Source organism: Salmo salar, chromosome ssa27 (genome assembly GCF_905237065.1).
Source record: "Salmo salar chromosome ssa27, Ssal_v3.1, whole genome shotgun sequence".
Classification (NCBI taxonomy): Eukaryota; Metazoa; Chordata; class Actinopteri; order Salmoniformes; family Salmonidae; genus Salmo; species Salmo salar.
In genome coordinates, this window is record NC_059468.1 from 40419243 (window position 1) to 40563421 (window position 144179).

Sequence of the window (144179 nt, forward strand, 5' to 3'; positions counted from 1 at the left end):
CATCATGTTACCAACCTCATCATGTTACCAACCTCCAACATCAACATGTTACCAACCTCATCATGTTACCAACCTACATCATGTTACCAACCTCCAACATCAACATGTTACCAACCTCATCATGTTACCAACCTACATCATGTTACCAACCTCCAACATCAACATGTTACCAACCTCCAACATCAACATGTTACCAACCTACAACATGTTACCAACCTCATCATGTTACCAACAAACATCATGTTACCAACCTCCAACCTACAACATGTTACCAACCTCATCATCTTACCAACCTCCAACATCAACATGTTACCAACCTACAACATGTTACCAACCTCAACATGTTACCAACATCAACATGTTACCAACATCAACATGTTACCAACATCAACATGTTACCAACATCAACATGTTACCAACATCAACATGTTACCAACCTCATCATGTTACCAACCTCAACATGTTACCAACCTACAACATCAACATGTTACCAACCTCATCATGTTACCAACCTCATCATGTTACCAACCTCAACATGTTACCAACCTCATCATGTTACCAACCTCAACATGTTACCAACCTACAACATGTTACCAACCTACAACATGTTACCAACCTCAACATGTTACCAACCTCCATCATGTTACCAACCTACATCATGTTACCAACCTCATCATGTTACCAACCTCATCATGTTACCAACCTCATCATGTTACCAACCTCCAACATGTTACCAACCTCCAACATGTTACCAACCTACAACATGTTACCAACCTCAACATGTTACCAACCTCCATCATGTTACCAACCTACATCATGTTACCAACCTCATCATGTTACCAACCTCATCATGTTACCAACCTCATCATGTTACCAACCTCCAACCTCAACATGTTACCAACCTCAACATGTTACCAACCTACAACATCAACATGTTACCAACCTACAACATGTTACCAACCTCAACATGTTACCAACCTCATCATGTTACCAACCTCATCATGTTACCAACCTACATCATGTTACCAACCTCATCATGTTACCAACCTACATCATGTTACCAACCTCATCATGTTACCAACCTCAACATGTTACCAACCTCATCATGTTACCAACCTCAACATGTTACCAACCTACAACATGTTACCAACCTACAACATGTTACCAACCTACATCATGTTACCAACCTACATCATGTCCAACAACAACAATGTGACGTTTATGTGTGTATAGTGCCCCTACTCCACCACTACCACATATCTACAGTACTAAATCCATATGTATGTGTGTGTATAGTGCCCCTACTCCACCACTACCACATATCTACAGTACTAAATCCATATGTATGTGTGTGTATAGTGCCCCTACTCCACCACTACCACATATCTACAGTACTAAATCCATATGTATGTGTGTGTATAGTGCCCCTACTCCACCACTACCACATATCTACAGTACTAAATCCATATGTATGTGTGTGTATAGTGCCCCTACTCCACCACTACCACATATCTACAGTACTAAATCCATATGTATGTGTGTGTATAGTGCCCCTACTCCACCACTACCACATATCTACAGTACTAAATCCATATGTATGTGTGTGTATAGTGCCCCTACTCCACCACTACCACATATCTACAGTACTAAATCCATATGTATGTGTGTGTATAGTGCCCCTACTCCACCACTACCACATATCTACAGTACTAAATCCATATGTATGTGTGTGTATAGTGCCCCTACTCCACCACTACCACATATCTACAGTACTAAATCCATATGTATGTGTGTGTATAGTGCCCCTACTCCACCACTACCACATATCTACAGTACTAAATCCATATGTATGTGTGTGTATAGTGCCCCTACTCCACCACTACCACATATCTACAGTACTAAATCCATATGTATGTGTGTGTATAGTGCCCCTACTCCACCACTACCACATATCTACAGTACTAAATCCATATGTATGTGTGTGTATAGTGCCCCTACTCCACCACTACCACATATCTACAGTACTAAATCCATATGTATGTGTGTGTATAGTGCCCCTACTCCACCACTACCACATATCTACAGTACTAAATCCATATGTATGTGTGTGTATAGTGCCCCTACTCCACCACTACCACATATCTACAGTACTAAATCCATATGTATGTGTGTGTATAGTGCCCCTACTCCACCACTACCACATATCTACAGTACTAAATCCATATGTATGTGTGTGTATAGTGCCCCTACTCCACCACTACCACATATCTACAGTACTAAATCCATATGTATGTGTGTGTATAGTGCCCCTACTCCACCACTACCACATATCTACAGTACTAAATCCATATGTATGTGTGTGTATAGTGCCCCTACTCCACCACTACCACATATCTACAGTACTAAATCCATATGTATGTGTGTGTATAGTGCCCCTACTCCACCACTACCACATATCTACAGTACTAAATCCATATGTATGTGTGTGTATAGTGCCCCTACTCCACCACTACCACATATCTACAGTACTAAATCCATATGTATGTGTGTGTATAGTGCCCCTACTCCACCACTACCACATATCTACAGTACTAAATCCATATGTATGTGTGTGTATAGTGCCCCTACTCCACCACTACCACATATCTACAGTACTAAATCCATATGTATGTGTGTGTATAGTGCCCCTACTCCACCACTACCACATATCTACAGTACTAAATCCATATGTATGTGTGTGTATAGTGCCCCTACTCCACCACTACCACATATCTACAGTACTAAATCCATATGTATGTGTGTGTATAGTGCCCCTACTCCACCACTACCACATATCTACAGTACTAAATCCATATGTATGTGTGTGTATAGTGCCCCTACTCCACCACTACCACATATCTACAGTACTAAATCCATATGTATGTGTGTGTATAGTGCCCCTACTCCACCACTACCACATATCTACAGTACTAAATCCATATGTATGTGTGTGTATAGTGCCCCTACTCCACCACTACCACATATCTACAGTACTAAATCCATATGTATGTGTGTGTATAGTGCCCCTACTCCACCACTACCACATATCTACAGTACTAAATCCATATGTATGTGTGTGTATAGTGCCCCTACTCCACCACTACCACATATCTACAGTACTAAATCCATATGTATGTGTGTGTATAGTGCCCCTACTCCACCACTACCACATATCTACAGTACTAAATCCATATGTATGTGTGTGTATAGTGCCCCTACTCCACCACTACCACATATCTACAGTACTAAATCCATATGTATGTGTGTGTATAGTGCCCCTACTCCACCACTACCACATATCTACAGTACTAAATCCATATGTATGTGTGTGTATAGTGCCCCTACTCCACCACTACCACATATCTACAGTACTAAATCCATATGTATGTGTGTGTATAGTGCCCCTACTCCACCACTACCACATATCTACAGTACTAAATCCATATGTATGTGTGTGTATAGTGCCCCTACTCCACCACTACCACATATCTACAGTACTAAATCCATATGTATGTGTGTGTATAGTGCCCCTACTCCACCACTACCACATATCTACAGTACTAAATCCATATGTATGTGTGTGTATAGTGCCCCTACTCCACCACTACCACATATCTACAGTACTAAATCCATATGTATGTGTGTGTATAGTGCCCCTACTCCACCACTACCACATATCTACAGTACTAAATCCATATGTATGTGTGTGTATAGTGCCCCTACTCCACCACTACCACATATCTACAGTACTAAATCCATATGTATGTGTGTGTATAGTGCCCCTACTCCACCACTACCACATATCTACAGTACTAAATCCATATGTATGTGTGTGTATAGTGCCCCTACTCCACCACTACCACATATCTACAGTACTAAATCCATATGTATGTGTGTGTATAGTGCCCCTACTCCACCACTACCACATATCTACAGTACTAAATCCATATGTATGTGTGTGTATAGTGCCCCTACTCCACCACTACCACATATCTACAGTACTAAATCCATATGTATGTGTGTGTATAGTGCCCCTACTCCACCACTACCACATATCTACAGTACTAAATCCATATGTATGTGTGTGTATAGTGCCCCTACTCCACCACTACCACATATCTACAGTACTAAATCCATATGTATGTGTGTGTATAGTGCCCCTACTCCACCACTACCACATATCTACAGTACTAAATCCATATGTATGTGTGTGTATAGTGCCCCTACTCCACCACTACCACATATCTACAGTACTAAATCCATATGTATGTGTGTGTATAGTGCCCCTACTCCACCACTACCACATATCTACAGTACTAAATCCATATGTATGTGTGTGTATAGTGCCCCTACTCCACCACTACCACATATCTACAGTACTAAATCCATATGTATGTGTGTGTATAGTGCCCCTACTCCACCACTACCACATATCTACAGTACTAAATCCATATGTATGTGTGTGTATAGTGCCCCTACTCCACCACTACCACATATCTACAGTACTAAATCCATATGTATGTGTGTGTATAGTGCCCCTACTCCACCACTACCACATATCTACAGTACTAAATCCATATGTATGTGTGTGTATAGTGCCCCTACTCCACCACTACCACATATCTACAGTACTAAATCCATATGTATGTGTGTGTATAGTGCCCCTACTCCACCACTACCACATATCTACAGTACTAAATCCATATGTATGTGTGTGTATAGTGCCCCTACTCCACCACTACCACATATCTACAGTACTAAATCCATATGTATGTGTGTGTATAGTGCCCCTACTCCACCACTACCACATATCTACAGTACTAAATCCATATGTATGTGTGTGTATAGTGCCCCTACTCCACCACTACCACATATCTACAGTACTAAATCCATATGTATGTGTGTGTATAGTGCCCCTACTCCACCACTACCACATATCTACAGTACTAAATCCATATGTATGTGTGTGTATAGTGCCCCTACTCCACCACTACCACATATCTACAGTACTAAATCCATATGTATGTGTGTGTATAGTGCCCCTACTCCACCACTACCACATATCTACAGTACTAAATCCATATGTATGTGTGTGTATAGTGCCCCTACTCCACCACTACCACATATCTACAGTACTAAATCCATATGTATGTGTGTGTATAGTGCCCCTACTCCACCACTACCACATATCTACAGTACTAAATCCATATGTATGTGTGTGTATAGTGCCCCTACTCCACCACTACCACATATCTACAGTACTAAATCCATATGTATGTGTGTGTATAGTGCCCCTACTCCACCACTACCACATATCTACAGTACTAAATCCATATGTATGTGTGTGTATAGTGCCCCTACTCCACCACTACCACATATCTACAGTACTAAATCCATATGTATGTGTGTGTATAGTGCCCCTACTCCACCACTACCACATATCTACAGTACTAAATCCATATGTATGTGTGTGTATAGTGCCCCTACTCCACCACTACCACATATCTACAGTACTAAATCCATATGTATGTGTGTGTATAGTGCCCCTACTCCACCACTACCACATATCTACAGTACTAAATCCATATGTATGTGTGTGTATAGTGCCCCTACTCCACCACTACCACATATCTACAGTACTAAATCCATATGTATGTGTGTGTATAGTGCCCCTACTCCACCACTACCACATATCTACAGTACTAAATCCATATGTATGTGTGTGTATAGTGCCCCTACTCCACCACTACCACATATCTACAGTACTAAATCCATATGTATGTGTGTGTATAGTGCCCCTACTCCACCACTACCACATATCTACAGTACTAAATCCATATGTATGTGTGTGTATAGTGCCCCTACTCCACCACTACCACATATCTACAGTACTAAATCCATATGTATGTGTGTGTATAGTGCCCCTACTCCACCACTACCACATATCTACAGTACTAAATCCATATGTATGTGTGTGTATAGTGCGTATGTTATCGTGTATGTGTGTGTCCATATGCATATGTCTATGTTTGTGTTGCTTCACAGTCCCTGCTGTTCCATAAGGTGTATTTTTACCTGCTTTTAAAATCTGATTTTACTTCTTGCATCAGTTACCTGATGTGGAATAAAGTTCCATGTAGTCATGGTTCTATGTAGTACTGTGCGCCTCCCATAGTCTGTTCTGGACTTAGATGAGACCTCTTGTGGCATGTCTTGTGGGGTATGCATGGGGGTGTCCGACATGTCATTCAACATGTCAATACTTCTCATAAATACAAGTAGTGTTAGTACACCTCAAACAATGTCTGTTTCATGTAGGCTTTTCCTGCCATTTTGATAACCGTGTAAATCTCTCTCTGACAAGGTGACTTTAAATCAAATTTCAAATCAAATCACATTTATTTTTATATAGCCCTTCGTACATCAGCTGATATCTCAAAGTGCTGTACAGAAACCCAGCCTAAAACCCCAAACAGCAAGCAAAGCATGTGAAAGAAGCACGGTGGCTAGGAAAAACTCCCTAGGAAAAACTCCCTAGAAAGGCCAAAAACCTAGGAAGAAACCTAGAGAGGAACCAGGCTATGAGGGGTGGCCAGTCCTCTTCTGGCTGTGCAGGGTGGATATTATAACAGAACATAAATCAATACATTCTGCTCTATTTACTCTCAGCTCAATTAGCTGAGACATCATGCAAGACTACGAAGCCCTGCCGGCTCCAGCACGTCATCTCTAGCTGATGACTCCACTTTCATTTCCTGTTCCAAGACCAAAAGCATAAATAACAAAACACATATTAGTTAAAAAAATGTTGGCCTACCACTTCAGCCGCGAAGTGGTAGGCCACACAAGATCACAGAACGGGACCGCCGGGTGCTGGAGCGCGTTTGTACTCAGTTGCAACTCTCACTAAAGAATTCCAAACTGCATCTGGAAGCAACTTGAGCACAAAAACTGTTCATGAAATGGGTTTCCATGGCCGACCAGCCGCACACAAGCCTAAGATCACCATGTGCAATGCCAAGCGTCGGCTGGAGTGGTGTAAAGCTCGCCGCCATTGGACTCTGGAGCAGTGGAAAAGTATTCGCTGGCAGTCCGACGGACGATTCTGGGTTTGGTGGATGCCAGGAGAACGCTACCTGCCCCAATGGATAGTGTCAACTGTAAAGTTTGGTGGGGGATGAATAATGGTCTGGGGCTTTTTTTTCATGATTCGGGCTAGGCCCCTTAGTTCCAGTGAAGGGAAATCTTAACGCTACAACTCTCTCCTATATCCTCTCCTATGCCACAAATCCCAACATCTTAAACCCTATAGGTTGTAAATAAACCCTTTTTATAACTTGTATCATTATTATAGGGCTGTGAAACCCATAGCCAATTGGCTTGAGACTGACCTTTTCTCACCAATAATTTACGGAGAGCTCATTTTCCGTTTTATAACAGGTAGTGTCCATTTATTTACTGTTGATTCTGTTGATTAATTATTACTTTCTTCAGTGGAAATACCGAAAGTGTACAAAAGCCTAATATACCGAAAAGTTAAATCAAGCGGAGATTTACAACTATTTAACCATGTTAATCATTACTGAAACATGCAAACGACAAACATTTAACCAGTTAAAGATATTTTTAATATAATATTTCATTAATTCATGCAAAAAGTCAAGAGTTGGCTATAACACGAGTAGAAACAGAGGGAGTGTTTGTATGTGTGTAAGTGTTTCTGCGCGTGTGTATTATGGTGTGTATTATGGTGTGTATTATGGTGTGTATTATGGTGTGTATTATGATGTGTATCATGGTGTGTATTATGGTGTGTATCATGGTGTGTATTATGGTGTGTATTATGGTGTGTATTATGGTGTGTATCATGGTGTGTATTATGGTGTGTATTATGGTGTGTATTATGGTGTGTATTATGGTGTGTATCATGGTGTGTATCATGGTGTGTATTATGGTGTGTATCATAATATCTTGTCATAAAAATGGATCCCCATTCCCCAATCAAATACATTCATCGATAAAAATTACTTTTTTTAAATAACAGAAGATTGTATTTTTTTTCTCCAATCTAGCAACCCTCATGAAATTCAAAATAGCCTTGTATGAAATGTCTTATGAAAGAAAAGGTGTAATGTAGGCTCGAATTAAGCCACATCAACAAAAAAACACACGAAATACGTCAAAATAGTTTTTGTAAATATTTGCACAAATTGAGTGTGAGATTGTGTTGCTACAGCATACAATGGACATTGTAGACATTCTGTGCTTCCAACCCTGCCAACTTTGTGGCAACAGTTTGGGGAAGGCCCTTTCCTGTTTCAGCATGACAATGCCTCCGTGCACAAAGTGAGGTCCATACAGAAATGGGTTTGTCAAGATCGGTGTGGAAGAGCTTGACTGGCCTGCACAGAGACCTGACCTCAACCCCATCAAACACCTTTGGGATGAATTGGAACGCCGACGGCGAGCCAGGCCTAATCGCTCAACATCAGTGCCCGGCCTCACAAATGCTTGTATGGCTGAATGGAAGCAAGTCCCCAACAACAATGTTCCAACATCTAGTGGAAATCCTTCCCAGAAGAATGGAGGCTGTTATAGCAGCAAAAGTGGGGACCAACTCCATATTAATGCTCATGATTTTGGAATGAGATGTTGATGAGCAGGTGTCCACATACTTTTGGTCATGTAGTGAATATAGCTGGGTTTCCGTTAACCGGTAATAGTCGGCTAACGAAAAGACGATAAATATAATTGACACCTGCCAAATTGTCTGGGAGAAGAAGAAAAAAATCCCATTGTGAAATATATCTTTTTAGCCTATTCATTGATGGAAATACACACAGACCGGTCATGCTTATTTGTCTATGGGTTTATTTGCATAATTTAGTGGAATAAAATTGTTTCGTGTACAGTATATTGTTATGCATATTATAAAAAAACACACACAGCGTACAGATAGATACCTTTGAGCGGAAAATCTGTCAGACATGGCTTTTGTAAGCCCAATCATTCGCAAAACAATTCTAAATGCAATCCTTTGTTAAAAATTGTTATTTAGCCATGATTAAAAATAAACACTCTTATTTCTCAGCTGGTAATTGAAGTGCACTTCCCATTCTAATGCTTAGGTAACAGTAGGCAGGCTTCAACGTGTCATACACCACTTTGCAATGAGCTGGAGGCAGTATACATTCAACAACATATAGCTACTTAATTGTTTGAAACCTGAATGTTTTACTACATATTTATGAGACATGTTTCACCTTGCTTCAAAATAGCCTGGGAAAATCCCACCATATCGATGGAAGCAATTATTTTTGTCAAACCAGTAGCATATTTCTCTCATGTGCCCTTGCTTTTCTACTTTCTTTCATTGTCAGGTAGCCAAATGCACATTTGTGCAAAGCCTACTTCCTTGTAAATCTCCTGCGCTAATAATGTTAAGATATAATATCTTATCAACATTTTAAGTTAAACGTTATAACCTGCTGCATCAGATTCATTTTTGTATGTTGCCTAGGCCTACTGGTTGTATGAATTTGGGATCTATCGTCCCACCATTGTCCCCATAGTCTGTTTGGGCTATTTATTTCACGACAAGCTGACCAATAGAATAAGTCAACTTTTTCTACTATGGGATGGTTGACATAGTCCATAAGGCTAGAAGAAGCTTTCCCAAAATAAATGTAATTAATATTGCCAAAATTATATAGCCTAATTAGACTCCTGTTCAAACAGAAATAAATACAATCATTCAAACCTAAAGCATGATTGGACTCACCGTCGGAAAGAAAGGCAGCGTGCGCAATTTTGGCAACTAGACGATTGTTGAGTTGCAAATGTCAGTGAAAAGGAGAGGCCAAGCATATATCAATATTTGAAAACTCAATAGCGGGAAAACATAGTTTGGAAAGAAAATGGCTATTGTTATGAAGAGAAGACATTGAAAAACCTCTTCATCTGTCTTTTAGTAATATAAATGCTCAACTTAAACTGAGGGAACAACAGTATTTATAGCCTATCTCAGGGGTGCAACTTTCACTGGGGACGTCCGATGTCGCCCCACATTCTGAAATTGCATTCCCCCCCCATTTTTATCATTGCAACGTGATACAAACAACTGCAACGGTGTGCCATTTGGGGTGTTCAGCCGGATGGATTTAGGACCACATGCGGGCTGATAGGCTGTGTGAAGGCAAAGCTTCTGGAAGTTTCCTTATGGAAGGCTGGCTGGACCAGCACGGGAGAGTTGAGCATAGTTCAGTGTGTATGTGTTGCGCTTTTTCACTGAGTTGTAAAAGCAAGCAGAGCATAAACTGGCTACTCTTTAGTTAACTGATGTAGCTTGCAAGGTAACTTCTGTTTAACTTAACAGAAAAAAACTAAACAACTGTTTATTCGCAGTGTTGAGCTAGTAGTGTAACTGACATGTAATGTTAGCTTATTGTCGTGACTTTACTTTCATTAATCTGATGATTGTTATTTATTTAATCCACTAACTATGTTTAATTGTTACCCAATTAAATGAATCATGTAACAATTAACTCATTAGGATTTGGGGCACCACGGAAGAGGTTGTTTAAAGAGTTACCATCTCCTGCATTATACTCTATAAGGTAATATATCTATTACATCGATAAACAGTCATCTGAATAATCAGTACCTCGTATCATATCATCATTCAGACCAGTTGTAACCTTCTTGGAACTGCAAAAAACACCAGCCTAGCTCATTATTCAGTACTACACAAATTGGCTTAATTATTTATTTACTAGCTAACTAAATAATAACACAGAATAAACATACACCCTTTAAATGAGGAAAAAAAGGTCCCTAGTGGACTGATAAAATATGACGGCTTACTACACAGAGAGTGGGAGAAAGAGAGAAAAAGGGCACATTCTATAACTATTCTCCCATTACCCATATTCGTTGCACACGAACCTCCGCCATGTTGGGATAAGAGATCATGAATGTATTTACGTGTGAAAAGCCTTCGTTTGTCCTTTATCTCGATCGGAACCAACCCTTCTCGGGAAAAGTGTTGGCTTTCCAGCTGTATGGCTCCGATTGTCCGAAATTTCCCATCTTCTACTGTTGTTTACTCTGGAAGATAATTAGCCATGTCAACGGTTGCCATTGGTGATAAGCATAGTAGGATAGTCTCACTTAGATTTGGTTTCTCGATATCTGACTTAAGATGGCTAATCAGTTGTACCAGTGATTGTCGGAGGTGAGCTCCTCGCCCTTTCCTCCTTGTGTTGGTTATTCAGGATTCGAACCACGATGGACATGAGCTGCAGCTCTTCATCTCTCTGGTCTAAAGGAAGGTGAGTTTATTTCTTCACCTCATGTTGAGGTTCAACAATGAGGTTCAACATTTCAACATGAAGCTACCCGCCTCTCGTTTCCTGGTCTACAGGTTGAGTCCTCTTCCAAGCCTTTATGCACTCTTAGTCAAAAAGGGCATCCCGTCATGCTGACAAGCTCTCTGACCTCACTCGGGGCGTGGCTACTTAATGTACAAAGGATAGATGTTATCTCCTCTGACTCCTCAAATCACATTCCTATCTTAAAATACAGTTGAAGTCGGAAGTTTTCATACACCTAGGCCAAATACATTTAAACTCCATTTTTCACAATTCCTGACATTTAATCCTTGTAAAACTTCCCTGTTTTAGGTCAGTTAGGATCACTACTTTATTTTAACAATGTTTAATGTCAGAATAATAGTAGAGAAAATGATTTATTTAATATTTTATTTATTTCGTCACATTCCCAAGTGAGTCAGAAGTTTACATACACTCAATTAGTATTTGGTAGCATTACCTTTAAATTGCTAAAATTTGGGTCAAACGTTTCAGGTAGCCTTCCCACAATAAGTTGGGTGAATTTTGGCCCATTCCTCCTGACAGAGCTGGTGTAACTGAGTCATGTTTGTAGGCCTCCTTGCTCGCACATGCTTTTTCAATTCTGCCCACAATTTTCTATAGGATTGAGGTCAGGGCTTTGTGATGGCCACTCCAATACCTTGACTTTGTTGTCCTTAAGCCATTTTGCCACAACTTTGGAAGTATGCTTCGGGTCATTGTCCATTTGGAAGACCCATTTGCGACCAAGTTTTAACTTCCTTGAGATGTTGCTTCAATATATACACAATTTTCATTCCTCATGATGCCATCTATATTGTGAAGTGCACCAGTCCCTCCTGCAGCAAAGCATCCCCACAACATGATGCTGCCACCCCCATGCTTCACGGTTGGGATGGTGTTCTTCAGCTTGCAAGCCTCCCCCTTTTTCCTCCAAACATAACGATGGTCATTATGGCCAAACAGTTCTATTTTTGTTTCATCAGACCAGAGGACATTTCTCCAAAAAAGTACCATCTTTGTTCCCATGTGCTGTTGCAAACCGTAGTCTGTTTTTTTTAATGAGGGTTTTGGAGCAGTGGCTTCTTTCTTGCTGAGCGGTTATGTCGATATAGGACTCATTTTTACAAGGCTTCTTCCTTGCTGAGCGGCCTTTCAGGTTATGTCGATGTAGGACTCGTTTTACTGTGGATATAGATACTTTGTACCTGTTTCCTCCAGCATCTTCACAAGGTCCTTTGCTGTTGTTCTGGGATTGATTTGCACTTTTCGCACCAAAGTACGTTCATCTCTAGGAAACAGAACACATCTCCTTCCTGAGCGGTATGACGGCTGCGTGGTCCCATGGTGTTTATACTTGCGTAATATTGTTTGTACAGATGAACGTGGTACCTTCAGGCGTTTGGAAATTGCTCCCAAGGATGAACCAGACTTGCGGAGGTCTACAATTTTTTTCTGAGGTCTTGGCTGATATCTTTTGATTTTCCCATGATGTCAAGCAAAGAGGCAGTGAGTTTGAATGTAGGTCTTGAAATACATCCACAGGTACACCTCCAATTGACTCAAATGATGTCAATTAGCCTATCAGAAACTCTAAAGCCATGACATAATTTTCTGGAATTTTCCAAGCTGTTTAAAGGCACAGTCAATTTAGTGAATGTAAACTTCTGACCCACTGGAATAATCTGTCTGTAAACAATTTTTTGAAAAATTACTTGTGTCATGCACAAAGTAGATGTCCTAACCGACTTGCCAAAACTATAGTTTGTTAACAAGAAATGTGTGGAGTGGTTGAAAAACGAGTTTTAATGACTCCAACCTAAGTGTATGTAAACTTCCGAATTCAACTGTATTTATCGTTTATCATATCCTTTGCCTGACACATTGGATGAAAACTTGACAAATAAAGGGTGTTTCCTTTCCAAGTTAGTATTTGGTCCATTCAGTTATTAATAACATCACAAAATGAAAAACAATATGACATTAGTTTCCTACATCAGCCCCTGAACTTGAAGCAGCAAGAATGCTGACAGTGACAGTTGCTATGTCTTGCATAGGCCTATAGGGATATACCATACCTTTTAGGAAGACGAAATGCAAGCAGAGACAAATAAATGGGTAATCAATATTTATTGAAAATGAAAAAGGCACAACAACGCTCGCTCACCTATGTGATTACATGTTTTGATTGCATATCGACTCACGTTTGTCGAGCGCACTCCACTTCCTTCCATTATCAATATGTATTTACAGACACTGTAGTAAACTAGTATAATCATATTTAAAAGTTAATTTCCTATTCAAGTTAACTGCTATGTGATTCTCCACCCATGTAGACAGTCTTCTCTATTTCAAATGAGACCACACATACTAGGCACACTTGAACTCTCACGCCCAACTAGGAGAGGTAGGGCTACTGACGTTGAAGCAGCGAATTCTGTGTGTGAGAATAATGTGAAAAATATGTATTTTTTTTAATACAATTAGGTAGGCTAATGCATACAAAGCAGAAAGAGGACAGTTTCCAAATAATCTGCAGGACAACAAAAAAAAATGTTTTATCCTTAAGTTGTCAGTCTGACCGCAGAATGAAAAATGCCAACTGTGCCATTAATGATCTCCGTTGGGTCCCGCAGGCATCCCGTGGGAACGCAGCCCTCTAGTGCAGTTAGTACACAACACTATGCTCATCATGTCTTATCAGGATCAGATGGTGACAGGAGTCCCAGCAGGGTCAGACAGCCAGGGAAGACCAGTCTACGGAGCTCAGGGGAATTTTGCAGTAGGACCTATATTAACAATATCAGTGAATGATACAAAGTTCTGTCTTGAATTGATGGGTAAACAGACATTATCTACAGGGCAACAGCTTAAGTTAAAAAGGTCAAGTCTGGGATCTGGGAATAATGATCATTTCAATTATTGTACCATTTTGATTTTTTTCTTGGATAATATAATGTATAAATGTACGCCAAGGTAACTATTTGTCATGCTTCATTTTAGGAGGATCAGATGGTGACAGGGGTCTCAGCAGGGTCAAGCAGCCAGGGAAGACCAGTCTGTGACGGTCCTGAGGTCAAGCAGCCAGGGAAGACCAGTCTGTGACGGTCCTGAGGTCAAGCAGCCAGGGAAGACCAGTCTGTGACAGAGCTGAGGTCAGGCAGCCAGGGTAGACCAGTCTGTGACAGAGCTGAGGTCAGGCAGCCAGGGTAGACCAGTCTGTGACAGAGCGGAGGTCAAGCAGCCAGGGAAGACCAGTCTGTGACGGTCCTGAGGTCAAGCAGCCAGGGAAGACCAGTCTGTGACGGTCCTGAGGTCAGGCAGCCAGGGAAGACCAGTCTGTGACAGAGCTGAGGTCAGGTAGCCAGGGAAGACCAGTCTGTGACAGAGCTGAGGTCAAGTAGCCAGGGAAGACCAGTCTGTGACAGAGCTGAGGTCAGGTGGCCAGGGAAGACCAGTCTGTGACAGAGCTGAGGTCAGGCAGCCAGGGAAGACCAGTCTGTGACAGAGCTGAGGTCAAGTAGCCAGGGAAGATCAGTCTGTGACAGAGGGGAGGTGAATTTTTGCACATACACTTTATTCTCTGTGTGCAGCAAACACTGGACAAACCAGATGCTATTTTAAAAGGCAGTCTGACAAACCCCCAAAGTTGATTTCCAAACTGTATCAAAGGTTGATAGAAGCTTTTTCCCCAATGACACAAAACAAAAACGTAAGGAAGACCTGGTAGAAGCTCTTGCTTAAAGATGAATGGATACAGATACTGTATGTTTGAATGCCCAATCATCTTCATATCATCTCAGACATAAATTACTGCAGTTTAATGCCATCCATACTATATGCCAGTGAAACTGAATTAAATTGCACTCAGAAATGTCATTCCTCTGCTGGAGGTGTAAAACACAAAAAGGGGACATATTTATACATATGTTACGGTCTTGTGAAGAAAGGCTGGCTGAATTCTGCCAAAGAGTATGTTCTTTTATCTCAGCAAATCCACAGATTCTTCACCCTTGTCCCCGTTTTTTGTTTGCTTGGAAATGTTGATACTGGATACTGTTATCTGAAGAAACTGTGTAACCAAGCATTTATAGCGGGTTAAGAAATGCATTGCCATTAATTGGAAGGTTGGTTATCCTCCCACAATGTCAAGTTATGTATCACTAGATCTGATTTATTACAAGATGATTTATTACACGGGAACCAAACCGGCTGTGCGTGTGCGCCATCGTGCATAAATTTATTTTGTCCCCCCTACACAAAACGCTATCACGACACGCAGGTTAAAATATCAAAACACACTCTGAAACCAATTACATTAATTTGGGGACAGGTCGAAAAGCATTAAACCTTTATGGCAATTGAGCAAGCTAGCTTGCACTTGCTAGCTAATTTGTCCTATTTAGCTAGCTTGCTGTTGCTAGCTAATTTGTCCTGGGATATAAACATTGAGTTGTTATTTTAACTGAAATGCACAAGGTCCTCTACTCCGGCAATTAATCCACACATAAAACGGTCAACCGACTCGTTTCTAGGCATCTCGCCTCCTTCCAGGCTTTTTCTTCTCTGGACTTTATATTGCGATTAGCAACTTTAATAAATTAGGTGCATTACCGCCACCGACCTCATTCGTCTTTCAGTCACCCACGTGGGTATAACCAATGAGGAGATGGCACGTGGGTACCTGCTTCTAAAAACCAATGAGGAGATGGGAGAGGCAGGACTTGCAGCGCAATCTGCGTCACAAATAGAACTGACTTCTATTTTAGCCCTTGGAAACGCAGGCGCTTGGTGGCGCGTGCGAGCAGTGTGGGTACAATAATTGAATAAAAAAAGATTTCAAACGTTTATTTTACAACGCTCACGCACGCGACGCGAGCGGTGTAGTCAGCCTGTTAGGGTTAACTTCTTTGCGGAATGTATCATAATCATGAATGAATAAGAATATTTATTTTACATGAATGCACCAATCACATCAAACACCTGAACTCCAACAATGACATTGTTTTAAAACAATCTAAATAGTAAACACTGCATAGACATGACTTTCATACATTAACATCTGACTTGAAGTAAAGATGAAAAGATTTATTCACCAATGCCACAAACCTGGGACGCTGAAGATCACCACGGTAACTATGATTACTGACCTGGGACATAGATCACCATAGTAACTATTATTACCATTAGAAAGCCCACAGATTCTTCTACTTTTCCATTATAGGAATTAGACCAGCACAAATAACAACATGTAAAACAGCATATTGGGATTTTTGTGGGTGACTTACAAATGGATGTGTAAGGTAGGTTTAATACAAAATACTAGGTAAACTCCAGCAGAATGAGACACAATTAACAGACTGAAAACAAGGAAGCCATGTCTAAACACAGCTATAATCAACAGCGGTCCATGTAAACTCAGCAAAAAAAAGAAACGTCCTCACTGTCAACTGCGTCTATTTTCAGCAAAACTTAACATGTGTAAATATTTGTATGAACATAACAAGATTCAACTACTGAGACATAAACTGAACAAGTTCCACAGACATGTGACTTACAAAAATGGAATAATGTGTCCCTGAAAAAAGGGGTGGGTACAAAATGAAAAGTAACAGTCAGTATCTGGTGTGGCCACCAGCTGCATTAAGTACTGCAGTGCATCTCCTCCTCATGGACTGCACCAGATTTGCCAGTTCTTGCTGTGAGATGTTACCCCACTTTTCCACCAAGGCACCTGCAAGTTCCCAGACATTTCTGGGGGGAATGGCCCTAGCCCTCACCCTCCGATCCAACAGGTCCCAGACGTGCTCAATGGGATTGAGATCCGGGCTCTTCGCTGGCCATGGCAGAACACTGACATTCCTGTCTTGCAAGAAATCACACACAGAACGAGCAGTATGGCTGGTGGCATTGTCATGCTGGAGGGTCATGTCAGGATGAGCCTGCAGGAAGGGTACCACATGAGTGAGGAGGACGTCTTCCCTGTAACGCACAGCGTTGAGATTGCCTGCAATGACAACAAGCTCAGTACGATGATGCTGTGACACACCGCCCCAGACCATTTCGGACCCTCCACCTCCAAATCGATCCCGCTCCAGATTACAGGCCTCGTTGTAACGCTCATTCCTTCGACGATAAACGTGAACCCGACCATCACCACTGGGGAGACAAAACTGCGACTCATCAGTGAAGAGCACTTTTGGCCAGTCCTGTCTGGTCCAGCGACGGTGGGTTTGTGGCCATAGGCGACGTTGTTGCCTGTGATGTCTGGTGAGGACCTGACTTACAACAGGCCTATAAGCCCTCAGTCCAGCCTCTCTTAGCCTATTGCGGACAGTCTGAGCACTGATGGAGGGATTGTGCGTTCCTGGTGTAACTCGGGCAGTTGTTGCCATCCTGTACCTGTCCCGCAGGTGTGATGTTCAGATGTACCGATCCTGTGCAGGTGTTGTTACACGTGGTCTGCCACTGCGAGGACGATCAGCTGTCCGTCCTGTCTCCCTGTAGCGCTGTCTTATGCCTCTCACAGTACGGACATTGCAATTTATTGCCCTGGTCACATCTGCAGTCCTCATGCCTCCTTGCAGCACGCCTAAGGCATGTTCACGCAGATGAGCAGGGACCCTGGGCATCTTTCTTTTGCTGTTTTTCAGAGTCAGTAGAAATGCCCATTTAGTGTCCTAAGTTTTCATAACTGTGATCTTAATTGCCTACCGTCTGTAAGCTGTTAGTGTCTTAACGACCGTTCCATAGGTGCATGTTCATTAATTGTTTATGGTTCATTGAACAAGCATGGGAAACCGTGTTTAAACCCTTTACAATGAAGATATGTGAAGTTACTTGGATTTTTACAAATTATCTTTGAAGGACAGGGTCCTGAAAAAGGTACATTTATTTTTTGCTGAGTTTAGTCATGTCTAAACACAGCTACAGCAACACCCTTCTAGTCAAGTTAACAGGTCCACGTAGCTGCTGTCAGTAGCACATTTACCACTGCATTGAGTCCGAACCTCAAATGCAGGAGGACCGCGTTACACAGGTGGAAAAATAGGTGGCAAAAACAGTACACCACAACACTTTTAAACGTATTACTGAGTCTAGATGTTCTCACATCAGGAGAAGAACAGTTACTGAGTCTAGATGTTATCCAGGCAGGAGAAGAACAGTTACTGAGTCTAGATGTTATCCAGTCAGGAGAAGAACAGTTACTGAGTCTAGATGTTATCCAGGCAGGAGAAGAACAGTTACTGAGTCTAGATGTTATCCAGTCAGGAGAAGAACCGTTACTGAGTCTAGATGTTATCCAGTCAGGAGAAGAACAGTTACTGAGTCTAGATGTTATTACATCAGGAGAAGAACAGTTACTGAGTCTAGATGTTATCCAGGCAGGAGAAGAACAGTTACTGAGTCTAGATGTTATCCAGTCAGGAGAAGAACAGTTACTGAGTCTAGATGTTATCACATCAGGAGAAGAACAGTTACTGAGTCTAGATGTTATCCAGTCAGGAGAAGAACAGTTACTGAGTCTAGATGTTATCCAGGCAGGAGAAGAACAGTTACTGAGTCTAGATGTTATTACATCAGGAGAAGAACAGTTACTGAGTCTAGATGTTATCACATCAGGAGAAGAACAGTTACTGAGTCTAGATGTTATCCAGTCAGGAGAAGAACAGTTACTGAGTCTAGATGTTATCCAGTCAGGAGAAGAACAGTTACTGAGTCTAGATGTTATTACATCAGGAGAAGAACAGTTACTGAGTCTAGATGTTATTACATCAGGAGAAGAACAGTTACTGAGTCTAGATGTTATCCAGTCAGGAGAAGAACAGTTACTGAGTCTAGATGTTATCCAGGCAGGAGAAGAACAGTTACTGAGTCTAGATGTTATTACATCAGGAGAAGAACAGTTACTGAGTCTAGATGTTATTACATCAGGAGAAGAACAGTTACTGAGTCTAGATGTTATTACATCAGAAGAAGAACAGTTACTGAGTCTAGATGTTATCACATCAGGAGAAGAACAGTTACTGAGTCTAGATGTTATCACATCAGGAGAAGAACAGTTACTGAGTCTAGATGTTATCCAGTCAGGAGAAGAACAGTTACTGAGTCTAGATGTTATCCAGTCAGGAGAAGAACAGTTACTGAGTCTAGATGTTATCACATCAGGAGAAGAACAGTTACTGAGTCTAGATGTTATTACATCAGGAGAAGAACAGTTACTGAGTCTAGATGTTATCACATCAGGAGAAGAACAGTTACTGAGTCTAGATGTTATCCAGTCAGGAGAAGAACAGTTACTGAGTCTAGATGTTATTACATCAGGAGAAGAACAGTTACTGAGTCTAGATGTTATTACATCAGGAGAAGAACAGTTACTGAGTCTAGATGTTATTACATCAGGAGAAGAACAGTTACTGAGTCTAGATGTTATCCAGTCAGGAGAAGAACAGTTACTGAGTCTAGATGTTATCCAGTCAGGAGAAGAACAGTTACTGAGTCTAGATGTTATCACATCAGGAGAAGAACAGTTACTGAGTCTAGATGTTATTACATCAGGAGAAGAACAGTTACTGAGTCTAGATGTTATCACAGTCAGGAGAAGAACAGTTACTGAGTCTAGATGTTCTCACATCAGGAGAAGAACAGTTACTGAGTCTAGATGTTATCCAGTCAGGAGAAGAACAGTTACTGAGTCTAGATGTTATCCAGTCAGGAGAAGAACAGTTACTGAGTCTAGATGTTATCACATCAGGAGAACAAGTGAAGGAATCAGCATAGGGGAAATGGCTGAAGGTTGGGTGTGTTTATAGAGATAAGACGGAGAGTTCCAAAGAGTCCGAAGTTGAGGGATCATGGGGCATAAAAGGCATAGTGTGGAATAAGGGTTAGCTAGAGGGATGGTTGGCCATGGAATAGACATAACATGGGAATGCTGGTGTTCTTCTGCACACCTTTTAGGTCATTGTAATAAATATCAAGCCCATGTCCAGTCAAACTTGGGGTCTCAGCGCATGTCCCTACCTTCTTGCCCTTTGTGCTGTTGTCTGTGCCCAATAATGTTTGTACCGTGTTTTGTGTTGCTACCATGTTGCTACAGCACCATGCTATGTTGTCATGTGTTGCTGCCTTGCTATCTTGTCGTCTTAACTGTCCCGTGTGGCTCAGTTGGTAGAGCATGGTGTTTGCAACGCAAGGGTTGTGGGTTCAATTCCCACGGGGGGACCAGTACGGGGGAAAAAATGTATGAAATGTATGCATTCACTACTGTAAGTCGCTCTGGATAAGAGCGTCTGCTAAATGACTAAAATGTAAAAAACGTCTTAGGTCTCTCTTTATGTAGTGTTGTCTCTCTCGTCGTGATGTGTGTTTTGTCCTATATTTTTATTTTATTTTCTATTTTTAATCCCAGGCCCCTGTCCCCGCAGGAGGCCTTTTGCCTTCTGGTAGGCTGTCATTGTAAATAAGAATGTGTTCTTAACTGACTTGCCTAGTTAAATAAAGGTTAAATAAAAATAAAAAAATAAACATTCTCTCTCACTTGCAGCATTCAAATCGTGGTCTTTGTGAGTCTATGAATCACAACATCAAGACAACGAGCGATGACAGCGTTTTCACAGATTGAGCCATACAAAAATATAACTTAAGCATTGAGGACAGCATTTTGTGTGTGAATGATGGAAGGATCTTACCCAAGCTGTACATTGGAGTGTGTGTAGTGGGCTTGGGCAGTATACCGTATATACACCGTATACCGGGGTATTTGGAAAAAAAAACAGGATTTGTTTGTTTTCTTTTCCTCAAAACCATTGAAGTTCATTCTTCTGAAGTGTTTCCAATACATTTTGATATTTGTTGCTAGTTAAGTAAATACTTGCAGTCAACTTGTGCAATACGGTCGGAGATAAAGCAAGATTGTGTTCTTCAATTCACCCGTCACATTATGAAGCTAAGCGTAGTTCCCCAGAACAGCTGAGCCAGTCACGTGTTTGTGAGCTGAATTGCCTGTCTTTGCAATTTGTTTATTTTTGTTTGCACTCGTTAGCATATTTAGCTAGCAGCCTCCATTGAGATTCGCTATTACTTGTGCTAATTTTGTTAGCATTATGGTAGACGCCCACCAATGGGATTTTTTGTAAAACCATCATAAGGTACATCGCCGGGGCCAAGCTTCCTGCCATCCAGGACCTCTATACCAGGCGGTGTCAGAGGAAGGCCCAAAAAATTGTCAAAGACTCCAGCCACCCTAGTCATAGACTGTTCTCTCTGCTGCCGCACGGCACGCGGTACCGGAGTGCCAAGTCTAGGTCCAAAAGGCTCCTTAACAGCTTCTACCTCCAAGCCATAAGACTGCTGAACAATTAATCAAATGGCCACCGGACTATTATATTGACCCCCCCCTTTGTTTGTACACTGCTGCTACTGGCTGTTTATTATCTATGCGGTCACTTACCTACATGTACAAATTACCTTGACTAACCTGTATCGTTAGCCTCGTTATTGTCATTTTACTGTTACTTTTTATTACATTTTTTACTGTAGTTTATTTAGTAAATATTTTCGTAACTATTTCTTGAACTGCATTGTTGGTTAAGGGCTTGTATTCAGCATTTCACTGTAAGGTCTACACCTGTTGTATTCGGCACATGTGACAAATCATATTTGATTTGATGCTGTGGTTTTTTAAGGCCCCCTTGTTGTACTAAGTCGGTAATACCGAATATCACAGTATGAGAGAAGGACGGTATGAAGACCTGGATACACGCCCAACACTCCCTTAGGTCTGCACATCCACCAGTACTGGGCCCACTGGAGACGTGGGATGCTCGCTCTCAAAGAGCTGCTGCAATGTCTTCGGGTCTGCGACTATAAAAAAAGGTCAAGTACAAAAACAGAGGAAGTTAATCTGTGGTTTAGATTTAATTAAAAAGTTGACACAAATGATAAACTACTACACATATGAAAGACTGTACCACACAGGCCATGTACAATAGCCTACACATGGAGTGGAGTGTAAAAAGGCATATACAGCACCAAACAATACTACTCCCCCGACAGACAGGGCAGGTGTGGCCCAGTGCTGCAGTCTTCTGGTCAGCAGCTGCTCTGTTAACTGCCCGCCGCTGCCTTGGCATCAGTCAACAACTTCAACTTCAATTTGAGAGTGGAGCATGTGTTATGTATCAATACCATTGTACCCATAGTGGAGAAATTTGACTTGACGAGAGTGGACAGATCCAGACCTGAATGACAGGAGTGTGTGTGTGTAGGTTTTTGTTCCAGCCCAGCTCACACCTGATAACAAATCATAACCTATCACCGTCATTTGTTAATTTGATTATTTAAGTCAGGTGTTAAAGCTGGGCTGGGACAAAAAAAACAACCTTGTTCTTCAGGACTTCCTACTTTGACTGGACCAGACCAAAGCAGGAGAATAGAGTTGAATCACCCTCAACCAAAGACGCACACAATCATCAAGAACACCTAGCTTCACCATCTCAGTTAGCTAGCTAGTTAACTAGCTAGTTAACTAGTAAGCAAGTCTGTTGGTTTATAACATTTCTCAAGCTGCAGTTAGGGTCAACATCAGACCAGCTGTCTCCAAGCCAGCAGACTGTTCCAACAGCTGACTACTGCACCCAACTAAACACTTACCATGTTTTCAGATTCTCTACACACTCAAATCACTTATCTACTGGACCAATGCAATAGTTATGTCAACCTACTGCACTGCTAGTGTGTGATTATATATATATATATATATATACACACAGTGAGGGAAAAAAGTATTTGATCCCCTGCTGATTTTGTACGTTTGCCCACTGACGAAGAAATGATCAGTCGATAATTTTAATGGTAGGTTTATTTGAACAGTGAGACAGAATAACAACAAACAAATCCAGAAAAACACATGACAAAAATGTTATAAATTGATTTGCATTTTAATGAGGGAAATAAGTATTTGACCCCTCTGCAAAACATCAATCAATCAAATCAAATTTATTTATAAAGCCCTTCTTACATCAGCTGATATCTCAAAGTGCTGTACAGAAACCCAGCCTAAAACCACAAACAGCAAGCAATGCAGGTGTAGAAGCACGGTGGCTAGGAAAAACTCCCTAGAAAGGCCAAAACCTAGGAAGAAACCTAGAGAGGAACCAGGCTATGAGGGGTGGCCAGTCCTCTTCTGGCTGTGCCGGGTGGAGATTATAACAGGACATAGCCTAGATGTTCAAATGTTCATAAATGACCAGCATCAAAACATGACTTAGTACTTGGTGGCAAAACCCTTGTTGGCAATCACAGAGGTCAGACGTTTCCTTCCCAGAAGAGTGGAAGCTGTTATAGCAGCAAAAAGGTGGGACCAACTCCATATTAATGCCCATGATTTTGTAATGAGATGTTGGACGAGCACGTGTCCACATACTTTTGGCCATGTGGTGTACATAACAACAAATAGGATGTGGTAGACCAACACACATCACTTAGAACAGGGCTGAACTTGAGATGTAGCATGTCAATTATTGATGCATTGATGACACACTGAATTTGATGACATGACAAATAATTTACATTGATACTAGTGTAATAAAAATAAATGTTATGCAAATGGTAAATTATAAAATTCACCTTTGTATATGCATATTGGTATACTCTTGACCTTTGTGCTGTTGTCTGTGCCCAATAATGTTTGTACCATGTTTTTGTGCTGCTACCATGTTGTGTTGCTACCATGTTGTTGTCATGTTGTTTTCTACCATGTTGTTGTTATGTTGTGTTGCTGCCTTGCTGTGTTGTCGTCTTAGGTCTCTCTTTATGTTGCGTTGTCTTTCTTGTTGTGATGTGTGTTTTGTCCTATATTTTTATTGCATTCATTTTATTTATTTTTAATCCCAGGTCCCCGTCCCCGCAGGAGGCCTTTTGCCTTTTGGTAGGTCGTCATTGTAAATAAGAATTTGTTCTTAACGGACTTGCCTAGTTAAATAAAGGTTAAATAAAAGGTTAAATAAAGGTTAAATAAAGTAAATGAAATACTCAGCTGTGTGAATAGGTATCATATTGAAAAGCCTTCTATATTATCATGTTGCAGAACACATTACTAGGTTAGGATAGAGGTGAAGGTGTGTTTGTACTGCCCTTTATTATAAACGGAGATGTCTGGCACTGAAACAGTTAACCACTGCAGAAGGGGAGGTGCTCAGCTCCTCCCACTGTTGGTCATTTGCATATCTGACTGGGAAGCTTCCATTCCCTTCTCTTTGTTACCGCGGCACCCAGCCATGGCCCCTCCCCCACTGGACTCGGCACTGGCGGGAAAAAAAGAGCGAGGCGGAGTGCTCAATAGCTCATTACAGTAACTCACACACACACACACACACACACACACACACACACACACACACACACACACACACACACACACACACCTTATGGGGAGGACAGTTCCGTACGCTCTCTTTTTGGCAGACAGACAGATTAGACAGATGAGCAACAACACAGCAAGCAAGCAGTAGGAAACAAAGAAAGGAAAGGAGGGACCAAAGGGAGGGGGAGTAGGGACCAAGGGGGGGGGGGATAAAGGGAGGGGGGTAGCGACAAGTACAGATTTGTTAATAACTCAAAAGAACACAGTTAAAACACTAGACCACACACGGAATGCTGTCCGAGGTAAGAGAGTTCCCCCTGTCTCCACTACTGTTTTACCGTAGTCTGTTTCCATCATCGGTTTAGCAGTGAGAGGAGCTTGTGTGGAGGAAGACAGGGTGTGCACGGAGGACGGAAGAGACAAAGGAGGAAGAGATACAGACACACAGGTGGTCTGGTAGGTATAAATACATAGACAGACCAAGTGAAGATTGAACGAAAGACACCGTTCTGTTCTTTCATTGTGCCTCTCTCTCTCTCTCTCTCTCTCTCTCTCTGCGTGTGTGCGCGCCCATCCTTGGAAACGGTTCAGTGGAAAAAAACAGGAAGTCAAATAGCAGGAGAAGAGAGAGGAGGAGGGGCAGAAAATGTCTTTATTCTATTGGATGTTTAGTTTTTATTGTTATTATCTACTTTGTTTATGAATCTACTTCACTTGCTTGGCAATGCTAACATATCCCATGTCAATAAAGCCCTTAAAGTGGAAATTGAATTGAGAGAGAGAGAGAGAGAGAGAGAGAGAGGCAGAGAGGGAGAAATACCACAGTGTTCCATCACAGCAGCAAGATTTGTGACCTGTTGCCACAAGAAAAGGGCAACCAGTGAAGAACACCATTGTAAATACAACCCATATTTATTTGTGTTTATTTTCCCTTTTGTACTTTAACCATTTGCACATCGTTACGATACTGTATATATACATAATATGACATTTGTAATGTCTTTATTATTTTGGAACTTCTGTGAGTGTAATGTTTACTGTTCATTTTTATTGTTTATTTCACTTTTGTATATTATCTACTTCACTTGCTTTGGCAATGTTAACATATGTTTCCCATGCCAATAAAGCCCCTTGAAAATGAATTGAGAGAGTGGTTTGATAAACTTCCATATCTACTGGGTCAAATACCACAGTGTGCCATCACCCACCCCCATGCCAATAAAGCCCTTAACATGGAAATTGAATTGAGAGAGAGAGGGGGCAGAGAGAGAAAGGGGGCAGAGAGAGAAAGGGGGCAGAGAGAGAAAGAGTACTAGACTACAACCTACATGCCAGAACTGGACAAGAACCTGACACCCTCGGCACACAGGGGGACAAACACCTACCTGGAGGTGACAGCATTCCCTCCCCCATATGCCCCCCTAGGCACAACTACGACAACATAACCGACAAAAACGGGTCACAACTCCTGCAGCTCTGTCGGACGCTGGGTATGTACATAGTCAATGGTAGGCTTCGATGGGGACTCCTATGGTAGGTACACGTATAGCTCATCTCTTGGCAGTAGTACTGTAGACTACTTTATCACTGACTTCAACCCAGAGTCTCTCAGAGCGTTCACAGTCAGTCCACTGACACCCCTATCAGACCACAGCAAAATCACAGTCTACCTGAACAGAGCAGTATTCAGTCATGAGGCATCAAAGCCAAAGGAACTGAGTAATATTAAGAAATGTTATAGATGGAAGGAAAGTAGTGTGGAATCCTACCAAAAAACAATTAGGCAACAACAAATTCAATCCCTTCTAGAACAACTTCCTGGACTAAACGTTCCACTGTAATAGTGAAGGTGTAAACTTGGCAGTAGAAAATCTAAACAGTTTATTTGACCTCTCAGCTTCCCTATCAAATCTAAAAATGTCATAATGAAAACCGAAGAAAATGAACAACAATGACAAATAGTTTGATGAAGAATCAAAAACCTAGAGACCCAGAAAACCTGAGTCTACGCCTTCACTACGGTGAATCACTAAAACAATACAGAAATACACTATGGAAATAGAAGGAACAGCACGTCAGAAATCAGCTCAATGTAATTAAAGAATATAACCACTTCTGGGAAAATTGGAAAACACTAAACAAACACAAAGAGTTATCTATCCAAAATGGAGATGTATGGATAAACCACTTCTCCAATCTTTTTGTCTCTATAACAAAGAACAAAGAGCAAAAACATGTACATGATAAAATACAAATCTTAGAATCAACTATTAAAGACTACCTGAACCCACTGGATTATTCAATTACCTTGAACGAACTACAGGACAAAATAAAAACCCTCCAACCCAAAAAGGCCTGTGGTGTTGATGGTATCCTCAATGAAATGATCAAATATACACACAACAAATTCTGATTGGCTATACTTAAACTCTCTAACATCATCCTCAGCTCTGGCATCTTCCCCAATATTTGGAACCAAGGACCGATCACCCTAATCCACAAAAGTGGAGACAAATTTGACCCCATTAACTACTGTGGGATATGCGTCAACAGCAACCTTGGAAAAATCCTCTGCATTATCATTAACAGCAGACTCATACATTTCCTCAGTGAAAACAACGTACTGAGCAAATGTCAAATTGGCGTTTTACCAAATTACCGTACGACAGACCACGATTCACCCTGCACACCCTAATTGACAAACAAACAAACAAACCAAAACAAAGGCAAAGTCTTCTCATTCTTTGTTGATTTCAAAAAAGCCTTCAACTCAATTTGGCATGAGGGTCTGCTATACAAATTGATGGAAAGTGGTGTTGGGGGTAAACCATACGAAATTATAAAATCCATGTTCACAAACAACAAGTGTGCAGTTAAAATAGGCAAAGAGAAACAGATTTCTTCCCACAGGGCCGTGGGGTAAGACAGGGATGCAGCTTAAGCCCCACCCTCTTCAACATACATATATATACACACACACACACACACACACACACACACACACACACACACACACACACACACACACACACACACACACATACGTATATATACATACATACATACATACATACATACATACATACATATCAATGAATTGGCGAGGGCACTAGAACAGTCTGCAGCACCCGGCCTCACCCTACTAGAATCTATCAAATGTCTACTGTTTGATGATGATCTGGTGCTTCTGTCACCAACCAAGGAGGACCTACAGCAGCACCTAGATCTTCTGTACAGAATCTGCCCTGAAAGTCAATCTCAGTAAGACCAAAATAATGGTGTTCCAAAAACAGTCCAGACCTGGCTCTCAAGAGAAGACAGGCTGTGTGCGCACTGCCCACAAAATGAGGTGGAAACTGAGCTGCACTTCCTAACCTCCTGCCAAATGTATGACCATATTAGAGACATATATTTCCCTCAGATTACACAGACCCACAAAGAATTAGAAAACAAATCAATTTTGATAATCTCCCATATCTACTGGGTGAAATACCACAGTGTTCCATCACAGCAGCAAGATGTGTGACCTGTTGCCACAAGAAAAGGTCAACCAGTGAAGAACAAACACCATTGTAAATACAACCCATATTTATGTTTATTTATTTTCCCTTTTGTACTTTAACTATTTGCACATCGTTACATCACAGTATATAGACATAATGTGACATCTGAAATGTCTTTATTCTTTTGGAACTTCTGTGAGTGTAATGTTTACTGTTCATTTTTATTGTTTATTTCACTTTTGTATATTATCTACTTCACTTGCTTTGGCAATGTTAACATAATGACAATAAAGCCCCTTGAAAATGAATTGAATTGAGAGGGGGGCAGAGAGAGAGGGGGGGCAGAGAGAGAGGGGGGCAGTGAGAGAGGGGGAAGGGGGCAGTGAGAGAGGGGGAAGGGGGCAGTGAGAGAGGGGGAAGGGGGCAGTGAGAGAGGGGGGCAGAGAGAGAGGGGGGCAGTGAGAGAGAGGGGGGCAGAGAGAGAGGGGGGCAGAGAGAGAGGGGGAAGGGCGGGCTGCATCTTAAACAACATCTCCCTAAAGGCTTTTCACATATCAGCTCTCTTTCTATCTCGTCCCTCCCCCTCTCTCTCCCTCCCTCACTTTCCTTCAAGTCTGTGACTGCAGGACCCAGACACCGAGAGAGTTAGAGAGAGTGAGACACAGAACACTAGCTAACAGCTATGTGAACTCCTTCAGCCCTGATCCCCTTGTACCAGTCGCATAGCATCAATAAACCAGCATGTTTAAAATAGCTATAACACCCATAAAGGCAAACAACCTATTTTGCCAAACACACAAAGCAAAGAACAAAGGTTTCTCCTCAAACAGACACTGATGTGAACTCAACCTGTGTGTGTTTTCCTGGCTACCTGAGAAAAGTCTAGTGCTTACTATGTTATTTCCAAAACAATGAACAGGTGTAGATTACACACACACACACACACACACACACACACACACACACACACACACACACACACACACACACACACACACACACACACAGGTGTGATGAATACTGAGAAGTGTCTGGCTAGTGCTGTGTTAATGTAATCAGGAACATGTAAAATAAGAGACGTGTTCAATGATTAATCACACAAACACCATGCTTTCAGTATAAGTATAAAATTGACCTTGTGGTGTGAATGAGTGTGTCGCCTAAGCAGCAACAGCCTGGCCTGGACTCCTCCAGCTGATTCAACCTACACTAATACTGGCCTGGACTCCATCAGCTGATTCAACCTACACTAATACTGGCCTGGACTCCTTCAGCTGATTCAACCTACACTAATACTGGCCTGGACTCCATCAGCTGATTCAACCTACACTAATACTGGCCTGGACTCCTCCAACTGATTCAACCTACACTAATACTGGCCTGGACTCCATCAGCTGATTCAACCTACACTAATACTGGCCTGGACTCCTCCAACTGATTCAACCTACACTAATACTGGCCTGGACTCCTTCAGCTGATTCAACCTACTCTAATACTGGCCTGGACTCCTTCAGCTGATTCAACCTACACTAATACTGGCCTGGACTCCTCCAGCTGATTCAACCTACACTAATACTGGCCTGGACTCCATCAGCTGATTCAACCTACACTAATACTGGCCTGGACTCCTCCAACTGATTCAACCTACTCTAATACTGGCCTAGACTGCATCAGCTGATTCAACCTACTCTAATACTGGCCTGGACTCCTTCAGCTGATTCAACCTACACTAATACTGGCCTGGACTCCTCCAGCTGATTCAACCTACACTAATACTGGCCTGGACTCCTCCAGCTGATTCTGATACAACCTACTCTAATACTGGCCTGGTCTCCATCAGCTGATTCAACCTACTCTAATACTGGCCTGGACTCCTCCAGCTGATTCAACCTACGCTAATACTGGCCTGGACTCCTCCATCTGATTCAACCTACTCTAATACTGGCCTGGACTCCTCCAGCTGATTCAACCTACTCTAATACTGGCCTGGACTCCTCCATCTGATTCAACCTACTCTAATACTGGCCTGGACTCCTTCAGCTGATTCAACCTACTCTAATACTGGCCTGGACTCCTCCAGCTGATTCAACCTACTCTAATACTGGCCTGGACTCCTTCAGCTGATTCAACCTACTCTAATACTGGCCTGGACTCCTCCAGCTGATTCAACCTACTCTAATACTGGCCTGGACTCCTTCAGCTGATTCAACCTACTCTAATACTGGCCTGGACTCCTTCAGCTGATTCAACCTACTCTAATACTGGCCTGGACTCCTTCAGCTGATTCAACCTACACTAATACTGGCCTGGACTCCTTCAGCTGATTCAACCTACACTAATACTGGTCTGGACTCCTCCAGCTGATTCAATCTACTCTAATATATCAAGACTGTTTAAGGACAGCTTTTTTCCATCTACGTAACATTGCAAAAATCAGACATTTTCTGACCAAAAATGACGCAGAAAAATTTATCCATGCTTTTGTTACTTCTAGGCTGGACTACTGCAATGCTCTACTTTCCGGCTACCCGGACGAAGCACTAAATAAACTTCAGTTAGTGCTAAATACGGCTGCTAGAATCCTGACTAGAACCAAAAAATTTGATCATATTACTCCAGTGCTAGCCTCCCTACACTGGCTTCCTGTTAAGGCAAGGGCTGATTTCAAGGTTTTACTGCTAACCTACAAAGCATTACATGGGCTTGCTCCTACTTATCTTTCCGATTTGGTCCTGCCCTACATACCTACACGTACGCTACGGTCACAAGACGCAGGCCTCCTAATTGTCCCTAGAATTTCTAAGCAAACGGCTGGAGGTAGGGCTTTCTCCTATAGAGCTCCATTTTTATGGAATGGTCTGCCTACCAATGTGAGAGACGCAGACTCAGTCTCAACCTTTAAGTCTTTACTGAAGACTTATCTCTTCAGTAGGTCCTATGATTAAGTATAGTCTGGCCCAGGAGTGTGAAGGTGAACGGAAAGGCTGGAGCAACGAACCGCCCTTGCTGTCTCTGCCTTGCCGGTTCCCCTCTTTCCACTGGGATTCTCTGCCTCTAACCCTTTTACAGGGGCTGAGTCACTGGCCTACTGGTGTTCTTCCATGCCGTCCATGGGAGGGGTGCGTCACTTGAGTGGGTTGAGTCACTGACGTGGTCTTCCTGTCTGGGTTGGCGCCCCCCCTTGGGTTGTGCCATGGCGGAGATCGTTGTGGGCTATACTCGGCCTTGTCTTAGGACGGTAAGTTGGTGGTTGGAGACATCCCTCTAGTGGTGTGGGGGCTGTGCTTTGGCAAAGTGGGTGGGGTTATATCCTGCCTGTTTGGCCCTGTCCGGGGGTATCATCGGATGGGGCCACAGTGTCTTCTGATCCCTCCTGTCTCAGCCTCCAGTATTTATGCTGCAGTAGTTTATGTGTCGGGGGCTAGGGTCAGTCTGTTACATCTGGAGTATTTCTCTTGTCTTATCCGGTGTCCTGTGTGTATTTAAATATGCTCTCTCTAATTCTCTCTTTCTGTCTTTCTCTCTGAGGACCTGAGCCCTAGGACCATGCCTCAGGACTACCTGGTATGATGACTCCTTGCTGTCCCCAGTCCACCTGGCCGTGCTGCTGCTCCAGTTTCAACTATTCTGCCTGCGGCTATGCAACCCTGACCTGTTCACCGGACGTGCTTGTTGCACCCTCGACAACTACTATGATTATTATTATTTGACCATGCTGGTCATTTATGAACATTTTAACATCTTGACTATGTTCTGTTATAATATCCACCCTGCACAGCCAGAAGAGGACTGGCCACCCCTCATAGCCTGGTTCCTCTCTAGGTTTCTTCCTAGGTTTTTGGCCTTTCTAGGGAGTTTTTCCTAGGGAGTTTTTCCTAGCCACCGTGCTTCTTTCACATGCTTTGCTTGCTGTTTGGGGTTTTAGGCTGGGTTTCTGTACAGCACTTTGAGAATATCAGCTGATGTACGAAGGGCTATATAAAAATAAATTTGATTTGATTTGATTTGAAATTTGATTAATACTGGCCTGGACTCCTCCAGCTGATTCAACCTACACTAATACTGGCCTGGACTCCTCCATCTGATTCAACCTACACTAATACTGGCCTGGACTCCTCCAACTGATTCTGCTATAACCTACACTAAAACTGGCCTGGACTGGTTGAATGGCCAGACGGAAGCCACTCCTCAGTAAAAGGCACATGGCAGCCCGCTTGGAGTTTGCCAAAAGGCACCTAAAGACTCACAGACCATCAAAAACAAGATTCTCTGGTCTGATGAAACCAAGATTGAACTCTTTGGCCTGAATGTCAAGCGTCACATCTTGAGGAAACCTGGCACCATCCCTACGGTGAAGCATGGTGGTGGTGGCAGCATCATGCTGTGGGGATGTTTTTCAGCGGCAGGGACTGGGAGACTAGTCGGGATCGAGGCAAAGATGAACGGAGCAAAGTATAGATCGATCCTTGACAAAAACCTGCTCTAGAGTGCTCAGGACCTCAGACTGGGGCAAAGGTTCACCTTCCAAGGGGTCTGAATACTTTCCGAATGCACTGTATGTATTTTAATTTGTTTACAATGTTTGGGTTTAAGAGACCGGGGGGGGGGGGAAATATGCTTTAGGCAGCCCGCCCAAGGATTACAATGGCATAAAAATCCCTGGGCTTAATCCTGGTCTCTTTACCCGTCTACTAACTAGCTGTATAACATAGACTGGTCTGGGATCTGCAGTTAATCCTAATCTCTAGTAATCCTGTTGCACTAAACACAGCTCCTTCTGGTCCCCTGGCTAGACGAAACACACACACAGCTAATCACACAGAATAGGGCCATGTTCAAGCACACACACACACACACACACACACACACACACAATCTTAAAAATACAGCATTGCTAAATTATACCAACACCTCTAGAAATAGCCATCGCTGAAGAGCTAAATAATGGATATCTGTCTATTTTTATAATACGCAATCCTTTCAGGACTCAGTGAGCACTAGCCCAAACACACACAAGAAGAGATCAAGTTCTGAACCCAGCTAGGTCCCTGTAGAACAGTCTGGATCATTGAAACAGACAGCTGACCCCAGATAGGATCCTGTAGAACAGTCTGGATCAGTGAAACCGTTAAACAGAGCGCTAACAGCAGCTAACAGCTAACCATCTATCTAGAGCTAACAGCTAACCATCTATCCAGAGCTAACCATATGTCACAGTACTGTACTATTAGCATACGTCCAGTAAACAGAGCACTAACAGCAGCTAAAAGCTAACCATCTATCTAGAGCTAACCATCTGTCACAGTACTGTATTATTAGCATACGTCCAGTAAACAGAGCACTAACAGCAGCTAAAAGCTAACCATCTATCTAGAGCTAACCATCTGTCACAGTACTGTATTATTAGCATACGTCCAGTAAACAGAGCGCTAACAGCAGTTAACAACTGACCATCTATCCAGAGCTAACCATCTATCCAGAGCTAATCATGTGTCAGAGTACTGTACTATTAGCATACATCCAGTCAATAGAGTGCTAACCACTAACCATCTATACAGAGCTAACCATATGTCACAGTACTGTACTATTAGCATACATCCAGTAAACAGAGCACTAACAGCAGCTAAAAGCTAACCATCTATCTAGAGCTAACCATCTGTCACAGTACTGTATTATTAGCATACGTCATGTAAACAGAGCGCTAACAGCAGCTAACAACTAACCATCTATTCAGAGCTAAACATCTGTCACAGTACTGTATTATTAGCATACATCCAGTAAACAGAGTGCTAACAGCTAACCATCTTTCCAGAGCTAACAGCTAACCATCTATCTAGATCTAACAGCTAACCATCTATCTAGAGCTAACCATCTGTCACAGTACTGTATTATTAGCATACGTCATGTAAACAGAGCGCTAACAGCAGCTAACAACTAACCATCTATTCAGAGCTAAACATCTGTCACAGTACTGTATTAGCACACATCCAGTAACCAACAGCAGCTAACAGAAGCTAACAAGCTAACCATCTATCCAGAGCTAAACATCTGTTACAGTACTGTATTATTAGCATACATAACAGCTACCCATCTGCCAAAGCAATATATTCTTCTTAAATTGTACCTTTATTTTACCAGGCAGGTCAATAAAGATCAAATTCTTACTTACAATGACGGCAAGAGGCCTCCTTCGGGGTTTAAAAGGGGTTAAAAGAACAGTAAGACAAGACGGACAAGACGGACAGAGGACACTTGGCCACAGATACACCAGCACATCAAGAGAAACATTGTTACACTACATAGAGAAAACTATGGCAACAAGAAACAACGTGGCACAAACAAGGATAAGGGCAGACAACAGCTTTGGGGGTCCTTTAACAGAATGTGACTGGAAGATCAGGTGTTTTACGTAGATGATGAGGTTTGGCATCTCTATTATGGACAGACCTCTCTCCCCATCTTTATAACCATTGAATCTATATGTTTTGACTCGAGGTCGACCGATTAATTGGCATGGCTGATTAATTAGGTCCGATTTCAAGTTTTCATAACAGATCAGTAATCGGCATTTTTGGACGCCGATTATGGCCAAATACATTGCATTCCACGTGGAGACTGCGTGGCAGCCCTACCACCTGTTACGTGAGTGCAGCAAGGAGCCAAGGTAAGTTGATAGCTAGCATTAAACTTATATCTTGTAAAAAACGATCAATCTTAACATAATCACTAGTTAACTACACATGGTTGATGATATTACTAGTTTATCTAACGTGTCCTGCGTTGCATATAATCGATGCGGTGCCTGTTAATTTCTCATCGAATCACAGCCTACTTCAACTTTGCCAAACGGGGGATGATTTAACAAAAGCACATTCGCGAAAAAGCACTACCGTTGCACCAATGTACCTAACCATAAACATCAATGCTTTTCTTAAAATAAATACACAATTATATAATTTTTTTAACCTGCATATTTAGTTAAAAGAAATTCATGTTAGCAGGCAATATTAACTTGGGAAATTGTGTCACTTCTCTTGCGCTCAGTGCAAGCAGAGTCAGGGTATATGCAGCAGTTTGGGCCACCTGGCTCGCTGTGAACTGTGTGAAGACCATTTCTTCCTAACAAAGACCGTAATTAATTTGCCTGAATTTTACTTAATTATGACATAACATTGAAGGTTGTGCAATGTAACAGCAATATTTAGACTTAGGGATGCCACCCGTTCGATAAAATACGGAACGGTTCCGTATTTCACTCAAAGAATAAACGTTTAGTTTTCGAAATGATAGTTTCCTGATTTGACCATATTAATGACCTAACGCTCATATTTGTGTGTGTTTATTATAATTAAGTCTATGATTTGATATTTGATAGAGCAGTCTGACTGAGTGGTGGTAGGTAGCAGCAGGCTCGTAAGCATTCATTCAAACAGCACTTTCCTGCATTTGCCAGCAGCTCTCAGCAATGCTTGATTCACTGCGCTGTTTATGACTTCAAGCCTATCAACTCTCGAGATTAGGCTGGCAATACTATAGTGCCTATAAGAACATCTAATAGTCAAAGGTATATGAAATACAAGTGGTAGAGAGAGAAACAGTCCTATAATTCCTATAATAACTACAACCTAAATCTTCTTACCTGGGAATATTGAAGACTCATGTTAAAAGGAACCACCAGCTTTCATATGTTCTCATGTTCTGAGCAAGGATCTTAAACATTAGCTTTTTTTACATGGCACATATTGCACTTTTACTTTCTTCTCCAACACTTTGTTTTTGGAATTATTTAAACCAAATTGAACATGTTTCATTATTTATTTGAGACTAAATCGATTTTATTTATGTATTATATTAAGTTAAAATAAAAGCATTCATTCTGTATTGTTGTAATTGTAATTATTACAAATAAATAAATAAAATATATATATAAAAACCAGCCATTAATCGGTATCGGTGTTGAAAAATCATCATCGGTCGAACTCTAGTTTTGACCATGACAGATCACAATCTAAGGTAACGCCTAAATATTTTAGTCTCCTCAACTTCTTCAACAGCTGCACCATTCATTACTTTTTGTTTGTTTAAAAAGATCTTTTACGTGTGATAGAGACGCACCACTGTCCTCAACGGTTCTCCCGCCGGCTTTGGTACTTGTCATCTTAGCTAGCAACATAGGTTACACTGTTACTCTCCACAGTTCCAGACAAGGCAGGTCACAGGGAAGATTGAAAACCTACAAACAGCAGGGATTTAGACAGCCATTAACCCGAGGACAATCCGCGATCCCAGACACAATGGCTAACCGCATCACGGGCTGCGTTCAAGCCCTCAAGAAAACCCAGCAATCTTGATAGGCAAGCTAGCTAGCAGCTACGCTAGCTGCGAGGCCAAATAGCTCCTCAGACCCGCCCTTGGTCAGCAGGATCACTGGACAGAGACTAGAAGTCCCAGCAACTTACGCCAACTGCGTTGCAGGATCCAAACTAAGTAGTTAGCTAGCTACTAAGAACTTTCCAATACACTTTCAAAACAACAAACAACATTTTTCAAAATGACAAAACCAAGCTCTTCCTCATTCAACCGGAAGTGCATTAGACTTCCGGTCGGCACCTCAGGTAGAGAGGAGGGTCGGCACCTCAGGTAGAGAGGAGGGTCGGCACCTCAGGTAGAGAGGAGGGTCGGCACCTCAGGTAGAGAGGAGGGTCGGCACCTCAGGTAGAGAGGAGGGTCGGCACCTCAGGTAGAGAGGAGGGTCGGCACCTCAGGTAGAGAGGAGGGTCGGCACCTCAGGTAGAGAGGAGGGCCGGTACCTCAGGTAGAGAGGAGGGTCGGCACCTCAGGTAGAGAGGAGGGTCGGCACCTCAGGTAGAGAGGAGGGTCGGCACCTCAGGTAGAGAGGAGGGCCGGTACCTCAGGTAGAGAGGAGGGTCGGCACCTCAGGTAGAGAGGAGGGTCGGCACCTCAGGTAGAGAGGAGGGCCGGTATTGTGACGACCCTCCCAGTCTGTCTGCCGTATTCTTTCTCTCTGCTCGTTTTCCTTATTAGGATGTCGGCGGGAGGAGCTGGGAGGGTCGTCAGCGACATGGGACACATACAACTCTTCCCCATTCATTGAGGAGACTCTCTCCATGCAGACACACTGATAGATTTTGGCTGCAGGATTTTTGTGGCCGTTTTGTTTGCTTGGACACCTTTCAACACCCCTCATTATCACATTTATGCACACAAACACCTCACACTACTGATTACTGACTACAAACCATTTTTAATTGGAGGGTTGGTACCTCGGGTAGAGGCTGAGGGTTGGTACCTCGGGTAGAGGCTGAGGGTTGGTACCTCGGGTAGAGGCTGAGGGTTGGTACCTCGGGTAGAGGCTGAGGGTTGGTACCTCGGGTAGAGAGGAGGGTTTTTGTAAATGAGTATCAACCAACGGATTTTGCGTCTAGTATAAAGAGCTATGGTCCAGACCCGCCAACCCTGTCAATCTGGCACTCCAGGCAGGCTAAAGCAAACACTTAAAGAATTTGAAAGATTTGAAATAGTATTTAAACCCAGGTCTGTCAAACAGCTAACCGTATATCGTTCACATTACTGTATTAGGGGGAGAGATGGATGTAAAGAGGGAGGTGAATTAGGTGGAAGCAACATGGTGTTTTTCAGAATACAAACATGTAGGTTACAGCACACTGATATGGGACTTAGTTTTTATTGCTGTGTTTGTATAGAAAACAAGCCCAGTCATACCCACTGTGTGCGTGTGTGTACACACACATATGGGACAGTTGTGGTTACGGTCTCCTTTTCAAACATCTGTGTTATTCTTTAAGCACATCTTTAGCCTTCCCCGTAGCTCAGTTGGTAGAGCATGGTGTTTGCAACGCCAGGGTTGTGGGTTCGATTCCCACGGGGGGCCAAGTACGAAGAAGAAAAAAAATGTATGAAATGAAAATGAAATGTATGCATTCACTACTGTAAGTCGCTCTGGATAAGAGCGTCTGCTAAATGACTAAAATGTAAAAAAAAAAAAATGTAATGTAAATGTACAGCTAAACGAGAACAGTCAGAGTCACCTGTATATGTGACAGAGAGACAGAGAGAGAGAGACAGAGTGTGTGTGTGTGTAGATCACAGAATGCACTGCACCGCTAAAGTGCTAATTAGCCTTTTGACCGACCAGGGTGACCTAGTGCTAACTTTCCTGCTTCATCTCTCCCCCGGGGTGTGTGTGTGTGTGGTTTATGTCACTGAACTGTAAAAGCATTGTTGTGTTGATGTGTGGCATAATTCAGGATGGTGCTAAGAGTTCCAATAAGAACAAACCAAACAAAACAAGGGAGTGGTCTCACTCACAATTCTGCCTAAGAACACAGCCATGAATAAAGAATGGTACCAACACATCCTCCAAGAGCAACTTCTCCATCCAGGAACAGTTTGGTGACGAACAATGCCTTTTCCAGCATGATGGAGCACCTTGCCATGAGGCAAAAGTGATAACTAAGTGGCTCGGGGAACAAAACGTTTATATTTTGGGTCCATAAGCAGGAAACTCCCCAGTCCTTAATCCGGTCAATCCTCAAGAGGCGGGTGGACAAACAAAAACCCACAAATTCTGACAGACTCCATGCATTGATTATGCAAGAACGGGCTGCCACTTATGAAATGCTTGTAATTATACTTCAGTATTCCATAGTAACATCTGACAAAAATATCTAAAGACACTGAAGCAGCAAACTTTGTGGAAATTAACATTTGTGTCATTCTCAAAACTTTTGGCCACGACTGTAGTTAGGCTACTGGGTAGTTAGCTAACAGAGAGACAGACAACACACAGCTGATGGAGAGACAGAGAGAGACAGACAGACAACACACAGCTGATGGAGAGACAGAGAGAGACAGACAGACAGACAGACAGACAGACAGACAGACAGACAGACAGACAGACAGACAGACAGACAGACAGACAGACAGACAGACAGACAGACAGACAGACAGACAGACAGACAGACAGACAGACAGACAGACAGAGAGACAGACAGACAGACAGACAGACAGACAGACAGACAGACAGACAGACAGACAGACAGACAGACAGACAGACAGACAGACAGAGAGAGACAGAGAGAGAGAGACAGAGAGAGACAGAGAGAGACAGAGAGAGACAGAGAGACAGAGAGACAGAGAGACAGAGAGACAGAGAGACAGAGAGAGAGAGAGAGAGAGACAGAGACAGAGAGAGAGACAGAGAGACAGACAGACAGAGAGAGAGACAGAGAGAGACAGAGAGAGAGACAGAGACAGAGAGAGAGAGAGGAGAGAGAGATGTAGAGAAGGGACCAGTGACCTTTGCTATCAGTGTAGTTCTGACCCAGATACAAACACAATCCCTTACAGTTATTATGTCTAGATGTATATTTAGCATTGGGATGAGGTCAGTGACTGAGGTTATGGATAAACTACTGAATACTGGACAGTATGGAGAAAAACTACAGAGAACGATCAGATTAATGTATGAGACAGACAGGAGCTAAATCAGGGTTATTGTACTGTATGAAGCACAGAGAGATCAGACACTATCAGACTGAGGAAAATATGAAACAGGAGACCAACTAGTTTTAAGGGATGGTTAGAAAGAGAGAGGGAGGGAAGGGGGAGAGAGTAAGAAGAGGGGATGATGGAATATTTTTTTTAAACATGAGGAGAGAAAGGGTGAGGAGTGAAAATAGGTGAGAGGAGATATAAATAAACAAAGAGAAAAATGGAAATGTTGAGAGAATGACAGGAAACGTCTGGGGAGAGGGAAAGAGATAAAGAGAGAGACCGAGAGAGGGGAAAGAGACCGAGAGAGAGAGGGACAGGCAGGCAAGGGAGAGAGAGAACTACACTGATTTTTTTTAAAAATGCAAATGCACAAATTTGTTTACATCCCTGCTAATGGGCATTTCTCCTTAGCCAAGATAAACCATTCAGCTGACAGGAAGTAGCATATCAAGAAGCTGATTAACTGCAACTCATTACACAGGTGCACCTTGCGCTGGGGACAATAATAGGCCACTCTAAAATGTGCAGTTTTGTCACACAACACAATGCCACAGATGGGAGCGTGCAATTGGCATGGTGATTGCAGGAATGTCCACAAGAGCTGTTACCAGATAATTGAATGTTCAGTTCTCTTCCATAAGCCGACCTCTGACATTTTAGAGAATTTGACAGTACATCCAACCGGCCTCACCAACACAGACCACGTGTATGGAGTCATATGGGCGAGCAGCTTGCTGATGTCAACGTTGTGAACAGAGTGCCCCATGGTGGTGGTGGGGTTATGCTATGGGCAACGGACACAATAGCATTTTATCGATGCCAAATTGAATACACAGTTGAAAATGTCCCAGTTCTTCCATGGCCTGCATACTCACCAGACATGTCACCCATTGATCATGTTTGGGATGCTCTGGATCAACAGCATGTTCCAGTTTCCGCCAATAACCAGCTACTTCACACAGCCATTGAAGAGGAGTGGGACAACATTACACAGGCCACAATCAACAGCCTGATCAACTCTATGTGAAGAACATGTGTCACTTGAGGCAAAGGATGGTCACACCAGATACTGACTGGTTTTCTGATTCACGTCCTTACTTTTGCATGTCTGTATTCCCAGTGATATGAAATCCATAGATTAGGGCCTAATGAATTCATTTCAAGTAACTGATTTCCTTTTTTGAACTGTAACTCAGTAAAATAATATATTTTGTTCAGTATAGTAAAACAGTGGCTAGAATCAGTGCAGTGAAAACACAGTACTTTAAACTCCTAAGATGTCCCACTGAAGGTACAAATCCCACTTCACTCATCACAAAACTATTAAATGATGTCACGTTAGTTTGGTCATTCAAACACAACTGAAGTCATAAAAAAAAAAAAAAAATGTATCTTTAATTACAATAATTACAATGCAGACACACGTACATCTCGTTCCAAACACAGCAGTGCCATACAGTGTGTTACAAGACGGTTACCTGACAAGGACAGAGACGGTCGGTCTTATTGAACCCTGCTGTAAAACATCAACTGTGATTCCATTTGAGAGTTCTGTCACATTAGGATCAAACTTCACTTCAGAAAATAAGGAACCAAACCGACCAATCCATGAACTTGGGTCAAACAATGATGAAGTCATAGACATGAGCGATGATGTCATAGTGGTGACGTCGTCAAGAGACTGACTTATCCCTGGTCTCAGTGTTGTCCTCAGATAAGCCATCATCAATCAAGTTTCCTTGATTGTTCCTTTTTATCTTTCTGATTTAATAGGAGTCAATCCGACAAGCAGGGCACAAGATGAGGCCAAAAAGACTGTTCCACCTGCAATACTGATCATAGGGGCTTTTAGTGAATCATATCTCCTCTCCTATAGAACTGGGGCTTCTTTCTCAGTAGAACTGGTACCTGGGGACTCTGGTTCTCCACAGGCCTCAGCTGAGCCAGGGGCTAGAGTAGTGGAGTTACCCAGGGTAGGGCCATCTGTAGTAGGGGTGGGAGGTGGAGTAGTCCCCTGGGGCTGGTCGCTGGCTGGTTCAGGTTCTGGCTCGGACTTCCTCCTCTTCCTCACATGATAGTGGTGTTTCTTAGACTTGAGATGGGCTGGAGACAACAGAGAAAGACAGAGAGGTTTCAAGTCGGCGAGATCAACGTTTGATGACCATCAACATAAACATCTGGTGCACGTCACTCCAAAGACATTAAGCGCCGACTCACAAGGAATGCCTACATGTAACTGTAATTCTCAGAAACACAGAACTGCCCAGTTATAATTGTTGCTATTGTAAACAGAGGGTCAGTCATGCCAACCCACAACGTTGGAAGAACATTGCCGTAACGCTTGCCCACCTGTCCACTCCAGGTCTCCAATGATCACCTTGTCACACAGCTCACAGGTGTGACGGCTTCGCTTGTTCCTCTTCCCCGCCCCCTCCACTCTCATTGGCTCAACGGTAGGTCGCTCCCCCTGGGGGCGGAGTTAAAGAAGAGGAAGTGAGCAAAATCGAATCAAAAACAACCTTTATTTTAAGCTCATTCAGCCATCTCAACAAACATTACAGAACATTTGACCGAAGACGTAAAACAAAATCCGGACTTAAGACTGAAAAACGGTTTCCACCTTAGTAAGACTATCCAGTATCAGAAGGGCTGGGCTTAGGACAGTCTCCTCCCACTGTGACAAGTCAGTCACATCCAGACCATACACCGCTGGGACGTTGTCCCCTGGTCCTGAAGACAGAGACAGAGAGATTAAGAGACAGACGGACACTACAATCATTCAAAAGCATCACCTGGCCCCGATGACAGAGAGGGAGAGACATGGCTTGCCTGCTACTACGGATGGATTTAAAAGCGTTGGATTGTCGTGGCCTAAAGGGAGTTTCTGCCTTATTTCTCCTTCTAAATCATTGATGAGAGTGAACAAAGAGCATGCTACAGAAAGAAGGGGAGGCACTGTGGTTTCATTGAGTGTCAATCATATGAGCTCAGTTTCCATCTCTAAATGTATTAGCACAATACAGTCTGCATGCCACTGCAGCTCTGACCGGATGCCATTGTGGCTCTACGTTATTGCAGTCCAGTTGGTGGTGAGTGAGTGCAGCAGCCGCACCCTAGAGCTGTGTCAATCTGCTGACTCACACTGGCTCCATAATATAACTCTCTCTCTGCCTACATCTCTATCTGTCTAGCAGTGAGAGCCAAAACCCCATTACTAAATACTCTCTGGCTCTTTAGAAAATGGAATGGATAGAAGATACACACAGAAATATCTAGCATGTAGTAGAGATATCTAGCGCGTAGCAGAGACGGACGCCGAGCGCGTAGCAGAGACGGACGCCGAGCGCGTAGCAGAGACGGACGCCTAGCGCGTAGCAGAGACGGACGCCTAGCGCGTAGCAGAGACGGACGCCTAGCGCGTAGCAGAGACGGACGCCTAGCGCGTAGCAGAGACAGACGCGTAGCAGAGACGGACGCCTAGCGCGTAGCAGAGACGGACGCCTAGCGCGTAGCAGAGACAGACGCGTAGCAGAGACGGACGCCTAGCGCGTAGCAGAGACGGACGCCTAGCGCGTAGCAGAGACGGACGCCTAGCGCGTAGCAGAGACGGACGCCTAGCGCGTAGCAGAGACAGATACCGAGCTGTATTCCTTTACAACGAAGCTATTGTATATTCAACAGCAGTGTTCTGGGAACAAACCTTTTCCTCTCCTTTATTTATTGACCTACTATTGACCTACCTATTGTCCCCCGTGTCCTTACCGGTCACTGTTCAAATTCAAAACATTAACTGCCACTGTGCAACTATTGAACACCTCACATGATGTGAAACCATAACAACATGTGTTATGGGACAAACAAACGGTTACCTTATCATGACCAAAACATCTATTTTTTCCTCTATTGAACAGCTCTACGGGCGTCTCCTACGCGCACACCTGTCTCTAGAACAATGTGTTCACTGACAGGGTACCACTGTAACTCAATTCACGCTTGCCAACTGTTAACTCAGACTCTCAGGTTTGCCTTTAAGAGACAGTTTGTGTTGTGTTTAAAGTTGCTGTTATGTTGCTCTCACAACGGAACAGACAGCAGGTGGGAAGTGCAGAGCACCTGGCATATCTACAGTACACCCTATGTAGAGTGGAGTATTCTCTCTCTCTCTCGGGTTGCCAGATGACTGTTTACAATCTGCCTGAAATCTTACTCTGCCAATCTTGACTGCTGTGAAAGGGGGATGAGGGAGGGAGGGACAAAGAGAGGGGTACCTTACCCTGCGGGGCACACACACTATCACCCTCCTCTCTGCCTCAGAGGGGTATCAGTTCCACTCCAACACAAGGGACGGATCAAAGACTGAACACATTGGACAGCTGCTGTGTGTGTGTGTGTCCTTGTTTGGTGACTTAAGTGGTTTGTTTGCATGTGTGTGTGTGGAGAAACAGTAGCACACCTGTTACAACAAATGGCCCAGAGTCATCTGTCTCTCACGTGAGTGAGTGAGACAGAGAGAGAGAGAGAGACAGAGAGAGAGACAGAGACAGAGAGAGAAAGAGAAAAAGAGAGAGAGAGACAGAAAGAGAAAGAGAAAAAGAGAGAGACAGAAAGAGAGACAGAAAGAGAGAGAGAGACAGAAAGAGAGACAGAAAGAGAGACAGAGAAAGAGAGTGAAAGAGAGACAGAGAAAGAGAGTGAAAGAGAGACAGAGAGACAGAAAGAGACAGAAAGAGAGAGAGAGAGTGAGTGAGTGAGTGAGAGACAGAGAGACAGAAAGAGAGACAGAAAGAGAGACAGAAACAGAGACAGAAAGAGAGACAGAGAAAGAGAGAGAAAGAGAGAGTGAGAGAGAGTGAGAGAGAGAGGAGGTAGAAAAGGGCAGTCCAAAAACTCCAACAGAGGGAGAAACAAGAGAGGGAGAGGAAGGAAGAGAGGAAGAGGGAACTCATCTGGTTATAGGTAGGCTACACGCTGATCAGAGCTTATATTAGATTGTATTTCGATTGTTCAGCTTCATCATCATCACTAGATTTTAATATCAGCAACAACAACAAAAAATGGGTGATGGTGATTTCAAACACCCCCCCCCTAACTGACAGTGGGGTGGTAGGTGCCCAGTTTCCCTTATGACTCAGCTCAGGGGCCTACATACACCACAGACACACGCCAGCTCAGAGAGGGCCCAGCTCAGAGGGGGCCCAGCTCAGAGGGGGCCCAGCTCAGGTTGAAAGAGTAGGCATAACAAAACATTTTTTATTGAAAACTTGGGTGTTTTAAGAGCTGTTTGTTTCCATTCATCAAATTCAAACATAGGAGGTTCCGTAGCAGGGAGACATCTACTTTCACCCCTGCATCTAATCTAATGATTCTAATGATTCTGGATAAAGTTGTCACCAGTGACAATAAAAAAGAACTTGGTAAAGGGGATTGGACATTGAGAAAAGGTAGCTAACTCTATATAAGCCTATCACAAACCAGCCTAGCACTCTGGTAAACATACTACTGATCCCAAAGGAAGTCATTAAACTTCATGTTCATCCACCATCGTCATCATCATCATCATTAAAATGACTGACGTCTTGTTGACCTGATGAATCCGGAGAGTCATGGAGTTTAAGGAGATTAAGAGAGGTAGCTAACTGGATCAAAACAGCCTAACTAACACACTGGCAGACGAGCACATCCACAGTATCTACTGACCTCAATGGATGTGTCGTAGCATTGACAATCATTAAACGTGACCGTATATATTATCAAATCAATTCTCTATAATACACTGCTCAAAATATTAAAGGGAACACTTAAACAACACATCCTAGATCTGAATGAAATAAATAATCTTATTAAATACTTTTTTCTTTACATAGTTGAATGTGCTGACAACAAAATCACACAAAAATGTTCTATGGAAATCCAATTTATCAACCCATGGAGGTCTGGATTTGGAGTCACACTCAAAATTAAAGTGGAAAACCACACTACAGGCTGATCCAACTTTGATGTAATGTCCTTAAAACAAGTCAAAATGAGGCTCAATAGTGTGTGTGGCCTCCACGTGCCTGTATGACCTCCCTACAACGCCTGTGCACGCTCCTGATGAGGTGGCGGATGGTCTCCTGAGGGATCTCCTCCCAGACCTGGACTAAAGCATCTGCCAACTCCTGGACAGTCTGTGGTGCAACGTGGCGTTGGTGGATGGAGCGAGACATGATGTCCCAGATGTGCTCAATTGGATTCAGGTCTGGGGAACTGGCGGGCCAGTCTATAGCATCAATGCCTTCCTCTTGCAGGAACTGCTGACACACTCCAGCCACATGAGGTCTAGCATTGTCTTGCATTAGGAGGAACCCAGGGCCAACCGCACCAGCATATGGTCTCACAAGGGGTCTGAGGATCTCATCTCGGTACCTAATGGCAGTCAGGCTACCTCTGGCGAGCACATGGAGGGCTGTGCAGCCCCCCAAAGAAATGCCACCCCACACCATGACTGACCCACCGCCAAACCGGTCATGCTGGAGGATGTTGCAGGCAGCAGAACGTTCTCCACGGCGTCTCCAGACTCTGTCACGTCTGTCGCATGCTCAGTGTGAACCTGCTTTCATTTGTGAAGAGCACAGGGCGCCAGTGGCGAATTTGCCAATCTTGGTGTTCTCTGGCAAATGCCAAACGTCCTGCACGGTGTTGGGCTGTAAGCGCAACCCCCACCTGTGGACGTCGGGCCCTCATACCACCCTCATGGAGTCTGTTTCTGACCGTTTGAGCAGACACATGCACATTTGTGGCCTGCTGGAGGTCATTTTGCAGGGCTCTGGCAGTGCTTCTCCTGCTCCTCCTTGCACAAAGGCAGAGGTAGCGGTCCTGCTGCTGGGTTGTTGCCCTCCTACGGCCTCCTCCACGTCTCCTGATGTACTGGCCTGTCTCCTGGTAGCGCCTCCATGCTCTGGACACTACGCTGACAGACACAGCAAACCTTCTTGCCACAGCTCGCATTGATGTGCCATCCTGGATGAGCTGCACTACCTGAGCCACTTGTGTGGGTTGTAGACTCCGTCTCATGCTACCACTAGAGTGAAAGCACCGCCAGCATTCAAAAGTGAAAAAAACATCAGCCAGGAAGCATAGGAACAGAGAAGTGGTCTGTGGTCCCCACCTGCAGAACCACTCCTTTATTGGAGGTGTCTTGCTAATTGCCTATAATTTCCACCTGTTGTCTCTTCCATTTGCACAACAGCATGTGAAATTTATTGTCAATCAGTGTTGCTTCCTAAGTGGACAGTTTGATTTCACAGAAGTGTGATTGACTTGGAGTTACATTGTGTTGTTTAAGTGTTGCCTTTATTTTTTTGAGCAGTGTATATATAATTATAAATAATATATAATTATTCAACGAATCACGGAATAGTAATTAACTAGGAAGTCGGTGGGCACCACGGAAACATGTTGTTTATAGTGTGAATATCCCAAATATATAATCTAATAATATATAATCTAATAATAATAATAATAATAATAATAATATAACTTCAGATATTTTCATATCTTATCGATTACGGTCTTCTATTAATGTGATATTACACCTCATCAGTCATATTCTGAATGTCGCAAACCCTTGGATATCTGCACGAACACTAGCATAGATCATAAATCAGCGATATACAAATTCTCTTAATTATTTATTTACTAACTAACTTAATCACATAATTACATAAACACACAATAGCTCATACACATTGGTTACTGACATGATAGAAAAGTCCCTAGTTGATCTCCATATGACAGCTTGGTAGACAAAGGAAAGGGGTGGGGACAGTTAACCTCTCTGGGTCAACAGCCAGTGGAATCCCGTGGCGCGATATTCAAATACCTTAGAAATGCTATTACTTCAATTTCTCAAACATATGACTATTTTACACCATTTTAAAGACAAGACTCTCCTTTATCTAACCACACTGTCCGATTTCAAAAAGGCTTTACAACGAAAGCAAAACATTAGATTATGTCAGCAGAGTCCCCAGCCAGAAATAATCAGACACCCATTTTTCAAGCTAGCATATAATGTCACAAAAACCAAAGCCACAGCTAAATGCAGCACTAACCTTTGATGATCTTCATCAGATGACACTCCTAGGACATTATGTTATACAATACATGCATGTTTTGTTCAATCAAGTTCATATTTATATCAAAAACCAGCTTTTTACATTAGCATGTGACTAGCATGTGACTAGCATTCCCACCGAACACTTCCGGTGAATTTACTAAATTACTCACGATAAATGTTCACAAAAGACATAATTATTTTAAGAATTATAGATACAGAACTCCTTTATGCAATCGCGGTGTCCGATTTTAAAATAGCTTTTCGGTGAAAGCACATTTTGCAATATTCTGAGTAGATAGCCCGGCCATCACAGGCTAGCTATTTTGACACCCACCAAGTTTGGTACTCACCAAACTCAGATTTACTATAAGAAAATTGGATTACCTTTGTTGTTCTTCGTCAGAATGCACTCCCAGGACTTCTACTTCAATAACAAATGTTGGTTTGGTTCCAAATAATCCATAGTTATATCCAAATAGCGCTGTTTTGTTAGTGCGTTCAAGACACTATCCGAAGGGTAACGAAGGGTGACGCGCCCGGCGCGTTTCGTGACAAAAAAAATCAAAATATTCCATTACCGTACTTCGAAGCATGTCAAACTCTGTTTAAAATAAATTTTTAATACGATTTTTCTCGTAAAAAAGCGATAATATTCCGACCGGGAGTCGTTGTTTTCGTTCAAAGACAGAGAAAGTAAAATGGACTCTTACCAAATGCGCTACTGTTTTTCAGCCAGAGACTGGAGAGTCATCATTCAACGTTCTGGCGCCTTCTGAGAGCCTATGGGAGCCGTAGAAAATGTCACGTTACAGCAGAGATCCTTTGTTTTGGATAGAGATGATCAAGAAGGCCAAGAACTGGTCAGAGAGGGCGCTTCCTGTTTGGAATCTTCTCAGGTTTTGGCCTGCCATATGAGTTCTGTTATACTCACAGACACCATTCAAACAGTTTTAGAAACCTTGGAGTGTTTTCTATCCAAAGCTACTAATTATATGCATATTCTAGTTTCTGGGCAGGAGTAATAACCAGATTAAATCGGGTACGTTTTTTATCCGGCCGTGAAAATACTGCCCCCTATCCATAACAAGTTAAATTTGATTGTTTATTTGCGTATTAGGGTACCTAAGGATTGATTATAAACGTTGATTGTCTTGTTTGGATAAGTTTATTGGTAACGTTTTGGATTATTGACTAAAGCGCGCCAGCTAAACTGAGTTTTTATGATATAAAAAGACTTTATCAACAAAAGGACATAATTACTCATTGAAGATCTTCAAAAGGTAAGGCATATATTATATCGCTATTTCTGACTTTCGTGTCGCAACTCCCTGGTTGAAAATGATTTATTATGCATTTGTGTGCTGGATGCCGTCCTCAGATAATCTCATGGTTTGCTTTCGCCGTAAAGCCTTTTTTGAAATCTGACACCTTGGCTGGATTAACAACAAGTTAAGCTTTATTTTGATGTATTGCACTTGTGATTTCATGAAAGTTTAATATTTATAGTAATTTCATTTGAATTTGGCGCTCTGCCATTTCACCGGATGTTGGCCAGGTAAGACGCTACCGTCCCACATATCCATAAGAAGTTAAATAAAAGGTTAAATTAAATAATAATAAAAAGGACTAAAGAGTGTGGTCTGCTTCCTGTTTGCCACGGACAAAAAAAATATTGCGATACTGGAATAGTTACAACCTTAGTAGTTAACCAAGTCAGCTTAACATTCTGGGAAGTATCATGATTGGCCAACATCGTCTGGCCCTCAGTGTAGGCCTTCATTACCAATGTTGATAGACCATCGTCACCCGCTAGTGACGGAGAAGAAAGCTTGGAACTAAGCACCAAGGCTGGCCAGACAAGCAGACACCCAGGCAATGTGGACATACACACACCGTCTCTCCCGCTCTCACACCCACCCACCCCGTCTCTGTCACTCACACACACACACACACACACACACACACTATCCATCTGGCGCAGGCCACTGAGGTCAGACAGAGAGGTGAGGAGGTTTAAGCCACTTCTGTCCTAACAGGATTAGGACTGGGGAAGACGAGGGTGGAGGAAGGGACCAGCGGGGGAGACAGGTGGGGGATCAAGGATCAAGGCTAAGAGGTTAGTGCAGGTCAGTGCTTCAGGCTCTCTGGCAGCTCAATCCCCTAGACCCTACCCCCCTAGACCCTACCCCCCTAGACCCTACCCCCCTAGACCCTACCCCCCTAGACCCTACCCCCCTAGACCCTACTCCCCTAGATCCTACCCCCCTAGACCCTACCCCCTAGACCCTACCCCCCTACATCCTACTCCCCTAGACCCTACCCCCCTAGACCCTACCCCCTAGACCCTACCCCCCTAGACCCTACCCCCTAGACCCTACCCCCTAGACCCTACCCCCCTAGACCCTACTCCCCTAGACCCTACCCCCTAGACCCTACTCCCCTAGACCCTACTCCCCTAGACCCTACTCCCCTAGACCCTACCCCCTAGACCCTACCCCTAGATCCTACCCCCCTAGACCCAATCCCCCTCTCAAACCCTAGACCCTACTCCCCTAGACCCTACCCCCTAGATCCTACCCCCCTAGATCCTACCCCACTAGACCCAAGACCCTACCCCCTTATACCCTACCCCCTTAGACCCTACCCCCTTAGACCCTACCCCCTTAGACCCAATCCCCCTCTCAAACCCTAGACCCTACCCCTCTCTCAATCCCCTAGACCCTACCCCCTAGACCCTACCCCCTAGACCCTAGGCCCAATCCCCCCTCAAACCCTAGACCCTACCCCTAGACCCTACCCCCTAGACCCTACCCCTCTCAATCCCCTAGACCCTACTCCCTAGACCGTACCCCCTAGACCCTACCCCCTACCCCCTAGACCCTACTCCCTAGACCCTACCCCCTAGACCCAATCCCCCTCTCAAACCCTAGACCCTACCCCCTAGACCCAATCCCCCTAGACCCAATCCCCCTCTCAAACCCTAGACCCTACCCCCTAGACCCTACCCCCCCACTCAAACCCTAAACTCTACCCCTTAGGCCCAATCCCCCACTCAAACCCTAGACCCTACCCCTGAGGCCCTACCCCTAGACCCTACCCCCTAGACCCAATCCCCCTCCCTCCCCTAGACCCTACCCCTAGACCCTACCCCTAGACCCTACCCCCCTAGACCCTACCCCTAGACCCAATCCCCCTCTCAAACCCTAGACCCTACCCCTGAGGCCCTACCCCTAGACCCAATCCCCCTCTCAAACCCTAGACCCTACCCCCTAGGCCCTACCCCTGAGGCATTTCATGTACATCAAATGAATGGATGCCTAATCCTCCACTCAAACCCAACCCAATAGGAGCCTAGACACTTCAAGTAACCCCTACAACCACGTCAGTAGATCTGAAATGGCTGGATAGGTTACAGGTCTAATCAAATCAAATCTATTTATAAAGCCCTTCTTACATCAGCTGATATCTCAAAGTGCTGTACAGAAACCCAGCCTAAAACCCCAAACAGCAAGCAATGCAGGTGTAGAAGCACGGTGGCTAGGAAAAACTCCCTAGAAAGGCCGGAACCTAGGAAGAAACCTAGAGAGGAACCAGGCTATGAGGGGTGGCCAGTCCTCTTCTGGCTGTGCTAGTGGCCAGTCCTCTTCTGGCTGTGCCGGGTGGAGATTAGAAACCTAGAGAGGAACCAGGCTATGAGGGGTGGCCAGTCCTCTTCTGGCTGTGCTGGGTGGAGATTATAACAGAATCTAGATGGTTATGTTCTCTCGCTCTCTGTGCTATTGGGAGTGTTTCATTGGCTTTGTATGATTGTGTGTTGGCTGTCAGAGCAGCTAACTGATCGCTGCAGCTGTACACAGCCCATCTGTAAATAGCACATCCAACCTACCTACCTCATCCCCATATTGTTTTTTTTCTGCTCTTTTGCACACCAGTATTTCTACTTGCACATCTATCACTCCAGTGTAAATTGATAAATGTAATTTACTTCACCACTATTGGCCTATTTATTGCCTTACCTCTTTACTTCATTTGAACACACTGTATATAGATTTTTCTATTGTGTTATTGACTGTATGTTTGTTTTACTCCATGTGTAACTCTGTGTTGTTGTTTGTGTCGCACTGCTTTGCTTTATCTTGGCCAGGTCGCAGTTGTAAATGAGAACTTGTTCTCAACTGGCCTACCTGGTTAAATAAAGGTGAAATAAATAAACATGTATAAAAAGTGTGTGTGTCCTTGTTTGTGAGTTGATGTACATGAAATGCCTCAGGGATTGGGCCTAGTGGGTAGCGTCTAGGGTTTGAGTAGTAGTGGTGTGTGTGTGTGTGTGTGTGTGTGTGTGTGTGTGTGTGTGTGTGTGAATCCTCGTGGGGACCTAAAATCCCCCAAATGTTCCCACAAGGCAAAACACGGAAAATCTTCCCTCGTCCCCATGAGGACAAAGGCTGTTTTAAACTTAGTGGTTAGGGTTTAGGGTTACGGTAAGGGTTAGGGAAAATAGCATATCGAATGGAAATTAATTTTAGGTCCCAACCGGGATAGAAAAACATAACGTGTGTGTGTGTGCGTGTGTGTAGGAGGGTTGTTGGTGTGTGTGTGAAAGTCAGCTCTGATTACTACAGCATCATGTTGATAACACACATATAGAAGAGATGAGGAAGAGGAGGAGGGGACGGAGAGAGGAGGAACAGACCGAGGGACGGAGAGAGGAGAGGAGCAGAGACCGAGGGACGGAGAGAGGAGAGGAACAGACCGAGGGACGGAGAGAGGCGAGGAACAGACCGAGGGACGGAGAGAGGCGAGGAACAGACCGAGGGACGGACAGAGGAACAGACCGAGGGACGGACAGAGGAACAGACCGAGGGACGGAGAGGAGAGGAAGAGGAGGGACGGAGAGGAGAGGAAGAGGAGGGACGGAGAGGAGAGGAAGAGGAGGGACGGAGAGATGAGGAAGAGGAGGGACGGAGAGATGAGGAAGAGGAGGGACGGAGAGATGAGGAAGAGGAGGGACGGAGAGAGGAGGAAGAGGAGGGACGGGAGAGAGGAGGAAGAGGAGGGACGGGAGAGAGGAGGAAGAGGAGGGACGGGAGAGAGGAGGAAGAGGAGGGACGGGAGAGAGGAGGAAGAGGAGGGACGGGAGAGAGGAGGAAGAGGAGGGATGGGAGAGAGGAGGAAGAGGAGGGACGGAGAGAGGAAGAAGAGGAGGGACGGAGAGAGGAGGAACAGACCGAGGGACGGAGAGGAGAGGAAGAGGTGGGACGGAGAGGAGAGGAAGAGGTGGGACGGAGAGATGAGGAAGAGGGACGGAGAGATGAGGAAGGGGAGGGACGGAGAGATGAGGAAGAGGAGGGACGGAGAGATGAGGAAGAGGGACGGAGAGATGAGGAAGAGGAGGGACGGAGAGATGAGGAAGAGGAGGGACGGAGAGATGAGGAGGGACGGAGAGATGAGGAGGGACGGAGAGATGAGGAGGGACGGAGAGATGAGGAAGAGGAGGGACGGAGAGAGGAAAAGACCTAGGTACTCACTCTTGAGGAAGCGATTACGGACCCATTTATTCTGTTTCCTGGCGTACCGTCTGGTAGCCATCTTCAGATTCTCTACACCTGAGAGAAAAAGAGCTGTCCATTAAATCTCTCTCTCACCCACAAACACAGTAGACACACACACACAGTAGACACACACACACACACACACACACACACACACACACACACACACACACACACACACACACACAGTAGACACACACACACACACACACAGTAGACACACACACACACACACAGTAGACACACACACACACACACAGTAGACACAGACACACACAGTAGACACACACACACAGTAGACACACACACACACACACACACACACACACAGTAGACACAGACACACAGTAGACACAGACACACAGTAGACACAGACACACAGTAGACACAGACACACACACACACACACCAAGGCTTCCATTAGCTGGTAATAGCCGGCATTTGCCCCAACCCCCAAAATGAAAAGCTAATAATAATAAATTCCATTAATAAATGAATTTCAGCCTATTGATTGAGGTAAATACCAGAGGATGTAGTGAGAGCTGAGGACACAGAGACAACAGCTGTTTGTTGCTGCTGGAGTGAAATGTGCCAAATCATTGCTCAACAATCAATCACATGTAAAAAAAAACTACAAAAATATGGCCACTATTAAAAATACCTACTATTTCTATTTCCCAGCTGGTTATTGAAGCGCACTTCCCATTCAAGTGTATAGATAACTAGACAGGCTTCAGCTCGTCCCACACAACGCTGACTAGACAGGCTTCAGCTCGTCCCACACAACGCTGACTAGACAGGCTTCAGCTCGTCCCACACAACGCTGACTAGAGCAGGCTTCAGCTCGTCCCACACAACGCTGACTAGACAGGCTTCAGCTCGTCCCACACAACGCTGACTAGACAGGCTTCAGCTCGTCCCACACAACGTGGACTAGAGGCAGGCTTCAGCGCTTCCCACACAACGTGGACTAGAGGCAGGCTTCAGCGCTCCCCACACAACGTGGACTAGAGGCAGGCTTCAGCGCTTCCCACACAACGCTGACTAGAGGCAGGCTTCAGCGCTCCCCACACAACGTGGACTAGAGGCAGGCTTCAGCGCTCCCCACACAACGTCGACTAGAGGCAGGCTTCAGCGCTCCCCACACAACGTCGACTAGAGGCAGGCTTCAGCGCTCCCCACACAACGTGGACTAGAGGCAGGCTTCAGCGCTCCCCACACAACGTCGACTAGAGGCAGGCTTCAGCGCTCCCCACACAACGTGGACTAGAGGCAGGCTTCAGCGCTCCCCACACAACGTTGACTAGAGGCAGGCTTCAGCGCTCCCCACACAACGTGGACTAGAGGCAGGCTTCAGCGCTCCCCACACAACGTTGACTAGAGGCAGGCTTCAGCGCTTCCCACACAACGTGGACTAGAGGCAGGCTTCAGCGCTCCCCACACAACGTCGACTAGAGGCAGGCTTCAGCGCTCCCCACACAACGTGGACTAGAGGCAGGCTTCAGCGCTCCCCACACAACGTCGACTAGAGGCAGGCTTCAGCTCGTCCCACACAACGTCGACTAGAGGCAGGCTTCAGCTCGTCCCACACAACGTCGACTGGAGGCAGGCTTCAGCGCGTCCCACACAACGTCGACTAGAGGCAGGCTTCAGCGCGTCCCACACAACGTCGACTAGAGGCAGGCTTCAGCTCGTCCCACACAACGTCGACTGGAGGCAGGCTTCAGCGCTCCCCACACAACGTTGACTAGAGGCAGGCTTCAGCGCTTCCCCACACAACGCTGACTAGAGGCAGGCTTCAGCGCTTCCCCACACAACGCTGACTAGAGGCAGGCTTCAGCTCGTCCCACACAACGCTGACTAGAGGCAGGCTTCAGCGCTCCCCACACAACGCTGACTAGAGGCAGGCTTCAGCGCTCCCCACACAACGTCGACTAGAGGCAGGCTTCAGCGCTTCCCCACACAACGCTGACTAGAGGCAGGCTTCAGCTCGTCCCACACAACGTTGACTAGAGGCAGGCTTCAGCGCTTCCCCACACAACGCTGACTAGAGGCAGGCTTCAGCTCGTCCCACACAACGTCGGCTAGAGGCAGGCTTCAGCGCTCCCCACACAACGCTGACTAGAGGCAGGCTTCAGCGCTCCCCACACAACGCTGACTAGAGGCAGGCTTCAGCGCTCCCCACACAACGCTGACTAGAGGCAGGCTTCAGCGCTCCCCACACAACGCTGACTAGAGGCAGGCTTCAGCTCGTCCCACACAACGCTGACTAGAGGCAGGCTTCAGCGCTTCCCCACACAACGCTGACTAGAGGCAGGCTTCAGCGCTCCCCACATAACGATGCAATGTGCTGGAGGTAGTATACATTTTGAAAACATAGACTTAATTGTTTGAAACCTGAACATTTTACTACATATTACGAAGCATATTCGTAATGTGATCAGTAGATTGGATAGTTATAATTTATGCAAATAATATAACTCAGAGTAGGCCTATCAGATTTCTTCTTCTTTCTTTGAAAAATGTTGGCCTTTTATAAATCACATTTCATGTAATTCTACTACCCTTCGTATGACTTCCCTGTGGCTCAGTTGGTAGAGCATGGTGTGTGCAACGCCAGGGTTGTGGGTTCGATTCCCACGGGGGGGCCGGTACAAAAAATATTATAATAATTTTTACAAAAATGCATGTAATGTATGCATTCACTACTGTAAGTTGCTCTGGATAAGAGCGTCTGCTAAATGACTAAAAATGTAAAATGACTGGAGACGTCAGCAGAATCTTTCTTTTTTTTAAATTTAATATAACACAAATGACAGGGTAAGCTAGTCTGCTGACACGAACAGAACAATAAAAATGATGTCTGATCCATACATTAGCCTTATGAGAACACAAATACAATTCGACTTTCCGTCTAACTTGGAGGAGGAAATTATTGTCAAAAACTAAACCAAAAAGTGGCAGTGATCCAAAATGATAAGAGAGTGAACACGCCGACTCAGCAGAAACGCAGGCAGCGTCCCTCCCTGGAGCCAATACGATGGGTCGCTCAATTATGTTCAGAATATTGAGAACTGAAAAGACAGATTGAAGATTTGTCTTCTCTTTAACAGCAAATTTGCTTTTCGAAACAGTTTTTTTTTCTTCTTCTTCTTCCGTGATTGTTATTATTTAAATATTACCATCACTCCGCTTTTCACTGACAGTTGCAACTCGAACAATCATCTATTTGTCATATGAAGCAGCGAACGCTGGCCAGATTTGCCCTTTTGACTGTAGGCTATGCGATTTAAAACAAAATCTACCGGTTTTGTGTTGTTGTTTTTGTTAAGAAGCTAATTGATCCTCTGTGGCCAAATCAATGATTTTATTTATTTGTGCATAAACATGAGTAAGCTAATTAGGCTATATAATTTTGGCAATTTAATTTAATTTACTTTAGGAAAAGCTTTCCATAGCCTTATGGACACGCCACCTATGTCATCTAATATTTACAAATTGCTCAACAGAATTCGGTAAAAATGACGTACACCGTTGCATCCTAGTTGCATGTTCTGTTCAAATAAATTATCAAAAAAACAGAATGTGATTTCTGTCATAGTGAGAAACATGGCTGGACGCCCTAATCACATTAGGGAATAAATGTTTATGGCTCTGGTAAATTTAAAATACTTCCGGTCAAATGTACGGTGGCACATCTTCCTAACGTAAACCCTGGTTGGTACACACACCTTGGTTCCGGAGCGTCTCTCGGGCCTCCTGTGTCGTCTCATCAGGACAGGTCAGGTACTCATGGAACTCCTTAAAACCTATAGACTGGAATATTCCATGTTGGTAATCCTGACTGACAGAGACACAGAGAGAGAGAGACACAGAGAGAGAGAGACACAGAGAGAGAGAGACACAGAGACACAGACACAGAGAGAGAGAGACACAGACACAGAGAGAGAGAGACACAGACACAGAGAGAGAGAGACACAGACACAGAGAGACAGAGACACAGACACAGAGAGACAGAGACACAGACACAGAGAGACAGAGACACAGACACAGAGAGACAGAGACACAGACACAGAGAGAGAGACAGAGAGAGAGAGACACAGAGAGACAGAGAGAGAGAGAGAGACACAGAGAGAGAGAGAGACACAGAGAGAGAGAGAGACACAGAGAGAGAGAGAGACACAGAGAGAGAGACACAGAGAGACACAGAGAGAGAGACACAGAGAGACAGAGAGAGAGAGACACAGAGAGACAGAGAGAGAGAGACAGAGAGACACAGAGAGAGAGAGAGAGAGACACAGAGAGAGAGAGACAGAGAGAGAGAGACACAGAGAGAGACAGAGAGAGAGAGACACAGAGAGAGAGACACAGAGAGCGAGAAGGAGCGAGAAGGAGCGAGAAGGAGCGAGAAGGAGCGAGAGAGAGAGAGGGAGATAAGGAGACAGTGAGCTAGGGGGTGACAGAGAGACAGGGAGGAAGTGGTAAACAGTAACTACAGCAGTATCATTACATATCAGGGTTATGATAAATATTATATCATTACCATCAAGTCCTCCAAAAATAATAACAGTGTCACACATTCTTGAGCAAGACTAGACAGCCATGGGCAATGTCTCCTCGTCATCTCTCATCCCTCTCTCCCTCCTTCCCTATCACTCCACATTAGGGGTCAGGACGGGAGACACAGAGAGACAGGAGACAGACGGACACAGAGGGTGTCATGGTGCTGATGGACTGGACAGAGACATGAAGCCTGCTGGGACGTTGTCCCCTGGTCCTGAAGACAGAGAGATAAGACGGACACTACACTACCCCTGAATGATTCAAAAGCATCACCTGGCCCCGGTGACAGAGAGGGAGAGACATGGCTTGCCTGCTACTACGGATGGATTTAAAAGCGTTGGATTGTCGTGGCCTAAAGGGAGTTTCTGCCTTATTTCTCCTTCTAAATCATTGATGAGAGTGAACAAGAGCATGCTACAGAAAGAAGGGGAGGCACTGTGGTTTCATTGAGTGTCAATCATATGAGCTCAGTTTCCATCTCTAAATGTATTAGCACAATACAGTCTGCATGCCACTGCAGCTCTGACCGGATGCCATTGTGGCTCTACGTTATTGCAGTCCAGTTGGTGGTGAGTGAGTGCAGCAGCCGCACCCTAGAGCTGTGTCAATCTGCTGACTCACACTGGCTCCATAATATAACTCTCTCTCTCCCTCCCCTCCCTAACTCCCCCCTCTCTCTCCCTCCCCACTCCCTACTCCCCCCCTCTCCTCCCTAACTCCCCCGCTTTCACTCTCTCTCCCTCCTCCCTAACTCCCCCCCCTCTCCCTCCCACTCTCTCTCCCCTCCTCCCACTCTCTCTCCCCTCCTCCCACTCTCTCTCCCCTCCTCCCCCGCGAGAGAGATGATGTGCATCAGTAGAGGGCAAGAGAAAGAAGAATGGAGGGGATATGGAGAGGGGGGGGGGTAGTCGGTGTACGAGGATTGACCTTGCAGATTGGTGACCTCAGTCAAAGAAAGGGGGGTGGGTGACTGAAGGAGGGAGACTGTGGGTAGAGCCGCGTCCTAAAGCAATATGCCATCAACTCTCTGCGACCACACCTAACAGACTCACACAATCAATAACCAATCAATAACCAACCAATAAGTGGCTGACAGAACAGACCGACGCAGGGTTATCTGACCCCGACGGCAACACCACAACCCAGCCCTTTTTGGTTGCTTTGAACAGACACTACCACACCCACCTCTGGTCCTGAACCTTCTGCTGGTTGAATCTCAGGTGGAAATCTCGGAGCTCGTCTAGCAGGCCTGCCAGCATCATGTCATCCACACGCCTGTCCAAGCGCTCGTCGATGGCTGGAGAAAGACAGAGGGAGTCGTGGTTAAAGGGTAGCTACCCCAAATTAGACACTTATTGGTTTCCTAACCCTGTAAGCAACCCGAGGCAATACAGCAGCCCGAGGCAATACAGCAACCCGAGGCAATACAGCAGCCCGAGGTAATACAGCAACCCGAGGTAATACAGCAACCCGAGGTAATACAGCAACCCGAGGTAATACAGCAGCCCAAGGCAATACAGCAGCCCGAGGTAATACAGCAGCCCGAGGTAATACAGCAGCCCGAGGTAATACAGCAGCCCGAGGTAATACAGCAGCCCAAGGCAATGCAGCAGCCCAAGGCAATGCAGCAACCCAAGGCAATACAGCAGCCCAAGGCAATACAGCAACCCGAGGCAATACAGCAACCCGAGGCAATACAGCAACCCGAGGCAATACAGCAACCCGAGGCAATACAGCAACCCGAGGTAATACAGCAAACCGAGGCAATACAGCAGCCCGAGGCAATACAGCAACCCGAGGTAATACAGCAGCCCGAGGTAATGCAGCAGCCCAAGGCAATGCAGCAACCCAAGGCAATACAGCAACCCAAGGCAATACAGCAACCCAAGGCAATACAGCAACCCAAGGCAATACAGCAACCCAAGGCAATACAGCAACCCAAGGCAATACAGCAACCCAAGGCAATACAGCAACCCAAGGCAATACAGCAACCCAAGGCAATACAGCAACCCGAGCTATGATTTTGGCCACTGTCTAGAAAAGCTAACTTATTAGCGTTTGTGTCCAAAAACCCAATGCAAGTAAATATCCCCCATCTTAGGTATATTTTACACTTTGTGTTCTAATCATCTGAAAGTAACTTTATTGAGCTAAACAATCAATTGGAGACACTTTGGGGGAAAAGAGAAAAAGGGGGTAGGTGTTCCTTACACTCCATGTCAGCATGTAACCAGAAGATACAGGGGTCTGGGTACCTCAGTGGCCCCCCCAGCACATCTCCCCCCTCCTGCCCTCGCTGCTCCTCCAACCAATGGCTGTGAGGCACGCCTGTTTCCGCATGCACCTGTAGGCTCCTAGAGGTGTCAATCAAACAGGACACAGTGAGAGTCCCACCCTCTTTCACAGATGAATTCAAGAGGACATGGAGATACAAATAAAATGAAAAAAAAAAAAAAGACAGAATTCTTGACATTAGATGTGACGGGTCGAGGCTGGTGTGACGGGTCGGGGCTGGTGTGACGGGTCGGGGCTGGTGTGACGGGTCGGGGCTGGTGTGACGGGTCGGGGCTGGTGTGACGGGTCGGGGCTGGTGTGACGGGTCGGGGCTGGTGTGACGGGTCGGGGCTGGTGTGACGGGTCGGGGCTGGTGTGACGGGTCGGGGCTGGTGTGACGGGTCGGGGCTGGTGTGACGGGTCGAGGCTGGTGTGACGGGTCGAGGCTGGTGTGACGGGTCGAGGCTGGTGTGACGGGTCGAGGCTGGTGTGACGGGTCGAGGCTGGTGTGACGGGTCGAGGCTGGTGTGACGGGTCGAGGCCGGTGTGATGGGTCGAGGCCGGTGTCTACTCTGCCAGATGCGGTGATGGGTCGGGGCTGGTGTCTTCCCTGCCAGATGCGGTGATGGGTCGGGGCCGGCGTCTACCCTGCCAGATGCGGTGATGGGTCGGGGCCGGCGTCTACCCTGCCAGATGAGGTGATGGGTCGGGGCCGGCGTCTACCCTGCCAGATGAGGTGATGGGTCGGGGCTGGCGTCTACCCTGCCGGATGAGGTGATGGGTCGGGGCTGGTGTCTACCCTGCCAGATGAGGTGATGGGTCGGGGCTGGTGTCTACCCTGCCAGATGAGGTGATGGGTCGGGGCTGGTGTCTACCCTGCCAGATGAGGTGATGGGTCGGGGCTGGTGTCTACCCTGCCAGAGGAGGTGATGGGTCGGGGCTGGTGTCTACCCTGCCAGAGGAGGTGATGGGTCGGGGCTGGTGTCTACCCTGCCAGATGAGGTGATGGGTCGGGGCCGGTGTCTACCCTGCCAGATGAGGTGATGGGTCGGGGCTGGTGTCTACCCAGCATCATTAGATGAGGTGATGGGTCGGGCCGGCGTCTACCCTGCCAGATGAGGTGATGGGTCGGGGCCGGCGTCTACCCTGCCAGATGTGGTGATGGGTCGGGGCCGGCGTCTACCCTGCCAGATGAGGTGATGGGTCGGGGCTGGTGTCTACCCTGCCAGATGAGGTGATGGGTCGGGGCTGGTGTCTACCCTGCCAGACGAGGTGATGGGTCGGGGCCGGTGTCTACCCTGCCAGATGAGGTGATGGGTCGGGGCCGGTGTCTACCCAGCATCATTAGACGAGGTGATGGGTCGGGGCTGGTGTCTACCCTGCCAGATGAGGTGATGGGTCGGGGCTGGTGTCTACCCTGCCAGATGAGATGATGGGTCGGGCTGGTGTGACGGCTTGGGGCGGTGTCTATTCTGTGCCGAGTAAACTCAGCTCATTGACATGATGGTGTTTTTATGACACACACACACACACCGGGGCTACAGTATGTCAGGGTGCTCCTCCTCTAGTGTGTGTGTATATGTCACACTGTTCCTCTACTGACAGGAAATGACAGGAGGGAACAGTTTGTGTCTGGTGAGGTTTGTCTCTTCACAGCACACAGTGCACCCAGGCATGAATAAGTGATGTGGAACTGAATGTCAATAATATACCACCCTTTCTGTTTAACACGCAGCCCAGCCTACCTGGCGATCTTGCGTGTGTCGTGAGGATGTAGCATAGAGGCCATTTCAGGATCGACCTCGGTCAGTCTCCTGTGGAGCTCAGCCCCGCCCAGTTTCTCCAGCTCCGCCTTCCTATCAATAGACCCGCCTTTCTTCCCCTCTCCTTCATTCTCCTGCTGAGAGAGAGAGAGAGAGAGACCGAGGAGGAGGAGGCGAGTGGAGCAAAAGAGAGAGAAAAAGAGCGGGGGAGAGAAGTAGAGAGAGAAATGGAAAGAGAGACGGGGAGAGAGAAAAAGAGCGGGGGAGAGAAGTAGAGAGAGAAATGGAAAGAGAGACGGGGAGAGAGAAAAAGAGCGGGGGAGAGAAGTAGAGAGAGAAATGGAAAGAGAGACGGGGAGAGAGAAAAAGAGCGGGGGAGAGAAGTAGAGAGAGAAATGGAATGAGAAAAAAAAAGAATAAAGTGACTTGACATTAAATTGCATCATCAGGTGGTCTTCTCATTATCTTCCCATATTGTGAAGGGAGAAAGAGCGAAATGGTGGGGGTGAGTCAGGGGCGAGGAGGGGGCGAGGGAGAAGTTACGGGAGGTTACTTCTTACCCCTGTATACCCAGAACTTTCCACAGCAATGACTGATGTAGGGGTGAGTTAGGGGCGAGTCAGGGGGTGAGTCAGGGGCGAGGAGTGTGGTTCTTACCCCTACATCCATCAGTACTCTCCACAGCAGTGATTCTATGTAGTAGTTAGTTCCTCCTACTATGATGGGCAGCTTCTCTCTGCTGTACAGGTCCTCGATGTGGGCTGGTTAAGGAAACACTGATTTACCCTACTAAATAAATTACACACACTTTCAATAAGAATAGAATGTTTCTAAACACTTCATTAACGTGGATACTACCATGATAACCCTGAATGAATCATAAATAATGATGAGTGAGAAAGTTAAACGCATAAATAGCATACCCTCCATAAAATGCTAACCTCTTACCATTACAATAACAGGGGAGGGTAGAATTTTATATCATACCCCCAAGACATGCTAACCTCTCACCATTACAATAACAGGGGAGGTTAGCATTTTATATCATACCCCCAAGACATGCTAACCTCTCACCATTACAATAACAGGGGAGGTTAGCATTTTATATCATACCCCCAAGACATGCTAACCTCTCACCATTACAATAACAGGGGAGGTTAGCATTTTATATCATACCTCCAAGACATGCTAACCTCTCACCATTACAATAACAGGGGAGGTTAGCATTTTATATCATACCACCAAGACATGCTAACCTCTCACCATTACAATAACAGGTATATGAACTATATATACACCGATTTACAAAGTATACAAGACCAGTGATCAGAGAGCTGATGATAGGCTCATAGGAAGTCTCTCTCTCTCGGGATAATGAGATATCTTATCTGAGAAGTTAAGGCCCATCAGCTATCATCACTCACCTCCCCCTCGCACAGACAGACACACACACACACACACACACACACACACACACACACGTCACCACCCTGCCTCACTCTGCACTCCCTGAGGAGTGAGAGAGAGATGGAGAGAGGGAACATGAGCCTGTGGGAGAGACAGATGGATGGAAAGAAATTCTGACAGTGAAAGTAGGAGGGCTAAAGAGAAAGGGGGGGAGAGAGAGAGAGGGGAAGGGACGGCGAGAGAGAGGGAGAGCACGAGGAAGGGAGGGAGGGAGAGCGAGGAAGGGACGGAGAGAGTGAGAGAGAGAGAGAGAGAGAGAGAGAGAGAAAAGCAGGAAATGATGCAAGAGAGATGCAGACAGAGGCAGAGAGACAGAGAGAAGCAGAGAGAGATGTGAGCAGCATGTTAAACGGACAGAGAATGACCGGTCATGATAGTATGTTTTTCTCCTCTCTCATCTCACCGTGGCCCAATCTCTTCCTCTCGCTCTCTTTTACTCTCCATTCCTCTACACCTCTTCGCACTTCCTCTTCGCACACAGTCTCTCTCACCCTCCCCCCCGTCTCTCTCACCCTCCCCCCCCGTCTCTCTCACCCTCCCCCCCCGTCTCTCTCTCACCCTCCCCCCGTCTGTCTCTCTCACCCCCCCCCCGTCTCTCTCACCCTCCCCCCCCCGTCTCTCTCTCACCCTCCCCCCCGTCTCTCTCTCTCACCCTCCCCCCCGTCTCTCTCTCTCACCCTCCCCCCGTCTCTCTCTCTCTCACCCTCCCCCCGTCTCTCTCTCTCTCACCCTCCCCCCGTCTCTCTCTCTCTCACCCTCCCCCCGTCTCTCTCACCCTCCCCCCGTCTCTCTCTCACCCTCCCCCCGTCTCTCTCTCTCACCCTCCCCCCCATCTCTCTCACCCTCCCCCCCATCTCTCTCACCCTCCCCCCGTCTCTCTCTCTCTCTCTCTCTCTCTCTCACCCTCCGTCTCTCTCTCTCACCCTCCCCCCCGTCTCTCTCTCTCTCACCCTCCCCCCGTCTCGCTCTCTCTCACCCTCCCCCCGTCTCTCTCTCTCACCCTCCCCCCCATCTCTCTCACCCTCCCCCCCCATCTCTCTCACCCTCCCCCCGTCTCTCTCTCTCTCTCTCTCTCTCTCTCTCTCACCCTCCGTCTCTCTCTCTCACCCTCCGTCTCTCTCTCTCACCCCCCGTCTCTCTCTCTCACCCTCCCCCCGTCTCTCTCTCTCACCCTCCCCCCGTCTCTCTCTCTCTCACCCTCCCCCCGTCTCTCTCTCTCTCACCCCTCCCCCGTCTCTCTCTCTCTCACCCTCCCCCCGTCTCTCTCTCTCACCCTCCCCCGTCTCTCTCTCTCTCACCCTCCCCCCGTCTCTCTCTCTCTCACCCTCCCCCCGTCTCTCTCTCTCTCTCACCCTCCCCCCGTCTCTCTCTCACCCTCCCCCCGTCTCTCTCTCTCCCTCCCCCCGTCTCTCTCTCTCACCCTCCCCCGTCTCTCTCTCTCTCACCCCTCCCCCGTCTCTCTCTCTCTCACCCTCCCCCCGTCTCTCTCTCACCCTCCCCCTCTCTTTCTCTTCACCGACACACAAGGGCTGCACTGATACTATCATTAGTCATTACAGCTGAAGCTACTGTGCTGCACACACACAATCCTCGTTTGCAACAGAAATCCCTGTAAGGACAGTAAAACAGCCCCACGAGGACAAAGGCTATTTTAGGCTTAGTGAAAATAGTATTTTTACAAAGAGAGTAAAACATATGCTGTGTGTGTGTGTGTGTGTGAGAGAGTGAGAGAGTGTAAAATCAAAACGTTTATTAGTCAATTATCGTTTCGCAGATGTTATCGTAAGTGCAGCGAAATGCTTATGTATCTTGCCCCAATATCTAGCCATACAACAACAGAATAACAATACAACATAAAACATTTATAACACACAAAAGAAAAAGAAGACATCAGAACGAGGGTATTGAATATAAATAAATGTAAACTGAACCAAAAAAATATATATAAAAACGCAACAATTTCAACGATTTTACTGAGTTACAGTTCATTATAAGGAAATCAGTCAATTAAAATAAATGTATTAGGTCCTAATCTATGGATTTCACATGACTGGGGAATACAGATATGCATGTTGTTGGTCACAGATACCTTAAAAAGAAACAGACCTCAGGATGTCGTCACGGTATCCCTACGCATTCAAATTGTGTCCGTAGCTTATACCTGCCCCACACCATAACCACCACCACCACCACCACCACGGGGCACTCTGTTCACAACGTTGATATCAGCAAACTGCTCGGCCAATACGACGCAACACACATACGGTCTGCGTTTTATGAGGCCGTTTGGATGTACCGCTAAATTCTCTAAAAACGACACTGGTAGAGAACATCAATAAGGATGCACGATATATCTGCGAACATATCGGAATCGGACGATATTAGCTAAAAAAAAAAAAGCCAACATCGGTATCGGCCCGAAGTCGAGTTTAACGCTGATGTGCAAAAAAAAAAAAAAAAAAAAAAAATCGATGTCAAAGCTGACGGTGCATACCTCTATAAAGTAGGTAGGTGATGTATTGACGCCACGTAAAATGTTGCGCCACGCGTGCAACACAGCATTATTCCTAACCTAGCCCACAACGTCTGCGGTGTGGATCTGCTGTGCAATCAAACAAAGTCATTTGAAAGAGTAAGAACATTTCAGCGAGATCAAAAAAGGTGAAACCCATTAAAACCAAGATAATGGAATTCATTTTCCCTTGACAATCAACCGTTGTCTGTCCTGGGTGATGTTGGCTTTCGCCGACTGGTCGAGCACCGGTACACACTAAACGTTACCAAGTGCCCTATTTTTCAGATGTTGCCCTACCGGAGTTACACAGTAACAGCGTCACTGCTTTAAGCTTCATCGTTTTTTGGGGGGGGATGGAAAATACCAGATATCGGTATCGGCCAAAAATATATCAGTGCATCACTATAAATGAAAATTCAATTCTCTTGCAACAGCTCTGGTGGACATTCGTACAGTCACCATGCCAATTGCATGGCCTTTTGTCCCCGGCACAAGGTGCACCTGTGTAATGATAATCAATTTAATAAAACACAGAAGACGAGCAAAATGGATAAAAGAGTGTGGTGGTATAGCAGGAACAGCGACATCTATTGGTCAAAACCCAGTACTACTTTATGGTAAATAATATAACCGACTTGAATTACTAATTTCCCTGAACAGCGAGAAAAAAAAAAAAAATAAATAAAAAAATCACCAGATTCAAAGGGAATAAGTTACATAGTACGTAGATGCAATACTCCAAGCCGCAGTGTCTTACTACTTTGTCAAACATAGAGAACTGATGCTGTATACGGGTTGTTGGGTTGTGGAGGGTTCCGTGGGTTGCTTTAAAACATTTAATAAAAAATGATTAATGTCTTACTCATTGGTATGTTAACATTATTGAAGTGACCAGTGTTAAGTGACGTGTGTGTGTGTGTGTGTGTGACCAGACTGCCCGCGTACACCGTCGTGCGCATGTTCATTTTTGTCCACCCACACCAGATAAAAAAAAAAATCAGGACACGCAGGTTGAAATATCAAAAGAAACTCTGAATTGACTATATTAATTTGGGAACAGGTCAAAAAGCATTAAACATGTATGGCAATTTAGCTAGCTAGCTTGCTGTTGCTAGCTAATTTGTCCTGGGATATAAACATTGGGTTGTTATTTTTACCTGTAATTCACAAGGTCCTCTACTATAACAATAATCCACAGATAAAAGGGTAAAAGTTTGTTTCTAGTAATCTCTCCTCCTTCAGACTTCTTCTTCTTCTTTGGATTTTATATGGCGGTTGGCAACCAACTTTAAGGTGCATTACCACCACCAACTGGACTGGAGTGTGGACCTCAGTTCATCTGTCAAATCACCCACGTGGGGAAATGCTCCTAACAACCAATGAGGAGATGGGAAGAGGTGGGACTTGCAGCGCGTCAAGCATCACAAATACAACCAAGTTGACGTGCGCGAGCAATGATTGAATAACATGTTTAGATTTATTTTTGCAACGCATCGCGAGCGGTGTGGTCCACATGTCTCACCCATACAGGAAGTACAATCATAAAGGATATGAGAGCCAGGGCCCTGTTCCTGAAGTCTACCACAGTGTAGCTGCTGACCAGGGGATCCACGAAGCTGATCATGTGATGAGTGCACTGGGCACGCTCCTCAGCCGTCACCTTATTGGTTATGATGTCCAGCCCGCGATACACCTGAGGAAGACAGAGAGAACCAAATCAGATGTCAAGATCGACAAGGCAGAAAAGTTGTCCGTTAAATGTGCTTCAAGATACCAATCGAACCGCAATTAACACAAAACGTTGTAGAGTGAGTTAGACACAGTAGCCAATAACAGAACAGCCACTGAGCTAAGCAGACCCACGGGTACTGACACCGTCGGATAACAGAACAGCCACTGAGCTAAGCAGACCCACGGAAAATGACACCGTCGGATAACAGAACAGCCACTGAGCTAAGCAGACCCACGGGTACTGACACCGTCGGATAACAGAACAGCCACTGAGCTAAGCAGACCCACGGGTAATGACACCGTCGGATAACAGAACAGCCACTGAGCTAAGCAGACCCACGGGTAATGACACCGTCGGATAACAGAACAGCCACTGAGCTAAGCAGACCCACGGGTAATGACACCGTCGGATAACAGAACAGCCACTGAGCTAAGCAGACCCACGGGTAATGACACCGTCGGATAACAGAACAGCCACTGAGCTAAGCAGACCCACGGGTAATGACACCGTCGGATAACAGAACAGCCACTGAGCTAAGCAGACCCACGGGTAATGACACCGTCGGATAACAGAACAGCCACTGAGCTAAGCAGACCCACGGGTAATGACACCGTCGGATAACAGAACAGCCACTGAGCTAAGCAGACCCACGGGTAATGACACCGTCGGATAACAGAACAGCCACTGAGCTAAGCAGACCCACGGGTAATGACACCGTCGGATAACAGAACAGCCACTGAGCTAAGCAGACCCACGGGTAATGACACCGTCGGATAACAGAACAGCCACTGAGCTAAGCAGACCCACGGGTAATGACACCGTCGGATAACAGAACAGCCACTGAGCTAAGCAGACCCACGGGTAATGACACCGTCGGATAACAGAACAGCCACTGAGCTAAGCAGACCCACGGGTAATGACACCGTCGGATAACAGAACAGCCACTGAGCTAAGCAGACCCACGGGTAATGACACCGTCGGATAACAGAACAGCCACTGAGCTAAGCAGACCCACGGGTAATGACACCGTCGGATAACAGAACAGCCACTGAGCTAAGCAGACCCACGGGTAATGACACCGTCGGATAACAGAACAGCCACTGAGCTAAGCAGACCCACGGGTAATGACACCGTCGGATAACAGAACAGCCACTGAGCTAAGCAGACCCACGGGTAATGACACCGCCGGATAACAGAACAGCCACTGAGCTAAGCAGACCCACGGGTAATGACACCGTCGGATAACAGAACAGCCACTGAGCTAAGCAGACCCACGGGTAATGACACCGTCGGATAACAGAACAGCCACTGAGCTAAGCAGACCCACGGGTAATGACACCGTCGGATAACAGAACAGCCACTGAGCTAAGCAGACCCACGGGTAATGACACCGTCGGATAACAGAATGTGCCAACTGGGTGTCAGCGTCTCGAACACGTTTACGGAATTTCTCGGAATGCTCAGATGCTCCTAAAGGGGATCATGTTCTGGTCTCTCTCTCCCCAGGCTCCCTACACATTCATGTACTGTAGTCTCTCTCTCTCCCTCTCTCCAGGCTCCCTACATATTCATGTACTGTAGTCTCTCTCTCTCTCCAGGCTCCCTACATATTCATGTACTGTAGTCTCTCTCTCTCTCCAGGCTCCCTACATATTCATGTACTGTAGTCTCTCTCTCTCTCCAGGCTCCCTACACATTCATGTACTGTAGTCTCTCTCTCTCTCTCCAGGCTCCCTACATATTCATGTACTGTAGTCTCTCTCTCTCTCCAGGCTCCCTACACATTCATGTACTGTAGTCTCTCTCCCTCTCTCCAGGCTCCCTACACATTCATGTACTGTAGTCTCTCTCTCTCTCCAGGCTCCCTACACATTCATGTACTGTAGTCTCTCTCTCTCTCTCTCCAGGCTCCCTACATATTCATGTACTGTAGTCTCTCTCTCTCTCCCAGGCTCCCTACACATTCATGTACTGTAGTCTCTCTCTCTCTCTCCAGGCTCCCTACACATTCATGTACTGTAGTCTCTCTCTCTCTCCAGGCTCCCTACACATTCATGTACTGTAGTCTCTCTCTCTCTCTCCAGGCTCCCTACATATTCATGTACTGTAGTCTCTCTCTCTCTCTCCAGGCTCCCTACACATTCATGTACTGTAGTCTCTCTCTCTCTCTCTCTCCCAGGCTCCCTACATATTCATGTACTGTAGTCTCTCTCTCTCTCCAGGCTCCCTACACATTCATGTACTGTAGTCTCTCTCTCTCTCTCTCCAGGCTCCCTACATATTCATGTACTGTAGTCTCTCTCTCTCTCTCTCCAGGCTCCCTACACATTCATGTACTGTAGTCTCTCTCTCTCTCTCTCCAGGCTCCCTACATATTCATGTACTGTAGTCTCTCTCTCTCTCTCCAGGCTCCCTACATATTCATGTACTGTAGTCTCTCTCTCTCTCTCCAGGCTCCCTACATATTCATGTACTGTAGTCTCTCTCTCTCTCTCTCAGGCTCCCTACATATTCATGTACTGTAGTCTCTCTCTCTCTCTCAGGCTCCCTACATATTCATGTACTGTAGTCTCTCTCTCTCTCTCCAGGCTCCCTACATATTCATGTACTGTAGTCTCTCTCTCTCTCTCTCTCCAGGCTCCCTACATATTCATGTACTGTAGTCTCTCTCTCTCTCCAGGCTCCCTACATATTCATGTACTGTAGTCTCTCTCTCTCTCCAGGCTCCCTACACATTCATGTACTGTAGTCTCTCTCTCTCCAGGCTCCCTACATATTCATGTACTGTAGTCTCTCTCTCTCTCTCCAGGCTCCCTACATATTCATGTACTGTAGTCTCTCTCTCTCTCTCTCTCCCAGGCTCCCTACATATTCATGTACTGTAGTCTCTCTCTCTCTCCAGGCTCCCTACATATTCATGTACTGTAGTCTCTCTCTCTCTCTCCAGGCTCCCTACACATTCATGTACTGTAGTCTCTCTCTCTCCAGGCTCCCTACATATTCATGTACTGTAGTCTCTCTCTCTCTCCAGGCTCCCTACACATTCATGTACTGTAGTCTCCTCTCTCTCTCTCCAGGCTCCCTACATATTCATGTACTGTAGTCTCTCTCTCTCTCCAGGCTCCCTACACATTCATGTACTGTAGTCTCTCTCCCTCTCTCCAGGCTCCCTACATATTCATGTACTGTAGTCTCTCTCTCTCTCCAGGCTCCCTACATATTCATGTACTGTAGTCTCTCTCTCTCTCTCCCAGGCTCCCTACACATTCATGTACTGTAGTCTCTCTCTCTCTCCAGGCTCCCTACATATTCATGTACTGTAGTCTCTCTCTCTCTCTCCAGGCTCCCTACACATTCATGTACTGTAGTCTCTCTCTCTCCAGGCTCCCTACACATTCATGTACTGTAGTCTCTCTCTCTCTCTCCAGGCTCCCTACATATTCATGTACTGTAGTCTCTCTCTCTCTCTCTCAGGCTCCCTACATATTCATGTACTGTAGTCTCCCTCTCTCTCTCCAGGCTCCCTACATATTCATGTACTGTAGTCTCTCTCTCTCTCTCCAGGCTCCCTACATATTCATGTACTGTAGTCTCTCTCTCTCTCTCTCCAGGCTCCCTACATATTCATGTACTGTAGTCTCTCTCTCTCTCTCTCCAGGCTCCCTACATATTCATGTACTGTAGTCTCTCTCCCTCTCTCCAGGCTCCCTACATATTCATGTACTGTAGTCTCTCTCTCTCTCTCCAGGCTCCCTACATATTCATGTACTGTAGTCTCTCTCTCTCTCTCCAGGCTCCCTACACATTCATGTACTGTAGTCTCTCTCTCTCTCTCCAGGCTCCCTACATATTCATGTACTGTAGTCTCTCTCTCTCTCTCCAGGCTCCCTACACATTCATGTACTGTAGTCTCTCTCTCTCTCCAGGCTCCCTACACATTCATGTACTGTAGTCTCTCTCTCTCTCCAGGCTCCCTACATATTCATGTACTGTAGTCTCTCTCTCTCTCTCCAGGCTCCCTACACATTCATGTACTGTAGTCTCTCTCTCTCTCTCTCTCTCCAGGCTCCCTACATATTCATGTACTGTAGTCTCTCTCTCTCTCCAGGCTCCCTACATATTCATGTACTGTAGTCTCTCTCTCTCTCTCTCCAGGCTCCCTACATATTCATGTACTGTAGTCTCTCTCTCTCTCTCTCCAGGCTCCCTACATATTCATGTACTGTAGTCTCTCTCTCTCTCTCCAGGCTCCCTACATATTCATGTACTGTAGTCTCTCTCTCTCTCTCCAGGCTCCCTACATATTCATGTACTGTAGTCTCTCTCTCTCTCTCCAGGCTCCCTACATATTCATGTACTGTAGTCTCTCTCTCTCTCTCCAGGCTCCCTACATATTCATGTACTGTAGTCTCTCTCTCTCTCTCTCTCTCCAGGCTCCCTACATATTCATGTACTGTAGTCTCTCTCTCTCTCCAGGCTCCCTACATATTCATGTACTGTAGTCTCTCTCTCTCTCCAGGCTCCCTACATATTCATGTACTGTAGTCTCTCTCTCTCTCCAGGCTCCCTACACATTCATGTACTGTAGTCTCTCTCTCTCTCCAGGCTCCCTACATATTGCCTAAATTTAGTGTGGGGGGGAGAAAACATTGACATAACAGAAGGCAGGCACACCATCAGTAATGAGAACATAACGCTCCCTAAAATTACCAGACATCATACCACTTCCTCACACACACACACACACACACACACACACACACACACACACACACACACACACACACAGTGATAGAACGATCAACGTGTTCTCCTAGTTGTCAGTGTGTGTACCCATCTCCCTCTGTGCCCGTCAGCGCAACAGGAAACACGGTCCGCTGACAACGATGAGAGCGTGGGGGGGGGGGCTGCTCCTTTAACACACGTGGTGTCAAACTCATTCCACGGTTTTTAACTTTCAATTAAGACCGAGATAAGAAGGTGAGGCAAGTTCTATACTAATTAGTAACCTTGACTCATCGACCGAGTAAAAAATGGAGAAGTGGAAACACGCAGACAGGACCTCCGTGGAATGAGTTGGACACGTGCTCTGAGGAATGTTCCACCGACCTAAGAGGGTGGGATCGATATCAAAAATGAAATGGAGAGATAACGCGGCTAAATGGATAGATAAAAGCGACAGACCTCAACGAAAAGGCTCCTGGAAACTCTAATTAGTACAAAAAGGATTGTAACTGACAGTGCTTAATCTGTGCCTGGCGGGGTAATAGTCACGCCCTGCTAGGAGAGGAGACACTGGAGAGGAGACAGTGGAGAGGAGACAGTGGAGAGGAGACAGTGGAGAGGAGACAGTGGAGAGGAGACAGTGGAGAGGAGACAGTGGAGAGGAGACAGTGGAGAGGAGACAGTGGAGAGGAGACAGTGGAGAGGAGACAGTGGAGAGGAGACATAGGAGAGGAAACAGTGGAGAGGAGACAGTGGAGAGGAGACATAGGAGAGGAGACAGTGGAGAGGAGACAGTGGAGAGGAGACAGTGGAGAGGAGACAGTGGAGAGGAGACAGTGGAGAGGAGACAGTGGAGAGGAGACAGTGGAGAGGAGACAGTGGAGAGGAGACAGTGAGGTGGAAAAAGAAGAGACAGTGTAGAGAGAGGAGGAGACAGATGAGCGAGAGGAAAGGAGGCAGAGGACAGGAGTGAGTGAGTGAATAGTAGTGGAGACAGACAGGGGAATGTGGCTCTAATTTGGAGCCGCGATCCTCAACGGCTCCCTGATTTAGAGAGCTTTGGTCCTCACACACAGCTCTCACTATTCAAAAGAGCTCGTCTCTCTCTCTCTCTCTATCCACTCCTTCCCATCTCTCCGGCCAGTCTACTGTATCCACTCCTTCCCATCTCTCTCTCCAGTCTACTGTATCCACTCCTTCCCATCTCTCCGGCCAGTCTACTGTATCCACTCCTTCCCATCTCTCCGGCCAGTCTACTGTATCCACTCCTTCCCATCTCTCCGGCCAGTCTACTGTATCCACTCCTTCCCATCTCTCCGGCCAGTCTACTGTATCCACTCCTTCCCATCTCTCCGGCCAGTCTACTGTATCCATCACAGGTTAGCGTTTCTCGTCATGAATCTTGTTCTGGAGGCATCTCTGCAGAGTGATCATGAGCTAGCACAGCCACAAAGCTATCAGAAATCATTCAGTTCTGCCTCCGGAACAAGATTATTACCAATCCCGCAAGGTATGACGTCAAACACCCAGAAAAGGCTACTCTCCTCGATGTTATCGTCACAAATAATCCTGATAGGTATCAGGTCTGGTGTTTTCTGTAATGACCTTAGTGATCACTGTTTTACAGCCTGTGTTTGTAATGGCTGCTCAGTGAAATGACCTGTCCTGATTCGTCAGACTATTGCTAAAAAAATAATAATAATAATAATACTTTAATGAGCAAGCCTTCCTTCATGACCTGGCCTCTGTAAAATGGTATAGAATCAGTTTGATCCCGTCTGTCGAAGACGCTTGGACCTTATTTTTTATATATTTTCAGTGGTAATGTTAACAAACACACCGACATAAATAAAATAAGAATTAAAAACATGATCTGGCAGAGTTACTCCACCTCGGCACACGTACACTCAGGCTGACTGGCTCTCGATCGGGCAAATGAGAAATAAGTTCACTCAGGCTGTCCGGAAGGCCATAGTTACTTACTTTGAGGAACAGTTCTCTCTCTATGGGTCTAACCCCAAGAATTCTGGAAAACAGTTAAAGACCTGGAGAATAAACCCTCCTTACAGCTGCCCATGTCCCTTAATGTTGATGTGGTTGTTACTGACAAGAAGGACATGGCTGAGCTCCTTAACTTCACTAGAGTAGGGGGCAGCATTCGGAATTTTGGATGAAAAGCGTGCCCAAATTAAACTGCCTGCTACTCAGGCCCAGAAGCTAGGATATGCACATAATTGGTAGATTTGGATAGAAAACATTAAAGTTACCAAAACGGTTAAAATAATGTCTGTGAGTATAACAGAACTGATATGGCAGGTGAAAACCTGAGGAAAACCCATCCAGGAAGTACTATTATTTTGAAAGACTTATTCCATTGAAAGCCTATCCACCATACAAAGTAGGACCCAGTTCACAATCTCTATGGCTTCTTCTACATGTGGCCGGTCTTTAGGCATTGTTTCAGGCTTTTACTCTGAAACATGAGGGCGATACAGCACTTTCAATGAGAGGACAGTGGACATTTCCAGACATGAGTCCAGCGCGCGATCAGGAACGCGTCTTTCTTGTTTCTCCTTTTCTATTGACGAAGCTATTGTCCGGTTGAAATATTACTGATTATTTATGACAAAAACCTGAGGATTGATTTTAAACATCGTTTGACATGTTTCTACAAACTTTTATTGTACTTTGACTTTATGTCTGGGTGTTGAGAGAGCGCTTTGTGCCTTTGGATTACTCAACGCGCCAACAAAACAGAGGTTTTTGGACATAAAGAGGGACATTATCGAACAAAACAAACATTTGTGTAACATGGAGTCCTGGGAGTGCAACCATATGAAGATCAAACGTAAGTGATTAATTTAAATCGCTATTTCTGACTTTTGTGAGTCCTCTCCTTGGCTGAAAAATGTCTGTATGGTTTCTTGTGGCTCGGCGCTGTCCTAACAATCGCATTGGGGTGTTTTCGCTGTAAAACCTTTTTGAAATCGGACACTGTGGTTGGATTAACAAGAAGTTTCTTTAAAATGGTGTATAATACTTGTATGTTTGAGGAATTTTATTATGGTATTTCTGTTGTTTTGAATTTGGCGCCCTGCAATTTCACTGGCTGTTGTCGAGGTGGGACGCTAGCGTCCCAATGATACCAGAGAGGTTAACCTCTATGGGACCGGCGGGACGAATTCGTCCCACCTACGTAACATCCACTGCCAGCCTGTGGCGCGATTTTCAAAATCTTCAAAATCCTATTACTTCAATTTCTCAAACATATGACTATTTTACAGCCATTTAAAGATAAGACTCTCGTTAATCTAACCACACTGTCCGATTTCAAAAAGGCTTTACAACGAAAGCAAAACATTAGATTATGTCAGCAGAGTACCAAGCCAGAAATAATCAGACACCCATTTTTCAAGCCAGCATATAATGTCACCAAAACCCAGAAGACAGCTAAATGCAGCACTCACCTTTGATGATCTTCATCAGATGACAAGCCTAGGACATTATGTTATACAATACATGCATGTTTTGTTCAATCAAGTTCATATTTATATCAAAAACCAGCTTTTTACATTAGCATGTGACGTTCAGAACTAGCATACCCCCGCAAACTTACGGGGAATTCGCTAACATTTTACTAAATTACTCACGATAAACGTTCACAAAAAGCATAACAATTATTTTAAGAATTATAGATACAGACCTCCTCTATGCACTCGATATGTCCGATTTTAAAATAGCTTTTTGGTGAAAGCACATTTTGCAATATTCTAAGTACATAGCCCAGGCATCACGGGCTCGCTATTTAGACACCCGGCAAGTTTAGCACTCACCATAATCATATTTACTATTATAAAAATGTCATTACCTTTTGTTGTCTTCGTCAGAATGCACACCCAGGACGTCTACTTCAATAACAAATGTTGGTTTGGTCCAAAATAATCCATCGTTATATCCGAATAGCGGCGTTTTTGTTCGATGCGTTCCAGACACTATCCGAAATAGTAAAGAAGTGTCGGCGCTTGGCGCAATTCCTGACAATAAAATTCAAAGTATTCCATTGCCGTACGTCGAAGCATGTCAACCGCTGTTTAAAATCAATTTTTACGTCATTTTTCTCGTAGAAAAGCGATAAAATTCCGACAGGGAATCTCCTTTTCGGCAAACAGAGGAAAAAAATCCCAAAGGCGGGGGCGGTCGGGGTCACGCGCATAAGCTAGTGTCTCTTGAAGGGCCACTTGAGAAAGGCGATAATGTGTTTCAGCCTGGGGCTGGAATGACGACATTCTCTTTTTTCCCGGGCTATGAGAGCCTATGGACGACGTGGGAAGTGTCACGTTAGAGCAGAGATCCTTAGTAAATGATAGAGATGGCAAAGAAGTTCCAGAAATGGTCAGACAGGCCACTTCCTGTAAAGGAATCTCTCAGGTTTTGACCTGCCATTTGAGTTCTGTTATACTCACAGACACCATTCAAACAGTTTTAGAAAATTTAGGGTGTTTTCTATCCATATGTAATAAGTATATGCATATTCTAGTTACTGAGTAGGAGTGGTAACCAGATTAAATCGGGTATGTTTTTTATCCAGCCGTGTCAATGCTGCCCCCTAGCCCTAACAGGTTAACCACCACTTCATTAAATCAGGATTCCTATTTGACACAGCCATGCCTCCTTGCCCGTCCAACATTTCTTCATCTTCTAATGTAACTATCCCCAATGCTTCTCCCTCTTTTTCCCCTACAAAGTTTCTCTCTGCAGGCAGTCCCTACTGAGTCCGAGGTGCTAAAGGAACTCTTGAAACTTGACCAAAAACCATCTGGGTCAGATGGTTTAGAACATTTCTTCTTTAAGGTTGCTGCCCCTATCATCACCAAGCCTCTCTCTCCTTTCTGGGGAGGTTCCCATTGCTTGGAAGGCAGCCAAGGTTCGTCCTTTATTTAAAACAAAACTCTTTGGGATTGGGGGCGGTATTTTCATGTCCGGAGGAAAAGTGTGCCCAAAGTAAACTGCCTGCTACTCAGGCCCATATCATTGGTAGATTTGGATAGAAAACACTCTTAAGTTTCTAAAACTGTTAAAATTATGTCTGTGAGTATAACAGAACTGAAATGGCAGGCGAAACCCCAAGGACAAACCATCCAGGAATTGTTTTTTAAGTTCACTGTGTTTTCTAAGGGAAACCAGATTTATGAGGCACTTGCTTGCAGTTCCTATGGCTTCCACTAGATGTCAACAGTCTTTAGAAATTAGGTTGATGCTTTTCCTTTGAGAAATGAAGAAGTACGGCTATTCAGAATGAGTGTCAAGCCAAGTGGACTCTTGTTTGGGGCACGCGACCTGGAGCTCGCTACACTTTGATTTTATCCGCTATTGAACACAGTATATTCCGTCTTAAATTTTATCGATAATTTACGTTTTAGGATACCTAAGGATGGATTAGGAAAGTTGTTTGAAATGTTTGGACCAAGTTTACAGGTAACTTTAGATATTTTGTAGTCATGTTGGGAGAGTTGGAACCGGTGTTTTTCTGAATCAAACGCGCCAAATAAATGGACATTTTGGGGATATAAAGAAGGGTGTATATCGAACAAAAGGACCATTTGTGATGTTTCTGGGACATATTGGAGTGAGTGCCAACAGAAGAAGATCTTCAAAGGTAAGGCATGAATTATATCGTTATTTCTGACATTCGTGTCGCACCTGCCTGGTTGAAATATGATTTATGCGTTTGTATGATGGGGTGCTGTCCTCAGATAAATCGCATGGTTTGCTTTCGCCGTAAAGCCTTTTTGAAATCTGACACGGTGGCTGGATTAACAAGAAGTTAAGCTTTGTTTTGGTGTATTGCACTTCCGCTAGCAGAACGTCTAGCCGTAACAGGTTAAAAGGGGGAGATGAAGCTGATTATAACTGTTATAGGCCTATTTCTATTTTGCCCTGTTTATCAAAAGTGTTGGGAAAAACTTGACAATAATCAACTGACTGGCTTCCTTGATGTCTTCAGTATTCTCTCTGGTAGGAAATCTGGCTCCCCACCCAGGTTATGGATGCGTCACTGTAACCTTAAAAAGGCACTCGATGTCACCATTGTCCTTGATTCTAAGCAATGTAGTGCTGCTAATTTTATTGACTTGGCCAAAGCTTTTGATACGGTAGACCATTCCATTCTCATGGGCCGGCTAAGGAGTATTGGTGTCTCTGAGGGGTCTTTGGCCTGGTTTGCTAACTACATCTCTCAAAGAGTGCAGTGTATAAAGTCAGAAAATCTGCTGTCTCAGCCACTGCATGTCACCAAGGGAGTACCCCAAGGCTCAATGCTCTTCTCAATTTACATCAACAACATAGCTCAGGCAGTAGGAAACTCTCATCCATTGATATGCAGATGATAGTCTTACACTGAGCTGGTACCTCCCCGGATTTTGTGTTAAATGCTCTACAACAAAGCTTTCTTAGTGTCCAACAAGCTTTCTCTACCCGTAAACTTGTTCTGAACACCTCCAAAACAAAAGGTCATGTGGTTTGGTAAGAAGAATGCCCCTCTCCCCACAGGTGTGATTACTACCTCTGGGAGTTTAGAGCTTGAGGTAGTCACCTTATACAAGTAATTGGGAGTATGGCTAGATGGTACACTGTCCTTCTCTCAGCACATATCAAAGCTGCAGGTTAAAGTTAAATCTAGACTTGGTTTCCTCTATCGTAATCGCTCCTCTTTCACCCCAGCTGCCAAACTAACCCTGCTTCAGATGACCATCCTACCCATGCTAGATTACGGAGACATAATTTAAAGATCAGTAGGTAAGGGTGCTCTCGAGCGGCTAGATGTTCATTACCATTCGGCCATCAGATTTGCCACCAATGCTCCTTATAGGACACATCACTGCACTCTATACTCCGTTTTTTTTTTTACATTTTAGTTCACCTTTATTTAACCCTATGGGGCCAATGAGTCCTATGACCCCTGGTCAAAATTACAGCATTACATATGGAATAGGTACTGTTTATAAGGAATAGGTAGTGTATATAGGGAATAGGTCATGTATATTGGGAATAGGTCATGTATGTAGGGAATAAGTACTGTATATAGGGAATTTTTATTTTACCTTTATTTAACCAGGTAGGCCAGTTGATAACAAGTTCTCATTTACAACTGCGACCTGGCCAAGATAAAGCAAAGCAGTGCGACACAAACAACAACACAGTTACACATAAACAAACGTACAGTCAACACAATAGAAAAATCTATGTTCAGTGTGTGCAAATGTAGAAGATTAGGGAGGTAAGGCAATAAATAGGCCATAGAGGCGAAATAATTACAATTCAGCATTAACACTGGAGTGATAGATGTGCAAGTAGAAATACTGGGGTGAGTCTCCTGCTGAGTCTCCCGCTTCAGTGATTTTTGCAATTCGTTTCTGTCATTGGCAGCAGAGAACTGGAAGGAAAGGCAGCTAAAGGAGGCGTTGGCTTTGGGGGTGATCAGTGAAATATACCTGCTGGAGCGCGTGCTACGAGTAGGTTTTGCTAGCAAAGACTTATAGATGACCTGGAGCCAGTGGGTTTGGCGACGAATATGTAGTGAGGGCCAGCCAACACGCGCATATAGGTCGCAGTGGTGGGTAGTATATGGGGCTTTGGTGACAAAACGGATGGCACTGTGATAGACTACACCCAGTTCGCTGACTAGGGTGTTGGAGGCTATTTTGTAAATGACATCGCCGAAGTCAAGGATCAGTAGGATAGTCAGTTTTACGAGGGTATGTTTGGCGGCATGATTGAAGGAGGCTTTGTTGTGAAATAGGAAGCCAATTCTAGATTTAATTTTGGATTGGAGATGCTTAATATAAGTCTGGAAGGAGAGTTTACAGTCTAACCAGACACCTAGGTATTTGTAGTAAACTGTACACTGGTCATCTCTGTATACCTGTCGCAAGACCCACTGGTTGACGCTTATTTATAAAATCCTCTTAGGCCTCACTCCCCCCTATCTGAGATATCTACTGCAGCCTTCATCCTCCACATACAACACCCGTTCTGCCAGTCACATTCTGTTAAAAGGTCCCCAAAGCACACATATCCCTGGGTCGCTCCTCTTTTCAGTTAGCGACTGGAACGAGCTCAACAAACACTCAAACTGGAGAGTTTTATCTCAATCTCTTCATTAAAAGACTCAATCACGGACACTCTTACTGACATTTCTGGCTGCTTTGCGTGATGTATTGTTGTCTCTACCTTCTTGCCCTTTGTGCTGTTGTCTGTGATGAAAAGGTCACCGGTTTCCACAATAAAATACCCAACGGTTATTATTACCGTTTCAAATGTTAATTATCATTAAAACCGCGTTTGATTTTAGTACGGTTTTGAAAAACTGACGGTAAATACTGTCCAGCATCAACCAAAGTTAGCAACACTCCATTCCAGCAGAACAGGATCCACTGGTGGAGGGGCCCCATCCATTCCAGCAGAACAGGATCCACTGGTGGAGGGACCCCATCCATTCCAGCAGAACAGGATCCACTGGTGGGGTGGAGGGGCCCCATCCATTCCAGCAGAACGGGATCCACTGGTGGGGTGGAGGGGCCCCATCCATTCCAGCAGAACGGGATCCACTGGTGGGGTGGAGGGGCCCCATCCATTCCAGCAGAACGGGATCCACTGCTGGGGTGGAGGGGCCCCATCCATTCCAGCAGAACGGGATCCACTGGTGGGGTGGGGGGGCCCCATCCATTCCAGCAGAACAGGATCCACTGGTGGGGTGGAGGGGCCCCATCCATTCCAGCAGAACGGGATCCACTGGTGGGGTGGAGGGGCCCACCCATTCCAGCAGAACGGGATCCACTGGTGGAGGGACCCCACCCATTCCAGCAGAACGGGATCCACTGGTGGGGTGGAGGGGCCCCACCCATTCCAGCAGAACGGGATCCACTGGTGGGGTGGAGGGGCCCACCCATTCCAGCAGAACGGGATCCACTGGTGGGGTGGAGGGGCCCCACCCATTCCAGCAGAACGGGATCCACTGGTGGGGTGGAGGGGCCCCACCCATTCCAGCAGAACGGGATCCACTGGTGGGGTGGAGGGGCCCCATCCATTCCAGCAGAACGGGATCCACTGGTGGGGTGGAGGGGCCCCATCCATTCCAGCAGAACGGGATCCACTGGTGGGGTGGAGGGGCCCCATCCATTCCAGCAGAACAGGATCCACTGGTGTGGTGGAGGGGCCCCATCCATTCCAGCAGAACAGGATCCACTGGTGTGGTGGAGGGGCCCCATCCATTCCAGCAGAACAGGATCCACTGGTGTGGTGGAGGGGCCCCATCCATTCCAGCAGAACGGGATCCACTGGTGGAGGGGCCCCATCCATTCCAGCAGAACAGGATCCACTGGTGGGGTGGAGGGGCCCACCCATTCCAGCAGAACAGGATCCACTGGTGGGGTGGAGGGGCCCACCCATTCCAGCAGAACAGGATCCACTGGTGGAGGGGCCCCATCCATTCCAGCAGAACAGGATCCACTGGTGGAGGGGCCCCATCCATTCCAGCAGAACAGGATCCACTGGTGGAGGGGCCCCATCCATTCCAGCAGAACAGGATCCACTGGTGGAGGGGCCCATCCATTCCAGCAGAACAGGATCCACTGGTGTGATGGAGGGGCCCCATCCATTCCAGCAGAACAGGATCCACTGGTGTGATGGAGGGGCCCCATCCATTCCAGCAGAACAGGATCCACTGGTGGAGGGACCCCATCCATTCCAGCAGAACAGGATCCACTGGTGGGGTGGAGGGGCCCCATCCATTCCAGCAGAACAGGATCCACTGGTGGAGGGGCCCATCCATTCCAGCAGAACAGGATCCACTGGTGTGATGGAGGGGCCCCATCCATTCCAGCAGAACAGGATCCACTGGTGTGATGGAGGGGCCCCATCCATTCCAGCAGAACAGGATCCACTGGTGGGGTGGAGGGGCCCCATCCATTCCAGCAGAACAGGATCCACTGGTGGGGTGGAGGGGCCCCATCCATTCCAGCAGAACAGGATCCACTGGTGGAGGGGCCCCATCCATTCCAGCAGAACAGGATCCACTGGTGGAGGGGCCCATCCATTCCAGCAGAACAGGATCCACTGGTGGAGGGGCCCCATCCATTCCAGCAGAACAGGATCCACTGGTGGGGTGGAGGGGCCCCATCCATTCCAGCAGAACAGGATCCACTGGTGGAGGGGCCCCATCCATTCCAGCAGAACAGGATCCACTGGTGGAGGGGCCCCATCCATTCCAGCAGAACAGGATCCACTGGTGGAGGGACCCCATCCATTCCAGCAGAACAGGATCCACTGGTGTGATGGAGGGGCCCCATCCATTCCAGCAGAACAGGATCCACTGGTGGAGGGGCCCCATCCATTCCAGCAGAACAGGATCCACTGGTGGAGGGGCCCCATCCATTCCAGCAGAACAGGATCCACTGGTGGAGGGGCCCCATCCATTCCAGCAGAACAGGATCCACTGGTGGAGGGGCCCCATCCATTCCAGCAGAACAGGATCCACTGGTGGAGGGACCCCATCCATTCCAGCAGAACAGGATCCACTGGTGGAGGGGCCCAATCCATTCCAGCAGAACAGGATCCACTGGTGGAGGGACCCCATCCATTCCAGCAGAACAGGATCCACTGGTGGAGGGACCCCATCCATTCCAGCAGAACAGGATCCACTGGTGGAGGGGCCATGCATCAGAGCTGCCTCACCTGGCCAGGGTTGCCAGGAAGCTTTTGTGCATCCCAGCAACCAGCGTTCCATCAGAGAGTTCAGTGCCAGCGGTCACGTCGTTTCCACTCGCAGGGGAAAACGTTTTTTACATTTCAATCCCATGGCCACATTTTAATATTTACGCACACAAAAAGTGCATAGTGCTGCTAATTGTATTTGTTGTATGTTGGTTTTCAATGTAAAACTTTGGTGAAATGATTTCAGGGTATCAATACTTTTTGAACATTTCCAGCACGTTTGAAATATACTGCGATAATACAGATAACACAAATACAGATAAGACATAACACAGATAACCGTGATAATTTTGGTCACTATAATCGTGATATGAAATGTTCATAAAGTTTCATCTCTAGTATGTACCGCGTTTTGAGCTGCTACCATGTTGTTGTTACCATGACGCCGTCTTGGGTCTCTTTATGTCGTGTCGTCTCTCTTGTCCTGTGATTTGTCTAATATTTATTTTTTACATTTTTTGATCCCAACCCCCACACGAGGCCTTTTGGTAGGCCGTCATTGTAAATAAGAATTTGTTCTTAACTTGTGTGTATATATATATATATATATATATATATATATATATATAAATAACTAACCTTTTAACTAGTTAAGACTCATCCCAATAAACATGAAACTGCTTTTCCACCCAGCTCTCTCTCCTTAATTTGAACTAGTCTGTTCTATCCTATTCTATGCTGTGGTGGGTTTGTATCTTCAGCTACTGAATAAGACCAGCCTAATCCCCAACAGCTGCCTGCCTGTGTGTGTGTGTGTGTGTGTTCAAGTCCTTCTGATTGAATCTCTACTAAATGAGGACAACTAGTCCCAGGAGAGACAGCCAATAAGACAGGGAGAAGGAGAGAGGAAGGAGGAGAGGAAGAACGAGGGAAAGGTTGTAAGTAGACCGAGCAGAGATCTATTAGTGGTGTGTTTGACGTATTTGAGATAACAGATCGGGCTCCGTAACTAAATGAAGGCCTCACCACTAATCTCATTTATGTCTCCATTTCATTTGTCTTATGTTTTGATAGGAGGCTCCTCTCATAGGCATATATGGGTTTTGGCGGGGCACTTGAGGGGCGACGGCATTGGAACATTGGTTTATGGGACAGTACAAATTTCTTACTTGGGCAACGCCAATCGGCGGGTGAAGGTGTGCTTTAGGACGCTAAAGGCATCCCTTATATGATAGTATCAGGGACAACAATCCCTTCTGGGATGTTGGAACGGGAAACCTGGAAGACTACTTAGAGACGTCTACAGTATGTTTAATAGTATATATATATATATATATATATAAATTGTGAACACCACTTCAAATTTGTGGATTCGGCTATTTCAGACAAACCGGTTGCAGAAAGGAGTATAAAATTGAGCACACAGCCATGCAATCTCTATAGACAAACATTGGCAGTAAATTGGCCTTTCTGAAGATCTCAGTGACTTTCAACATGCCACCTTTCCAACAAGTCAGCTGGTCAAATGTGCGCCCTGCTAGGACGCTCAGCAAGGAATAAGCCACTGCTCCAAAACAGCTATAAAAAAAGCCAGACTACGGTTTGCAACTGCACATGGGGACAAAGATGGTACTTTTTGGAGAAATGTCCTCTGGTCTGATTAAATAAAAATAGAACTGTTTGGCCATAATGACCATCGTTATGTTTGGAGGAAAAAGGGGGAGGCTTGCAAGCCGAAGAACACCATCCCAAACGTGAAGCATGGAGGTGGCAGCATCATGTTGAGGGTGTGCTTTGCTGCAGGAGGGACTGGTGCACTTCACGAAATATATGGCATCATGAGGTAGGAAAATTGTGGATATATTGAAGCAACATCTCAAGACATCAGTCAGGAAGTTCAAGCTTGGTCGCAAATGGGTCTTCCAAATGGACAATGACTCCAAGCATACTTCCAAAGTTGTGGCAAAATGGCTTAAGGACAACAAAGTCAAGGTATTGGAGTGGCCATTACAAAGCCCTGACCTCAATTCTAAAGAAAAATTGTGGGCAGAATTGAAAAAGCATGTGCGAGCAAGGAGGCCTACAAACCTGACTCAGTTACACCAGCTCTGTCAGGAGGAATGGGCCAAAATTCACCCAACTTATTGTGGGAAGCTTGTGGAAGGCTACCTGAAACGTTTGACCCAAGTTAAACAATTTAAAGGCAACGCTACCAAATATTAATTGAGTGTATGTCAACTTCTGACCCACTAGGAATGTGATGAAAGAAATAAAAGCTGAAATAAATCATTGTCTCTACTATTATTCTGACATTTCACATTCTTAAAATAAAGTGGTGATCCTAACTGACCTAAAACAGGGAATTTGTACTAGGATTAAACGTCAGGAATTGTGAAAAAAACGGAGTTTAAATGTATTTTGCTTCAGTGTATGTAAACTTCCGACTTCAACTGTCAGCTTTTACATCGGGGGTTAAACTAGACATCGGCCAATACCGATGCTGGCATTTTTAGCTAATATCGGACGATATGTTCACCGATGTATCGTGCATCCCTAGCTGTAATGTAACAAAATGTGGGAAAAGTGAAGGGGTCGGAAAACTTCCGGAAGGCACTGTAAATGGAGGAGGCTTAAATCAAGCTAGTCGTCTTGATTACGTTCTTGTATCCTTTGTGCTAATAAAAAGTTTGGATAGGGCGCAGAATGCCGGTGGAACATTGTCATTGTAAAATAACAATTTGTTCTTAACTGACTTGCCTCGTTAAATAAAAGGTAAAAATAAAAAAATTAACTTGGGAAGTATAATATATTTAAAACATAAAGCATATTGGATGGAAAAATTCTGAAATATGCACCAAATTATTTATTGTATCTTAGAAATGCTCCCCAAAAATAATTTTCCGAAACTTGTTACAAATGACAGTCATCCAGGATTCAACAACTTCTATTTCAAAAAGAGGAAATACAGTAAGTTCTCTGTTCCGTCTCATCCATTTCCAACAACTCAAGTTCACTGTAAGGATTTCCTTACTAATAATAGTGTAAAATGAACAGCGTTACAAAAAGACTGTTGCATAGAAAACAGAGAGAGACAGAGAGACAGAGAGAGAGAGACAGAACAAAGATGGAGTCCTGTGTGCTCAGAGTTTGTGTGTTTCTCAGAGAGAGAGAGTGTGTGTGTGTGTGTGTGTGTGTGTGTGTGTGTGTGTGTGTGTGTGTGTGTCTTTCCTAGCAGCCGGTCTCAGTGAGTTAAGTAGATCTGCATCAGGGAGAGAGGGAGAGCTTTCACACCATGCCATCGCTTGTCCTGTTGAGACTGGCCTACTAATATTGCTTTTAGTTACTATTCTCATTCATATATTGTTGTTGTTGTTAATGTTAATTCCATTTCCACCACCACCACCGTATTATCACTGTTGTCATCAATATAAGTAATTTAACAATGCATTTAAAAAATAAATTTAAAAAATGGCCTTATTTTGGACCTACGCTTGGTCGCCTGCCTTCCGGGACAACGACTGCCATTGTTTGAGCCGAGCCGAGAGCGTCTCATCATTTTAAAACAGATCTCTGATTACATTTAGCCTATCATTTTTAAAACAGATCTCTGATTACATTTAGCTAGCCTATAAATAATGACATCGTGTAGCCTAGTCTGGCTAGTTCTCGGTAATGAACTATTTAGCAGTATTAACGTCACCTCTCTCTCTCTCTCTCAAGGGAACGATGCATCCTGATACAGAGCATATAACCGAAACCAATATTCACAGACAAGATGAAGGCAAATTAATCTCATAAGAAAAAAGAAAAAAAAGACTAAATAATGTATCTGATCATTCTGGATCCAATTTTGACATGTTGCACATCAAAACATCCATAATGGATTTCCTGACCATGGTAGATGAAATAGCTCCGTTTCCTGTCTCACTTATTAGTCAGTCTAGAGCCATAATGTGAAGTAGGCCTAGCTACCGGTGTCCATAAGGCCCAGTTCCAGACAGAGATTATAATGTTTTGTCTGATTCTCTGTGTGGTAATAGTTAAATGGGAAAGTGGTTCCTTGCATCACACAACACCATTTTCAAATCATCATTGGGACAAGTGACTTGAGCTTTTGGACAACAGAAGTGGCAACAACAACAAAAGAAGTTGAGCCTTGTAATTTAACTCATTTCACTTGTCATGTCAATAACACGAATAGAGAGAGACTAAGATCACTGCCCCCAAAGTGGGGTTGGGGTTATGCTGAACAAAGCGGGGTTATGCTCGACAAAGTGGGGTTGGGGTTATGCTCACCAAAGCGGGGTTATGCTCACCAAAGCGGGGTTATGCTCAACCCAGACCAGTATGTGTCCAGACAATGATCTCAGTGTTCAGACTTTGTATACTAAAGCCTCCCGACTCCACACCACACAGCAGCTCCACACACACACACACACACACACACACACACACACACACACACGGAAAGAAAACAAGAAAGAGCAAGGCGGGAAGAGAGAAAGAGGCGGGAAGAGAGAAAGAGGCGGGAAGAGAGAGAGAGGCGGGAAGAGAGAGAGAGGCGGGAAGAGAGAAAGAGAGATCGTATTCCCCCGTAGACAGCTATGACAAAACAACCAACAAAGAACAGGTGACTCCTGCAGCTCTGTCACTAATTGGTTCTGTACATAGGTCAACGGTTGAATCCCCTTTAAGACAACTTCCTGGAAAAAAACTGTAATAGTGAAGGAGGAAACTTGGCAGTAGAAAACCTCAACAGCACATTTGACCTTTCAACTTCCCTATCAAATCTAACAATTACAAGCAGACAACCTAAGAAAATGAACAACTATGACAAATGGTTTGATGAAGAATGCAAAAACCTCAGAAAGAAATTGAGAAACCTGTCCAACCAAAAACCTAGAGACCCAGAAAACCCGAGTCTACGCCTTCACTATGGTGAATCACTAAAACAATACAGAAATACACTACGGAGAAAGAAGGAACAGCACGTCAGAAATCAGCTCAATGTAATTAAAGAATATAACCACTTCTGGGAAAATTGGAAAACACTAAACAAACACAAAGAGTTATCTATCCAAAATGGAGATGTGTGGATAAACCACTTCTCCAATCTTTTTGGCTCTATAACAAAGAACAAAGAGCAAAAACATGTACATGATAAAATACAAATCTTAGAATCAACAATTAAAGACCTGAACCCACTGGATTATTCAATTACCTTGAATGAACTACAGGACAAAATACAAACCCTCCAACCCAAACAGACCCGTGGTGTTGACGGTTGAGGTCGACCGATTATGATTTTCAACGACGATACCGATTATTGGAGGACCAAAAAAAAAAAAAAACTACACGATTTAAAAAAAAATACAAAAATAAAAAAATAAAAAAATACAAAATAAAATAAAAATCGCCCAATTTTATTTATTTCTTTATTTAATATAAATATTTAATATTGCCTGCTAACATTAATTTCTTAACTAAATATGCAGGTTTAAAAAATAATATTCTTCTGTGTATTTATTTTAAGAAAGGCATTGATGTTTATGGTTAGGTACATTAGTGCTTTTTCGCGAATGCGTTTTTGTTATATCACCCGTTTGGCGAAGTAGGCTGTGATTCGATGATAAATTACCAGGCACCGCAATGATTATATGCAACTCAGTACAAGCTAGTTAACCCAGTAATATCATCAACCATGTGTAGTTAACTAGTGATTGTTAAAATGTATTTATCTTTTTTTTTTATAAGCTAAGTTTAATGCTAGCTATCAACTTACCTTGGCTCCTTGCTGCCCAGGTGGTCAGCCTGCCACGCAGTTTCCTCGTGGAACGCAATGTAATCTGCGTCCAAAAATGCCGATTACCGATTGATATGAAAACTTGAAATGGGCCCTAATTAAAATCGGCCATGCCGATTGATCGGTCAACCTCTAGTGGGTGGTATCCTAAAAGAAATGATCAAATATTCAGAACACAAATTCCAATTGGCTATACTTAAACTCTAACATCAACCTTGGCTCTGGCATCTTCCCCAATATTTGGAACCAAGGACTGATCACCCTAATCCACAAAAGTGGAGACAAATTTGACCTCAATAACTACCGTGGGATATGCGTCAACAGCAACCTTGGGAAAATCCTCTGCATTATCATTAACAGCAGACTCGTACATTTCCTCAGCGAAAACAATGTACTGAGCAAATGTCAAATTGGCTTTTTACCAAATTATCGTACGACAGACCACGTATTCACCCTGAACACCCTAATTGACAAACAAACAAAACAAAACATAATAAAGCTTGAGAAGACTTTGCCTGATTTCAAAAAAGCCTTTGACTCAATTTGGCCTGAGGGTCTGCTATACAAATTGATGTAAAGTGGTGTTGGGGGAAAACCATTATCAAATCGCTCTACAAAAATAACAAGTGTGCGTTTAAAATTGGCACAAAAAAACATCTTTACTATGAAGAAAGATATACATATATATATACACACATACATACATACATACATATACACATACACATATATACATACATACACATACATACACATATATATATCAATGAATTGGCGAGGGCACTAGAACAGTCTGCAGCACCCGGCTTCACCCTACTAGAATCTGAAGTCAAATGTCTACTGTTTGCTGATGATCTGGTGCTTCTGTCACCAACCAAGGAGGGTCTGCAGCAGCACCTAGATCTTCTGCATAGATTCTGCCAGACCTGGGCCCTGAAAGTAAATCTCAGTAAGACAAAAATAATGGTGTTCCAAAAAAGGTCCAGTTGCAAGGACCACAAATACAAATTCCATCTAGACACCGTTGCCCTCGAGCACACATAAAACTATACATACCTCGGCCTAAACATCAGCACCACAGGTAACTTCCACAAAGCTGTGGACGAGCTGAGAGACAAGGCAAGAAGGGCCCTCTATGCCATCAAAAGGAACATCAAATTCGACATACCAATTAGGATCTGGCTAAAAATGCTTGAACCAGTCATAGAACCCATTGCCCTTTATGGTTGTGAGGTCTGGGGTCCGCTCATCAACCAAGAACTCACAAAATGGGAAAAACATCAAATTGAGACTCAGCATGCAGAATTCTGCAAAAACATACTCCGTGTACAATGTAAGACACCAAATAATGCCTGCAGAGCAGCATTAGGACTAGACACCTAATTATCAAAATCCAGAAAAGAGCCGTTAAATTCTACAACCACCTAAAAGGTAAGCGATTCCCAAACCTTCCATAACAAAGCCATCACCTACAGAGAGAAGTAGTAGGATTGTGTCGAGGTACAGATCTGGGGAAGGGTATCAACATTTCTGCAGCATTGAAGGTCCCCAAGAACTATGGCCTCCATCATTCTTAAATGGAAGAAGTTCAGAACCACCAAAACTCTTCCTAGAGCTGGACTATAATTTGTTTTCCCATCAGGACAATGACGCAACACACCTCCATGCTGTTTAAGTGCTATGTGACCAAGAAGGAGAGTGATGGAGTCCTGCACCAGACGACCTGGCCTCCACAATCCCCCGAGAGATTGTTTGGGATGAGTTGGACCGCAGAGTCCAACAAGTGCTCAGCGTATGTGGGAACTCCTTCAAGAATGTTGGAAAAGCATTCCAGATGAAGCTGGTTGAGAGAATGCAAAGTGTGTGCAAAGCTGTCATCAAGGCAAAGGGTGGCTACTTTGAAGAATCTCAAATATAAAACTATATTTTGATCTGTTTAACACTTTTTTGGCTACTACATGATTCCATGTGTGTTATTTCATAGTTTTGATGTCTTCACTATTATTCTACAATGTAGAAAAAAATAAAAATAAAGAAAAACCCTGGAATGAGTAGGTGTGTCCAAACGTTTGACTGGTTGTGTATGTCTGAAACACCTCATCCCTCATAATGATGTAGGGAGACTGGGAAAACATCCCCAATAGATTCTAGCGGTTAAGTTTCCCTTTACGTTATCCTGACCAATAGTGGGGTCAGTAACAGTCCATGGACCACACACACAGTTATCACATGGTTATGCCTGAGGGGTTGGTTGTCACACACACACACACACACACACACAAAAAACGAACGATGCTCGGTCCTTCTAGCTTGTGCCTCAGGCACCTTGGGAGATCCCCCTACTGTGGAGAGTAGAGGTCGACCGATTAATCGGAATGGCCGATTAATTAGGGCCGATTTCAAGTTTTCATAACAATCGGTATTTTTGGCCACCGATTTGCAGATTTTTTTTACACCTTTATTTAACTAGGCAAGTTAGATTAAGAACACATTCTTATTTTCAATGACGGCCTAGGAACGGGGGTTAACTGCCTTGTTCAGGGGGGATTCGTTTTTGAAACCTTCGGTTACTAGTCCAACGCTCTAACCACCTGCCTTACATTGCACTCCACGAGGAGCCTGCGTGGCAGGCTGACTACCTGTTACGCGAGGGCAGCAAGAAGCCAAGGTAAGTTGCTAGCTAGCATTAAACTTATCTTATAAAAAACAATCAATCTTAACATAATCACTAGTTAACTACACATGGTTGATGATATTACTAGTTTATCTAGCGTGTCCTGCGTTGCATATAATCGATGCGGTGCCTGTTCATTTCTCATCGAATCACAGCCTACTTCGACAAACGGGTGGTGATTTAACAAGCGCATTTGTGAAAAAAGGACTGTCGTTGCACCAATGTACCTAACCATAAACATCAATGCCTTTCTTTAAAATCAATACACAAGTATATATTTTTAAACCTGCATATTTCGTTAATATTATCTGCTAACATGAAATTCTGTCACATCTCTAGCGTTCATTGCACGCAGTCAGGGTATATGCAACAGTTTGGGCCGCCTGGCTTGTTGCGAACTAATTTGCCAGAATTTTACGTAATTATGACATAACATTGAAGGTTGTGCAATGTAACAGGAATATTTAGACATAGGGATGCCACCCGTTAGATAAAATATGGAACGGTTCCGTATTTCACTGAAAGAATAAACGTTTTGTTTTCGAGATGATAGTTTCCGGATTCGACCATATTAATGACCTAAGGCTCGTATTTCTGTGTGTTATTATGTTATAATTAAGTCTATGATTTGATATTTCATAGAGCAGTCTGACTGAGCGGTGGTAGGCACTAGCAGGCTCGTAAGCATTCATTCAAACAGCACTTTCGTGCGTTTTGCCAGCAGCTCTTCGCTGTGCTTCAAGCTGTTTATGACTACAAGCCGGGTGGGTATAATTTGTGGAACGTTCCAACAGGAATCTATTCCAAAAACTTTGTAAATAACAAGGTTGCCAAAAAACAATGCATACAAAGTTGTATAGCGGCAGAATAAGATACCAGGTAGGGAGTTGTCCATTTCATTGCGTTTTTCACTCATCACGTTTATTCCGAAAAATGTCTGTCCTCACTCTGGCTGCCTATGGACAAACATTAAGAATAAGCTACGTGGTGAGTTGATGCCTATTCTAGCGGTTAGCTAGTCAGCTAGTTAGCTAGGTTTGTATGCGTAGCTACTTTGTATGCGTTGTTGGTTGGCAACCTTTTACTTTACGTTTTTTTGGAACAGATTCCTGTTGGAACTTTCCACAAATTATACCCACCCCTTCAAGCCTATCAACTCCCAAGATTAGGCTGGTGTAACCGATGTGAAATGGCTAGCTAGTTAGCGGGTGCGCGCTAATAACGTTTCAAACGTCACTCGCTCTGAGACTTGGAGTGGTTGTTTCCCCTTGCTCTGCATGGGTAACGCTGCTTCGAAGGTGGCCGTTGTCGATGTGTTCCTGGTTCGAGCCCAGATAGGAGCGAGGAGAGGGACGGAAGCTATACTGTTACACTGGCAATACTAAAGTGCCTATAACAACATCCAATAGTCATCCAATAGTCAAAGGTATATGAAATACAAATCGTATAGAGAGAAACAGTCCTATAATTCCTATAATAACGACAACCTAAAACCTCTTACCTGGGAATATTGAAGACTCATGTTAAAAGGAACCACCAGCTTTCATATGTTCTCATGTTCTGAGCAAGGAACTTAAACGTTAGCTTTTTTACATGGCACACTTTTACTTTCTTCTCTAACACAATTTTTTTTGCATTATTTAAACCAAATTCAACATGTTTCATTATTTATTTGAGGCTAAATTGATTTTATTGATGTATTAAGTTAAAATAAGTGTTCATTCAGTATTGTTGTAATTGTCATTATTACAAACAAATAATCGGCCGATTAATCGGTATCGGATTTTCTGGGTCCTCCAATAATCGGTATCGGCGTTGAAAAATCATAATCAGTCGACCTCTAGTGGGGAGGGACAATGATGAAACCCCATACCCTCCTCTCTGTCAGTAAGCATCATCACTGTTAGTCTACTACACCGGTTGTTTATGAAGCGTGTGGCGATTAACATTTCATTTGGTTTAAAATCTCTTTCAATATGGCTACTGCACATATAAATAGTGATTTCAACGTGAGCCCTAAACACACAAACACACCTTGTTCATTTGACTGAATCGTGAATTCCTGAAACATTAAACTGCCTTGTTCCACCAGTGTCTGTCTCTACTACTCGTCTAACGCTACAGTCCTGTCAGTTGTAATATCTTCCTGCACAGTAACTAGGCCTACACTGCAAGACAGATTATACAAAGGGTTGGTTTGAGTCCTGAATGCTTATTGGCTGACAGTAGTGGTATATCAGACCGTATACCACGGGTATGACAAAACATTTATTTTGACTCTTCTAATTACGTTTGGTAACCAGTTTATGATAGCAATAAGGCACCTCGGAGGTTTGAGAGAGAGACTGGGTCCTGGGGGAGAGAGAGACTGGGTCCTGGGGGAGAGAGAGACTGGGTCCTGGGGGAGAGAGAGACTGGGTCCTGGGGGAGAGAGAGACTGGGTCCTGGGGGAGAGAGAGACTGGGTCCTGGGGGAGAGAGAGACTGGGTCCTGGGGGAGAGAGAGACTGGGTCCTGGGGGAGAGTTAGGGGAGATACTGGGTCCTGTGGGAGACAACGGGAGTGGCAGACTGTGGGAAGAAATTCTCTCCTTGGAACAATATAAACTTCCATCTAGTCACACACACACACACACACCCCCCATTCACAGACACACACAAACAACCATTCACCCACATAACCATTCACCCACTGGCAGCTAGGCCTAGATAGAGGACAGATCCAGGCTTTGCTAAATAAGCCGCTTGGCATAATAGCAGGCTTCTCTACTTCGACTGTCTCCCTCTCTCTTTCACAGACAGACCCTGTCTCTCACATGACCGCAACTAGGCCAGTGTGTTTCTGCTGTACGAGGTAAACTATTCTCTCTACCACACACACAGAGAGGGCATGCCGCTGGGCCAGCCGCCAGCGCGCTTCCTGCCCGCTGGGCCAGCTCGAGGGCGTTTCCTGCCCGCTGGGCCAGCCCGAGGGCGTTTCCTGCCCGCTGGGCCAGCCGCAGCGCGTTTCCTGCCCGCTGGGCCAGCCGCAGCACGTTTCCTGCCAGGTGTGATAGTAGACCTAGTAGATTACAGTAACCCAGTTATTACAGTAACCCAGTTATTACAGTAACCCAGTTAGCTGTACCAGGTGACCTCAGCTGCTGGAACACTGACAACTCCCTACGGACCAACACATTCTCAAGGACACAAGGAGCGTGTGTGTGAGAGAGTGAGAGAGAGAGTGGGTGTGTGTGTGTGTGTGGGGGGGAGAGAGCGTGTGTGTGTGTGAGAGGGAGAGAGAGTGTGTATGTGTGTGGGGGGGGGAGAGAGTGTGTGTGTGTGAGAGAGAGGGAGAGAGAGTGTGTGTGTGTGAGAGAGAGGGAGAGTGTGTGTGTGGTTTGTGTGTGGGGGGGAGAGGGTGTGTGTGTGTGTGTGTGTGTGTGTGTGTGTGTGTGTGTGTGTGTGGGGGGTGTGTGTGTGTTTGTGTGTGTGGGGAGAGAGTGTGTGTGTGTGTTTGTGTGTGTGGGGGGGAGAGAGTGTGTGTGTGTGTGTGTGTGTGTGTGGGGGGGGAGAGAGTGTGTGTGTGTGAAGGAGAGAAATAGAAGAACCATTGCATTAATGAGTGAAGGAGTGGTGTATAAAGACTGAGTAAAGGTCATCAAGTCCAGATGAACTGAATACTTCAGGTCCTGAGGCTAAAGGTGTGAGCCGTCATTAGGGCTGTGGCTAGTGATGGGAGGGGGAAATAATAATAATAATCAATAGTTACATATCGGGATATTATTTTTGACAATACATCATATCGTTTTGACAATGTCACAATATACTTTGTTGTGTTAATTGGCTGCACCAGAACTTAATAACTTGTTTTTTTTAACTAGACAAGTCAGTTAAGAACAAATTCTTATATTCAATGAACGGCCTATAGGGGACCAATGGATAAACTGCCTTGTTCAGGGGGGCAGAACGACAGATTTTTTACCTTGTCAACTCGGGGATTCGATCTAGAAACCTTTCGGTTACTGGCCCAACGCTCTAACCACTAGGCTACCTGCCACCCCATCTTCTTTGTAAACATGTTGTTTTCAGCGCTTTTTATTTCCACGACTGATCAAGATCATGTCTCTCTCTCTCTCTCTCTCTCTCTCTCTCGTCCCTTTGCAGCAGACATATGGTGAGCATTCACGGTATTGAATCGCGAGAATCACAATACATAAGACACCTAAGTATGGTGATAACATATCGAGGTCCCTGGCGATTCCCAGCCCAAGCTGTGACGGTTATTGAATTTGGGGTAAAAGTTATTCGTCGGGAAAATGTCCACGGTGGGCGTTGTTATAACCGTGGAAATGGCTCAGTCAAGGAGCGCTGCTTAGCAGCAGCACGTTGTGTTCTTTTGCATAGATACGGGTTTGGCCGGGGTAGGCCGTCATTGTAAAATAGGAATTTGTTCTTAACTGACTTGCCTAACTAAATAATAAAAGGTAAAATATATTATTAATAATTTATTTATTACATTTTAAAACCATCCGTCCTCTATTGATGCTTTTTGAGATGACAGAGATAAGATCAGAAACAAAATGAGAAACTCCCAGGGAATCCACATCAACATCTGTGTACAAAACACAAACTGTTGCGTGTGTGTGTGTGTGTGTGTGTGTGTGTGTGTGTGTGTGTGTGTGTGTGTGCGAGAGAGACACTATGTGACAACATGACAACAAAACTCCCACGCACTCTACACCACTTACTCACACACAGCCCCCTAACCCGCCCACCTAGAGTTCTCAGGCTCTGTTGCCGTGGTAACCGGGGGGGTCACACAGAAGGTGGCTGGGATGGTCACACACACTGACCTGGGGAGAGGGGGGGGCGCGGCTACAACACTACATCTCAATCACAAGGAGAATGCACCCAAAATGAGAGAGAGGGTAGTGGTGCTTCAAGAGGGTAGCCAGAAGATTCTGACCCCACTGTTACGCTTGTTAGCTGTACTGGGGATGGAACGTAATCATGGTTACATTACGACACTGTGAAGCCGGCGTGAGATACGGGGTCGGTAATATACTCAAAATTTGACCTTGATCCAGAACTGATTACATTGAGATTGAAATGTTGCTTTTTCCTTTTCAGATAACTGCCCTTTTCCTCTCATGCTAGCTAGCAGTAGCCTCTGCAGCCATTATGGGATGGAACCAGAATGGTAGGGTGCAATTGCGGCCCGCAATTCGGAGCATGACTGCATCTGCAGGAACCTCTCCTTTCTTATTATTATTGTTGTCTTACCCGTTGTTGTCTTAGCTAGCTCTCCCAATCAACATACATACATTTCATACATTTTTTTATTTAAATTTTTTCTCCATACTGGAGAATAAGCCGCAACTTTTTTCCCACGCTTCCCTCGCGGCTTAAACAATGACGCGGCTAATATATGGATTTTTCCCGCTTTCAATTTTTTTCTCTCCAAAAAAACACATTCTGTGACATGCTCAGTTTATTGGCGGCATGAAGCTTTCATTAGACCAATGAAATTGCCGAACGGGTTAAGGTCAAACAACTTTTTTGTTTAAATTAAATCGAGCGCGCTCAAACTTCCCATCATTCTGATTACAGTAGTCGTTTTGTTACCCTCATCATGGCAAAGACACGGAGAAATGCATATGATGCAGCTTTCAAGTTGAAGGCGATTGATCTGGCTGTTGGAAAAGGAAATAGAGCTGCTGCACGGGAGCTTGGTCTTAATGAGTCGATGATAAGACGTTGGAAACAGCAGCGTGAGGAATTGACTCAGTGCAAAAAGACAACTAAAGCTTTCAGAGGGAAGAAAAGCAGATGGCCCGAACTAGAAAATGTAGTAGCCGCATCCCACCCTACCCCTGTCTGTACATTATGCCCTGAATCTATCCTACCACGCCCAGAAATCTGCTCCTTTTATTCTCTGTCCCCAACGCACTAGACGAACAGTTGTGATAACCTTTAGCCGTACCCTTATCCTACTCCTCATTGCCTGCATCCGCGGTCAAACGACCACCCCTCATCACTGTCAAACGCTCCCTAAAACACTTCAGCGAGCAGGCCTTTCTAATCGACCTGGCCCGGGTATCCTGGAAGGATATTGACCTCATCCCGTCAGTAGAGGATGCCTGGTCATTCTTTAAAAGTAATTTCCTCACCATCTTAAATAAGCATGGCCCTTTCAAAAAATGTAGAACTAAGAACAGATATAGCCCTTGGTTCTCTCCAGACCTGACTGCCCTCGACCAGCACAAAAACATCCTGTGGTGGACTGCATTAGCATCGAATAGTCCCCGCGACATGCAACTTTTCAGGAAAGTCAGGAACCAATACACGCAGTCAGTTAGGAAAGCAAAGGCAAGCTTTTTCAAACAGAAATTTGCATCTTGTAGCTCTAACTCCAAAAACTTTTGGGACACTGTAAAGTCCATGGAGAATAAGAGCACCTCCTCCCAGCTGCCCACTGCACTGAGGCTAGGAAACACTGTCACCACCGATAAATCCATGATAATCGAGAATTTCAATAAGCATTTCTCTACGGCTGGCCATGCTTTCCTCCTGGCTACCCCAACCCCGGCCAGCAGCTCCGCACCCCCCGCAGCTACTCGCCCAAGCTTCCCCAGCTTCTCCTTCACCCAAATCCAGATAGCAGATGTTCTGAAAGAGCTGCAAAACCTGGTCCCGTACAAATCAGCTGGGCTAGACAATCTAGACCCTCTCTTTCTAAAATTATCCGCCGCCATTGTTGCAACCTCAATTACCAGTCTATTCAACCTCTCCTTCGTATCGTCCAAGATCCCTAAAGATTTGAAAGCTGCCGCAGTCATCCCCCTCTTCAAAGGGGGAGACACTCTAGACCCAAACTGCTACAGACCTATATCTATTCTACCCTGCCTTTCTAAAGTATTCAAAAGCCAAGTTATCAAACAGATCACTGACCATTTCGAATCCCACAGTACCTTCTCCGGTATGCAATCCGGTTTCCGAGCTGGCCACGGGTGCACCTCAGCCACGCTCAAGGTACTAAATGATATCATAACCGCCATCGATAAAAGACAGTACTGTGCTGCCGTATTCATCGACCTGGCCAAGGCTTTCGACTCTGTCAATCACTGCATTCTTATCGGCAGACTCAACAGCCTTGGTTTCTCAAATGACTGCCTCGCCTGGTTCACCAACTACTTTTCAGATAGGCCCTCTGATTTGACACACTGAACTTTGTTGTTCGGACCTCTGGCAGTCTATGGGGGTACCACAGGGTTCAATTCTCGGGCCGAGTCTTTTCTCAGTATATGTCAACGATGTCGCTCTTAATGCGGGTGATTCCCTGATCCACCTCTACGCAGACGACACCATTCTGTATACATCTGGCCCTTCTTTGGACACTGTGTTAACCTCTTGGGGCTAGGTGGGACGCTAGCGTGCCACCTGTGGTGCACTCCATCAACAGCAGGTGCATTTCAAGAGCGGCAAATTTGAATCCAAATAAATGTCAAAATTCAAATTTTTCAAAAATACAACTATGTTACACCATTTGAAAGATAAACATCTCCTTAATCTAACCACGTTTTACGATTTCAAAAAGGTTTTACGGCGAAAGCATAAATTTAGAGTATGTTAGGACAGTACATTTACAAGAGTTGTGTGTAATGTTTTGTCAAGTCAAAGACAGGGTCACCAAAACCATAAAACCAGCTAAAATGATACACTAACCTTTTACAATCTCCATCAGATGACACTCCTAGGACATTATGTTAGACAATGCATGCATTTTTAGTTCTATCAAGTTCATATTTATATACAAAAACAGCGTTTTACTATGGCATTGATGTTGAGGAAATCGTTTCCCTCCAATAACCGGCAGTCAAGTCAGCGTCACAAATTAAATAATTAAAATTAGAAAACATTGGTAAAATATTATATTGTCATTTAAAGAATTATAGATTTACATCTTTTGAACGCAATCAACTTGCCAGATTTAAAAATAACCTTACTGGGAAATCACACTTTGCAATAATCTGAGCACTGTGCCCAGAAAAATACGCGTTGCGATACAGACTAGACGTCATGTTGGGGAGATCTAAAATCGAAAATACTATGTAAATAATCCATTACCTTTGATTCTCTTCATCAGATGTCACTTCCAGGTATCACAGGTCCATAACGAATGTAGTTTTGTTCAAAAAAGCTCATCATTTATGTCCAAAAATCTCCGTCTCGTTAGCACATGATGTAAGCCAGCCGGACTTCTCGTCATGAACGAGGGGAAAAAATATATTTCCGTTCGTTCAAACATGTCAAACGTTGTATAGCATAAATCATTAGGGCCTTTTTAACCAGAACATGAATAATATTCAAGGTGGACGAATGCATAGCCTTTTATAACGTATTGGAACGAGGGTACCCAACATGAAGTAGCGCGCCAGGTGTCTAATGGGACATCACCGTTCCATGGCTCTTGTTCGGTCAGATCTCCCTCCAGAAGACTCAAAACACTTTGTAAAGGCTGGTGACATCTAGTGGAAGCAATAGGAAGTGCCAAAATATTCCTAAACCCCTGTGTTTTTCAATGGGATAGGTTTAAAGTCAATACAACACATCAGGTATCCACTTCCTGTCAGAAAATGTCTCAGGGTTTTGCCTGCCAAATGAGTTCTGTTATACTCACAGACACCATTCAAACAGTTTTGGAAACTTTAGAGTGTTTTCTATCCATATATAATAAGTATATGCATATTCTAGTTACTGGGTAGGATTAGTAACCAGATTAAATCGGGTACATTTTTTTTATCCAGACGTGCAAATGCTGCCCCCTAGACCCAACAGGTTAAACCTCCAAACGAGCTTCAATGCCATACAACTCTCCTTCCGTGGCCTCCAACTGCTCTTAAAACGCTAGTAAAACTAAATGCATGCTTTTCCACCGATTGCTGCCCGCACCCACCCGCCTAGCATCACTACTCTGGACGGTTCTGACTTAGAAAATGTGGACAACTACAAATACCTAGGTGTCTGGCTAGACTGTAAACTCTCCTTCCAGACTCATATTAAACATCTCCAATCCAAAACTAAATCTAGAATTGGCTTCCTATTTCGCAACATAGCCTCATTCACTCACGCTGCCAAAAACACCCTCATAAAACGGACTATCCTACCGTTCCTTGACTTCAGCCATGTCATTTACAAAATAGCCTCCAACACTCTACTCAGCAAACTGGATGCAGTCTATCACAGTGCCATCCGTTTTTTCACCAAAGCCCCATATACTACCCACCACTATGACCTGTATGCTCTCGTTGGCTGGCCCTCGCTACATATTCTTCGCCAAACCCACTGGCTCCAGGTCATCTATTAGCCTTTGCTCAGTAAAGCTCCGCCTTATCTCAGCTCACTGGTCACCATAGCAACACCCACCCGTAGCACGCGCTCCAGCAGGTATATTTCACTGGTCATCCCCAAAGCCAACGCCTCCTTCGGCCGCCTTTCCTTACAGTTCTCTGCTGCCAACGACTGGAACGAATTGCAACAACAAAAAATGTGCTTAAGTTGGAGACTTATATCTCCCTCACTAACTTTAAGCATCAGCTATCAGATCAGCTTACCGATCGCTGCAGCTGTACACAGCCCATCTAAATAGCCCATCCAACCTACCTACCTCATCCCCATATTGTTTTTAATTTACTTTTTTGCACACCAGTATTTCTACTTGCACATCATCATCTGCACATCTATCACTCCAGTGTTAATTTGCTAAATTGTAATTACTTCACTACTATGGCCTATTTATTGCCTTACCTCCTCACGCCATTTGAACACACTGTATATAGACTTTTTCTATTGTGTTATTGACTGTACGTTTGTTTATTCCATGTGTAACTCTGTTGTTGTTTGTGTCGCACTGCTTTGCTTTATCTTGGCCAGGTCGCAGTTGTAAATGAGAACTTGTTCTCAACTGGCCTACCTGGATAAATAAAGGTAAAATAAAAATAAAGTTAGCAACCTTCGAAGTTCAGTACCCAACATGCTGTGGGTATTTTGCCTGAATTCACTTGGGTGTCTATATAGCTAGGTATTGTATCTATGAGTGAGAATTGGAAGGATATCACGTCTCAATCACACCGATCGTATCTTTACACCAGAAGTAGGTTAATTATCAATGGAACGCTGCGTTTGCCTTGCGGCATCGCGTCGCAGAGGCAGTGTGGTGCATACGTTGGATTTATTGAACAGAAGGTGAACGTTGAACCCATCCAATTGATACTGCGTATTATTTCGTTACCGCTATGATCGTTTGGTTGCTGTTGCAGGGACGCATGCTCATGGGAGGAGAGACCCAGTTCCCAACCTCGGCCCCCCTTCCAATTTTCCCTCTTGACTCGCCAGCTGATTCCAATAGAGTACCACTGTACGAGTCATAATACCTAGAAACCTAGAGGTCAAACGGGTAAATGTGAAAATATATCATATTCGCCTTTATTTACCCCCCCCAAAAAAACTTGAAGTGCCATGATGATCTGGCCGTGACTGCCAAATCGAGGCAAAGGTAAGAATCTCTAAATTAACTATATGTTAGCTAAATGTAGTAATGAATAAATAGGCTACATTTATTTAAATGTTAAATTCTGTATACTGGCTTGGGCGAGTTAACTTTATTTTTTACATAACCTTTATTTAAACTAGGCAAGTCAGTTAAAAAACAAATTCTTATTTTCAATGACGGCCTAACTAACGTTAGCTTCAAAAACACGCAAACCAAGAACAAGTTGGACAGCATTTATAAGGTAAGTCAGTTCTGAAATACGCCTGAAATCTGATAAAAGTAGTTCACTTGACATAAATATAGGGCATTTGGAGAGAACGAGGTTTGAGTCCTAGCACACAGTATGTCACATCATGGCGTGGTGAAAAATCCACGGTGCTTGTGTCCTCTTACCTGCATGGAATCAGCACTGATTATCTCTCCCTGACGTCGTTTCCCGATTTCAATCGCCAGTTTAGACTTCCCAGTACCGGTTGCTCCTAAAATCACGACTAACGGTGGTACAATACTTTTTTTCAGAGCACACTGCAAGCTTCGCACGGGCGCCGCCATGTTGCTTTGCCGTCGTTCCCAGCTGAACTGAGACCGGATATGAGACGGGCTCTGTAACTAGGCAACGGCAAGAGGTTCCCATGGCACCGGGGTTGATTAAAAAAAGGTCGAGTGAAGACGGAAGGTATTTTGGTCCACAATACTTTAGAAAAATAGTACACTAACCTCAATATGTATCTCACCTAAATGTAAACTTGTTTATAAAAGCCTGCATCCAAAAGACATTAGGCTGTTATGTGGACAAAGACAACACTACATTTTTATCAATGTAGTGTCGTTTATATACCAATAATAATAATAGGCTGTATTTTCTGTTCTTGATTTACTTTACTAAAGGGAACGGCTTCTCCCTGCAAATCGATCTCGTAAGGGTTACTATAGAAACTGGGGGGAGTAGAGCCATAGTAACTTTAGATACTTGTTGCTATGGCAATGAGGCCGAGATGTTTCCATGGAAACGGCCATTGAAGAGTGGGAGTAGTTTTCACCCTTACTCACACAGGTGTTGATTTTAAAGTACACGGACACACCTCTCCTCTGAAAATAGCTTGTTTTCCCCCCTCAACCCTGCAAAGTGAAGCAGTAAGCCTAGTGCCCTACTAACAGTCAAAGCTTACTTCAGGAAAACACTAGCAAGAAAAATAGGTCTTCCCACATGTCTGAGCCTGTGCTCCCCAATTAAGATGCCACCAACTTCCTGTGGTGTGAATGATTCCAGAACATTCCTTTGATATTGTCATTGTCAGCATATATTAACAGGAAAACAGGCTAGACAAAAAAAGAGACTGAGGTGATGTTTTGAATTTATTACATTTGTCTGATTCTCTCTGTACATATAGGCTTGAGGTACTGAAAACAAAGTGCTTGAGACGAGGCTGCCTGCCACCATATTAGAATTCCCAGAGTGAAGCGTTTTTATGGCCCACTGCCAAAAATGACTGTGTCTAACGCAGAGACCAGTGACAAATCAAATCAAAACTCCAATGGGCTACAGCCAATCCTGAGGCGGCGCTAATAGACCTTGCCTTACAAAAGAGAGAAACAGGCTACTGGTGGTGGTGGTATGTGCTGAAAGAACAGATGGAGAAAGTAGTGAAAGTGAAGAGATACTCTAGTTTTGCTCTCCCTTCCTACTCTTCCCCCCCCCCCCCCAACTGCTCTTTCCCCTACTATCTCACCCTCTCCATCGTTCCTCTCTACGCTCGCCCTCTCCCACTCTCTACTCTGTGGGAGGCAGAGGGAGTAATCCAAGCTTTCAGGGTTAACATTAGTAGCAGCTCACCTTCTGAAACCAGGCTGCCAAAAAATAAAATAATAAAATTGCCACCCAATCTGAACCTCTAGCTCCCTGGGCCCGTATCCACAAAGCATCTGAGAGTAGGAGTGCTGATCTGGGATCTGCCCATTTCTAATCTTATTATGGTTTTATCTATATGCCAAAACTGATCCTAGATCAGCGCTCCTACCGAGGTAATCCTGAGATCTCTCTCTAGTTAACAAGGATGATGACAGGCCACTGAGTAGGTTATATTAAAAAGACATCAAGTCTGTTACACTACAGGATGAGTGCCCATCTCCTATGGCACCCTATTCTCTACATAGTACAATATTTTTTGCCCAGGGCCCATAGGGATTAGGACCCATAGGGTTCTAGTCAGTAGTAGATTACTATACAGGGAACCATTTGGGACGTGACCCGTAGTTTCAGAGTTTCTCTGTTGAGTTTCTCTGTTGGCTTCAACTAATCACCCCCAGTGACATCCTGTGATACAGCTGGTGGGGATAGGGCTGAGACAGTGGGTTCACTGGGGGGGGGGGGGAGAGAGAGAGAGAGAGAGAGAGAGAGAGGCTGAGAGAGAGAGAGAGGCTGAGAGAGAGAGAGAGAGAGGCTGAGAGAGAGAGAGAGAGAGAGAGAGAGAGAGAGAGGCTGAGAGAGAGAGAGAGAGGCTGAGAGAGAGAGAGGCTGAGAGAGAGAGAGAGAGAGGCTGAGAGAGAGAGAGAGGCTGAGAGAGAGAGAGAGGCTGAGAGAGAGAGAGAGGCTGAGAGAGAGAGAGAGGCTGAGAGAGAGAGAGGCTGAGACAGTGGGTTCACTTGAGGCCAACCGACCAAGGCCTTTAAGAACTACATTTTCTTAGGTGCCCTATTGTGAGATTTTAGAAAGTGCTGGCTAGATAATGATTAGTTTGAGCAGGGAGGGTTGAAAGAGATGGGGGGGGGGGGGAGAGAGAGAGGGAGGGGCAGCACATAACAGCCATACCAACCACGTCAGCTCACAAAAAAAAAAAAACTGTAGGAAAATATAGTACAAAACTCTGAACTTTTGTACAAATCAACAAGAAACAAAATGATTACTGTAAAGAAAACAGGCACAGCGTCACAAAGTGGCAAGTGTGATCAAAGTAACGTTTCAATAGTGTTATTATTTGAATATTTATTTATTTAACCTTTTTTTTTTTACTAACAAAAATATAATCATTTTGAGATTTGAGTTAAGCCAGTGTCAGGAAACAGGAAAGAAAATAGGACGAAATCTGAAAGCTCTGGTTTTGGTTCATTAGGGACTGTACAGAAGGATACTAGTATGTAACACACAGTGAGATACCAACACACAGCGAGACATGCACACACACACGACAGTCTATGTACATTGCCAGGCTGATGTGGACATAATGCACAAATCGATGGATCCACTCATGATACCATACAGTCTTAGACAGTAACAGGAAATAAGATGCACGGGTGGCAAATATTATAAGAACAACGTTAAGATACACAAGCAGATGTTCCATTTCCTGTCAGTTTCAAATAAACTGACATTGTTTGCAATGGCTAACATTTTGATCAATAGAAGAAAAAAAAATCCATTAGTCACTGACTGGTTTCAAAATGGCACTGAAAGTATAAATATATTGTTGAGTTTCAGAGCTGATCAAAAATGTATTTAGTTTAGGATTATATTTCAAGATGTTCTCATGTCAACATCAACTAAATCTGAGCCGTTGTTGCTGTAGCGATGGATAATCTTTACACACATGCATACGATCAAATCTCACACTGCCTACATGGCATGATATCTTCTCGTCAACAAATAGTCTTCCTATCGGGAAACATGAATTAACATTAAATATTTACATACTTTATTAAATCTGGTAGATATAACAGGGAGATAAAATGCCAGCCCAGAATCCCCCCCCCCCCCAATCAGGTTACTGTCCTTCCTGACGAGATGATTGCTCTGTCAATCACTGAAGCAAATGTGCAAACAGAAATAACCATAACACCACATTATAACCCACTCCCCACAAAGTGAACGTTTGGGTCTTTGCTCCTTAATCCCATCCTGTGTGTCTGGGAGTTCACAACCCCATCCCAACACTACCCATTATGTCATTTCCCTTGATCGTTATTGTCCTTGCAGATCTTGAACCACTTTCCTAAGAATAGGGGCAAAGGGATCCATTTGGGATTGGGGCAACAAGAGCAAGAAAATCCTCTCTGATCCATCCCTGGTTTTGACTCAGTCCTGGTTTAATAATATAGGGTTGAGATCCATCCCTGGTTTTGACTCTGTCCTGGTTTATGATATAGGGTTGAGATCCATCCCTGGTTTTGACTCTGTCCTGGTTTATGATATAGGGTTGAGATCCATCCCTGGTTTTGACTCAGTCCTGGTTTATAATATTGGGTTGAGATCCATCCCTGGTTTTGACTCAGTCCTGATTTATAATATAGGGTTGAGATCCATCCCTGGTTTTGACTCAGTCCTGGTTTATAATATAGGGTTGAGATCCATCCCTGGTTTTGACTCAGTCCTGGTTTATAATATAGGGTTGAGATCCATCCCTGGTTTTGACTCAGTCCTGGTTTATAATATTGGGTTGAGATCCATCCCTGGTTTTGACTCAGTCCTGGTTTATAATATTGGGTTGAGCAAAGCATACTACTTGGGCTTCTCTCCCTGCCAGCCTGATAGTGAGAGTTGGTTTTCATTCAGTCCTGGTTTCTGTCGACTAGAGGTCGCTGCCAGTCAGTATGCCAGTCCGTTCAGGGATGTTGTTTGAGCTGTGCCAGCCAGTCACTTTAGGGGCGTTGTTTGAGCTTTGCCAGCCTGCCAGTCAGTCAGTCAGTGAGTTCAGGGGCATTGCTTGAGCTGTGCCAACCTGCGGAGTAGCTGCTGCTGTCTGGCCTTCAGCTGACGTTTCTCCTGTGCCCGCTGGCGCTCGCTAGAATGCAGCTGCGCCAGGTACTCTGTGGCACGTGTCAGGATGGCCACCTTGGGCGTCTTGGGGCACTCTGCCAAGCCAGGGATGTTGTCCCGCAGCGCCAGGAAACGAGAGCGCAGGTCGTTGCGCCGTTTACGTTCCAGGAAGTTGTGAGTCTTGCGTTTGTCCGTGTCCTCACAGTCGGAGGACTGGGGGCTGCAGGGGTGGGAGCAGTGGGAGAAGGACTTCAAGGGGGAGAGGTGGTGGGAGGAGGAGGAGGATGGGGGAGAGTTCGAGGGGGAGGAGGCAAGGATGAGTGCGTTGGCATCAGGTGACTCCAAACTGGCCGTTGCTACTGCGACGTGAGGCGATTTGCTCTCAGAGTACTGATTGGTTGAGGCGGGGCCTGGGTGTGGCTGGGGGTGAGATGAGTTTGAGAAGTTATGAGAAGAGTTTGGGGGCTCGTGTCGGACCCTCTTCCTGGGGGGCTCGGGATGTTTGTGTGTGTCGGGGGAAGGCGCTGCGTAGTTATGCTGCTGTTGGTGGATAGAGATGTGGAAATGTTTCATACACGGGTCCACAGGGTCTGCTCCAACCATAATGGTCACCGGCGTCCGCCCGTTCAGCCCGCCGTTGGCCAGCCGCCGGGACTTGTACTGCTTGTGTTCCACAGTCACCACATCAATCTCCTCTTCATCCTCCTCCTCATCATCATCATCACTAGATTCATCATCTGGAGAAGCAATAGAGAAGGTTAGTGACCAGAGCAATGCAAACAAACAAACAAAAACAAACAAAGAAAAACATCTTAAACAAAGATAATCAACTACTACAAAGATAGTAGTTGATAAGATAAATCAACTATGACATTTATTCACTCGATCCTTTATAAAAATCACTTTATTTACCCTTCTATATTCAACAATAAACACTAACAGGAAATTCAAAAAGGTATAAAATGAACTTGGGAGGGTTTAGTATTTTGACAAGACTACCAATTCGATACCATGAAATTGGGGAGGGAAAAGAAAGGAGTAAAGTCAATATTTCGGTGTTTTAGAATTAGTTTCTTAGACAGACAGACAGACAGACAGACAAACAAAAGGTTGGGGTCACTTAGAATGTCCTTGTTTTTGAAAGAAGCACATTTTTTGTCCATTTAAAATAACATAACATTTATAAGAAATACAGTGTAGACAAAAGGTTGGGGTCACTTAGAATGTCCTTGTTTTTGAAAGAGAAGCACATTTTTTGTCCATTTAAAATAACATAACATTTATAAGAAATAACAGTGTAGACATGGTTAATGTTGTAAATGACTACTGTAGCTGGAAACGGTACATTTTTTATGGAATATCTACATAGGCGTACAGAGGCCCATTATCAGCAACCATCACTCCTGTGTTCCAATGGCACATTGTGTAAGCTAATCCAAGTTTATCATTTTAAAAGGCTAATTGATCATTAGAAAACCCTTTTGCAATTATGTTAGCACAGCTGAAAACTGTTGTCCTGATTAAAGAAGCAATAAAACTGTTCTTCTTTAGACTAGTTGAGTATCTGGAGCATCAGCATATGTGGGTTCGATTACAGGCTCAAAATGACTAGAAACAAAGACCTTTCTCCTGAAACTCATCTGTCTATTCTTGTTCTGAGAAATGAAGGTTATTCCATGTGAGAAATTGCCAAGAAACTGAAGATCTCGTACAATGATGTGTACTACTCCCTTCAGAGAACAGCACAAACTGGCCCTAACCAGAATAGAAAGAGGAGTGGGAGGCCCCGGTGCACAATTGAGCAAGAGGACAAGTACATTAGTGTCTAGTTTGAGGAACAGACACCTCACAAGTCCTCAACTGGCAGCTTCATTAAATAGTACCCACAAAACACCAGTTTCAACGTCAACAGTGAAGAGGCGACTCCGGAATGCTGGCCTTCTAGGCAGAGTTGCAAAGAAAAAGCCATATCTCAGACTGGACAATAAAATTACAAAATTAAGATGGGCAAAAGAACACAGACACTGGACAGAGGAAGACTGGAAAAAAAAGTGTTATGGACAGACAAATCTACATTTGAGGTGTTCAGATCACAAAGAAGAACATTTGTGAGACAGAAAAAATGAAAAGATGTTGGAGGAGTGCTTGATGCCATCTGTCAAGCATGGTGGAGGCAATGTGATGGTCTCGGGGTGCTTTGGTGGTGGTAAAGTGGGAGATTTGTACAGGGTAAAAGGGATCTTGAAGAAGGAAGGCTATAACTCCATTTTGAAACGCCACGCCATACCCTGTGGACGGCGCTTAATTGGAGCCAATTTCCTTCTACAACAGGACAATGACCCAAAGCACAGCTCCAAACTATGCAATAACTATTTAGGGAAGAAGCAGTCAGCTGGTATTCTGTCTCTAATGGAGTGGCCAACACAGTCACCGGATCTCAACCCTATTGAGCTGTTGTGGGAGCAGCTTGACCGTATGGGACGTAAGAAGTGCCCATCAAGCCAATCCAACTTGTGGGAGATGCTTCAGGAAGCATTGGGGTGAAATCTCTTCAGATTACCTCAACAAATTGACAACTAGAATGCCAAAGGTCTACAAGGCTGTAATTGCTGCAAATGGAGGATTCTTTGACGAAAGCAAAGTTTGAAGAACAATTATTAATTTCAATTAAAAATAATTATTTATAAACTTGTCAACGTCTTGACTATATTTCCTATTCATTTTGCAACTCATTTCATGTCTGTTTTCATGGAAAACTAGGACATTTCTAAGTGACCCCAAACTTTTGAACGGTAATATACCTAATGCCACCCCTCATCTCTGATTCTCTGCAGGGTGCACGATAAAGTATCGGCTATTCAGTGTGGTCTTAATCAAATGACCCATAGCCTATAGATTCTGAAGGGATCTGATTATATACACTGTAAAGTGATCTATAAAACAGTGCTTTGGTCCACGATGCTTTATGCTAGAAACGAGCTGTAAAATACCTGGGAAAGACGTGACACCGATGCACATGGAGATATCATTGTTTTGTTTCTTTCACATTCTGAAGCTGAGCTACAACCTTGTACAGTGAAGGAGACAAAAGATGACTTTACTTGGGAGGTTATCTAATTCTGTCACTATCAGTTCCATTAAACGATTAACGTTCTGTACAATAGAAGATGTTTTAAACCCAGACAGCTTTTAGGGAAACGCTTGTGACCTTCTCCCGTTGGGATAAGCCATAGAAGAAGAAGAGTAGACAGCAGTTAACCTGTTAGGGCTAGGGGGCAGCATTGACACGGCTGGATAAAAAACATACCCGATTTAATCTGGTTACCACTCCTACTCAGTAACTAGAATATGCATATACTTATTACATATGGATAGAAAACACCCTAAATTTTCTAAAACTGTTTGAATGGTGTCTGTGAGTATAACAGAACTCAAATGGCAGGTCAAAACCTGAGAGATTCCTTTACAGGAAGTGGCCTGTCTGACCATTTCTGGAACTTCTTTGCCATCTCTATCATTTACTAAGGATCTCTGCTCTAACGTGACACTTCCCACGTCGTCCATAGGCTCTCATAGCCCGGGAAAAAGAGAATGTCGTCATTCCAGCCCCAGGCTGAAACACATTATCGCCTTTCTCAAGTGGCCCATCAAGAGACACTAGCTTATGCGCGTGACCCCGACCGCCCCCGCCTTTGGGATTTTTTCCTCTGTTTGCCGAAAAGGAGATTCCCTGTCGGAATTTTACCGCTTTTCTACGAGAAAAATGACGTAAAAATTGATTTTAAACAGCGGTTGACATGCTTCGACGTACGGCAATTGAATACTTTGAATTTTATTGTCAGGAATTGCGCCAAGCGCGCGACACTTCTTTACTATTTCGGATAGTGTCTGGAACGCACAAACAAAACGCCGCTATTCGGATATAACGATGGATTATTTTGGACCAAACCAACATTTGTTATTGAAGTAGACGTCCTGGGTGTGCATTCTGACGAAGACAACAAAAGGTAATGACATTTTTATAATAGTAAATATGATTATGGTGAGTGCTAAACTTGCCGGATGTCTAAATAGCTAGCCCGTGATGCCTGGGCTATATACTTAGAATATTGCAAAATGTGCTTTCACCAAAAAGCTATTTTAAAATCGGACATATCGAGTGCATAGAGGAGGTCTGTATCTATAATTCTTAAAATAATTGTTATGCTTTTTGTGAACGTTTATCGTGAGTAATTTAGTCAAATGTTAGCGAATTCCCGTAAGTTTGCGGGGGTATGCTAGTTCTGAACGTCACATGCTAATGTAAAAAGCTGGTTTTTGATATAAATATGAACTTGATTGAACAAAACATGCATGTATTGTATAACATAATGTCCTAGGGTTGTCATCTGATGAAGATCATCAAAGGTGAGTGCTGCATTTAGCTGTCTTCTGGGTTTTGGTGACATTATATGCTGGCTTGAAAAATGGGTGTCTGATTATTTCTGGCTTGGTACTCTGCTGACATAATCTAATGTTTTGCTTTCGTTGTAAAGCCTTTTTGAAATCGGACAGTGTGGTTAGATTAACGAGAGTCTTATCTTTAAATGGCTGTAAAATAGTCATATGTTTGAGAAATTGAAGTAATAGGATTTTGAAGATTTTGAAAATCACGCCACAGGCTGGCAGTGGATGTTACGTAGGTGGGACGAATTCGTCCCGCCGGTCACATAGAGGTTAAAGCTTTCAATTTTCTGCGTAGGTCGGCCTACTCTGTCTGGAGTGGAAAGGGAAAGGGGGGGGGGGAGGAGATACCTAGTCAGTTGTCAACTGGATGCCTTCAACTGAAATGTGTCTTCCACATTTAACCCAACCCCTCTGAATCAGAGAGGTGCGGGGGCTGACTTAAAAAAAAAAAAAATTAAAAATGTAACAAAAAATAAAAAATAAAAAAAATCGCCATCCACGTCGTCAGCGCCCGGGGAACAGTGGGTTAATTGCCTCGCTCAGGGGTAAAACGACAGATTTTGAACCTTGTCAGCTCGGGGATTCGATCCAGAAACCTTGCGGTTACTGGCCCAACGCTCTAACCACTAGGAAGCCTAAAGTACCATGCTGGGATTCCTAATGAAATCTCAGATGTAGTTACGTGCAAACAGGATGTGGCCTTGAAGAATTATGATAAGATGAACACATAGGCATTTCATGTAGGTGTGGAGAGAGTGGACAGACAGTTGATTGACAGGTGGTCATAGCCTATAGCAGAGCCGTCGACTCACTTTAAAGTCCAGGAAGAGGGCGTGGCACTTGAGTCTGAGGATGGACATGAGCTTCTTCGTTATTTGCTGCCCGTCACAGTGGGCGGAGCCTAGAGTCAGACTGTAGCTCCGGGATTTATTTATGTTATTTCAAGTCCTTTATTTAACCAGGTAGGCTGGTTGAGAACAATTCCTTTATTTAACCAGGTAGGCTGGTTGAGAACAATTCCTTTATTTAACCAGGTAGGCTGGTTGAGAACAATTCCTTTATTTAACCAGGTAGGCTGGTTGAGAACAATTCCTTTATTTAACCTGCCCATTCTTAGCCTGTAATTTTGGTTATTTGTGTAGTATTAATTTAAAACGATTCTGCTAACATGTAAAATGACGTAGAATTGCATGAAAATGTTTATGAAAGGCATTTTTTTTTTCTTCTCTCGAACCTGCAAATATGATGATGGTTTCATGCAATGCTTTTACTATAAAGGGGATATTTTCACCCCTACTCTTGTCCGTGGTGGTCCCACAACTTTCTGGCCCGTAGCCATGTGCTCGATCAAAATTCCTGTGTTGCCATGTAATAGTTACAGGACGAATAACACTTTGTAAAACTGCATATCTAAGGCTCTGGTCTGTCCTAGAAGTGAGGGTAAACGGTGGACATGTTTTTCTGCTATCCAAAATAATAATTAAACAAAGTGGGTATAGGGAGAGTCACTATTTTTTTCAGCTTTCAGGGAGGGGTTAGGTAAATTATATTTGGCTGAAGGGAGGGTCATCCATTTTCATTTCAGAGGAGGTCTGATGTTCTCCTTATTATAAATTATGTTCGGTCCCTTGTGTACTTTATTTCAGGGAAAGTGTGTACCGGTAAGCTTGCTGAAGGCCTCCCGAGTGGCGCAGTAGTCTAAGGCACTGCATCGCAGTGCTAGCTGTGCCACTAGAGATTCTGGCTTCGAGTTCAGGCTCTGTCGCAGCCAGCCGCAACCAGGAGACCCATGGGGCGGCGCACAATTGGCCTAGCGTCGTCCGGGTTAGGGGAGGGTTTTGCCGGCAGGGATATCCTTGTCCCATCGCATACTAGCGACCCCTGTGGCGGGCCGTGCACTCCGACACCGTCACAAGGTGTACGGTGTTTCCTCCGACACATTGGTGCGGCTGGCTTCTGGGTTAAGCGAGCATTGTGTCAAGAAGCAGTGCGGCTTGGTTGGGTCTTGTTTTGGAGGACGCCTGGCTCTCGACCTTCACCTCTCCCAAGTCCGTACGGGAGTTGCAGCGATGGGACAAGACAATAACTACCAATTGGATACTACGAAATTGGAGAGAAAAAAAGAGGGTAAAATAAAAAATATATAAAAATAAATATAATATAGTTAAAAGCACACTAAAACTACATACTGGGTACTACTCATACTACATACTGGATACTACATACTGGGTACTACTCATACTACATACTGGGTACTACGTACTGGGTACTACTCATACTACATACTGGGTACTACGTACTACTCATACTACGTACTACTCATACTACGTACTACTCATACTACGTACTACTCATACTACATACTGGGTACTACTCATACTACTCATACTACATACTGGGTACTACTCATACTACATACTGGGTACTACTCATACTACATACTGGGTACTACTCATACTACATACTGGGTACTACTCATACTACGTACTACTCATACTGGGTACTACTCATACTACATACTCGGTACTACTCATACTACATACTCGGTACTACTCATACTACATACTGGATACTACATACTGGGTACTACTCATACTACATACTGGGTACTACTCATATTACAGACTGGGTACTACAAACTGGGTACTATTTTGAATATACTATTCAGTAAAATCTAATCCACCCCATACTAGGCTCATTCATGACGAGAAGGCGTCATCAAATGCACAACTGTGTTGATTCCCGCCATTAGTTGATTTTGGTACAAGGCATCACCATATCGGATTATCAGCTGCTGTCAAACACAAGTGGGTCTTGTGTCTCTCCCTCAATTCTACCAGATGAAAAGCCCAAATTACTATGACATCCTATGACCTGATGGGTATGACACACAATCAGTGCATACCTCACGCTCAGTGGAAAGTCTCTCCCTCTCTCTCTCTCAGGTTATTCATTTCAGTCGCGTGGTGGTGTGGGGATGGTGTGTGTGGGGGGGGAGACAGAATGATATGAGGCTAGTGTTCTCACATTCTGAGTAATAACAAGGGACCTCAGTCTCCGAGCAAATCACTGGTTTTATCACAGTTTCTCTCCCCCCCCCCCCCAACAATCATTCAATTTGCAACAAGACCGAGCATTGAAGCCACGTGCTGTAACCATTTCACTATAGCCATTCACTATACAAGAATAATCTTTGGAGATATTGTTGTTTGTAACAACTTCAGCTATTCCAATATGTAGAAATATCTTAGGCTTGTGTCAAATGTGGATGTTTAACACTGGGGATTCATTTAAAATCATATACATCTGATTTCAGCTCCAACCTCACTGACTAGACTCCAAGGAACTAGTGGGACTAATGCTCTCTGGCTGTTTCCCAAATGGAACCCTAGTCCCTATATAGTGCACTACTTTAGACCAGACCCCTATGGAACCCTATTCCCTATATAGTGCACTACTTTAGACCAGAGCCCTATGGAACCCTATCCCCTATATAGTGCACTACTTTAGACCTGAGCCCTATGGAACCCTGTTCCCTATATAGTGCACTAATTTAGACCAGAGCCCTATGGAACCCTATCCCCTATATAGTGCACTACTTTAGACCTGAGCCCTATAGAACCCTATTCCCTAAAGTAGTGCACTACTTTAGACCAGAGCCCTATGGAACCCTATTCCCTATATAGTGCACTACTTTAGACCAGAGCCCTATGGAACCCTATCCCCTATATAGTGCACTACTTTAGACCTGAGCCCTATGGAACCCTATCCCCTATATAGTGCACTACTTTAGACCTGAGCCCTATGGAACCCTATCGAATCCCTGAGCTGACAAGGTAAAAATCTGTCATTCTGCCCCTGAAGAAGGCAGTTAACCAACTGTTCCCCGATAGGCCATCATTGTAAAATAAGAATATGTTCTTAACTGTTCTTAAAAAATAAAAAACAGCCTAGATAACCTTAACCACCTAGCTAAAATTCATATAATATTTGCAAATTTGTAACATATTGTACATTTTGCAAATTTGTAACATATACGAATTGTCATATTATATGAAATGGGTGATGGACATTCACAGATGAATACATTCTAATACATCACACAAAACATAACATACTAAATGGATTGTTTCAGATTTACATACAAAATTATACGAAATGCTCTGAGACCAGGTTGTTGCTTATTGGCCAGTATGTTAACTATAGCAAATTGTCAGCATCCAGAGTTCCTGACTCATGACAGTAAAAGATCACAGATCACTGCACCTGTACATAGCCCATCTATAATTTAGCCCAAACTACTACCTCTTCCCCTACTGTATTTATTTTTTTTTATTTATTTTGCTCCTTTGCACCATATTATTTATATTTTATTTTATCTCTGAACTTTCTTCAAACTACAAATCTACCATTCCAGTGTTTTTCTTGCTATACTTTATTTACTTTGCCACCATGGCATTTTTTTGCCTTTACCTCCCTTATCTCACATCATTTGTTCACATTGTATATAGTCTTATTATTATTATTATTTTTTTTCTACTGCATCATTGATTGTATGTTGTTTTACTCCACGTGTAACTCTGTGTTTTTGTATGTTGTCGAACTGCTTTGCTTTATCTTGGCCAGGTCGCAATTGTAAATGAGAACTTGTTCTCAACTTGCCTACCTGGTTAAATAAAGGTGAAATAAAAAATAAATAAAAATAAAAAGGACCTTCATATATAGTCAGTTTAACGGGCCAATGTTGACGTACCTGATGAGTCTGTGGGGGATTCCGAACCGGAGGACACCGTAGGTTTTTTGAACGGTCCCCCGGTCAGGGGGAAGGTGAGAACAGCAGCCGGGTCCACGCAATCCGTTGCCAAGCTACTGTGAACCGGAACAGCCGTGTCCATGGGCATCGTCACACACTGCGCCCTCCCGGGGGTGTTGATGCCAGCTCCCACCTGCTGCGGGGCCGGTTTGGTCAACCCCGACCCGGGACAGGAAGCGTGTCGCTCCCCGACAACTTTCTCCAGCTGTTTACCTGCCGAAAAGCTACTCCACATGCAATCCTGGATGATAATGGAGCTCAGGTTACCCAAAGCCTCGTCGGCGGAACTGAGTTTACACGGCACATCCTGGTCGTCATCTTGACCCAAAAACTGAGACACCCACTCGAGTTTGTCCCCCAGCGAAGGGCAGACCATCCCGAACCCGGCTGCCCCCTCCAACGTCCGGATAGGGGACATGGGCGGAGTCGGTACTAGCTCGAATTTCTTCCATATGTCCTCGCTGGGCGCAGTGGATTTAAAGAAATCCTCGTCCGGATCGTGGTCGTCGTAGAAGTAATGTTGATAACGGTCGTACTCCATCTCCCAGCCTGACTCATAGCGAGGAGCGGTGGTGGAGTTTATACCCGGCATCTAGAGGTCAGGGCAGTACACTTCTCCGTTATCTCCGTTATCAATAGCCTTACTGGGGACACAGACAGAGAGAGAGAGAGAGAGAGAGAGAGAGAACAGAGAGAGAGAGAGACAGAGAGTACTGGGAATCAGCCTAGCACGTTACACTTGTGATAAACACATTATTCTGTTATGATACAACTATTGTGTTTCTGGCTATTTTACATCTGTTAATACCTAGTGGGGGAAGAAAAAAAAATACTTCTCAAATAAGGAAATGTGAGTTATCACGATTTATTATTAAAACACTGTCCTTTTATATAGATTTCTAATTGTATAGAACATGTCAAGTGACTTATGCTTTCTTGAAAAAAAAGTGTTGAAATGGCTATTTGGTCCTAGATTCGGTAATTATATTGCAACCAATTACCCCGTGAACAACCTTTAATAACTGCACCGAAGTAGAAGAAAAATAAATAACAGGCTACAACAACCTCGCAAATGATTGTTACCGCCATCGCCTCGCAACAGTGTACACGGAACTAAACAACTCCGTGTCCCAACATAGTTGCATTACCTAATACACCGGTGAAATAGATTCACAGTAGAATTTGGGGCTACTAGGATATAAATATGCCCCCCCCCCCTTTAAAATTGTGGCCAAACCGATAAAAAAAAATCCCAAATAACGCAATAAAAATTAAAAAGTTGGTAAACATCTTCAAAACAACACTCACCGTTTTTACGGTAGACAACCAGCCGTTCTCACAAAGCATTGACAAGGAAGAGAGGAAATAAATCTAGCCTAAATAAAATGACCACAACAGTCGTATTTACAAGTCAAACTTCCGAAACACTGCGATGGAGGCTGTCTTCTATTAGTGGGCGTTAGTCTTCCGTCCAGGCAAGGGGGGGAAAATAACTAAATGTTGTCCTTTACGCGCTGGTGAAATGTAAGGAGCGTCTTGCGTCTTCTTCCTTAATTCCTATAATGAGTAGTCTAACCAACACCGCGAAACTAAATGACTCTCGATATAATTAGCTGTTGCTTCCAGTTGAATGCTCACTATTTGATTCCTGCGCACTAAAGTGTATGAGAAAGTAGACTACTAGGCTTATACTTCCCACAAGCCGTGACTTGGATAGAGTTAGTTCTGGATACAAGCTGACTGCTGCACCAGATCACCGGAAGAAGGAGAAGCTGTGATTTACATAAGAGGCGTTGGAGAGTGAGAAGGCTACGCCTACCGTTTAAAGGGACACAATCATTTCCAAGGAGGCCTTTTCCAACGCCGTCAAAATCACAAATGGGACCCAATTGGATAACAGGTAGTTCGTTATAAGACAGAGATTATTATAACCATGACATGGGCCGCATTTCACCTAAACAAGGGTAGGACTTTGCATATGTTGCAATAATACAAGTGTGTCCACTCACTATCTTATTGCTTGTGTGTATGTGTGTGTATGTGTGTGTGTATTTGTGTGTCTGTGTCTGTGTCTCTGTCTCTGTGTCTGTGTGTCTGTGTGTCTGTGTGTGTGTGTGTGTGTGTGTGTGTGTGTGTGTGTGTGTGTGTGTGTGTGTGTGTGTGTGTGTGTGTGTGTGTGTGTGTGTGTTATACCGGACATATGGCTGCGGTATCTGATGTCCTAAACAGCATACTATTTCTATGTGATCAATATCAGCCTTAACGATGTGAAAAGACCCCCAACTGTCTCTCAGTCGATAGGGAAGCAAAGCAAAGCGCTCTGCTAGGCCAAGTATATCTGATCAACAGCTGCTGATGGACAAACACACAAAACACAAACACACACACACACACACACACACAGCTGGTGTCAACTCACAGACAGACAGAAACACACATGCATGGTGGAAACTGGTATACTGTATGTGCTTTTAACTCACAAAAACACAGACCCATAAAGTTTGTTCGTTCTGCTACTTCTCTCCACCTAAAATCATACTTCGTAGGCTATTGTGGATTGTGAATCAGTAATGAGCGTATTATATACGGAACAACAATATAAACTCAACATTATATATATATATATATATATATATATAGTGGGGGGAAAAGTATTTGATCCCCTGCTGATTTTGTACGTTTGCCCGCTGACAAAGAAATTATCAGTCTATAATTTTAATGGTAGGTTTATTTATTTATTTATTTATTCAGTCAGCCCATTATCTATTGGATCTATCCCCTCTCAGTCAGTCCATTATCTACTGGCTCTATCCCCCTCTCAGTCAGCCCATTATCTACTGGCTCTATCCCCCCCTCAGTCAGTCCATTATCTACTGGCTCTATCCCTCCTCAGTCAGCCCATTATCTACTGGCTCTGTCCCCCTCTCAGTCAGCCCATTATCTACTGGCTCTATCCCCCCTCAGTCAGCCCATTATCTACTGGCTCTATCCCCTCTCAGTCAGCCCATTATCTACTGGCTCTGTCCCCCTCTCAGTCAGCCCATTATCTACTGGCTCTATCCCCCTCTCAGTCAGCCCATTATCTAATGGCTCTATCCCCTCTCAGTCAGCCCATTATCTACTGGCTCTATCCCCCTCTCAGTCAGCCCATTATCTACTGGCTCTATCCCCCTCTCAGTCAGCCCATTATCTACTGGCTCTATCCCCTCAGTCAGCCCATTATCTACTGTCTCTATCCCCCTCTCAGTCAGCCCATTATCTACTGGCTCTATCCCCCCTCAGTCAGCCAGTTATCTACTGGCTCTATCGCCACTCAGTCAGTCCATTATCTACTGGCTCTATCCCCCAGTCAGCCCATTATCTACTGGCTCTATCCCCCTCTCAGTCAGCCCATTATCTACTGGCTCTATCCCCCCAGTCAGCCCATTATCTAATGTCTCTATCCCCACTCTCAGTCAACCCATTATCTACTGGCTCTATCCCCCCTCAGTCAGCCCATTATCTACTGTCTCTATCCTCTCAGTCAGCCCATTATCTACTGGCTCTATCCCCCCCTCAGTCAGTCCATTCTCTACTGGCTCTATCCCCCTCTCAGTCAGCCCATTATCTACTGTCTCTATCCCCACTCTCAGTCAGCCCATTATCTACTGGCTCTATCCCCCCTCAGTCAGCCCATTATCTACTGTCTCTATCCTCTCAGTCAGCCCATTATCTACTGGCTCTATCCCTCCCTCAGTCAGCCCATTTATCTACTGGCTCTATCCCCCCTCAGTCAGCCCATTTATCTACTGGCTCTATCCTCTCAGTCAGCCCATTATCTACTGGCTCTATCCCTCCCTCAGTCAGCCCATTTATCTACTGGCTCTATCCCCCCTCAGTCAGCCCATTATCTACTGGCTCTATCCCTCCCTCAGTCAGCCCATTATCTACTGGCTCTATCCCCCCCTCAGTCAGTCCATTATCTACTGGCTCTATCCCTCCTCAGTCAGCCCATTATCTACTGGCTCTGTCCCCCTCTCAGTCAGCCCATTATCTACTGGCTCTATCCCCCCTCAGTCAGCCCATTATCTACTGGCTCTATCCCCTCTCAGTCAGCCCATTATCTACTGGCTCTGTCCCCCTCTCAGTCAGCCCATTATCTACTGGCTCTATCCCCCTCTCAGTCAGCCCATTATCTAATGGCTCTATCCCCTCTCAGTCAGCCCATTATCTACTGGCTCTATCCCCCTCTCAGTCAGCCCATTATCTACTGGCTCTATCCCCCTCTCAGTCAGCCCATTATCTACTGGCTCTATCCCCTCAGTCAGCCCATTATCTACTGTCTCTATCCCCCTCTCAGTCAGCCCATTATCTACTGGCTCTATCCCCCTCAGTCAGCCAGTTATCTACTGGCTCTATCGCCACTCAGTCAGTCCATTATCTACTGGCTCTATCCCCCAGTCAGCCCATTATCTACTGGCTCTATCCCCCTCTCAGTCAGCCCATTATCTACTGGCTCTATCCCCCCAGTCAGCCCATTATCTAATGTCTCTATCCCCACTCTCAGTCAACCCATTATCTACTGGCTCTATCCCCCCTCAGTCAGCCCATTATCTACTGTCTCTATCCTCTCAGTCAGCCCATTATCTACTGGCTCTATCCCCCCCTCAGTCAGTCCATTCTCTACTGGCTCTATCCCCCTCTCAGTCAGCCCATTATCTACTGTCTCTATCCCCACTCTCAGTCAGCCCATTATCTACTGGCTCTATCCCCCCTCAGTCAGCCCATTATCTACTGTCTCTATCCTCTCAGTCAGCCCATTATCTACTGGCTCTATCCCTCCCTCAGTCAGCCCATTTATCTACTGGCTCTATCCCCCCTCAGTCAGCCCATTTATCTACTGGCTCTATCCTCTCAGTCAGCCCATTATCTACTGGCTCTATCCCTCCCTCAGTCAGCCCATTTATCTACTGGCTCTATCCCCCCTCAGTCAGCCCATTATCTACTGGCTCTATCCCTCCCTCAGTCAGCCCATTATCTACTGGCTCTATCCCCCCTCAGTCAGTCCATTATCTATTGGCTCTATCCCCCCTCAGTCAGTCCATTATCTACTGGCTCTATCCCCCCTCAGACAGCCCATTATCTACTGGCTCTATCCCCTCTCAGTCAGCCCATTATCTACTGGCTCTATCCCCTCTCTGTCAGACCATTATCTACTGGCTCTATCCCCCCTCAGTCAGTCCATTATCTACTGGCTCTGTCCCCCTCTCAGTCAGCCCATTAGCTACTGGCTCTATCCCCCCTCAGTCAGCCCATTATCTACTGGCTCTATTCCTCCCTCAGTCAGCCCATTATCTACTGGCTCTATCCCCACTCAGTCAGCCCATTATCTGCTGGCTATATCCCCACTCAGTCAGCCCATTACCTACTGGCTCTGTCCCCCTCTCAGTCAGCCCATTATCTACTGGCTCTATCCCCCTCTCAGTCAGCCCATTATCTACTGTCTCTATCCCCCTCTCAGTCAGCCCATTATCTACTGGCTCTATCCCCCTCTCAGTCAGCCCATTATCTGCTGGCTCTATCCCCCTCTCAGTCAGCCCATTAGCTACTGGCTCTATCCCCCTCTCAGTCAGCCCATTATCTACTGGCTCTATCCCCCTCAGTCAGTCCATTATCTACTGGCTCTATCCCCCTCAGTCAGCCCATTACCTACTGGCTCTATCCCCCTCTCAGTCAGCCCATTATCTACTGTCTCTGTCCCCCCTCAGTCAGCCCATTATCTACTGGCTCTATCCCTCCCTCAGTCAGCCCATTTATCTACTGGCTCTATCCCCCCTCAGTCAGCCCATTATCTACTGGCTCTATCCCCCTCTCAGTCAGCCCATTATCTGCTGGCTCTATCCCCTCAGTCAGCCCATTATCTACTGGCTCTATCCCCCCTCAGTCAGCCCATTATATACTGTCTCTATCCCCTCTCAGTCAGCCCATTATCTACTGTCTCTATCCCCCTCTCAGTCAGCCCATTATCTACTGGGTCTATCCCCCTCTCAGTCAGCCCATTATCTACTGGCTCTATCCCCCTCAGTCAGCCCATTATCTACTGGCTCTATCCCTCCCTCAGTCAGTCCATTATCTACTGGCTTTATCCCTCCCTCAGTCAGCCCATTATCTATTGGCTCTATACCCCAGCAGTCAGCCCATTTTCTACTGGCTCTATCCCCCCTCAGTCAGCCCATTATCTACTGGCTCTATCCCCCTCTCAGTCAGCCCATTATCTGCTGGCTCTATCCCCCTCTCAGTCAGCCCATTATCTACTGGCTCTATCCCCCTCTCAGTCAGCCCATTAGCTACTGGGTCTATCCCCCTCTCAGTCAGCCCATTATCTACTGGCTCTATCCCTCCCTCAGTCAGCCCATTATCTACTGGCTCTATCCCCCCTCAGTCAGCCCATTATCTACTGGCTCTATCCCCCCTCAGTCAGCCCATTATCTACTGGCTCTATCCCTCCCTTAGTCAGTCCATTATCTACTGGCTTTATCCCTCCCTCAGTCAGCCCATTATTTACTGGCTCTATCCCCCCATCAGTCAGTCCATTATCTATTGGCTCTATACCCCAGCAGTCAGCCCATTATCTACTGGCTCTATCCCCCCTCAGTCAGCCCATTATCTACTGTCTCTATCCCCCCAGCAGTCAGCCCATTATCTACTGGCTCTATCCCCCCTCAGTCAGCCCATTATCTACTGGCTCTATCCCTCCCTTAGTCAGTCCATTATCTACTGGCTTTATCCCTCCCTCAGTCAGCCCATTATCTATTGGCTCTATACCCCAGCAGTCAGCCCATTATCTACTGGCTTTATCCCTCCCTCAGTCAGCCCATTATTTACTGGCTCTATCCCCCTCAGTCAGCCCATTATCTACTGTCTCTATCCCCCCTCAGTCAGCCCATTATCTACTGTCTCTATCCCCCCTCAGTCAGCCCATTATCTACTGGCTCTATCCCCCCTCAGTCAGCCCATTATCTACTGGCTCTATCCCCCCTCAGTCAGCCCATTATCTACTGGCTCTATCCCTCCCTTAGTCAGTCCATTATCTACTGGCTTTATCCCTCCCTCAGTCAGCCCATTATTTACTGGCTCTATCCCCCATCAGTCAGTCCATTATCTATTGGCTCTATACCCCAGCAGTCAGCCCATTATCTACTGGCTCTATCCCCCCTCAGTCAGCCCATTATCTACTGTCTCTATCCCCCCAGCAGTCAGCCCATTATCTACTGGCTCTATCCCCCTCAGTCAGCCCATTATCTACTGGCTCTATCCCTCCCTTAGTCAGTCCATTATCTACTGGCTTTATCCCTCCCTCAGTCAGCCCATTATCTATTGGCTCTATACCCCAGCAGTCAGCCCATTATCTACTGGCTTTATCCCTCCCTCAGTCAGCCCATTATTTACTGGCTCTATCCCCCCTCAGTCAGCCCATTATCTACTGTCTCTATCCCCCCTCAGTCAGCCCATTATCTACTGTCTCTATCCCCCCTCAGTCAGCCCATTATCTACTGTCTCTATCCCTCCATCAGTCAGCCCATTATCTACTGGTTATATCTCCCCCTCAGTCAGTCCATTACCTCTTGGCTCTGTCCCCCTCTCAGTCAGCCCATTATCTACTGGCTCTGTCCCCTTCTCAGTCAACTGGCTCCCCCCCCCACCCTCAGTCAATCCATTAACCACTGACTCTATTCATCCCCCTAACCTGCATTTCCCCCCTCCTATCAACAATTGTCCCCCTTTCTCAATCTCTCCATCCCTTTTCCTTCACCCAAATGTCTGAGATGTTGAGCTGACAGGAAATAGAGAGACTTAAGAGTTATCTCTCCTATTCCCCTGAGGGAGCTACAATAGATAAAGACAGACTTATTGCTGAAGACCTGAATAGAGTGATGCTACAATCTCTCTCCCTCTTCTTTCTCTTTCTCTTTCTCTCTCTCTCTCTTTCTCTCTCTCTCTCCCTATTCAATTTGAATTTAATTACATTTAAGGGCTTTATTGGCATGGGGAAATAAAGCAAGTGAAGTAGATAATAAACAAAAGTGAAAAATACAATTAAAAAGAACAGTAAATCTTACACTCACAAACCCTCTTTCTCTCTCTCTGTCCTCACTCTCTCTCTCTCTGTCTCTCTCTCTTTCTCTCTCTCTCTCCCCTCTCTCTCTCTCTTTCTCTCTCTCTCTCTGTCTCTCTCCGTCTCTCTCTCTCTCTGTCTCTCTCTCACTCTATATCTCTCACTCTGTCTCTCTCTCACTCTGTCTCTCTCTCACTCTGTCTCTCTCCTCTCTCTCTCTGTCTCTCTCTCTCTTTCTCTCTCTCCGTCTCTCTCTCTGTCTCTCTGTCTGTCTCTCTCTGTCTCTCTCTCTGTCTCTGTCTCTCTCTCACACTCTATATCTCGCACTCTGTCTCTCTCTCACTCTCTCTTTCTCAATTCAATTCAATTGAAATTTAAGGGACTTTATTGGCATGGGAAACATTCAGTTGATGCTGGAAGTTTACATACACCTTAGCCAAATACGTTTAAACTCAGTTTTTCACAATTCCTGACATTTAATCCTTGTAACAATTCCCTGTCTTAGGTCAGTTAGGATCACCACTTTATTTTAAGAATGTGAAATGTCAGAATAATATTAGAAAGAATGATTTATTTCAGCTTTTATTTCTTTCATCACATTGCCAGTGTGTCAGAAGTTTACATACACTCAATTAGTATTTGGTAGCATTGCCTTAACATGGTTTAACTTGGGTCAAACGTTTCAGGTAGCCTTCCACAAGCTTCCCACAATTAGTTGGGTGAATTTTGGCCCATTCCTCCTGACAGAGCTGGTGCAACTGAGTCAGGTTTGTAGGCCTCCTTGCTCGCACACGCTTTTTCAGTTCTGCCCACACATTTTCTTTGGGATTGAGGTCAGGGCTTTGTGATGGCCACTCCAATACCTTGACTTTGTTGTCCTTAAGCCATTTTGACACAACTTTGGAAGTATGTTTGGGGTCATTGTCCATTTGGAAGACCCATTTGCGACCAAGCTTTAACTTCCTGACTGATGTCTTGAGATGTTGCTTCAATATATCCACATAATTTTCCTTCCTCGTGACGCCATCTATTTTCTGAAGTGCACCAGTCCCTCTTGCAGCAAAGCACCCCCACAACATGATGCTGCCACCCGTGCTTCATGGTTGGGATGGTGTTCTTCAGCTTGCAAGCTTCCCCCTTTTTCCCCGGTTTTGGAGCAGTGACTTCTTACTTGCTGAGCGGCCTTTCAGGTTATGTCAATATAGGACTTGCTTTGCTGTGGATATAGATACTTTTGCAGGTCCTTTGCTGGTGTTCTGGGATTGATTTGCACTTTTCGCACCAAAGTACGTTAATCTCTAGGAGACAGAACGCGTCTCCTTCCTGAGCGGTATGACGGCTGCGTAGTCCCATGGTGTTTATACTTATGTAATATTGTTTGTACAGATGAACGTGGTACCTTCAGGCATTTGGAAATTGCTCCCAAGGATGAACCAGACTTGTGGAGGTCTACAATTTTTTCTGAGGTCTTGGCTGATTTCTTTTGATTTTCCCCTGATGTCAAGCAAAGAGGCACTGATTTTGAAGTTAGGCCTTGAAATACATCCACAGGTAGACCTATAATTGACTCAAATTATGTCATTTTCTGGAATTTTCCAAGCTGTTTAAAGGCACAGTCACCTTAGTGTATGTAAAGCATTTCAGCCCTGCCACAAAAGGACGAGCTGACATCATGTCAGTGATTCTCTTGTTAACCGCTATGGGCCAGTGGGACGCTTGCGTCCCACCTACTCAACAGCCAGTGTAATCCCGTGGCGCGATATTCAAATACCTCAAAATGCAAAAACTTCAATTTTTCAAACATATGACTATTTTACACCATTTTAAAGACAAGACTCTCGTTAATCTAACCACACTGTCCGATTTCAAAAAGGCTTTACAACGAAAGCAAAACATTAGATTATGTCAGCAGAGTACCCAGCCAGAAATAATCAGACACCCATTTTTCAAGCTAGCATATAATGTCACATAAACCCAAACCACAGCTAAATGCAGCACTAACCTTTGATGATCTTCATCAGATGACAACCCTAGGACATTATGTTATACAATACATGCATGTTTTGTTCAATCAAGTTCATATTTATATTAAAACCAGCTTTTTACATGTGACTAGCATGTGACTAGCATTCCCACCGAACACTGCCGGTGAATTTACTAAATTAATCACAATAAACGTTCACAAAAAACATAACAATTATTTTAAGAATTATAGATACAGAACTCCTCTATGCACTCGATATGTCTGATTTTAAAATAGCTTTTCGGTGAAAGCACATTTTGCAATATTCTAAGTAGATAGCCCGGCATCACAGGGCTAGCTATTTACATTTACATTTTAGTCATTTAGCAGACGCTCTTATCCAGAGCGACTTACAGTAGTGAATGCATACATTTCATAAATGTTTTCCCCCGTACTGGTCCCCCGTGGGAATCGAACCCACAACCCTGGCGTTGCAAACACCATGCTCTACCAACTGAGCCACACGGGACCACCCAGCAAGTTTAGCACTCACCAAAGTCAGATTTACTATAAGAAAAATGTTATTACCTTTGCTGTTCTTCATCAGAATGCACTCCCAGGACTTCTACTTCAATAACAAATGTTGGTTTGGTCCCAAATAATCCATTGTTATATCCAAATAGCGGCGATTTGTTTGTGCGTTCAAGACACTATCCAAATCAAAATCTAATCTAATTTATTTATATAGCCCTTCGTACATCAGCTGATATCTCAAAGTGCTGTACAGAAACCCAGCCTAAAACCCCAAACAGCAAGCAAAGCATGTGAAAGAAGCACGGTGGCTAGGAAAAACTCCCTAGGAAAAACTCCCTAGAAAGGCCAAAAACCTAGGAAGAAACCTAGAGAGGAACCAGGCTATGAGGGGTGGCCAGTCCTCTTCTGGCTGTGCAGGGTGGATATTATAACAGAACATGGTCAAGATGTTAAAATGTTCATAAATGACCAGCATGGTCAAATAATAATAATCATAGTAGTTGTCGAGGGTGCAACAAGCACGTCCGGTGAACAGGTAAAGGGTAAATAAGGGTGACGAGCATGGCGCATTTCGTGACAAAAAAATCTCTAAATATTCCATTACCGTACTTCGAAGCATGTCAACCGCTGTTTAAAATCAATTTTTATGCCATTTTCTCGTAAAAAAGCGATAATATTCCGACCGGGAAAGCGTGTATACGTACAAAGAGAGAGAAAATAAAAACATCTCGTGCACGAGCCTGAGTCTCAGAGTACTCTGACCAGCCACTATCCAAACGCGATAATGTGTTTCAGCCTGGGGCTGCCTCGATATCCTTCAGCTTTTTCCCGGGCTCTAAGAGCCTATGGGAGCCGTAGGAAGTGTCACGTTAGAGCAAAGATCCTCAGTCTTCAATAAAAAGAGCCAAGATGAACAACAATTTGTCAGACAGGCCACTTCCTGTTCAGAATCTACTCAGGTTTTTGCCTGCCATATGAGTTCTGTTATACTCACAGACACCATTCAAACAGTTTTAGAAACTTTAGGGTGTTTTCTATCCAAAGCCAATAATTATATGCATATTCTAGTTACTGGGCAGGAGTAGTAACCAGATTAAATCGGGTACGTTTTCTATCCGGCCGTGTCAATACTGCCCCCTAGCCCTAACAGGTTAAAGGCACAGTCAACTTAGTATATGTAAACTTCTGACCCTTGTATTGTGATACAGTGAATTATAAGTGAAATAATCTGTCTGTAAACAATTGTTGGAAAAATGACTTGTGTCATGCACAAAGTAGATGTCCTAACCGACTTGCCAAAACTATAGTTTGTCAACAAGAAATTCGTGGAGTGGTTGAAAAACGAGTTTTAATGACTACAACCTAAGTGTATGTAAATGTCATGTTCGTGTGTGTAGGTGCAGGAGAAGTCAGGCGCAGGAGAAACCAAGTTGGTTAATATGGAGTATTTAAATAAAAAACCAACTCCAAAACCAAAGTACAAATAAAATGGGTAAAGGATACCCGTCGCACACCGATACACAAACCCACGTAACATAACATACAAACAATCACCGACAAGGACATGAGGGGAAACAGAGGGTTAAATACACAAGTAATTAATGGGATTGGAAACAGGTGTGATGGAAGACAAGACAAAACCAATGGATAATGAAAAACTGATCAATGATGGCTAGAAGACCGGTGACGTCGACCACCGAGCACCACCCGAACAAGGAGGGGCATCAACTTCGGGAGAAGTCGTGACAGTAAACTTCAGATTTCAACTGTATGTTTACATACATGAAGGGCACTTTTTGGCATTTGCTCTATGATCGATGAAAAACTCCACATTACTCCACATTACTAGACGTCCGCGAATGTTTGTAAAATTCGCCGACGGCGGCGGGCCGTGCACCGGGGCAGATCTTCCGGGAAGTCATCGAACGAAGTCTCTCGGACATTTGGTTTCCGTTTTATAGAATTTTCACATTTTGGTCATTTTTCCGCTGTCACGGTAAATTCCAGCAGATGGCGAATAGAATCTTATTGCAAATGTACAAAACATCACCAATCACGACATGGCCATTACTCCTAAATGGAAAAGACTTCGAAGACGAAACTTGGTGAGCATAGGTTAGGCATAATGGTCAGTTAGCCCCAAACAAGATGGCATCGAGGCCTCAACGCTTTTTGAGTTAAGGCCATTTTTCTGTGATTAAATGTCAAAAACAAAAAAAGAGCTCTAATTTGACCGCTTCAAGTCAAAGTACATGAACCTACGGTGTCAGGAAAAAAAGAACCAGACATTTATCTATCATAATTTAAGAGAAATCGTACAATGTACAATTGGTGATTCTCAAAGAAATGTGTTTTTTTCCCCAAAAAGTTACCGATCCAGTTGCGGCATGTTCAGACGAATCCGTTTAGGTGGGTTTCGGAACTTTACGTGATTTCTGTGATTTTCTGAAATAACACTCAATCATTCAACCCTCTGTAAATTAGTCAGTTCTTAAAACCTGTTAGGGACAGACGTTCCGCTAGCGGAACGCCTCACCAATATCCAATGGTATAGAGTGGCGCGAATTACAAATACGTAAAAAATGCAAAAACTTCAATTTTTCAAACATATGACTATTTTACACCATTTTAAAGACAAGACTCTCCTTTATCTAAACACGTTGTCCGATTTCAAAAAGGCTTTACAACGAAAGAAAAACATTAGATTATGTCAGGAGAGTACCCAGACAGAAATAATCACACACCCATTTTTCAAGCTAGCATATATGTCACAAAAACCAAAACCACAGCTAAATGCAGCACTAACCTTTGATGATCTTCATCAGATGACACTCCTAGGACATTATGTTATACAATACATGCATGTTTTGTTCAATCAAGTTCATATTTATATCAAAAACCAGCTTTTTACATTAGCATGTTTTGTTCAGAACTAGCATACCCACCGAAAACTTCTGGTGAATTTACTAAATTACTCACGATAAACGTTGACAAAAAACATAACAATTATTTTAGGAATTATAGATACAGAACTCCTTCATGCAATCGCAGTGTCCGATTTTAAAATAGCTTTTCGGTGAAAGCACATTTTGCAATATTCTGAGTAGATAGCCCGGCCATCATGGCTAGCTATTTTGACACCCACCAAGTTTGGCACTCACCAAACTCAAATTTACTATAAGAAAAATTGGATTACCTTTGCTGTTCTTCATCAGAATGCACTCCCAGGACTTCTACTTCAACACCCAATGTTGTTTTGGTTCCAAATAATCCATACTTATATCCAAATAGCTCTGTTTTGTTTGTGCGTTCAAGTCACTATCCGAAGGGTGACGCGCCGGCTTTTTCGTGACAAAAAAATTCAAAATATTCCATTACCGTACTTCGAAGCATGTCAAACGCTGTTTAAAATCAATTTTTATGCGATTTTTCTCGTAAAATAGTGTTAATATTCCAACCGGGAGACGTTGTATCCGTTCAAACACTGAAAGAAGAAAATGGAGTCATCACATGCACGCGCGCGCCAGTGTCATTGTTCTCAGAAGTACCACTCTCCAAAACCCCTACTGTTTTTCGCCCAGAGACTGCAGAGTTATCATTCCACATCCTGGCGCCTTCTGAGAGCCAATGAAAGCCTTAGAAAATGTCACGTTACAGCAGAGATCCTGTATTTTTGGTAAAGAGGCTACAGAAGGCCAAAAAATGGTCAGACAGTGCACTTCCCATATAGAATCTTCTCAGGTTTTGGCCTGCCATATGAGTTCTGTTATACTCACAGACACCATTCAAGCAGTTTTAGAAACTTTAGGGTGTTTTCTATCCAAATCTACTAATTATATGCATATTCTAGTTTCTGGGCAGGAGTAATAACCAGATTAAATCGGGTACATTTTTTATCCGGCCGTGAAAATACTGCCCCCTATCCCAAACAGGTTAAAGTAAAGACTTAACTCAAAATTCTGTAAGAGCCTACCCCAAGGAGGATATGTGTTCATTTTCAGCTTCCTGTGTAAACCGGAAGTGCCTTAAATTGGGGTCATAGGGGCTTTTTCGAAGGGTTAAAAAAGTCACATCTTTACAAAACTTCAAATGTGTGATTAGGCAACCCTCATGAACTGTAAATCAGTTATTTATCCCAACAGATGTCAAAGAAAAAACTCTCACACACACACAGCAAGGATGGAGTGTGGGGCTTAGAGACACACAGAGCCTGCAATAGTTATCTTTGTTCGAACTGTCAAAGAACCGTCCGACCTAGAGCTCTGAAACTTTACAAATCTGTTCTAGAGCTCAAGTCGATAGTGCGTTGTGAGTTATGTGGCTCTAGAAGGTTCTCAGACCGTGAGACAGCCTCGTACATTTGCAATAATTTCAAATCATTTTGACCATTACGAAAGTTATGACATTTAGAAAAGTCCCAGAGTCACAAGACTAGGTGCATTGAAACCGCCTCGGCCCATAGAGACGGACCCCAACGTTTCTGTCCAATAGCTCATTCAAGGACCCCGTAGCAACGCCCGGAAAATGTGGATTTTCAGCACCAATTAAGGTCGTTGCTCGGGTACCGAATGACCTATCGAGCCGAAACTCGGGATTCGGGGTCACCTCACATACGCCTACACATAATGTCAGAACTGGACCCACAGCTAGAACGTAACTACGTGTTTTACGTTTTTATTATGGTTTAAACTGAAGGCGATGTGAATTATGGGCCTGCACTGAAATATGTGATAGTTGGTTTCTAAACAAGTTGGAAAAAGTGGGTGTGGTGTCAGTTTGTATCAGTTTGGTGTCAGAATGATATCTAATTGACTGATGGACGGTGACTTGCTGGCTAACTTTTGTCCATTTGCAATATGTTTAAACAGTGATAGACCATCACCAAATTGACATTCTGAAATCAACACCAACGAGCAATGGAGAGGAACCAGAATCACTGCCTGGCCATCCCAAGTTCATCGGGCCAGAGAATTTCGCATTCCTGCAGTTTTTTTGAGCATGTCAAATTCGTGATGGTAAATGGCCATTGAAACATATTGCAAATGGTCAGCCGGGTCCCTGGTGATTGGAACGGGTTATCAGAGCACAATTTGAAAATGTTTTTTAAAGTCTTTAGGGGGTGCAAGGGGTCCACGGTTGAGTAGGGAGCACCCCCCACCGGTGCCCATCCAATAGGGGGCGCCCGTAGTCATTTTGGACATTTTTCAAAAAATCGTAAAAAAAATGACAGTCCCACTTCTCTCATGTCACCATCGAGCGATAGAGAGGAACCACTATCACTGCCTTGCCATCCTGAGTTCATCGGGCCAGTCAATTTCACATTTCTGCAGTATTTTTGAGCATGTCAAATGCGTGATGGTAAATGCCCATTGAAACGTATTGCAAATGGACAGTACATTTGCAATAAGATTCAACAGTAAAAAAACATCACCAAATGGGACATGATGAAATCAACACAATGAGCGAATGGAGAGGAACCACTATCACTGCCTGGCCATCCAGAGTTCATCGGGCCAGTCAATTTCACATTTCTGCAGTATTTTTGAGCATGTCAAATTCGTGATGGTAAGTGCCCATTGAAACATATTGCAAATGGACAGCTGTGCACCTGGTGATTGGAATGGGTTACCAGGAGCACATTTTTAAAATGTTTTTTAATGCCTTTAGGGGGGAGCAAGGGGTATACAGTTGTGTAGGGAGCACCCTCCCACCCATGAACATTCAATAGGGGGCGCGCGCCCCTGGTCATTTTGGACATTTTTCAAAATTGTAAAAAAAATAACAGAGTCCCACTTCTCCCTCATCATTCATGACAAATAGACCATCTAGGTTGATTCATGGCTTAACATAGTGCTATATATCATTTGGGCAGTATAAATGCCATTTGGACATGGTTCACTGACTTTTGGGTTTGGAAACTGACTTCCTATGATCGTACATGGCAAATGGACATAACATCCTGATTTGGCACGTTCAATACTTTCATATTGCATTTGGACATTTCTTATGGCATTTGGCAATGGTTCACTGACTTTTGAATTCCTATGATATCATATTGCAAATGGACAAAACATCCCGATTTGGCACTTTCAATACTTTCATATTGTATTTGGACATTTCTTATTGCATTTGGCAATGGTTCACTGACTTTTGACTTCAACTTTTGACTTCCTATGAAATCATATTGCAAATGGACAAAACATATGCCTTATGGACAATTTAAAAATATATATATGACAAAAGTATGTTCATACAGATATTATACATGTATAATTGACAAAGAAATCTAAAGATTTTTCAAAAACGGTCCCAATATCACCCCCTTAAAAAAGTGCTACGTTTTTGAAAAAAAATCTAATTTTCAAAATTTGACTCTTGGGTCTTGACTTGATGTGCATTTGCAATATGAAAATCTACCGTGGAGCGCGCTCGCCATCTATTGGATTTTTGCTGTGTGACACTTGGCATTTGCCATATGGCATTTGCAATATGTTTTGAATGAAACGGTGTCCATTTCAGTGGTATTGTACATCTTGTATATGTTTTGTATGGTGCCAATAAGATCCCATTCATTTTTGTCCATTTCAGGGGGGTCTTCCCTTACATTGCCAAAGTGAAGTAGACAATAAACTAAAGTGAAATAAACAATAAAAAATGAACAGTAAACATTACTCTCACAAAAGTTACAAAAGAATAAAGACATTTCAAATAGCATATTTATATCTCTACTCTCTCTCTCTCACACTCAAGCATTTGGCAGGAGGTTAGGAAGTGCATCTCAGTTTCCACCTCATTTTGTGGGCGGTGTGCACATAGCCTGTCTTCTCTTGAGAGCCAGGTCTGCCTTTGGCAGCCTTTCTCAATAGCAAGGCTATGCTCACTGAGTCTGTACATAGTCAAAGCTTTCCTTAAGTTTGGGTCAGTCACAGTGGTCAGGTATTCTGCCACTGTGTACTCTCTGTTTAGGACCAAATAGCATTCTAGTTTGCTCAGTTTTTTTGTTAATTCTTTCCAGTGTGTCAAGTAATTATCTTTCTGTTTTCTCATGATTTGGTTGGGTCTAATTGTGTTGCTGTCCTGGGGCTCTGTGGGGTGTGTTTGTGAACAGAGCCCCAGGACCAGCTTGCTTAGGGGACTCTTCTCCAGGTTCATCTCTCTGTAGGTGATGGCTTTGTTATGGAAGGTTTGGGAATCACTTCCTTTTAAGTGGTTGAATAATTTAACGGCTCTTTTCTGGATTTTGATCATCAGTGGATGTTGGCCTATATCTACTCTGCATCAATAATTTGGAGTTTTACCTTGTACACAGAGGATATATTTGCAGAACTCTGCACACCTGCACACCTCAATTAGGGTGTGCATGGTGAAAACGGGGTCTGTCGTACAATAATTTGGTAAAAAGCCAATTTGACATTTGCTCAGTACATTGTTTTCGCTGAGGAAATGTACGAGTCTGCTGTTAATGATAATGCAGAGGATTTCCCCAAGGTTGCAGTTGATGCATATCCCACGGTCAAATTTATTGAGGTCAAATTTATCTCCACTTTTGTGGATTGGGTGTGATCAGTCCTTGGTTCCAAATATTGGGGTAGATGTTTAAGTATAGCCAATTGAAATTTGTGGTCTGTATATTTTGATCATTTCATTTAGGATACCATCAACCCCACAGGCCTTTTTAGGTTGGAGTTTTTTTCTGTAGTTAATTCAATGTAATTGGAGAATCCAGTGTTTTCTGGTAGTCTTTAATAGTTGATTCAAAGATTTGTATTTTATCATGTATATGTTTTTTCTGTTTGTTCTTTGTTATAGAACCAAAAAGATTTTTGCATTCTTCATCAAACCATTTGTCATTATTCATTTTCTTAGGATGTCTGCAACGACATTTTTTATAGATTTGATTGTGAAGCTGAGAGGTCAAATATACTGTTTAGGTTTTCTACTGCCAAGTTTACACCTTCACTGTTACAGTGAACCATTTTGTCCAGGCAATTGTCTAGAAGGGATTGAATTGTCACGGATCCCCCCCCAGTACTACTGCTCATTCCGTTCACCAGCTCTGCAGGTCTACTCTGGCCTTCTGAACTGGATCATTACCACAAACCCCGGACTGTCTTGTCTCATTACGCACACCTGGTTCCCATTCCCCTTGATTAGTATGTGTATATATGTGCCCTCTATTCCCCATTGTCCTTGTCGGTTATTGTTACCTGTGCTGTTGTATCGGCTTCCATGCTATGTGTTATTGTTTTACGGGTCTCGTCCCGTCTATTATTTAGAGGTTTACACCTCGCTCTTTTGTTTGGGTGGAGAAAATAAAAACCCCCTATTAAATATTCCTGCGCTTATCTCCGATCATTAAACATTGTGACAAATTTATTGTTGCCTAATTGTTTTTTTGGTAGATTTCCACTCTACTTTCCTTCCATCTATAGCATTTCTTAATATTATTCAGTTCCTTTGGCTTTGATGTGTCATGATTGAGCATAGCTCTGTTCAAGTAGAATGTGATTTTGCAGTGATCTGATAGGGGTGTAAGTGGGCTGACTGTGAACGTTCTGAGAGACTCTGGGTTGAGGTCAGTGATAAAGTAGTCCACAGTACTACTGCCAAGAGATGAGCTATAGGTGTACCTACCATAGGAGTCCCCTTGAAGCCTACCATTGACTATGTATATACCCAGTGTCCGACAGAGCTGCAGGAGTTGTGACCCGCTTTTGTTGGTTATGTTGTCGTAGTTCTGTCTAGGGGGGCATATGGGAGAGGGAATGCTGTCACCTCCAGGTAGGTGTTTGTCACCCTGTGTGCTGAGGGTGTCAGGTTCTTGTCCAATTCTGGCATCCAGGCTGCATCACATTAGGCCGTGATTCAGAGTCCCATAGGGCGGCGCACAATTGGCCCAGCGTCGCCCGGGTTTGGCCCGGATTTGGCCCGAGGTAGGCCGTCATTGTAATAAGAATTTGTTCTTAACATGAGATCCTCTGTCAATGGTGTGCGTACTGGGAGCGGAGTCAGGTGTGTGTGTACTGGGAGCGGAGTCCGGTGTGTGTGTACTGGGAGAGGAGTCAGGTGTGTGTACTGGGAGAGGAGTCAGGTGTGTGTACTGGGAGAGGAGTCAGGTGTGTGTGTACTGGGAGAGGAGTCAGGTGTGCGTACTGGGAGCAGAGTCAGGTGCAGGAGAGCAGAGAGTTGTGAACAGGCACACACTTTATTTAGGCAGGAGAACCAACAGACGGACACCACTGCGTCGAAACCTCCATCCAATATGCCAAAGTGCAAAAACGCGCAAACAGTCACAATAATAAAGTACAAACAAATAAACATACCTTGTGATATAAAACACGGAATAAACGCACAGCAGAAATAGCGAGTCAAAAATGACACGTAACACGAAACAATCACACACAAAGACATGAGGGGGAACAGAGGAATAAATACATGTAGTGTGATTGGGGAATGAAAACCAGGTGTGCAGGGAACAAGACAAAACAAATGGATAAATGAAAAATGGAGTGGCGATGGCTAGAAAGCCGGTGACATCGATCGCCGAACGTCGCCCGAACAAGGAGAGGAGCCGACTTCGGCGGAAGTCGTGACAGTACCCCCCCTTAATCTAACCACACTGTCCGATTTCAAAAAGGCTTTACAACGAAAGCAAAACATTAGATTATGTCAGCAGAGTACCCAGCCAGAAATAATCAGACACACATTTTTCAAGCTAGCATATAATGTCACATAAACCCAAACCACAGCTAAATGCAGCAATAACCTTTGATGATCTTCATCAGATGACAACCCTAGGACATTATGTTATACAATACATGCATGTTTTGTTCAATCAAGTTCATATTTATATCAAAAACCAGCTTTTTACATTAGCATGTGACTAGCATGTGACTAGCATTCCGACCGAACACTGCCGGTGAATTTACTAAATTACTCACGATAAACGTTCACAAAAACCATAACAATTATTTTAAGAATTATAGATACAGAACTCCTCTATGCACTCGATATGTCTGATTTTAAAATAGCTTTTCGGTGAAAGCACATTTTGCAATATTCTCAGTAGATAGCCCGGCATCACAGGGCTAGCTATTTAGACACCCAGCAAGTTTAGCACTCACCAAAGTCAGATTTACTATAAGAACATTTTTATTACCTTTGCTGTCTTCGTCAGAATGCACTCCCAGGACTTCTACTTCAATAACAAATGTTGGTTTGGTTCAAAATAATCCATAGTTATATCCAAACAGTGGCGTTTTGTTCATGCGTTCAAGACACTATCCGAAAGGGTAAATAAGGGTGACGAGCATGGCGCAATTCGTGACAAAGAAATTCTAAATATTCCATTACCGTACTTCGAAGCATGTCAACCGCTGTTTAAAATCAATTTTTATGACATTTTTCTCATAAAAAAGCGATAATATTCCGACCGGGAATCTGCGTTTAGGTAAACAGACGAAAGAAAATAAAGCATGGGGTCGACTCGGGCACGCGCCTAAGCCCATAGTACTCTGATCGGCCACTTGCCAAAAGCGATAATGTGTTTCAGCCAGAGGCTGCCTCGATATCGTTCAGCTTTTTCCCGGGCTCTGAGAGCCTATGGGAGCCGTAGGAAGTGTCACGTTAGAGCAAAGATCCTCAGTCTTCAATAAAAAGAGCCAAGATGAAACACAACTTGTCAGACAGGCCACTTCCTGCATGGAATCTTCTCAGGTTTTGGCCTGCCATTTGAGTTCTGTTATACTCACAGACACCATTCAAACAGTTTTAGAAACTTTAGGGTGTTTTCTATCCAAAGCCAATGATTATATGCATATTCTAGTTACTGGGCAGGAGTAGTAACCAGATTAAATCGGGTACGTTTTTTATCCGGCCGTGTCAATACTGCCCCCTAGCCCTAACAGGTTAACGAGAGTCTTGTCTTTAAAATGGTGTAAAATAGTCATATGTTTGAACAATTGAAGTTTTTGCATTTTTGAGGTTTTTGAATAACGCGCCACGGGATTACACTGGCTGTTACGTAGGTGGGACGATTTCGTCCCACATATCCTAGAGAGGTTAATGCGCAGCTCCAGCGGCACGCCGACACCGGTCTCGGGGACGACCCGGAGGGCGAGGCACAGGGCAATCCGGCCGGCGACGGTGGAATTCCCGCAGCAGTTCAGGCACCAACACATCCGCCACCGGAACCCAGCACCCCTCCTCCGGACCATACCCCTCACACTCCACGAGGTACTGAAGGCCCCTCGCCCGACGCCTTGAATCCAGGATGGAACGGGCGGAGTACGCCGGGGCCCCCTCGATGTCCAGAGGGGGCAGAGCAACCTCCCGCACCTCAGACTCCTGGAGCAGACCAGCCACCACCGGCCTGAGGAGAGACACATGGAACGAGGGGTTAATATGGTAATCGGGGGAAGCTGTAACCTGTAACATACCTCGTTCACTCTCCTCAGGATTTTAAATGGCCCCACAAACCGTGGGCCCAGCATCCGGCAGGGCAGGTGGAGGGGCAGGTTTCGGGTCGAGAGCCAGACCCGGTCCCCCGATGCGAACACCGGGGCCTCACTGCGGTGACGGTCCTCGCTGGTCTTTTGGCTCAGCGCGGCCTGCTGGAGGTGACCATGGGCGGCTTCCCATGCCTCCTTCGTGCGCCTGAACCAATCGTCCACCGCAGGAGCCTCGGTCTGACTCTGATGCCACGGTGCCAGAACCGGCTGGTACCCCAATACACACTGAAAGGGGGAGAGGTTAGCGGCGGAGTGGTGGAGCGAGTTCTGCGCCATCTCTGCCCAGGGCACGAATGCCCGCCCACTCGCCCGGCCGGTCCTGGCAATAGGACCGCAGAAACCTGCCCACATCCTGGTTCACTCTTTCCACCTGCCCATTACTCTCGGGGTGGAAACCTGAGGTAAGGCTTTTTGAGACCCCCAGATGTTCCATGAACGCCCTCCAGACTCTCGAAGTGAACTGGGGACCTCGATCAGACACTATATCCTCAGGCACCCCGGACGCCCGACGGGACACTGGAGGGGAGCAGGCTCTGTACGCAATGCCTGCTCAATGTCTGCGTCTAGCTCCCACACGACCGGCGCTACCAGGCAGGAGGCCGGGAGAATGGGAGTCTGATCCATGGGCCGCTCCTCTGTGTCATACAGCCGGGACAGTGCGTCTGCCTTCACATTCTGGGAACCTGGTCTGTAGGACAGGGTAAACACAAAACGGGTAAAGAACATGGCCCAACTTGCCTGACGAGGATTCAGTCTCCTAGCTGCCCGGATGTACTCCAGGTTGCGGTGGTCAGTACAGATGAGGAAAGGGTGTTTAGCCCCCTCTAGCCAATGTCTCCACGCCTTCAAAGCCTTAACCACAGCCAACAGCTCCCGGTCCCCCACATCATAGTTCCGCTCCGCCGGGCTGAGCTTCTTCAAGAAGAAAGCACAGGGGCGGAGCTTCGCTGGCGTGCCCGAGCGCTGAGAGAGCACGGCTCCTATCCCAGCCTCGGACGCATCCACCTCCACTATGAACGCCAAAGAGGGATCCGGATGAGCCTGCACGGGAGCCGAGGTAAACAGAGCTCTTAGGTGCCCAAAAGCCCTGTCCGCCCACTGCAGACGTACAGGACCCCCCTTCAGCAGTGAGGTAATGGGAGCAGCCACCTGGCCAAAACCCCGGATGAATCTCCGGTAGTAATTGGCAAACCCTAAAAATCAATGCACCTCCTTTACCGTGGTGGGAGTCGGCCAATTTACGCACGGCTGCAATGCGGTCACTTTCCATCTCCACCCCTGATGTGGAAATGCGATACCCTAGGAAGGAGACGGCCTGCTGAAAGAACAGGCATTTTTCAGCCTTGACGTACAGGTCATGCTCCAACAGTCGTCCAAGTACCTTGCGCACCAAGGACACATGCTGGGCGCGTGTAGCGGAGTATATCAGAATGTCATCGATATACACCACTACACCCTGCCCGTACAGGTCCCTGAAAATCTCATCTACAAAGGATTGGAAGACTGATGGAGAATTCATCAATCCGTACGGCATGACGAGGTACTCATAATGCCCTTAGGTAGTACTGAACGCCGTCTTCCACTCGTCTCCCTCCCGGATACGCACCAGGTTGTACGCACTCCTGAAATCCGGTTTAGTGAAGAAGCGCGCCCCGTGCATTGACTCAATCGCCGTGGCAATAAGAGGTAGCAGGTAACTGTATCTCACCGTGATTTGATTGAGACCTCAATAGTCAATGCATGGGCGCAGACCTCCATCCTTCTTCTTCACAAAAAATAAACTCGAGGAGGCGGGTGAAGTGGAGGACCGAATGTACCCCTGACGCAGGGATTCGGAAACATATGTCTCCATAGCCACCGTCTCCGCTTGCAACAGGGGATACACATGACTCTTGGGAAGTGCAGCGTCTATCAGGAGATTTATCGCACAATCCCCCTGTTGATGGGGTGGTAATTGAGTCGCCTTCTTTTTACAGAAGGCGAGAGCCAAATTGGCATACTCTGGGGGAATGTGCACGGTGGAGACCTGGTCTGGACTTTCCACCGTGGTAGCACCAACGGAAACCCCTACACACCTCCCCGAGCACTCTCGCGACCACCCCGTGAGAGCCCTCTGTTGCCAGGAAATGGTGGGGTTATGACGAGCCAACCAGGGAAGGCCTAGTACCACAGGAAACGCAGGAGAGTCAATGAGGAAGAAACTAATTCTCTCCTCGTGACCCCCCTGCGTCTCCATGGCCAGGGAGATGGTGGCTTCCCTGATTAACCCGGATCCTAATGGTCGACTATCTACAGGGAAAGGTCTAACCAGAGGAATAATGGGGATCCCTAAACTAAGGGCTAACGCTCTGTCGATAAAGTTCCCAGCTGCGCCTGAATCGACGAGTGCCTTATGCTGGGAATGTGGAGAAAACTCAGGAAACAAACAGGTACAAACAAGTGGACAACAGAGGACTCTGGATGCGAGTGGTGCAGACTCACCTGGGATGACGCCAGAGTGCCCTGCCTGCTGCCTCAACTCCCAGAGGGACCAACCCGGCACCGACCGGCAGTGTACCCTCTGCGGCCACAGATGGTGCACGTGAAGGCCCCTCCTCCAGCCTCCTTACGCGCAGCCCCTCCCAGCTCCATGGGCACCGGAGCGGGAGTGCTGGAAGATGGAACCGACAGAGCCCCCTCTGGATGTCCACCAGTGACCAGCAAATTATTCAACCGGATGGACAGATCCATCAGTTGGTCAAAGGTGATGGTGCCATCCCTGCAGGCCAACTTCCGTCGGACGTCCTCGTGCAGGCTGCATTGGTAGTGGTCGATGAGGGCCCTGTCATTCCATCCTGCTCCGGCGGCCAAGGTCTGGAATTCCAGTGTGAACTCCTGTGCGCTCCTCATCCCCTGCCTCAAATGGAAGAGCCGTTCCCCCGCCGCTCTCTCTTCGGGTGGAAGAGAGAGCGGTCGGTTGCGCTGGTCGAGGCGCTGGAGAGACTTCCTGTCTCTCCCAGCGGTCCATGGTTTGGACAACGTGATCCATCATGGCACCGAGATGATGCAGCATTGCTGAGTGTTCCTGGATGCGCTCCTCGACTCCTCTGACCGGGGTACCTGCTCCTGCTGACTCCATGGTGGGTGTGTGATTCTGTCAATGGTGTGTGTACTGGGAGCAGAGTCAGGAGCAGGAAAGCAGAGAGTTGTGAACAGGCGCACACTTTATTTAGGCAGGAGAAACCAACAGACGGACGCCACTGCGTCGAAACCTCCATCCAATAACCTCCATCCAGAGGAATAAATACATGTAGTGTGATTGGGGAATGTAAACCAGGTGTGCAGGGAACAAGACAAAACAAATGGATAAATGAAAAATGGAGCGGCGATGGCTAGAAAGCCGGTGACGTCGACCACCGAACGCCGCCCGAACAAGGAGAGGAGCCGACTTCGGCGAAAGTCGTGACATCCTCTCTAATCTTTAGAGGAATGTGGTTCTGAATATAATCGGCAACATCTCCACCACTGGCATTTCTATATTTTCTGTAAATGTTATAACCTTGTATTGCTACAACTGTATCATCAAAGGTATTATCTAAGTGAGTTTCAGTCAGAATATGAATGTAATCTGTTACTAGCAAATTCTTGATTTCATGAACCCTGTTTCTTTACCTACATATGTTAACGTGGGTTATTTTGAGCACTTTTCTTCCGGGATGCTTACTTGTTTTCATTGCTTTACTGGGAAGCTTAGCAGAAGTAGATATGCTCATGTTATTTATGTTAGTGCAGGGTGAGCTGCTCACACCACCTCAGTGCTAACAGTATAAATATGGTTCATAGGCACATGATTACTGCATACAATAGCTGTAGGATCAGCAGAGGCATTCAGGACAGTTAGAGGGACATGAATTAGGTTAATTACATTTTGTCTACCATCGCCCCCAGTGTAATGTACATTTGCTGAAGCATTATGACAACTCAGTGTCACAATGGTAGGGATTAACCCCTGTGCGACATCCAGCGAAAAATCATATCGCCATTAGCATAACAAAATGTAATAATTTTTTTTTTCATTTTTTTTTTCAAATTATATCGTTTTATAGATACACCTCTCCTGAATCGAACCACGTTGTCCGATTTCAAAAAGGCTTTACAGCAAAAGCAAAACATTAGATTATGTTAGAGGAGTATATCGTAAAAGTAGCCACATAGCCATTTTCCGACCAACCACATGCATCACAAATAACAAAAAAACAGCTAAATGCAGCACTAACCTTTTACAAACTTCATCAGATGACACTCCTAGGACATCATGTTACACAATACATGAATTCTTTTGTTCGATAAAGTTCATATTTATATATAAAAACAGCATTTTACATCGGCGCGTAACGTTGACTAACTATTTTCCCTCAAATGCATCCGGTGAAACAGTGCTACAATTTACTAAATTACTATTCGAAAACATTTTTAAAATGTAATATTGTCATTCTAAGATTTATAGATGAATATCTCTTGAAAGCACCTGTAATGCCAGATTTAAAAATAACTTTACTGGGTAATCACACTTTGCGATAAAAGGGGATGCGATACTCAGAACAATAGGCTAGCAATAGCAATAGGCTAGCCATCTTGGAACAATTGCATATCACATCTAGTCTTGTATACTATTGTCAATAATCCCTTACCTTTGATTATCTTCATCCTTAGGCACTTTCAGGAATCCCAGGTCCACAACAAATGTATTTTCGTTCGAAAAAGTTAATCCTTTACGTCCCAATAGCTTGTACTTGTTAGCGCGTTCTGAAGGCTTCACCAAAAGTTCCGACGTGCGTGGGGCTACTCTTTCAACAAAATGCATTTTTTTCTTATTTAGGTTCGTTCAAACATGTCAAACGTTGTATAACATAAATCTGTAGGGCCTTTTTCAACGAGAGCTCCAATAAGATTCGAGGGGGACGATTGCATTGTGTTTCAAAACGTTTCGAAAGGGGAGGGTAACCAGGGGCGCCGGCGTCATAATGGTGATGGCCCTCTCCGTGTGACCACGTTCCACAGCGTGTCATTCTGTCAGTTTTCACAGTAGGAGACTCAAATCACTTTGTAAAGACTGGGGACATCTAGTGGAAGCAATAGGAAGTGCTCAATGAACCATAGCTCACGGTGTGATTAATAGGCAACGTGATGAAGTTGAGTTCGCAATTCAGAATTCCACTTCCTGTTTCGATCTGTCTCGGGGTTTTGACTGCCATATGAGTTCTGTTATACTCACAGACACCATTCAAACAGTTTTAGAAACTTTAGGGTGTTTTCTATCCACAAGTATTAATTATATGCATATCCTAGCTTCTGAGTTTGAGTAGTAGGCCGTTTAAAATGGGCACAATTCTTTTTCCAAATGCGCTGTGGCGCCCCCTATCCTAGGCGACCGTCAAGAGCTGGGCTTGGGTCGTTGATAAGTCATTGTCTCAATGAAGCCTTATAAAGCTGTGAAAGGATCCAGGAACCTGGTAGGGTAGGGATTAACTGAGCTGGGCTTGGGTCATTGATAAGTAATTGTCTCAACGCAGCCTTATAATGCTATGAAAGGATCCAGGAACCCAAATTATTTGGGTGGATCTCATCCTCCTTATAAAGTGTGTTTTGTTTCCAAATGGTATCGAAATTGTCAATAAAAGTTACACCCATTGAGCTGCAATAATCACGTAACCAGTTGTGAAGAGAAAGAATCCTGCTAAATTAGTCAATGACACGATTCAGAGATGGCACAGGGCCAGATATGATGGGGCTTTTATTAGTGTCTAGCAGAGAGTCAATCAGCTCTTTGAAATCCAGTTTCAACTATTCAGAGCTGCCCTTCATA

The 144179-nt window shown here is 44.7% G+C and overlaps 2 protein-coding genes across 6 annotated transcripts; both read right to left on the reverse strand.

Annotated features, from left to right (window-relative positions):
- Positions 1-41189: 41189 nt before the first annotated feature.
- On the reverse strand, positions 41190-102821 carry trit1 (tRNA isopentenyltransferase 1). Of its 4 annotated transcripts, none has more exons than XM_045709514.1 (11): positions 102617-102821; positions 67600-67740; positions 62723-62821; positions 62048-62199; positions 60240-60382; positions 59214-59325; positions 57197-57309; positions 53442-53519; positions 42436-42545; positions 42165-42282; positions 41190-41918 (listed from the first exon to the last, which is right to left on the reverse strand). In XM_045709514.1, exons 1-11 carry the CDS (start codon positions 102773-102775, stop codon positions 41686-41688), a joined length of 1458 nt encoding a protein of 485 aa, XP_045565470.1. In that variant the 5' UTR covers positions 102776-102821; the 3' UTR covers positions 41190-41685. The 4 variants fall into 4 exon arrangements, with proteins under 4 accessions (XP_045565470.1, XP_045565468.1, XP_045565471.1 ...); XM_045709512.1 differs by having other exon boundaries at positions 62048-62202; XM_045709515.1 differs by having other exon boundaries at positions 62723-62818; positions 67597-67740.
- A 1933-nt stretch (positions 102822-104754) lies between these two features.
- myclb (MYCL proto-oncogene, bHLH transcription factor b) lies at positions 104755-118001 on the reverse strand. 2 transcript variants are annotated; one of them, XM_045709581.1, is made up of 4 exons: positions 117541-118001; positions 116173-116876; positions 106885-107710; positions 104755-106848 (listed from the first exon to the last, which is right to left on the reverse strand). In XM_045709581.1, exons 2-3 carry the CDS (start codon positions 116822-116824, stop codon positions 106908-106910), a joined length of 1455 nt encoding a protein of 484 aa, XP_045565537.1. In that variant the 5' UTR covers positions 116825-116876; positions 117541-118001; the 3' UTR covers positions 104755-106848; positions 106885-106907. The 2 variants fall into 2 exon arrangements, with proteins under 2 accessions (XP_045565537.1, XP_045565536.1); XM_045709580.1 differs by having other exon boundaries at positions 104756-107710.
- Between the last annotated feature and the right edge of the window lie 26178 nt (positions 118002-144179).

Coding starts and splice junctions, on each gene's coding strand:
- myclb (XM_045709581.1), bottom strand. CDS start 116,824: ATGCCGGGTATAAACTCCACCACCGCTCCTCGCTATGAGTCAGGCTGG. Junction 107,711..116,172: donor ATCCCCCACAGACTCATCAG/GTACGTCAACAT, acceptor TTGCTTCTCCAG/ATGATGAATCTAGTGATGAT.
- trit1 (XM_045709512.1), bottom strand. CDS start 102,775: ATGGCGGCGCCCGTGCGAAGCTTGCAGTGTGCTCTGAAAAAAAGTATT. Junction 59,326..60,239: donor GTTACATGCTGACATGGAGT/GTAAGGAACACC, acceptor GTCTTTCTCCAG/CCATCGACGAGCGCTTGGAC. Junction 41,919..42,164: donor TGGAGACCTGGAGTGGACAG/GTGGGCAAGCGT, acceptor TGTTGTCTCCAG/CCCATCTCAAGTCTAAGAAA.